The sequence below is a fragment of the Ixodes scapularis genome, unplaced genomic scaffold, assembly GCF_016920785.2.
Source record: "Ixodes scapularis isolate PalLabHiFi unplaced genomic scaffold, ASM1692078v2 PGA_scaffold3__209_contigs__length_174095766, whole genome shotgun sequence".
Lineage (NCBI taxonomy): Eukaryota > Metazoa > Arthropoda > Arachnida > Ixodida > Ixodidae > Ixodes > Ixodes scapularis.
Window position 1 is genome coordinate 154589093 of NW_024609868.1, and position 144179 is coordinate 154733271.

At 44.1% G+C, this 144179-nt stretch overlaps 2 protein-coding genes and 1 non-coding gene across 3 annotated transcripts; 1 reads left to right on the forward strand and 2 right to left on the reverse strand.

The window, feature by feature from the left end:
• Window positions 1-31087: 31087 nt before the first annotated feature.
• On the reverse strand, window positions 31088-31160 carry Trnay-aua. Its single transcript has one exon. It is a non-coding gene; the product is annotated as a tRNA-Tyr (tRNA).
• Window positions 31161-34128: 2968 nt separating this feature from the next.
• Window positions 34129-34710, reverse strand: LOC121837427. The gene has a single exon (XM_042293051.1). The coding sequence runs from the start codon at window positions 34708-34710 to the stop codon at window positions 34216-34218; it is 495 nt and encodes a 164-aa protein (XP_042148985.1). The 3' UTR covers window positions 34129-34215.
• Window positions 34711-41269: 6559 nt separating this feature from the next.
• On the forward strand, window positions 41270-109164 carry LOC121837336 (tachykinin-like peptides receptor 86C). The gene is made up of 5 exons (XM_042292934.1): window positions 41270-41337; window positions 41631-41846; window positions 78462-78612; window positions 103763-103959; window positions 108851-109164. The coding sequence occupies exons 1-5, from the start codon at window positions 41270-41272 to the stop codon at window positions 109071-109073; spliced, it is 855 nt and encodes a 284-aa protein (XP_042148868.1). The 3' UTR covers window positions 109074-109164.
• Window positions 109165-144179: the final 35015 nt, after the last annotated feature.

Below are 144179 nucleotides of genomic sequence, written 5' to 3' on the forward strand. Positions count from 1 at the left end.
AGCTGTCAATCGCAGCACATCTTGTGTGTTCGCTTGTTTTATTTATGCACGCTACACACGCTCGTCAGAGGCACTTCGCTTCACAAGCGGCTTCGGACTGAAAGTTGTTGCAGTTTCCCCAGCATCCTCCGAAGTAGAAGAACTGGCACTCGTCGACCGTGCTGTTGTAGAACCATCTCGGAAAGCTTGCTCGGCAGGGCCCCACGATCACCCTCTGCTGACAGCATCCAACTGATGCCTCCATTCCGTCACGTTGGAATATGGTGCTGATTTCCTCGGGAATCGATGCTGATTCTAATGAGACAGAAGTCAAGCGTCGCACCGTGTTTTACTTTAAATAACTATAAATATCAACTGAGTCATATAAAAAAAAATGCACTCAAGAAAAACTGAACGCTATATGTACGAACTAAGAGTGTGCTGACACATACGATTTTCGGCTTATATTTAAATATCCCTACCGCATGTATTTGCGGTTGCCATTGGATATGCGCTATTAACCGATAAGAACGCGGCAGAAAGAGTCATAAAAAAGAAGCCTGAATATAATAAGCATCCCCCGCGTCAGCGACAATACACATAGTGCATTGCGATAACGAATAAACAAACAGAAGAGCGGGGTTACTTTAGGCCAATCTTGACCCACGATCTCCGTTGTCTATGTGTCAGGATTTGGCACTATATAATGTAATGGCCGAATGTGAACCCATAAATCAAATTTCCCCTATGCCTATTTATGATTTAAAATAAAACCGGGGAGTTCTAAAAGATCATCAAAATCGTTTTCACATTGAAAGTAAGTGTGTGATTCAGCGCTGCACCTAACGTTGTTTCGTGTCCTCATGTAATGCTGAGGTCATATCACGAACGTCGTTTTTAGGCTGAAATACTTTTTAGACCGGATTTGGCGGATCCCCTGACTATACAATAGATGGAGGGAATTTCTAGAGCATAAAGGTGACCAATATTTGTTCGTAATGTTTGAAATAAAGCACACACAAAGTAACTGGTTCTCAAATGATAATGAGCTCAAAAGTACGTCTTCTAATTTCGCATGACGGAATGTTTATGTTCACCACAAAACTACAAATATACACCTATTTAGTTTGCACCAAAATTATGAATTTTATGCAAGGTGATAAACCTTTTTTGTTATGGTTTTGGATATTAGGAAGAGGAGATAAAGCATATATAAAATATGCAATATTTTTCATTTAATTCACAATTAACAAATTGCAACAAAACACAGTATGGTAGCCAGTCTGTGAGAAATTTTTTTTTTATTCTCACTTATTTTTTTTTTGTTGCGATTTCAATATTTTGTGACTTAGGTCAAAGATAAAGCTTTGGATCTCAATATAGATTCCAATCTGTTTACATTTTACCGGAATGGTTCGCGGGACTTCGCTAAAATTAGGTCCTCACGAAAATTAAGTCGTTTACAGTAGTGCCCATTTTTAATTAAAATATTTTCGTTCATGTCTACAGAAATTGAAGTATTTTGCTACCGTAGCTTACCAATTTTGTAAATGTGAAAGATTTTATTCATCAGCGAAACCGAGTTTACAGAAAGCTTTATGTGTGTTTAATTGTGCCTGCTTCGTAATCTAGATGTACATGCGTCACATATTTTACTGGCATCCAATGTACATTCCGGGTTAAGTTTCATAAAAAAGTCCCCACTTTTTGCTCACGTGTCCAGTGATTTCAGCTAGCTTTACAAAAAAAAACAAAAACAAAAAAACTTCAGTACTTTCAAAACGAAAAGTCAGCACAGTGTGCAAACCACCGTGAACATTAAGATAAACAATGGACAGAAGAACGCAGAGCATAAGAGTTAATGTGTCATGTGTGCTACTTTGTTACTGCTATTTTACGTGCATTTTCTATGAAGTTTTTGCTTACCATTTAGTACAACTCGTAAGCTTTTATCAAATAATCGCGTGTTACACTTTTGTATAAAAGCTGAAGAGGCGACGAAAACAAAATTCGCTTTTGTTCTATACATTATAAAACTGATTTTCTGCGCATATCTCCATGGGTTTTGAAGCGCAAGAAATTGTTGGTTATTATCCCACCTTCTGCACAAATAAAGGCGTGGTGTGGTGAGATCCAAAGCTGAAGAAAAAGTGTGATGTTCGTTCGGTTCAGCTTAAACACCGTCTAGTTTAAGGCGGAATGGGGTTGAGGTTGAAATACTGAAAGTTCTGAAGACACGCTGAACTAATTATTTGTTTCTTATTCTTTTTTTTGCGAATACTTTTATCAGATATATTTTTGGCTGTTTAAGTTTATTCGTTCTCTCCCTTTCCACACTGCATATAGTCTGAACGGACCCCGGGTTAAGCTCTCGTAGGAGCGCGACACTGTAAACATAAACAACCAATGGGCAATTTAAAAGAAAATACTTTTAGAATTATAAGGCTGTCATCTAGACCGCACTGAGATGAAAAGTGCCCATTTGCAAAAATAATATAAAGGGCAAATTTCGGTGCCCACCAATTACCTGTCAAAGCAAAATGCAAAAAAAAAAAAAAAAAGAAAAAACGATGTGTTAGCGCTGGAAATGTCGCGCAGTGTGGGGTAATAAAATTTGCCGATTCATACTACCGAGAAGTAATTGACGATTAAAAAAGATAGTCCATACCGATTAAAAGAGGGGACATGCTGCGTTAGCATTCTGTCTCTATGTTGTTCTGTAACTATAGGCTTTCCGAAGTTCGATTTTTGGAGAGGAAAGCCACCATACGTGCAACTATATTTTAAGAGGTTTCGACATCATTTCTGCTCCTGAGTTGAATTAATGCAATCTAAAGGACGAAAACAACCCCACAAAAAAGTGCACCGGGTGATCGAGGTAAAAAGTAACACTGTTTCTCTCAACGCAGAAATACATAACGGATTGCGAAACACTCATTCTCTGATCATATATAGAGCTAGAGAGAAAAAGGCCAATATTTTGTACCTTTTTATATTTGATTAAAAATGATGAGTGTATCTGTAATCTTTTCAGTGAAACAATCGCGGTCAACATGTAGCTCCCGGTTATGTGGGGATAACAGGCGTCTGCCATCGTGAACTGGTCTCATATTTTATTTAAAATATTTAAAATTGGTTATAATTTGCCATTCAAATAATACGAATTTAATATCGGTATCTACTTCCCAGAACGATCGACACATTCAGGAGGGAATCAAGCGTCAGGCGATGCCTTGTTTATTCCTCTGTTGGGAAAAACAAAAACAAAACAGGTTCTCTTTTCTCTCAAACATCTGGTACATTTCTTGCCTTCGCGTACTGTTACGTCTTTGATTGCTTTGGAGCACTGCTCTTTACCTCTTTCGGAAAGTCTAGAAACTTTCTACTCATAACAGGGAATTTCATAAAGAAAACACTGTGAAGCTGAAAGTATATTGGTAACTTACCCGAGAGCTGAAGTGACAACAAAATCACCGCGACACAAATACCTGAACGCAGAGCCCTCGCCATAGGCCCGCACGGTGCTGACATTCTGACAGAGTGACCCGTGCGAAATTCGTCCTTTCGCCGTACATTCTCTGCCCTGACACCAAAACGGCAGCTGTTCCTTATCGGCGGCTCAATACGAGGACACAGTTGGGTCAAAGGAAAGTTTCAGATAATTCGTTTTTTTTTTTTTTAACTTTTACAGGAGGCCTTCCACGTAATGGATCGCTGGGTGGCCCTATATAATCTACACAGTGATCCAGCTGCTTGACACACAAAAAGGAAAGAAAACTTTTTTTAAGAAAGGATTTTCTTACTCACTTCTAAATTAGTTGTTAAGATTACAATTGCATGGTATTATATTTAAAAAAATACAAACATAAACAAAAAACGATTCCCATAAAGTGCGAATGGCTCAGGAACTCTTATTTGAGTAATCTATTGCTGGGTTACTCTTTTTCGAGCTTTACAAAAAATAAATACTATTCACATCGATTGTTTTGTTTTATTTACGAAATCCTAAGCGGGCAAACAGAATTTTATTGTTTTAAAAAACAGTCATTGCTCATTTTTTGGGGTTTCTAGATTGAAGCATGAAACCCGGGTGTATTCTTTTAAATAAGAAGTGTTTGATAAGTACGAAAGGGACGTATAGGAATCACAGAGGGAAAAAGTGGCATTGGATAATATACTATATTCACTGCATGACTGCATGAGATGAAGTCACTGAAATGAAGGAAATCTGGGTGCACCTGACGCAAAATGAAAACATAAAGCAACAAATAATAACTTGAAATAACTTTGTACACAAACAGAACAAATTTTACTCGAGCAAATGTTTAAATAAGACAATTAAACTTCTCCAGGCGGCTAAAAATGAAAATATGTGTGACGTTATGATGACGCCAAGAAGAAAATGCAAATTATAAGTAACGAAGAGTTTTATCCAACTTGAGGTTGTTTAGTTTTCAATGTGGGTCAACAAAGACATCTTTCGACTAGGTATAAGGTTTAAAAGCGCAAACAGACAGGGACAATAGAAAATAACACAACCGACAGGGACAAGCGCCTTGCCCCTGACGTTTGTGTTATTTTCTATTGTCCTCGTCTGTTTTCGCTTTTAAACCTTATATCTACCATATACCAACTAGCCCAAACCAAAGTTTTAATGATCTGTCGACTAGATTCTGCAAGCTTAGTTACTCGCTTTTTGCTTCGTGAGAGTTCAATATGGTTTGTCATCTAATACCGCTGATATATGTTTCGTGATGGATGAAGAAATAATAAACACTTAACACTGGGACGGCATAACCACATCTTTCAAGGATGTGATTGTGCTGTCCCAGTGTTAATTGTTTACGAAAATTAAAAAGCGCAAAAGACAAGGACAAGAGGGAGACAACACAGGACAAGCGCTTACTCGCAACTGACGTTTTAATTCGGAAGATGAGGAAGATGAAGAACCCTAACGTTAAATGTTAGAAATATTTATGAGAAAGGAGTGAAAGGATCTGAAAAGACTGAGAATTGAAAGAGAAAAAAGAAAAAAAGAAAAAAAGGAAATTAGTAAAAACAATAGGAAATGGTGAGCATGATTAAAGTAACAGTGAAAGAAATGACAGTGAATATATTAAGAAAAAGAAAGAGGAAGGTAAAGCAAATTAAGAATATCTAAGGGAAATGTTTCATGTACTCTAATTCTTTTGATGACAAAGCCACCGAAGGAGCACTGATGCAGGCGTCTCCTTTGGTCGCAATCACTTCAGCCTCAAGGATTTCTCGAGTTAGCTTATCTGGACACCTCTTCAAGATCCTTGTACTGGACAGTAGCGGGGCGCATCTACAGTCCCTCACATGTAGAGCGAGATGCCCCGACGGAGAGGATTTTAAAGATAGCGCATGTTCTCTGAGCCTTACGTTGATGCATCTTCCCGACTGTCCTACATATACCTTCCCACAGGTGAACGGGATCAAGTACACTACCCCGCTGCAACAGTTGACGTATTTGTTGCCGTGCTTAACACTGCATTTGTCAGGCTTTGTGCGCGGGGTGTTGACTTTGGGGCAGAGCTTTTTAAGCTTGTCGGGGGCTCAAAACACAACCGGCACTTCGTATTTAGATGCAATTCTCTTGAAGTTGTGAGAGATGCGGTGTATATAAGGGACGACCGCCGGTTGACTTCTTCTTTCTCCACTTCTCTTGCTTGTTCTGTTTTGTTTTATCATGCATTCAACAACGTCAGACAGGATGGAGGTAGGGTAGCCTGACGCTTTGAGCCTTGATACTTGCGCGTCAAAGCTTTCCCTTGCCGAATGAATGCAAGACTTTTTCAGGGCAGCGCTCAAACAACTAGACAGAATGCTCCTTTTGACTAGTTTTGAGTGTGCAGATTCACATTGGAGTATTCGTTTCTTGGATCTAGGTGAATACATCCAACAGACGTGGTCATTTTGAAAGGTGAGTCGCGTGTCCAGAAACTGAAGGTTGTTGTTAGTCGGAGTCTCGTGGGTGAAATTCAATCCTTGGGCCTGACCTAAGAATATGTTCTTGATGATGGTGATGTCGTTTGCGTCAGGGATTTTTGTCATGAGCACAAGATAGTCGTCAACGTATCTGAATATGCGTGCGACTGGATAGGACGTCAAACCCTGGAATATGCCCCTGTCACACTTTGAAAGAAAAATGTCACACAAAATGGGAGCTACGCATGACCCGATGCATATTCCTTTTTTCTGTATGTAAGTTTCTCCCGAAAAAGTGACAAATGTCGAGCACAAATAAAACTTCAAAAGCTCTAGGAAAGACGCAACTGGTATGCCACAGGTGTTTTGAAAACCTATGGCTCCATTGGAGTCGATGCATTCGCTGACGGTGTCAAACAATTCTCTGTGTGGTATTGAATAAAATAGGTCTTCAACATCTAGGGAGAACCCATATCGTGTTTGGGTTGAGTCGTCTTTCAGGTATTGAATCACGGCTTCTGAGTTGGAAATCAAGAATGGGTCGTCAAGTTGCAGAACAGACAAATGACGCAGAAGGTACCGCGACATTTCACCCTGCCAAGATCCCTTCTCGGTCACAATTACGCGAAAAGGAAAAGGTCACAATTACGCGATGGACGAAAATTTCTTCGTCCATCACTTGAACCAACACAATCTTCTCCCAAGCGTACGTTTCGTGCTTCAACATGCATGCTGCGATTTTAGTTGATAAAGGCTACTACCCTCTAAATGACTTACTTCCCATAACCCACTATCGGAAAAGCTGATTAAAAAAAAACACCAAGAGGCATCTTAAGTTTAATAATTGCTTCAGAAGAAATAAATGTACAAAGTGTTATTCTACGAGAATGCAATATTTATGAAACTACCGCAAGCTGAACGGCTTCGGATATATCACATATTCCTGCCTCTGCTGAGGACAAGTTCTAACTTTGCTAAAACAAAAGAGCAAAAAAAAAAAAAAAAGCATCGTGTAATCTTCGGAAACTGTGACACCGAGTTTGTTTCCACTATGTGTCTTCGAATGCAATCTCTCGTGACTTTTCCGTTGGCGTGGTCGAATACAGATCCCCGTTGCGAACCGTAGACTGAGTAACATAAACTTAATGGTGGTAAAACGTCCGTGTAGTGATGACATATTGTTTTATTTGGAGATGTCTTGCGACGTCCGCCCTCTCGACGCCAAGCTAATCGGTTGTGAGTGAAAAATGAGTCTCATCCGTAAGACCGATGTTTCAAACTAATCTCTGGGGAAGACGGAATTTCTCTCTGCGAAATCGGCTAGAAAGTAATGCTCTCAAGAATAGATTAAATGTAGGAAACAAACAACGCGTTTCCACCATTCTCCGAACCGGCGCACACACACACACACACACATACGCACGGACGCACGCACACAAACACATGCACATACACACACAGGCCCATGAACATCACATACACAAATAAACACAAATACACGCGCACGCGCGCGCGCACACCCACACATACGTACACACACAAACGCGCACACACACACACAGATGCTCCAAACCATCCATCCGAAACATGAATGCAGCAAAACAAGATGTACGCGAACACCATGCACTACACGAAGACAAACACCCACGCACACAACCACACGCATCGACCCATCCGCGTATCACATACACTGCATACTCACAGGCACACGCCCGCGCGCGCGCGCACATACACACAGACACACACACACACACGCGCGCACACACACAAACACTCAAACGCACATGCGCAAAAACTCCTCCCTGTGCACATGTAAAAATAAGCACAAACGTGGATGCAATCACTTAAAATAGCGCTGTTCAGTTTGCCGCAGCAACTCTGGTGGAGAGTTGCCGATAATCACGGCTTTTAAGGCCCCGCTGCGCCCCCAGCGCGGGATGAAAGCTGAATCAATGCGTTAAAAAAGGCTAATTAATATGGTTGGAGAGAATTTTTTGTTCCGGTTTCTTGAGGCCGCTCGGCCTAGAGTGTGATTAGTGGTGTGCTTAGACTACAGAGCATTTCCAAATGCTCGATTGGGCTCACGTGGTTCGTGGGCCGCGTTTCCCAATGCGTGTCGCAAGGGCGTGACGGAAGAGTTTATCTTCTCCAAGCGCCTGCACCTCTCCGCCATGTTTTCCTCTTTGCCACAGGAGAGTAGAATGTGCGGGCACTTGCGACCAACCTGCGTAGGAGATGTCCTATGTGAAATGGCAAACGCTCTCTACGGTTTCAGTTGCTCCCTCTATTATACAAGGGCTCTCTCTTAAATATCACCTAGAGCAAAGCTCTCTCTCCGGAATTTTCCTGAGGGTTCGAGATCCGCGGGAAATGCTCATTATGCTGTCAAACTTTTAATGACACGCTTTGTTCGTAAAACTTATGTATTTGGATCAATGACGATGCCGTTATTTTATACTTTTATCTCGACCTGTATTCTATATTTGGTGATGCTGTTGTCTCATGGTGCCACTGTAATCGTCAATTCAGCACTACTTCCAAGTTCTGGCCTTAAGGCTAGAATTTATTCGGTGTGTTTATGCTTGCACTAGAATTCCCTAGATAAACGAATGCAAATATACCTGATTGCGAATGAAAATATAAATTTACGAATGGGAAGGTGATCACTTGTGCAGTCCCATAAGCAGTTTCCTAACACTTTTTATATATTTTTTAAATTTAAATTGGCTTCGTTCATTTTTTGTGGTGTTTCTATAAGGAGTATTTTCGTCATTCTTGTCCAGCTCCCTTGCAAATTTGCATTTGATTGAATTATAATTCATATAGCGAGTGTTTTTAAATATACTTTCTAATTGTACACGTTACAAATACCTGATGCTTGCTTCGAATATTTCTTGTTGATGAAAAACTGATACGGATCTTTTTGTTGTTTTGTTGTTTCGCGATGTATCACCCCAGACGAATAAAAAATGACTCGCGAAATAAAAGATTATTACTTAGTGATAGGGTTTTAATCCGATTAAAAATAAAAAATATTTTTCCAAATTACCTAGAGTTTTTTTTTTATATATCACGGTATTTCTCACTTAACAGACCGACATTTGTTGCCGGTCATAAAAACATGCTACGTCCGTTGTTATAAGTGAGAAAACGAAATTCTTTTTTTCGTGTTGAGATGGCCAATTTGGCGAATCGGTACTTCGCAATATCGAAACGAAGGGGGAAAAAAAAGAAAAAGCCCCGATAACTTAGCACTTTAGCGGGAAAGTGGTGCGCCTTTTCCACGACAACGGGACGCTTCGATAAATTGCGCGGGTGGAAGATCGGTGTTACAATCTCTATCTGGCTGCTAGCGCTACCAGATTTCATAGCGGTAGTTGTCGGCTACCTCGATTGCCATCACGAAACATTAAAAGACTTCTTCAGTTCCTGAAGCGAAAGGAACGACGGCGTCATGTTTCTGCTTAGCCGGCCACGTCCTGCCGGCCGTGCGGTCTATCCCCGCTTGTAACAATTGGCGACGAGAGAAAAATACTTCGTTCAAGTTCTTCGAACGTCGCAAGTTCGTGACGTGCAAGTTCGCGACGTGAGCACCAGGCATTCTTCAAGCTTCTCAGCTCGCCATGCCCACGTTCGGCAGAATTGAACCTTTTGAGGGAGAAGGTGAGGAGTGGCCGTCATACGTCGAACGTCTTGAAGCTTTTTTTTCTGCGAACGACGTTGACGATACCAAGAAGAAGGACATTTTCTTCGGCTGTTGCGGCGCGACGACCTACTTCTTACTGCGAGACCTTGTGAAGCCCGCCAAACCACAAGATAAGTCTTTAGACGAGGTTCTTGACGTTCTCGGGAGTCACTACTGCCCCAAGCCTTCTGCTGTCGTTCAACGGTTTCGTTTCAATTCGCGTGTTCGCGCGGAAGGGGAGACCGTAAGCAAGTTTGTTGCAGCATTGAAGAGCCTGTCGGAGCACTGCAATTTTGGAACAGAACTAGGGAACATGCTGAGAGACCGCATAGTCTGCGGAATAAACAGCGTTACAATCCAAACCAGACTCCTGGAGCAGCCGGACCTCACGTTCGAGGATACCGTGCAGACCGCCTTGGCCATGGAAGCAGCGAAGAAGGACGCCGGAGAGATTTGCCAGGCAAGCTCGAGCACCAATGCGTTCACGACTCACCGCGTCACGACACCGGCGGGAGACGTCACCTGCTACCGCTGCGGGGATGGACACCTTGCGTCCAGCTGCAAGCATGTGAATACTACGTGCCACTACTGCCGGAAGCGGGGACACCTGTCGAAGGTGTGTAATTCAAAACAGAAGGACGCTCCGTCGTCCAAGAACAAACCTGCGAAGCATCGTTCTTCAGGGCCAGGACGCAAGTCCCGTCTTCCTCATACACTTCCAATGAATATCCTGGATGACAACACTGAAGATAGCGGAGTGACATCGTCCGAGGTTTTTGACATGTGGCAGGTTGACAGCTCTGTGCCGTCACCGCCTTTCACCGTCACTGTCAACGTCTGCGGCAAGCCACTGTGCAGGAAGATGGATGCGGGAGCGACTGTCTCCGTCATGTAAAAAAAAAACGGTTTCAGGAGTTAGTTCCAGCCGTACCTGTCAAGCCATCTATGGTGCTGTTGCGAAGTTATTCCGGGGAACTGACTCCGGTCCAAGGAAAAATTGATGCAAGAGTACAGTTCCAAGACAAGGAGGCGGTTTTACCTCTCTTCCTTACTGGAGATGGTTCCCCTACACTGCTTAAACGCAATTGGATTCGAGAACTGGGAATCAATTTCTCGGAGGTGGAGGCAACCGTTCATTCTCTCTCTGATGTGAAAACTCTGGTTCACGAGTTTTCGGAAGTCTTCGAGGAAAGCCTTGGTATCTTCAAGGGCAGGGAAGCCACTATTCATGTTCCACAATATGCTCCTACGAAGTTCTTTAAGCCACGTCCGCTACCTTTTGCCTTGAAGGATGGGGTTACACAAGAGTTCCAGCGCCTACAAAGAGAGGGTGTCATTGTACCAGTAAAGACTTCAACCTGGGCTGCGCCCATTGTTCCTGTGGCCAAGAAGGATGGCCGTGTGAGGATTTGCGGTGACTTCAAAGTTACCGTAAATCCAGTGGCAACATTGGAGAAGTACCCCATTCCAAGGATCGAAGACCTGTGGGCCACGCTTTCCGGGGGCGAGAAGTTTACAAAGTTAGATTTGAGAGATGCCTAACAGAAAGTAGTTCTCGAGCAAGACTCCAGGAAGTATGTAACCATTTCGACACACATGGGTTTGTTTCAGTACACCCGTCTTCCTTTCGGGCCCTATTGAAAAAACCAGCTTAAGCTGGTCCCAGCTTCAAGCTGGGTTATTGCCCCAGCATGCCCAGCTTGGCATGCTGGTCATGCTGGTTGATCTGGCCATACTGGTCATGCTGGTTGATCTGGTCCCAGCTTCAAGCTGGGTTATTGCCCCAGCATGCCCAGTTTGGCATGCTGGTCACGCTGGTTGATCTGGTCCCAGCTTCTAGCTGGGTTATGCCCAAGCATGCCCAGTTTGGCATGCTGGTCAGTTCCTGTTCATGCTGGTTAAATGAATACACAGGATAAACAAGCCATGCTCTTCAGAAAAGCCAACTCGGCATACAATTTATTATTTTCGTACTTGCGGCCGCCTCACATGAACTCAGATGCTACACATCCTCGGCGCTGACACAGTACTAACCGACGCACAGACAGTGGTTCTCGGTGCAAAGCCTACAATGTTAATAAAACCAGATTGCTTATCTTTCAACACGAAAAATACTAGACACACGCCAAAAACAGGCAATAGCAAACGAAAATACTACACGGATGACAGAAGTAAACCTGGGTCCCGCCAGTGATGGGAGCGAAGAGGCAACTTGCGTAGTCGGCTGAGGCGAGGAAATCCGTGTGGCTTAGATGGCATTGGCGATACTCCTCGGCACCGCCGTCATTCTTGGTCACACACACGTTCGAAGACATGAAGCGACGCCTCAGTCGGGACGTCCGACATCTTCCCGCACTGAACGGACTGCCGCTCGCTGTCCCCCCAAAATCCGCTTCGCTTGCACCGTCATTTAACTAGTCTCCAAACAACGCGCACACAGCCGTCCCTTTGAAAATCTGTCCAAGATAGTCAAACGCGTCGCAAATTCTCCGTTCCTGCTACTCTCTCTCTCTCTTTTTTCGCACACAAAGGTAGCTTGCAGCGCGCCTGACGCGCCCGGTCGTCTACCAAAAACGAGAGGACAAAGAACATGACGTGGCCTCGTTCCAGCCTAAGCCGACCTTGGCGCGCGCGCTCCCAGCAATGCCAGTTCGGCTATCTCTAGCCGACCTTGGCGTGCGCGCTCCCAGCATGACCAGCTTGACCACCACGATCATTAGTCCGACCAGATTCACCAGCTTGTCTCCCAGCATGACCAGCTTGTCTCCCAGCTTGACCACATTGGCTCCATGGAAAACCAGTTTGACCAGTTAAGACCAGACTGGCTCCCAGCTACACCAGATTGAATCTAAAACCAGATTCTAGTGAGACCATGATGGTTTTTACTTAAACCAGACTGACCAGCTTAAATTCTAGCTTGCCCAGCTTAAACCAGCTTGATTGCGAGTTAAACCAGTTTGACTACCGCATTGACCAGATTGACCAGCTTAGTTACCAGCTTGGCCAGTTTAATTTTCATGCTGGTTTTTCCAATAGGGGGGTTTCGTCGGCTCCAGCTATCTTCCAGCGGGAGATGGAGAACTGGTTCCGAGGACTGCCACACGTTGCTGTGTACTTTGATGACATTCTTGTCACTGGCACGTCCGACTCAGATCATCTTCACAATCTTCGTTCTGTTCTCGTTCGCCTTCGGGACGTTGGACTCAGGCTGAGATCCGACAAGTGCCTTTTCTTCTTGCCTCAGGTAGAATACCTTGGGCATATCATCAGCAAGGAAGGACTGTCACCAGGTCTCGGCAAGGTGGCAGCTGTCCTACATGCCCCGGCACCACGAAATGTCAAGGAACTTCAAAGTTTTTTTAGGTTTAATCAAATTCTTCCGACGATTCCTTCCTAACCTGTCTGGACGTCTTCGTCCACTGCACTTGCTTCTCACTGACGGGAAGAAGTGGGAGTGGGGAAAAGACCAAGAGGAAGCTTTCACGTCAAGCAAGCACCTCTTGACCTCAGCTCCGGTTCTCGCTCATTTCAACCCAGAGAAGCCTGTGTGTCTGAGTTCCGATGCCTCACCGTACGGGATTGGCGCCGTCTTGGCACACCGGGAAGACAATGGTCAAGAAAGACCCATCGCGTTCGCATCCAGAAGCTTGTCCTGAGCCGATCAAAACTACAGCCAGCTCGACAAAGAGACATTAGCTTTGGTGTACGGTGTTGAGCAGTTCCACCAGTACCTGTGGGGAAACCCGTTCCCAGCCTTCACAGACTACAAGCCTCTACTTGGATTGCTGAGTTCTGACAAGCCGATTCCAGTCCACGCTTCGCCTCGACTCATTAGGTGGGCTCTCAAGTTTTCTGCTTACAAGTACCAGCTTCTCTACAAACCGGAGAAAGACTTGGGACACGCGGACCCACTCAGTAGACTGCCAGTGCCGACAAACAATGTTTCAGAACCTGTGCCGGCTGAAATCTTTATGCTCAAAGAGGCTTACCCCAGTCTTCTGTCACCTGCTGTAGTGGCTCAAGCAACGAAGAATGACCCGTTTCTGGGTAACGTGATGCTTGCTGTCCTGAGAGGAGAGGACATTTCATTGGGACCAGAAGGGAACCCATTCAGCGCAAGGAGTACTGAGCTAAGCCTTCATGACGGATGTTTGCTCTGGGGAGCACGAGTGGTAGTCCCACAAGTGTTGCAAGATCGAGTCCTGAAGCTTCTTCATGCAGGCCATCCCGGCATTGAGAAAAGCAAAATGGTCGCCAGAAGCTACGTCTGGTTGCCGGGTATTGACAATGATATTGCCAAAAACGTGAAGAGCTGCACAGTTTGCCAAGCTCATCAACGGGCTCCACAGCCGGTTCAACAGACACCCTGGCCTTTTCCACAAAAGCCCTGGTCAAGGCTTCACATTGACTTTGGGGGCCCATTCATGGGGCGAACCTTCCTAGTCATTGTGGATGCATTCTCAAAGTGGGTAGAAGTTTTCCCCGTGCCATCCACCTCGGCAGAAGCTACTATCACAGCTTTGCGAGTAGTATTTGCCCAGCATGGACTGCCAGATCTGATAGTATCAGATAATGGTCCTGCCTTCGCAAGTGAACAATACTTGGAATTCTTGACACGCAACGGTATACGCCGCATGCTTGTACCACCCTATCATCCAGCTTCAAATGGTGCAGCGGAGCGTGTTGTTCAAACTGTCAAGAACAAACCTAAGAAGAGTGCATCTGGGTGTTTCCAGACTCAGATATCTAGACTTCTGTTCCACTACAGGACCACTCCGCATGAGGTCACCGGCAGAGCGCCGTGCGAGCTACTGATCGGGAGACGTTTTAAAACACCGTTAGATGTCCTCCGGCCAAGCCTCCAGTCGTCAGTACTACTCAAACAGCTAAAGCAGAAGCTGTACACGGATAAAGGGTGCCGGCAAGGTCCGTCATGTGGCACTGAAGAGGAAGTCTTCGCAAGGAATTTCCGTCAAGGTGCGACATGGCTGCCTGCTCGTGTGATAGGCGCCACCAGTAACTCATCAGCACAAGTCCGCCTCAACGACGGTACAGTGTGGCATCGTCATGGTGACCACCTGCGGCCCAGACAGACGGAGACAACTGCAGCAGTCACCGAGCCACTTCAGCCCGAGACTGCCGCAGATCAGCAGGAACTACAAACAGAAGACACCATCCAAACTGCTGATCCAGTTACGGTTCCACATGATTCCGTTGCTATGGTACCAGTTGGCACAGCTGCCGATGTTGACAAACCCATGGACAACAGTAGCACTGTCCTCGCCACAACCAGCAGCGCACCGCATCTGCGACGTAGCGCAATGGCTAGAAGACCCGTGCAGCGCTACTCTCCTTAGTTCTTTTTACGCTTGCAATGTTCTAAGGGGGGAGAGTCATTACAATCTCTATCTGGCTGCTAGCGCTACCAGATTTCATAGCGGTAGTTGTCGGTTACCTCGATTGCCATCACGAGACATTAAAGCACTTCTTCTTCAGTTCCTCAAGCGAAGGGAACGACGGCGTCATGTTTCTGCTTAGCCGGCCACGTCCTGCCGGCCGTGCGGTCTATCCCCGCTTGTAAAAATCGGCTGGCGAATATTCGACACCCGCTGATGCCTGTATGTTGTCTTATTCCTTCCTACTCCGTCCATGCATCGAAAGTAATCCCGAAATGGCAACAAATGACGTCACAGAAGCCGGAGTGACATGCTGCCGGATGTCGCGATCCTGGCGGTTGGTCGTAGATTTGCTGGCCAAAATCACGGCCGAACGCGAGTGTCGCTGTCGTCGCGGCGTTTCAACTTGTGACTGCCGAAGGTTTCTTGAACTGACACAATGGAGAGCGACCCCAGCAGAACAGGCGCCTGCCACATTCACCACCATGTCTGGGACACCGCCAGGATCGCGACAGGCGACAACACACATTTTTATGACGTCATCTGGCGAAAATCGAGACTTCTTTTTTTTTTTTTTGTTTTTGACGCGGTAAATACATTAGTTGGAGACCCGTTGCGGGCACGTTGGGAGGCCGACATCAGTCGAGGACGGACTCGTCTCGCTTTTTTCGTCTCAGTTTAGGCATCTCTGTTGTCCCGCTGCTTATCATTTCCACAGGAGAGTCTGGAGGAGTAGTTTAGTTGTGTGAATTCTTTCAACAGCTATGGCATACCTTGACAAAGAGCAACATATGTGGCATATCATACATATGAGCCACCTAAAGCGACAAAAGTTAATTAAGTGGTCTTAGATAACTATTTAGCGAATGATCATTTTATAGTGTTATCCTAACGTCCGAAGTTGTTTTATGTGTTACGTAAAAGGAATTATTTAGTTGGAGCTGACTTACGAATTATTTTGAGCGGGTAAACCCTAAATAGCGGGTGTTTCTGCGAAGTCTTTTTATACATCTCTAGGAATAGGGTTGTTGAAAACCGAAGAAACTCTATACGCTAACATACTGCCAGGCGAGGCGGCCGACAGCGATTGCAAAGTATGTACTTGTTATCAAAACAATTATATTAAAATTCACTGAATGATTTTACCTGGTAAAAAGAGACATTTGCTTTCCAGTAGCAACCTGCTGAGCGTCATCAAAAAACATTGAAATCAGTCCATTTCAGGACGACTTCAAGTACGCGGGAAGCATGGCTCTGCGCTAAAGTTACCGTACGTGCAGCAGGCGCAATGCCGGCGACTCTAAAACGCGAATGGTAAGAATATTTTCTGCGTTTTCACATTGCAGGCATTGTGCCTGCTGCTTCAGTTGTTATTTTAGCGCACTCGCGTGCTTCCATACGCGCTTCAAGTTGTCCTAAAGTTGACTGATTTAGGATGTTGCGATGACGACCGGCATGTTTATAATTGAAACCGTATGTTTACTTTGACTGATGAAAAAGTGAATTAGCACATTTTCAGGAATTATATTGTAAATTAGTTTTGCAATATCCCATGTCCGGTGTAGCTGGTAGTAATTCCACGAAAAAAAATTATTTGAAAAAATTTTGAATGATTTCGCAGGAACACCTTGAATATACTTAATTTCGCAAACATATGCACACATACCCCCCCCCCTCCCCCCCCCCCCCAAAAAAAAAAGAAAGGCTGCTAATTATTGTTGATTGTTTTAAGAAAGTCTTATGAAACCGTTTTGCTTCTTAGATCGGTACGGATACGATCGATACAATTGCCAAACGACGTGTGGAAAAACGCGCGCTCGGTTCGATAACAAAAATGACATTTCGCCCGCCGGGACAGGGAGAAGACGCTGTAAATATGACCGAAATGAACCGTCGCTGAGTATTTATGGAGCGATGCGTAAAATTGTGGCGGTAAAACATCGTATTGAGCGAAGATTAACGAAAAAGAAAAGGTCCTACGCGTACATCGACGAGAGATGCATATACCGGGTGTTCGAATTTAATTCGAACCGATTTATTGGAGAAGTCTGTACCAGATGCGCGAATACAGTTTTGGGCAGGTGAGTTAAGCGGCGAGTGGGACATCATATAGGTGGCTAATCTTCGCGAGATGTCTGATAAATTAACAAAATTTACTTAATTTCCTTTTTAATTAGTAAGAAGAATCATATGGTTTTAATTAAAAAAACATGCCGAGCATAGTCGAAAAATACTATATCAGTGAATTTTAGAGCGACTTGAAGCTCGTGGGAAACTCGGGGGCGCACCGAAGTTACCACTCTTGCAGGAGGCGCAAAGCCACCAGTGGAAAAACGCGGATGATTAGATTATTATCGCGTTCCACGTAATGTCCCCCTGGCCCTATAACTCACCTGCACAAACCGTATTGTTGCATCTTTTACGAATGTTTTGTAATAAATACGTTCGAATTAAAATGGAACACCCGGTATATATCCTAAACAACCGAATGTAACGTCTGCAAGGTGACCAAGTAAAATAATGAATAAAAAAAAAGTAAAGCAAGGTAGCCGAGTGGTCTCGGTCGTCGCTTGCTAGCGGCAGCGTGCGCGAAGCGTCAGGTTCAAGTCCTCTGAAGCGCATTTTTTTCTTTGTTTATTTTAAATATAACGCACACTCACATGATTTTACACTAATTCGCTCCCGGAAGCACTTATATTTACTTTTTTGTATTCCCTTAGTGCTTGCAGAAGTGCCTCGGTGATACACCCCAGCTCTGATCTACCGTATGGCCACACACGATCGGTCGATGCACCCCTAACTGATCGTCACTACACTCTTTACGTTCTGGTCGGGACATGAGGCAGTAGTTCTGCTTTTAAACACCGATTTTAATCTTATCTAGAACACGTGTTTGTATTTTCCTGTCGCACTGTCAGAGTTTTGGTTGGGAGAGAGCAAGATACAGGATAGCAACAAAAACTGCGTCGGAAACTGCTCTCAGCGAAGCTCAACTTAAAGGGGCGATGCAACGATTTTTGTATTGTGCGCAAATACAGCTTAGACCGAATCCCTGGCGTTAGTCACCCATAGAGCAGGCGTTCGTTTTCCACCCCACGCAGCAGGAGTCACAAAAAAAAAATACAGAAAAGCGAGCAGCGTTCCCCCCCTTATCTCGCAGCCAGAACAACCGGGCACGTGACCTGAAGACAATTATATGCTGCCAATGTTGACACTAACCATGCGCTGGAGTTGTAAAACACAGGACAGGAGCAGAGTTCGGATACCGTAATGGTTCGTGTATTGTCGTCATTGCAGCGATTCGACACGGGTCACTACCCGAATGCTTGTCCAGCTGACGATTATCACGAGCTTAAGGTAGAGTGCTCACGGAATGCTCGGGTTTAATCTATAAGCTGCATTCAAACTTTCTTACTGGGGCGTACATCGAAGTGTCCAGTTTAGGGCTCCTGGATGAGTATAGTAGCGGCGTGCGGTCATGTACGGTGTGATGCACGTTAACTCTTTCCTGAGCAGGGGAAAAGTAGCAATTTTCAGTTGATGTGTGCGAGAGATTTTATTTTTCTAACCAATTAATGCATAGAGCTATATGACAGACCAAAATGTGGTCAATTAGTTGTTCTTTCAAAACTAACAGTGGTTGGTATACTGTGTAAAACAACTATTTAAAATATTTATTTCTTGAAAATAAAATGTACGTTCGAAAGGCGTATAAACACCGAAACGTCTACGGCTACGTCTAATTAAACGATAAATAATAAAAAAATTCCGAATATTCAAAACGCACCTTACACTCACGGCTATTACTTCTGAAAGTTGATGCACTCTAACTGACGCTGTCTATTTTTGGTTTGTCGGAGAGTTAGCCTCTGTAACACGCTTGCTTTCCAACGAAGGAATTCTCATATTGGTGGAACACAGATAGTGCCCTTCACATTCCCAGGAGAATTCTTTCTTTGTGTTCTACCTTGGTTTTGTCACAGCCTTGAATGCAGGTTCCTTCGTATTTAGCATTTTTCTCCGCCTTGTTGGGAACACCAAATGCACGCCGGCTCAGGACAGCATTAGAAATTATAGTCATGCTTACCGACAACCATCTGTGAAGCGACGTCTACTACATCGTTTAAAGTGTCCTCAGAGCTCCTGAGGACTAAGAAATATTCCGCAATACAGTTGAATTATGTAAGTAATGCCGTCTTTGTTAAGAAGACTAACGCAAGCAGTTGGCCGTGTAAGACAAGTGCTACCACCGTTCCCAGGACTATTTCAGACTGCCCACCAGCTTGTGATAAAATTCTAACCTACGTCAAAACTAGAACTACAGTTCTTCCGCTATCCACGCGATTGTAGAACAGAATTCTCCGATCTAACTTTAATTTCTCGACGGCGCTTGGAAACTATCGATCGCCGCTGATTGATGGCGTATGGGTGCTGTCAGGAAAGACTTAAAGAAGCAAAGATAACGGTTTTAGTGCGCCGTTCAATTTTTCATCTACAACTGAGACACTGGACGCCCTTTGAGGCTGACAAACTGTCGAATGTAAACACATGCACACAACATTATTTTTTTAAATAATTTAGAACAAAGTAGCATCGGTTATTTTAGGGATAAGTTGGATATACTTTATTTATTTAATTTTAGAATGCTCACGTAAGACATCAGAGAACAACATGAGCCTAGGCATGAATACTATAGTTGGTGGCGTATGTGGTCTATTGAAAAGGAACCAGATACCTTTTTTCTCTTCGTCACTCAGACCAAAGTGTCTAGTCTCTAGTCCTTTTTTCTCTTCGTTATTCAGACCGAAGTGTCTAGTCTCTAGTCCTTTTTTCTCTTCGTTATTCAGACCGAAGTCTCTAGTCTCTACTCCTTTTTTCTCTTCGTTACTCAGACGGAAGTGTCAAGTGTCTAGTCCTTTTTTCTCTTCGTTACTCAGACCGAAGTCTCTAGTCTCTACTCCTTTTTTCTCTTCGTTATTCAGACCAAAGTGTCAAGTCTCTAGTCCTTTTTTCTCTTCGTTATTCAGACCGAAGTCTCTAGTCTCTAGTCCTTTTTTCTCTTCGTTATTCAGACCGAAGTGTCTAGTCTCTAGTCCTTTTTTCTCTTCGTTACTCAGACGGAAGTGTCAAGTGTCTAGTCCTTTTTTCTCTTCGTTACTCAGACCGAAGTCTCTAGTCTCTACTCCTTTTTTCTCTTCGTTATTCAGACCAAAGTGTGAAGTCTCTAGTCCTTTTTTCTCTTCGTTGTTCAGACCGAAGTCTCTAGTCTCTACTCCTTTTTTCTCTTCGCTATTCAGACCAAAGTGTCAAGTCTCTAGTCCTTTTTTCTCTTCGTTATTCAGACCGAAGTCTCTAGTCTCTACTCCTTTTTTCTCTTCGTTACTCAGACGGAAGTGTCAAGTGTCTAGTCCTTTTTTCTCTTCGTTATTCAGACCGAAGTCTCTAGTCTTTACTCCTTTTTTCTCTTCGTTATTCAGACGGAAGTGTCAAGTGTCTAGTCCTTTTTTCTCTTCGTTATTCAGACCGAAGTCTCTAGTCTCTACTCCTTTTTTCTCTTCGTTATTCAGACCAAAGTGTCAAGTCTCTAGTCCTTTTTTCTCTTCGTTATTCAGACCGAAGTCTCTAGTCTCTACTCCTTTTTTCTCTTCGTTACTCAGACGGAAGTGTCAAGTGTCTAGTCCTTTTTTCTCTTCGTTACTCAGACCGAAGTCTCTAGTCTCTACTCCTTTTTTCTCTTCGTTATTCAGACCAAAGTGTCAAGTCTCTAGTCCTTTTTTCTCTTCGTTACTCAGACGGAAGTGTCAAGTGTCTAGTCCTTTTTTCTCTTCGTTACTCAGACCGAAGTCTCTAGTCTCTACTCCTTTTTTCTCTTCGTTATTCAGACCAAAGTGTCAAGTGTCTAGTCCTTTTTTCTCTTCGTTATTCAGACCGAAGTCTCTAGTCTCTACTCCTTTTTTCTCTTCGTTATTCAGACCAAAGTGTCAAGTCTCTAGTCCTTTTTTCTCTTCGTTATTCAGACCGAAGTCTCTAGTCTCTACTCCTTTTTTCTCTTCGTTATTCAGACCAAAGTGTCAAGTCTCTACTCCTTTTTTCTCTTCGTTATTCAGACCGAAGTCTCTAGTCTCTGCTCCTTTTTTCTCTTCGTTATTCAGACCAAAGTGTCAAGTCTCTAGTCCTTTTTTCTCTTCGTTATTCAGACCGATGTCTCTAGTCTCTAGTCCTTTTTTCTCTTCGTTATTCAGAGCGAAGTGTCTAGTCTCTAGTCCTTTTTTCTCTTCGTTACTCAGACGGAAGTGTCAAGTGTCTAGTCCTTTTTTCTCTTCGTTACTCAGACCGAAGTCTCTAGTCTCTACTCCTTTTTTCTCTTCGTTATTCAGACCAAAGTGTCAAGTCTCTAGTCCTTTTTTCTCTTCGTTATTCAGACCGAAGTCTCTAGTCTCTACTCCTTTTTTCTCTTCGTTACTCAGACGGAAGTGTCAAGTGTCTAGTCCTTTTTTCTCTTCGTTATTCAGACCGAAGTCTCTAGTCTCTACTCCTTTTTTTTCTTCGTTACTCAGACGGAAGTGTCAAGTGTCTAGTCCTTTTTTCTCTTCGTTATTCAGACCGAAGTCTCTAGTCTCTACTCCTTTTTTCTCTTCGTTATTCAGACCAAAGTGTCAAGTCTCTAGTCCTTTTTTCTCTTCGTTATTCAGACCGAAGTCTCTAGTCTCTACTCCTTTTTTCTCTTCGTTACTCAGACGGAAGTGTCAAGTGTCTAGTCCTTTTTTCTCTTCGTTACTCAGACCGAAGTCTCTAGTCTCTACTCCTTTTTTCTCTTCGTTATTCAGACCAAAGTGTCAAGTCTCTAGTCCTTTTTTCTCTTCGTTACTCAGACGGAAGTGTCAAGTGTCTAGTCCTTTTTTCTCTTCGTTACTCAGACCGAAGTCTCTAGTCTCTACTCCTTTTTTCTCTTCGTTATTCAGACCAAAGTGTCAAGTCTCTAGTCCTTTTTTCTCTTCGTTATTCAGACCGAAGTCTCTAGTCTCTACTCCTTTTTTCTCTTCGTTATTCAGACCAAAGTGTCAAGTCTCTAGTCCTTTTTTCTCTTCGTTATTCAGACCGAAGTCTCTAGTCTCTACTCCTTTTTTCTCTTCGTTATTCAGACCAAAGTGTCAAGTCTCTACTCCTTTTTTCTCTTCGTTATTCAGACCGAAGTCTCTAGTCTCTACTCCTTTTTTCTCTTCGTTATTCAGACCAAAGTGTCAAGTCTCTAGTCCTTTTTTCTCTTCGTTATTCAGACCGAAGTCTCTAGTCTCTAGTCCTTTTTTCTCTTCGTTATTCAGACCGAAGTGTCTAGTCTCTAGTCCTTTTTTCTCTTCGTTACTCAGACGGAAGTGTCAAGTGTCTAGTCCTTTTTTCTCTTCGTTACTCAGACCGAAGTCTCTAGTCTCTACTCCTTTTTTCTCTTCGTTATTCAGACCAAAGTGTCAAGTCTCTAGTCCTTTTTACTCTTCGTTATTCAGACCGAAGTCTCTAGTCTCTACTCCTTTTTTCTCTTCGTTACTCAGACGGAAGTGTCAAGTGTCTAGTCCTTTTTTCTCTTCGTTATTCAGACCGAAGTCTCTAGTCTCTACTCCTTTTTTCTCTTCGTTACTCAGACGGAAGTGTCAAGTGTCTAGTCCTTTTTTCTCTTCGTTATTCAGACCGAAGTCTCTAGTCTCTACTCCTTTTTTCTCTTCGTTACTCAGACGGAAGTGTCAAGTGTCTAGTCCTTTTTTCTCTTCGTTACTCAGACCGAAGTCTCTAGTCTCTACTCCTTTTTTCTCTTCGTTACTCAGACGGAAGTGTCAAGTGTCTAGTCCTTTTTTCTCTTCGTTATTCAGACCGAAGTCTCTAGTCTCTACTCCTTTTTTCTCTTCGTTATTCAGACGGGTGTCAAGTGTCTAGTCCTTTTTTCTCTTCGTTATTCAGACCGAAGTCTCTAGTCTCTACTCCTTTTTTCTCTTCGTTATTCAGACCAAAGTGTCAAGTCTCTAGTCCTTTTTTTTCTTCGTTATTCAGACCGAAGTCTCTAGTCTCTACTCCTTTTTTCTCTTCGTTACTCAGACGGAAGTGTCAAGTGTCTAGTCCTTTTTTCTCTTCGTTACTCAGACCGAAGTCTATAGTCTCTACTCCTTTTTTCTCTTCGTTATTCAGACCGACGTCTCTAGTCTCTACTCCTTTTTTCTCTTCGTTACTCAGACGGAAGTGCCAAGTGTCTAGTCCTTTTTTCTCTTCGTTACTCAGACCGAAGTCTCTAGTCTCTACTCCTTTTTTCTCTTCGTTATTCAGACCAAAGTGTCAAGTCTCTAGTCCTTTTTTCTCTTCGGTATTCAGACGGAAGTCTCTAGTCTCTACTCCTTTTTTCTCTTCGTTATTCAGACCAAAGTGTCAAGTCTCTAGTCCTTTTTTCTCTTCGTTATTCAGACCGAAGTCTCTAGTCTCTACTCCTTTTTTCTCTTCGTTATTCAGACCAAAGTGTCAAGTCTCTAGTCCTTTTTTCTCTTCGTTATTCAGACCGAAGTCTCTAGTCTCTAGTCCTTTTTTCTCTTCGTTATTCAGACCGAAGTGTCAAGTCTCTAGTCCTTTTTTCTCTTCGTTATTCAGACCGAAGTCTCTAGTCTCTAGTCCTTTTTTCTCTTCGTTATTCAGACCGAAGTCTCTAGTCTCTAGTCCTTTTTTCTCTTCGTTATTCAGACCGAAGTGTCAAGTCTCTAGTCCTTTTTTCTCTTCGTTATTCAGACCGAAGTCTCTAGTCTCTAGTCCTTTTTTCTCTTCGTTATTCAGACCGAAGTGTCTAGTCTCTAGTCCTTTTTTCTCTTCGTTACTCAGACGGAAGTGTCAAGTGTCTAGTCCTTTTTTCTCTTCGTTACTCAGACCGAAGTCTCTAGTCTCTACTCCTTTTTTCTCTTCGTTATTCAGACCAAAGTGTCGTCTTTAGTCCTTTTTTCTCTTCGTTATTCAGACCGAAGTCTCTAGTCTCTAGTCCTTTTTTCTCTTCGTTATTCAGACCGAAGTGTCAAGTCTCTAGTCCTTTTTTCTCTTCGTTATTCAGACCGAAGTCTCTAGTCTCTAGTCCTTTTTTCTCTTCGTTATTCAGACCGAAGTGTCAAGTCTCTAGTCCTTTTTTCTCTTCGTTATTCAGACCGAAGTCTCTAGTCTCTACTCCTTTTTTCTCTTCGTTATTCAGACCAAAGTGTCGTCTCTAGTCCTTTTTTCTCTTCGTTATTCAGACCGAAGTCTCTAGTCTCTAGTCCTTTTTTCTCTTCGTTATTCAGACCGAAGTGTCAAGTCTCTAGTCCTTTTTCCTCTTCGTTATTCAGACCGAAGTCTCTGGTCTCTAGTCCTTTTTTCTCTTCGTTATTCAGACCGAAGTGTCTAGTCTCTAGTCCTTTTTTCTCTTCGTTACTCAGACGGAAGTGTCAAGTGTCTAGTTCTTTTTTCTCTTCGTTACTCAGACCGAAGTCTCTAGTCTCTACTCCTTTTTTCTCTTCGTTATTCAGACCAAAGTGTCAAGTCTCTAGTCCTTTTTTCTCTTCGTTATTCAGACCGAAGTCTCTAGTCTCTACTCCTTTTTTCTCTTCGTTATTCAGACGGAAGTGTCAAGTGTCTAGTCCTTTTTTCTCTTCGTTATTCAGACCGAAGTCTCTAGTCTCTACTCCTTTTTTCTCTTCGTTACTCAGACCGAAGTCTCTAGTCTCTACTCCTTTTTTCTCTTCGTTATTCAGACCGAAGTCTCTAGTCTCTACTCCTTTTTTCTCTTCGTTACTCAGACGGAAGTGTCAAGTGTCTAGTCCTTTTTTCTCTTCGTTACTCAGACCGAAGTCTCTAGTCTCTACTCCTTTTTTCTCTTCGTTATTCAAACCAAAGTGTCAAGTCTCTAGTCCTTTTTTCTCTTCGTTATTCAGACCGAAGTCTCTAGTCTCTACTCCTTTTTTCTCTTCGTTATTCAGACCAAAGTGTCAAGTCTCTAGTCCTTTTTTCTCTTCGTTATTCAGACCGAAGTCTCTAGTCTCTACTCCTTTTTTCTCTTCGTTATTCAGACCAAAGTGTCAAGTCTCTAGTCCTTTTTTCTCTTCGTTATTCAGACCGAAGTCTCTAGTCTCTAGTCCTTTTTTCTCTTCGTTATTCAGACCGAAGTGTCTAGTCTCTAGTCCTTTTTTCTCTTCGTTACTCAGACGGAAGTGTCAAGTCTCTAGTCCTTTTTTCTCTTCGTTATTCAGACCGAAGTCTCTAGTCTCTACTCCTTTTTTCTGTTCGTTACTCAGACGGAAGTGTCAAGTGTCTAGTCCTTTTTTCTCTTCGTTATTCAGACCGAAGTCTCTAGTCTCTACTCCTTTTTTCTCTTCGTTATTTAGACGGAAGTGTCAAGTGTCTAGTCCTTTTTTCTCTTCGTTATTCAGACCGAAGTCTCTAGTCTCTACTCCTTTTTTCTCTTCGTTATTCAGACCAAAGTGTCAAGTCTCTAGTCCTTTTTTCTCTTCGTTATTCAGACCGAAGTCTCTAGTCTCTACTCCTTTTTTCTGTTCGTTACTCAGACCGAAGTGTCAAGTGTATAGTCCTTTTTTCTCTTCGTTACTCAGACCGAAGTCTCTAGTCTCTACTCCTTTTTTCTCTTCGTTATTCAGACCGAAGTCTCTAGTCTCTACTCCTTTTTTCTCTTCGTTACTCAGACGGAAGTGTCAAGTGTCTAGTCATTTTTTCTCTTCGTTACTCAGACCGAAGTCTCTAGTCTCTACTCCTTTTTTCTCTTCGTTATTCAGACCAAAGTGTCAAGTCTCTAGTCCTTTTTTCTCTTCGTTATTCAGACCGAAGTCTCTAGTCTCTACTCCTTTTTTCTCTTCGTTACTCAGACGGAAGTGTCAAGTGTCTAGTCCTTTTTTCTCTTCGTTACTCAGACCGAAGTCTCTAGTCTCTACTCCTTTTTTCTCTTCGTTATTCAGACCGAAGTCTCTAGTCTCTACTCCTTTTTTCTCTTCGTTACTCAGACGGAAGTGTCAAGTGTCTAGTCCTTTTTTCTCTTCGTTACTCAGACCGAAGTCTCTAGTCTCTACTCCTTTTTTCTCTTCGTTATTCAGACCAAAGTGTCAAGTCTCTAGTCCTTTTTTCTCTTCGTTATTCATACCGAAGTCTCTAGTCTCTACTCCTTTTTTCTCTTCGTTACTCAGACGGAAGTGTCAAGTGTCTAGTCCTTTTTTCTCTTCGTTACTCAGACCGAAGTCTCTAGTCTCTACTCCTTTTTTCTCTTCGTTATTCAGACCGAAGTCTCTAGTCTCTACTCCTTTTTTCTCTTCGTTACTCAGACCGAAGTGTCCAGTCTCTAGTCAAAGTAACTGGGTTCTTACGTGGTATTTAACGAAGGAACTAAGTACAAATAAGGCGTTACTTGTAGAGCGCTACTCCATTACGTTGCGTACAAATCTGTATTCATTAATAATTTAAAAAAACAAACAAATTAACAATTTTTGTTTTGTCAGGTAACATTACGCGATTGTTCTACCTGTTTCTTCTTGAAGCTGTAATAATCTATCGACACTAAGCTCATATGTAAAACTATACAGGGCGTTTATTGATTATTCAAAAAAGATTAAAAAAATATTATAGGAAGTGAGAGTGTGACGAGTTTTGTCTTCTCCGTTTATTTTATGAGGTTCGACGGACCTTATAAAAGGAAATATTCGTCACGGTAGGCTTACTAATTAGGTAAACGTTCTTAATTAACATTTTAATTATTATTTTAGGTCAAGTTGTAATTGCAATCTTGGCGGCAAGTACTATTAGAGGTCAGGTTTAATTAATCGGCGACAAGGTAAAGGTTTTTCGGATACTGATAGATACATTCCCGCGTTATTTCGACCAGCATTAAAAATGGCGCTCAAAAAGGGCGTCCCACAACCTGCCCAGAATGACGCTTGGAAGACTGTGTCAATCATGTCGTCGCTTTTTCGGCAGTGTGTCCTTAATGAGTGCGTCGACGACACAACTGACCGCGTAACCTAAACAACTGTCTTTTTTCTAAGCGTCATTGTGGGCAGGGCTTCATGTGGTCATTTTGCGCGCAATTTTGAAATCGGATAAAAAAGACGTAGAATTGATCGTTCAAGAAAAAAAGAAAATGAAAAAAAAAAGTTTTTTGCAAAGTTTTTAAATTAGCCTGGCCTCCTATAGTAACTGCCATCACTAGAGCAATTCCAACGTAACCTCTAATACCTACGATTAAAAAGTTAAGTAACACACTTTAGCTAATGAGTGAAGTTAGACATGACGATTATTTTTTTTCCTCTAATATATGAGGAGCACGATAAACACATGGTGAAAACGGTACTCGTCTAGCTCTTCTCTCCTTGTGTGATCAAATATGTTCAAAACAAAATTAAACACAATGTGTATACATTTACAAATATTTTCATGAGCTCGTTAGTCGTCCTTGTTTTAATTAAAGAGAAACATGTGAAACGTTGGGACTTTATGATTCTTGTAACTCAGCATAATTTTTCATTTTATACGTGGAGTGTCTTCTTTCGTCTCCGAAGGAAAAGGAGCCTACTAAAAATACGTAACGAAATAAAACCTCTCGTGTAATGTGCAATAATGCAACTTAAAGCAAAACACACACACACACACACACACACACACACACACACACACACACACACACACACACACACACACACACACACACACACACACACACGCACACACACACACACACACACACACACACACACGCACGCACACACGCACGCACACACACACACACACACAACGCATTTCTAGTAAGTACAATAACATAAATATCGTGATTTGTTTTGGCAAAGGAAATTTATTGCTCATGGTTAGAATGAAACTAATTATACGTGATACCCGAAAATATGAACGGTTATTGATTTTAATTCGAACATATTAAAACAAAATGTGATGAGAGTTAGGCTTGGGCCGTCTTGACCATGTTTTTATCAGGCTCGGCGGACATTAAACAAGGGGATCATCGTCACGTTTAGTCAACTAATGAACACAACATTTTTAATTATTTCTAAAAACTTGTTTGCGGAGTCATTTTAGAATTGTAGTATTGACGGAAATTACTATTAGAGGTGAGACAATACAAAAAATATTTGCGAGACTATAATGGTTTTTAATTTGGTAATCTCTAAATTTTTGCGTTTTTTAGCCCTATTTAAGAACATTATGCGCAAAACGTACGTATCAAGCTCGCCCACAATGATGCTTGGAAGAGTGAAGTAGTCGTTTAAATCACGTCGTCACTTGTTGAGATAGTGACGACATGATTGAAAACAAAAACGTCAATCTTCCAAGCGTCACTTTTTGCAGGGCTTGTGACGCTACTTTTGAGCGCAATTTTTAAGTCGGACAAGAGAAAAACTGCGAAATTTGAACGATTAATATATAGAAAATCGGTTTCTTTTCGCAAATGCCTTGAATTTGTCTGAAAACTAATAGAAAATGCCGTCAATACTGCAATTTTAGTATGTTTCCTAAAAGCAATCATTGAAAAGTTAATTAAGCAATTTAATGAATTCTTCGACTTACCTTGGCAATTAGACCCTAACTGAATGACCCCCTGGGCTGATACATACATGAAGAAAACTCGTCGATCTCTTCAACTTTCTTATTAAAGAAATGTTCGATTTAAAAGGAAACACCCTGTTAATAAAATATTCGCGCGTGTTCAAATATAAATAAAAGAAAAATTCAACCGTGTAGCTTCAATTAAAATATCTAAAAAAATAACAACTATAAAACCAAAATGACAGTAAGCGCTATTGCGCAATCCCCGGTTCGCCAAAGTTTGATTTCAGATTGAACAAAAGTAGAGACGTATATGTATTGCATGGTGTTTTTATCTCTGAAGGCTTCGAAATCGCTGTGAAGTGTAACTGTGCTAAAAGCATGAAGTCCTTTACGATCTGATGGCTTTAAGGAGGCAGAAATCGGATCGGGACAAAGGCAGGAGCATATATTTTTATTGTTGTACACATCTCCTGCATATCGGACCAGACAGTTTAACCTTGAAATAATTATAATCTTGTTTATTAAAAGCTGAGTTACGATTTAGTTACCAATTGAGGTTGTTTGCTGCTCTGATAGTGAATTGAGTAACAACAGTATATATATATATATATATATATATATATATATATATATATATATATATATATATATATATAAGAAGGTTCAACGGGCCGGTTGGACGTAAAACGAAAGTGGAGGAGATCCAGGAAAGGCCTTTCTTTACTGCACCGACGTTTCAAGCGGGGACCGCTTTTCTTCAGGGTGAATGGTTGTGAAATGTCCTCAACAAGAAGAAGAGAACATTTCACAACCATTCACCCTGAAGAAAAGCGGTCCCCGCTTGAAACGTCGGTGCAGTAAAGAAAGTCCTTTCCTGGATCTCCTCCACTTTCGTTATATATATATATATATATATATATATATATATATATATATATAGTGTAAATGGCTTAATTTTCGCGGGCTTAAATTTTCGCGAATCGGGCCAAAGCTGAAAATTTGAAATTATTCGCGGGTTCTAATTTTCGCGAATCAAGCGTAGCTTCCGTAGCGTTCACGTATTGCCGGAATAGTTCACGGGACGTATTTTTCGCGAATGGTGTGCGAGTCGCGAAATTCGCGAAAATTAGGTCCCCTGGAAAATTTGGTCGTTTACAGTATATATAAACATTAGCCGTGCCAATTCATAATCCATTTCATAAACCGTAGAGGCTTTGTAAAGTAAAACACAAAAACAGATTAGTTTTTGGGCCGTGCCTTAACTAAAACGCGTAGACATCATCATTCTGAAAATTAAAGGAAACGTCACAGATAGGTGCAATATATACAAATTGGTATGGCCCTCCGGTGAGTTAGATAACTTGATGTGTCGTGTCTTGGTGTTCTAGCGTGTTTCGGGTCTACACTATGATAAATATCCACCAGTTCGCATTTATAGTTCTCTGCTACTTCTTTCTTAAATGCCTTGCTAAATGATGTTATTTTCTAAAGGAAATTATCTGTAATGTTCATCTATGTTATATTTTGATGACGTCAGAGGATAATATAATATTGCTCGTAAATTCCGAAATGTACAGAAAATTCTTATTTTTTATGGATTCTTCTGTTTTGGGCGTATCTCTCAAAGAATACGTCATATTATTCTCTGAACATATGTATATTAGACTATTTTCTCACTGCGTGTCATTTTTTCGATTAGTGAATAACGCCTTTGTGTCGTAGCTTGATCAAAATAGTCTTAACATATGCGTTTTAATGAGAGTTCTATGTACCGCGTTACTTGTACTTAGTGACGTTTTCGGGCAATGAATTAAAGACATGTTACTCTTTAATAGAACGAACGAATAACATATGTTTTTACTTTTTGATGGAATAAAACGTAACAGTATTATTTATTTCTCGAGGAGTGCGTCTACAACATAATTTTCCCAACGTAGTTTTCACACTTGCGCGCGCTTCGCGCCTGTGACTTCATCGGCGAATACGCTCCAGCTGAACAATTAACAGCTGTGCGGAAATCAATACAGTATAAACAGAGTTATGGCTTAGCACGTGACCACTGAGTTTAATATCAGTGAATAATCCCTCTTTTCCGGACACGCCTTCAACAAACAAACACTACGAGGTAGGATCGGTTAGCCCCTTGGAACATTATATTCCATCCTGTGTTCATCAGTTCGGTTCACCTTTCCCTAAGCGAGGTAATGCTACACTTCATTTCTATCGAGTATAAGTGAATTGAAGGTGCGGGCGAACTCGCATAAGGTACTATCACAATCGATATGATCTCAAACGAGACACTACGCGTGGTGCGTAATTCTACGAGTGCCTCCTGTCGTGCGCTCCAGATCAACGAAACTCGACTCGAATACCCGAGAATAGGAACAAAAAGCGGAAAACGCACACACAGGTCTCAAGCACAGCTGCGACGATTATTCACGACGAAAATAATCCCTGGAGAAGGGGAACAAGGACAAACACAAATCTCCAAACGCAGCTAGGTGACTGGTGCGCGACCGAAAAAATCCGCCTGGTCCGGGTATCGAACCCGGCACTTCTCCATTTATAGTGGAGCGCTCTACCAACTGAGCTAACCAGGGGTAACATATGAGTGGAGCAAACATGTTTTATGAGATGCCACCACCCAATTAGCACAATACCCTGGCTCTAGCTCGCGCCAGGTTGGGCAGCCAAGGAAACTTTCCTTGGGCCATGCTTGTTTTGCACCAAGGCTTCAGCTAGAGCCAACCTGGCACGCCAAGATTGGCACTAAGCTGCAATTCCCTGTCTAGCCAATCTAGGCTCCATCCTGCAAATACAGCGTGGGCCAGGGTGGCTGTTTCCGGGTCAGCCAATCCTGGCTATACGGGGTAAATACAGCCCAGGCCAGGGTGGCTGCTTCCGGGTCAGCCAATCCTGGCTATATGGGTAAAAAGAACTCGGACCAGGGTGGCTCTTCACGGGCGAGCCAGTCTTGGGGATGATAATGTTGCAGTATGTGTTTTTCTACTTTTCTTTAGCTTTGTCTATGGCCCTATCGCTGTCCAGTCATAGCGCTCTTTAGCTTTTCTAATGGTTGAATAAAGACATCTCCATGGCTTTCCCTATGGCTCTCTTTAGCCAGCAAGCCCTAAAAAAATTTTTTTTACTTCAACTTCCCCCGATTTGTGAACGCTACATGGTGTTTGTGTATCAATGCATATATATATATATATGTAAACCTATGTATAGGTAGATATACATACATCTCTGAACACACACAACACAAGCAGAACACTTCCCCATACAGCAGGAACAACGTACGTAGATCTACAAACGCTATGTTCGCACTAGCTGTATATATGGCAGTCTAATTTTTGAATCCGACTTTGCCGGTGACCCATCATTTGTCGCAAAAACACGGAGAGGCGGAGCAAACATTACTCGTACTTAATACATTATTTCAATTGTCTCTTAGAATAGCCCCCATCTCTTAATTCTAAACCGTGAAAACAGCAAATGTAGATCATTAGGCTAATTAATTAAAATGTATTAATTAACTTCTGAATAAGTTTGATGAATCACGTTGACAATGCAGTGATGACATGCCGTACACTGGTACTGAAGATTGCAATCAATCTATTGCTTGATTGCAGTGTTCGGCGCCAGTGTAAGTTATTTTCACTTTTGAGGGTAATAATTAATTTTAATTTTTGTACAAGTATTTTACTGGGTTTTTCAAACAAACAATATTACTGGTTTCCACGACTCGTTGCAACAGCAGAGAACATATCTTGGGTCGTGGTTTGTCACCGGCCTGACAGAAATTTAGTATTGACTTAATTTTCTAACGAGGAGTGTTTTTACTAAAAAAAGTAAGCGCCGGTAGTGAGTTTCTGTAGGCGTTGAAAGAAAATTTATTTGTTCTTAGTCTTTAGACTCGGGGCCATAAATTTTTCTATAGACGGATGAGGACAATTTATTGGTTTCCAGTCTTTAAACTCGGGGCGAAGAAGTTTTTTATAGGCGAAAAAAGAACATTTATTGGTTCGCTGTCTTTAGACACGGGGCCATATAATTTTCTATAGGCGTTTAAAGGAATTTTATCGGTTCCCAGTCTTTAGACTTGTCGCCAAAGGATTTTCTATAGGCGGGTAAAACAAATGTATTGGTTCCCAGTCTTTAGAACTTTAGACACAGGGCCATAGATTTTTTTATAGTTGGCTGTAGCTGTCATTATGGATTTCTATGGCCAACCATAGAGGGCCATAAGGGGTGATAGCCTGCCATATAATTTTCCATCGACGACCATAGACCATTTTTGTATGAGAGTCTCAGATTTTATATTTCTTGAGAGCAGGCTAGTATTCACGAAAATGCTATTAATGTGCATGTTCAAGAATGTGACCTATGTTAATAAAATACACAGGAACCAATTTAAAACAACCCAGAGACTTAATTTTATTCAGTTCAGCGTAAGCTGTTTAGTCCGCGCTAGCAGGCGGGTTGTCGGGCATCTCTGGCTGGGCTGGTTGGACAGCCTGGGCTTGGAGCTTCTTGGCCATCCTTTCAGCCGGCCGGAGTAACAGCGGCATATCACTGGTATTTCTGGCCCTATGAAATGTGAGCTCCAGTCAGGGTACAGCTGATCACAGCAATTCACCTTCATTGCTTTCTGTGGTCTAACAACATGGCCGAACTCTGGCTGTTTCTTGTATTGGTTGGGCCAGTGAATCTCAGTGAATCCCCAGGGAAGCACACATCCTGGCAGTGGCCTGTCTATCTCAGCCAGCCCTGGGCGGGAAAATGCGAGCTCCAGCCAAGGAAGCGCACATCCTGGCAGTGGTCTTTCTACATTGGCCGGGACTGGCCAGGAAAACGCGAGCTCCAGCCAAGGAAGCGCACATCCTGGCAGTGGTGTGTCTATATCGGCCGGCCCTGGCCAGGAAACTGCGAGCTTCAGCCAAGGAAACGCACTTCCTGGCAGTGGTCTGTCTATATCGGCCGGCCCTGGCCGGGAAAATGCGAGCTCCAGCCAAGGAAACGCACTTCCTGGCAGTGATCTGTCTATATCGGCAGGCCCTGGCCAGGAAAATGCGAGCTCCAGCCAAGGAAGCGCACACCCTGGCAGTGGTCTGTCTATATCGGCCGGCCCTGGCCGGGGAAATGCGAGCTCCAGCCAAGGAAACGCACTTCCTGGCAGTGGTCTCTCTATATCGGCCGGCCCTGGCCAGGAAAATGCGAGCTCCAGCCAAGGAAGCGCACACCCTGGCAGTGGTCTGTCTATATCAATCAATCAATCAGTCAATCGTTTTATTTATGGCCTTTAAGCCAACGGAGACCCTAGACAAAAAGCTGCCAGTGGCAGCTTGACGAGGTCTGGGGCCCGTCTAAAATTTGTCAGCAGGACATCCATTCAGAACACAAAAGGATATTACATGCAAAAATACGCTGAGTAATCACTTCATGCATTCAACTTCTAACAGCATTATACAAAAAGAAAAAAAAATTATTCGCAGAACTTGTGACATATTGAAAACATATACAGCTACATATAGAAGACAATTACGCAAAACAACACAAGGCGCACAAAAACGCATAACTTCTAACAGCACTGTACAAAATGCAAAACTTATACAAAGGTATGGGTATGCTCAAGAAATTTCACGGAACAATTCACAAGAAATGCATAAGTAATGATTTCCTTCCCATTTGATATATATCAGTATTATTATTAAGAAGACGATTAAGTAATAAAGGTAGACGATATGTAATTGACTGGTAAGTATAGTTAGTACGAGCTCGTGGTACTATCCATTTTTCGAAAAGACGGGTGTTGAAACTACGAGGATGTTCGGAGAGCTCTGACATCTTGCATAAAAGCGAAGCATGCTCAGGAGATGAAAAACGAAAGCTGTGCAGTAATCTATAGTCATACATCTTATCAAGATTAATTATTTTATATTTGGCAAACAAAGGTTTGGTGTGAGCGAGATAGTGCTCATTGGCAATATGACGAAGCATCTTTTTTTGAAGTAAAGTAAGTTTTTCTATGTTTGTTTGTGTAGTTGTCCCCCAAACAAGATGGCAATAATTAATGTAAGACTGAAATAGTGAATAGTAGATTTGTGATTTCACGTTAACTGAGAAAATATTGCGGCAGTGTGACATAACTCCAACCACCCTAGACAGCTTCGTAACAAGATAATTGACATGATCATTCCACAAAAGATGTTCAGAAAAAATTATTTTAAGCGTTTTATGTTGTTTCACTAACTCGATTGGTACGCTGCCTATTGTAATATTATAATTAATTGGCAGAGCCCTGCTCTTTGGTCGAAAAACTATAGCTTTCGTTTTCTGAATGTTAATTTTAAGGCCATTGTTGTTAAACCATATAAGGAACTGGCTAAGAACATCATTTGCGTCTACGATTAATTTTTCAACACTCGTTTCGGCAAGAAATAGGCTGGTATCATCAGCGTATATTATGTATTTTATTTGTTTGTTTATATTTACAATATCATTAATATACACATTAAATAACATTGGCCCTAGTATACTACCCTGGGGAACCCCACATCGTATGTTAAGAAAAGGCGATGTATGACCATCGATCACAACACATTGCTTGCGGTGCTCGAAATAGGAATGTAAAAGGGACAGAGTTACACCACGTATTCCATAACAGTATAGTTTATCAAGTAGTATATTATGGTTTATGAAATCAAACGCCTTGCTAAAATCTATAAATATACCAAGGGTAAACAGGCGATTTTCTATATTTTTCAAAATAATTTCTTTTTGTTGAAGCAATGCAGACTCAGTTGACTTTCCTTTGCGAAAACCATATTGAAAATCCGAAATCACAGAATGTTTAGCAAAGAAAGAATCGAGGCGTTTTAAAATAATTGTTTCAAGCCCTTTGGTTTCAAGCCCTTTGGAAAATATAGGAAGTATAGAGATAGGCCTATAGTTTGTCGGTAGATTTTTATCTCCTCCTTTAAATATGGCTGATACTTTAGCTAATTTCATTCTACTAGGAAACGTCCCCTGTGACAAGGCAAGGTTAAAAATATGCACCAGGCAAGAGGCGATGATATCTATAACAAATTTTACGGGTCTAGCTTGTAAATCATCTGTGTCGCAACTACTACTGTTGCTAAGACCCGAAAATATAGAACATACTTCGTGTTCATCAGTCGGTTCTAAAAAAATTGTTTCGTGTACTATATCTTGTATAAAACTGAAGGCATTAGCATTACTTGGCGGCGGGCTTAAGTTTACGAATACTTTATTGAAGTGTTCTGCTAGTGATGCCCCAGAAACGTTTTTCCCGTCAACAGAAAGTTCACCAATAGCTTTACGCGGTCTACTACGGTGTAACACCTCATTTATGGATTTCCAAACTAATTCTGGTCGTTTTTTGCAATTTCGGTTAAAAAGTTGTGTATGGTACTCCAGTTTAGCTTTCCGCAATTCAGATGTCAGGCGGTTACGAAATTGCTTGAAAATTATCAGTTTATCGGGATCTCTTGACGTTAAAAAAGACTTATATAAACGATTCTTCTTTTTTAACATTTTCAGGTGCAGAGGAGTGATCCAGGGCTTCCGAATATTTTTAGAGACTGTCTTTGTTAATAAGGGAAAATTCGAGCTATAGACATTGCTAAAGATGCTAATAAATGTGTTATACGCCTCATCTGCACATGTTTCAGAATAAACTGGGCCCCAATCAGTGCGCAAAATTTGAACCCTGAAATGTTCCAAATTGCGCTCGGATATGTTTTGAAAAACATATGATACTTTATTTGATTTCACTATGGAAGCGCCAACCCCACAGGATATAAATATAGGAATGTGATCGCTAATATCACTAATTATTGTACCAGCGTCATGGACGTCTGTGCTAATATTGGTAACGAAAAGGTCAAGGGCACTGGAGCAGGAAATATTTATTCAAGTGGGAGACTGGATCACATTCACGAAGCCATTGGAACTGATGATGTTATCTAATTGCGATGATAAAGTCGAGTGTAACAGTGTGTTCACATTGAAATATCCACCAAGAAAAAGGGTTAATTTATTTAGAGATATAAATTCAAGATACCTATCTAGAAACGAACTAAACTTATCAAAACACGCCGATGGCGGTCTATATACTACTGAGAAAACTAAGTTGTTACTTCGTACAGTTAGTATTTCAAAATCATCTGTCATTTCAGTATACCTTGCTAGAAGTTCACACCTAATGTTTTGCCGAACGTAGATGGAAACACCTCCTCCGCGTTTCACCTGACGATTTAAATAAAAATGAGTATAGCCTTGCAAAGCATACATATCATCGTGGTCATGGTACCATGTTTCTGTTAGCATAAAGACGTCGAATTGAGATGGAAAATGAGAAATTAATGTGTCAAATGTATCCACTTTATTTCTGAGAGAGCGCACATTGAGGTGAAATGCAGAAAGAGCGTTCTTAGTTTGTAAGCATTTCATTACATCGGATGGCAAAATACAGTCGTGATACCGCATTTCCATTTGGCGAGACAGTCATTTACATCAATATCTAGCAAATTTTGACGAGATCATCTTCATTCACAAGTTGAACAATAGGCGTGCTGTCAGACTTCTGGGCGAATATCTTTCCATTTTTTGCCCAGACAAATTTCCAGTGAAATTCTCGCTTCCTCCCGATAGCTTTGCCAAGCAGACGCTTGAGCGCTGGGCATAAGTGCTCATTTACAAAAACTGGCGAAGCCGGCGAGAGGCCAAGATCAACAGAAGTGATACGCCCCTTCTTTGCCTTCTCAAGTACAGCATCGTGTTTACGGCGGTTTAGAAACTGGACGATGATGTTGCTTTCTCCAGCGATACGCGTCGGTACACGATGACACACTTCGATGTCGGAGTGCGTTATCGATTCACCGATGATCTCACCGATTTGGGTCAGAACGGTTCCGAGTTGTTCGTTATCACATTTTGGAATGCCTTTAATCTCTAGGTTTACGTTCCGCGTGTACTGCTCGCAGAGAAGCAGCCTAGTCTGACATTCTTTCATCTCTTTCTGCAAATCTGCATTTGTTTGACGAAGGCCTTCGTTTTCTTTTTTTAATGCTGCGTTTTCCTTGAGAACTTCGTCCAGTTTCTTTTTCATTAGTTCGAATTGGCCGTTCATGAAGTCCATGCTAGTCTTAACTTCACGTAAATCAGCTCGGATGTCTCTATCAAACGAGTCTTTCAGCGCTCTTACTTCTTTCTTTAAGTCCTCTTTTAACTCAGTGAACATTTTGGTGAGATACTTTGCGATATCGTAGGTACAAAACAAAAACAGAACAAACCAGCACAATACACTATACACTATGGCAGCAGCGACAGAAGAAATGAAAAAAAAAACACGTCAGACAACAGGATAATGAACACACCTGCAAATACGTGGTTCAGCGTTTAGTGCCGTGAACTGTTGGCTGTCGCTGCTGCCAAAAGACGGTGGTGTCGATGGTGGTCCCCTTTTACGCTACCGCTTCGATGATGTAATCGGCGCAGGCCAGTAGATGCGCGAGGTGATTGGTCCGTAGCGGCACGTGGCAGGGCAGACGGGTAAGCAGAGTTTCCGAGATGATGCGACGGTCCTGCACCTTGCCCGATGATACAGACGAGGCAGCAGCACAAGATATCTGCAAATACGTGGTTCAGCGTTTAGTGCCGTGAACTGTTGGCTGTCGCTGCTGCCAAAAGACGGTGGTGTCGATGGTGGTCCCCTTTTACGCTACCGCTTCGATGATGTAATCGGCGCAGGCCAGTAGATGCGCGAGGTGATTGGTCCGTAGCGGCACGTGGCAGGGCAGACGGATAAGCAGAGTTTCGGAGATGATGCGACGGTCCTGCACCTTGCCCGATGATACAGACGAGGCAGCAGCACAAGACATCTGCAAATACGTGGTTCAGCGTTTAGTGCCGTGAACTGTTGGCTGTCGCTGCTGCCAAAAGACGGTGGTGTCGATGGTGGTCCCCTTTTACGCTACCGCTTCGATGATGTAATCGGCGCAGGCCAGTAGATGCGCGAGGTGATTGGTCCGTAGCGGCACGTGGCAGGGCAGACGGATAAGCAGAGTTTCCGAGATGATGCGACGGTCCTGCACCTTGCCCGATGATACAGACGAGGCAGCAGCACGAGATATCTGCAAATACGTGGTTCAGCGTTTAGTGCCGTGAACTGTTGGCTGTCGCTGCTGCCAACAGTCGTCGGCCGGCCCTGGCTGGGAAAATGGGAGCTCCAGCCAAGGAAGCCCTTCCCTGGCTGTAGCATGGAAACCTTGGGCCAGAAAATAAAATGAAGTGCCAGGCTGGCGGACAATCGTATTCTTTGGGCGATGGTGGGCCAGCTTACTACAATCAAGCACCAATATTGGCCCAAGGTGGCCCAAGAAAGTGTGCTACCTGGGCAGTTTAACACCAACAAGGGTGGAAGGCTTGCATTTTAAGGTTATGATTATAATGCAACTAAATGCAATGGTGCTAGCGAGCTGTACGAGAATGACGAAAATTTCATTATAATCATAACCTTAAAATGCAAGCCCTCCACACTTGGTGTTAGACAGGTGGCATCTGATAAAAAATAGTTTGCTCAACTGACATCTAACACCGGGCTAGCTCAGTTGGTAGAGCGCTGCACTGACAGTGGAGAGGCCCCTGTTTGATACCCGGACCAGGAGGATTTTTTCGGGGGCGCACCAGTTACCTAGCTGTGTTTGGAGATTTGTATTTGTCCTTTGTCCCTCTTTTTCCCCTTCTCCAGGGATTATTTTCGCCATTCTCGTCCAGCTTGCCTGCACCATTGCAATTATATGCAATATAATCATAAACGTTTATTCACATTTTCTTGTAGATAACGTGTGTGCTGAGGTCAAGATGCGCATTTTTTTAAAACAGGGATCTAGAAAACGCTTCCCGCAACTCTCTGGCGTCCTTCGGCTGCGAGCTCCTGTTTCGATACCTCGAGCGCTACATGCACCGTGACGCTCGAGGAGGAGCTCTGCTCATATAACTTGTTCACAAATTTGAAATTGTCCTTTTTTTTCGTTTGGACTGAGTTTTGTTTCGTCTAAATATTTGATTTTTAGCCCTTTCTCGGGTAAATCAGCCTTGACGATAATACCACTGCTAAGCTAGAAGCACGAGCTCTTTTCATCAAGGAGCCGCATCGGCTGCACAAATCGCGCTCTGCAGATGCGACTTCACAATATGTATAAAGCTATGAGCTTGGCATTCTAGCCGGCAAAAAGTTCTCTTAAAGTTACGAGTATTTAATTAAAATGCTGTTATAAAATCGTCAGAATAGCAAAGCTGCCATATAAAGTGTTATTATTTTTCACGCCTGTTGAACGGAGCAGATTGTGCGAGAGGGCAACAGCAGTGTGCGTGCTCTTGCTCAATTGAAAACTGCCAGCACGTTGCCGTTTATAAGTTTTGTTACCAGATCAGGTGTCGGCCCATATTTTTTTAAAACAAACACGCGATATTAGCATTATATTACTCGTTTGAGCGATTTCAAAATATGATTCTAGTTGCGGGTCGATATCCTATGATAGAAATATATTTTAGAGCGCAGCTCTTAGGCGCCCGTTTCCGGCTTGAGCGGCGTCGCCGTCGCCGTCGCCGATGCTGTCGGCATAACCGTGAGGTCACGTGACCCCTCCCGTGGTCACGTGACCCCCAAGTCACGTGACCCCCAAGTCACGTGACCCTCCAAGTCACGTGATCCCCAGGTCACGTGACCCCCTCACTTCCCTCCCCTGATCACGCGACACCCGTGAGGGGAGGAGGAGAAAGGGGGGGAGCAGGGAGGATGAGCGGGGGGTGGAGGGGGGCGAATCGGAATTTCCATTACTCAGAAAAATGATTTTAAAAAACTTTTATCTCTTGTCCCTCGGCCGGCTTCGAACCGGAGCCCTTTCGTTCAGGAGTAGCAGGCAGGATCACGAGGGAGGAGGAGGGAGGAGGGGCATACCCTCCCCTCAGTACCTTTCCCCTCCTCCTCCTCAAGAGCTGCGCTCCAATTCGGCGTTACAGGGAGCTGTAAACGGCTTTCATTTTTTAAATTTTTGCTAACTCAAAATAAAATCGAAAGATAGATATTTTGTTGCTTTCTTTTTCGGTGAAAGCTTATATTGGGATTACACGTTCCAGGCGTTTCAAAGGTCTATTTCTAATGTGAATGCAGTGTTTCTTTAAACATGTCCAGGCTCTGTGCTCACAAAATGTATTTGAGTCAGACCTCTTTTTGCCGCCTTACGATTATCTGGAAGTGCTCCCTATGGCGCAGTATAGATCCCCCGGCATACTGTGAGGTAAGCATGTTTCATAGCGCTGACGTTCGCCGTAGAAGGCATTAAAAGCGCTAAATATAAGTTTTGTAACGGCATAACGTCTTAATATGACAGAGAGAGGAAATTTCTAAATGAATAACGACAACAAGATAGTCCTACAAGCACTACATTGATACTCAAGTACTGATGTTTAAATCTCGTTGTCTCGTAACTTAAGAAAAACAAGTGAGCATTGGTGTCGCTTCTGTTTAACAAATTGAGTAATTAACTTTGTTCCTCTTTAAAAGTTCGTCAATTGCCCAACTTAAGTTAAAACGGGATATATTCAATTCAAAACCGAAGGAAGCTCGCAAGTTCTGATCACACAGTCCGAGAAGTGAACAATTTGAGCAATTCAAGTCATGCACCAAAATATAACCCAGGAAAATAAGAAAAAGAAAGAGCAATGTAAAGTTGAATACCAATCGGAGTCAGTGCAATCCTCCGATACGCGAAATTATAATTACCCGAAAATATATATGGTGCAGTCGCTGATAACGCCTGCGGGGAGGAGTTGATTGAAGGGTTTAATAGAACAAGAAATGCAAACTATTCATTGATAACTGTAAGGAAAAGAGAATACTGTACGAGGTGATAGTTAAGTATTCCTGTATTATCTCCCCTGCCTTGCCTCCCTTCGTGCTTCTGGACACCATGTAATGTTTGCTGCCTACGCCTTTATCTCCTTGGAAATCTGCGGTAAGAGTGATTACGCCTTTGCAGGTACTTCGCCATCGTGCGACCACTGTGCGGTCGACTGTCAAGGTGCCACGCAGCGGTCACCATCGGCACTATCTGGGGGGCGTCGGGGCTCTTGGCGCTGCCGACGCTGCTCTTCTCGAGGACCAAGTCGTACCGCTACGGTGACGACGATGTGCGCATCGTCTGCTTGCTCGTCTGGCCCGACGGACCGCCGACCATCTCATCAGCCGAGTATCTGTAAGCCCCTCTCTCGTAGATACGTCAAAATATCAAACTAAAGTTTCTTAAAGTTGAATTAAAAAAAAAAAAAAAACACGCAAGAAAAGAAGCGGCAAGTAGAGTAATACCAGGTTTTGGCATATTAAAAAAATACAATTTTAGTTGGAACTTTAATAAGAAAATACGCAAACCAAGGAAACCCTGACTGATTATCTACAGGGATATTATCAACCGTTTCTTTGACATTAACTTGGAAGCGCTGTCTCGCATTCATAACATGCAATTCAGGTGAGATGATGAATGTGCTTTCAACATACCGTACAATGTAGGACCCCCAAAATTTCATCTTTTTTCTTTTTTTTTGCGGTGCCGCGTCATATTCATGTCAGTAAAATGTGGAAAGGGCTTGGATCTGCGACAGATGGTGAGGAGTTCCCCATCAGTCATTTAGATCGCATCCAAAAATCAACCCCGATATCAATGCTTTCTGCATATTAAGATGCAAAGAAGCATGTGCTTGAGTTGAAAATAAAGTCCGGTAAACCAATGCAAGATATAGCGTCTAAGTTACTACGAAGCCACTGGTTGATAACATCTACGTAGTAGGTTATTTGAGGTTTCCGTGGTTTTTGTTTGCTTCGATTAAATTTAAGTCAATGACAAAGCCTAGTTTGTTCTTTTCTTATGATCATTTATTGTTCGGCTTCTCTTTGACAATTTATCCCCAACTCGGCCAACTTTATAAACTTCTACAGTTCCTTACTTATAATATGAACTAATGTTAATTATTATGTGCTCTGTAACATTCTTATTTTTGAGGAATTCTAAAGCTTAATAAAAGTAATGACTGATTGTAGTAGCGATTATATAAACGTGCTGTAGAATATTGATTTTATAGGCAAAACTAACACCTCAATCATGCTCAACTTTGGGAGTTTATTCTACACTCATTTAGAAAGTTAAAAATGACATAAAATTTTGTAACTATGCATGTAAGTAAGTCATCTGGCGTAGTAACAGAGATACAAGAAATTGAACGTTTAAAGAACGCCATACTCAGAGGACAGAAGGTTTCCAAAAAATATTTTACTTATTTTAGCTAATGCAACTTTTTTTTTTTTTTTAAGCAGAAGTTTTATGCCTCAAAAGCAGTCCTCAGAGGCGGCGTTTCAGCTCTCAGCCAGGTTAATGTTTTTTACTAAAACATAGATCTCAAAAAAAAAAAAAATTAAACGCTGATTCCGCTTTAAGAAATTACCAGAGCTGCGTCCCACTCGTCATGTTTTCTTAAATTGTTTTGGCTGTCAGAAAAGGCAGACCCATTATGTTGACTTTAGTATCGGTGATGAATGGCTGATGGCACATCTGTGACTTGCACAGGTGCCGCTTCAGACTGCCTTCAAGCCTGCTTTTGTGGACTGTTGTTTAAATGTGTACTTTTCAATGCTGTGCCTTACCAATCGCCTTTTCCGATTTCTTGAGCTAGAATCATTTCCGAGGCTACGACATAAACTAAGAACGGTCTTATGAAGAGCAAAATCCTCTTGTAATTTGATGACTACAGCATCGAAGAATTTTGATTCCCTTCCGGTGGGCTGAATAAACACTAATACCATCATAAACCCGGAAAGCAATAGCCACAACTTCAGAAGCTAAATAAACCAAGCACCGAAATAACGTACACAACAGGGAAGGTTAACGCACTGGATGATCTCCGCGGCACCGGCTAGAGGGGCGAAGAAAGACGAATAACCTCACCTGTCCACTCCACTTTATTGGACGCGCCGGTGATCAAGCGCAAGCATTCCACCTCCTTCTGACTCGAGAGACGGATGGCCACGGCGCGAACCCGGGACAACTTGCAGCCATAAATCTTGCCCAGAAGTCCCTCTTTGTCTGGCGGCGTCAGGCCATTGCACCGGGGCCACCATCAGTCGCCTGATTGCGTCAGAAGAATCTGGTCAGTTGCAATTCGACGTAGTAGCGGCATCGCGCTTAACAGAGGGAAAAAAGTTCGAATTGTTTGTGACCCGGGATCAGTCAATGACATTTCTTCGGCATACGGTGCTGTGTATTTCTTCTTTCTTGTCCCTTTCTCTAAGCCGCCGCGAAAGTAGAAAGGACAGGAAGAAATCTATTCTGGGAAGCTTTCCTTTTTGCGCCGGATGTCTGGCTTCAATGAAGCTAAGATGCTGGCGCTAAAGCTGGTGTTTTACGGTCGATGTTCGCGAAAAAACAAAAAGCGAATTTACAGATTTAGAGGTCTGGGATTTGAGGGAGCTTTATTATTATTGTTTTAAGCATTCATTGACTAAGGATGACGAAGGAACCGACTAATTTATAATTGGGCTCATAATTGTTTTGCCAAGTGGATATCGTTGCCCTGTGCTCACTTTTCAAACTTTGAGGTCGATTATAATTACTTTATACTGCACTCTCGAGCTTATGAGTATTTCTTCAAAACACGTAGTCCGCTTTGAGCCATATAAAAACGCACCACCAAGATTTAGAACTGTTATCCACAGCGTGGTCAGTATTATGGGCGTAATATTTTTTTTCTATTTTTTACGGCATATTGTTGCCACTTATAGGTCGGTAGATATGTCCACCTTATCGACAGATTCGCCCTAAAGATGAATGCATTCGCGCTACTTGCGTGACGGCGTTTGTGTGACCCATAAAATCCGCCCTTTCTTAGTGCATCGCACCCACGCCTGGACTCGGCATCCAGCCTACCAGTGACCGAGAGATGGCATTCTCGGAGGGACCTTTTTAATGGCCCAGTACAGGTGGTAACCTCTGAATGCTATATTTCGCTTCACCTTACGTCCAGACATAGGCCAGGCTACGCGCTAATGGGAACAATCAGACATCGTCAAGAGCGTATAGTTATAGTGTTCGTCACGTTTCTGCATATGTTTTATTGCTACTAAACCAATCATAAACAGAAAAGGCCCCGTGACATGTGCTTGTGACATTGCTTGATTGGTCCAGTTAGCTCCTAGCGTCTGCTGCGTCTGGACTTAAGCTGGAACCCAGCATAGATGGGGCCGTACAGATTCTCGACAAAAAAAGGTCGTACGACGTGTTAGCAAGATGGCCGAACTCAACCAGGCGCCGGCCAATCCAGGCCCCAGGTAAATCAATGCGACGCCAAGATTGATCAAAGCCCGGTAAAGTTCGGCCATTCTTCCGAAGCCTCTTGCGACCTGTCAGCCGTTTGCGCGTGCATATGCACGAGCAAATCTGGGCACGTATGTTCACATGTTGGGGGCGATGAAAAAGAAAAGAAAAAGTACCGAAAGGACAATTCTGTTGCCATCATTGTTGAGCTAGAGTCACCTCTTCAGGCACGAGGGTAATGCACCACCGAAAGGTGGTGTAAGTGCATTCGGTTCCGGGAGGAGGGTGGGAAGCATGTTGATATTGCTACCAATCTCATAATGAACGGCATTTAAGAACAAACAAAATACTGTAAAGCCGTAACGTACGTTTCTTGCACGTCCACGCACATTGCTCCGTGATTCTTTTATCGGCATTTTTATTGGGGAATACCGCAATTGGCGAATACTATTGGGGAATACTCAGGACTAGCCCCGACCTTCGCTTCTTCAACGGTCAATGAGTAAAGGAGACCCGTATAAAACTTCGAGCGTTTGTAACATTTGACTGGTTGAAACAATGGATTGAGAAGATTGGGCTGCCATTTGATAGAATCCGATCGCTAACCTGTAGTCTAGTGTTTTGATTCTTGACATAAAAGCCAACCATTGTTCTCACATCAAATGCGGCAAAGGGGATAGAACATCCTGCACTGGCTGCGACCAAAGAGCATCGAATCAATAGGGGATCGATTGCGAGTACCTAATTCTCCCCTTACTTACTCCTCTACCCAAAGGCTATCTTCCACAATTCAGTACTTTAAGATTTAAGTCATTTTAACGAAAGCTTAGATGAATAAACAAATCTTTGACTGACGACAGTACAAGAAGGCTTTTATGCGGATGCAATAGTTGGAAATATGAGGTCAGAATTATATAACCAAATTACCTTAACGTATTAAAATGCGTATATCGTGTATGAATATTCAAAGTTCAAGCACAGTCGCCGGTTTCAGTGTTTAAGAACGTTTCAAAATATAATAATTAAGAAAAAAAAACTGAATAATTTGTTGAACCACAAAATGCACTTTAAATTTGTTTAAAAACATGTGCAAACATACGATGGATATTACATAGTCCCGCAGAGAGGACCCATATGAAGGAAATCTAACACTCATTAGCGTAAGTCACAATGTTAAAGGCTGTTTCACATGCTGCGATTCTCGTCCGAAATCAACGCAATTTCCAGTAAATGTGCGCTTAAAATCGCAGTCACACTGTCGCAGCGGCTCTGCGATTGGTTTCCACCAAGTTGGTATTTTGTCGCAGAGTCGGTGTGATCACTTCATTGTCAAGCAGCCGTTCATTCACCGTCACTTCATCGTCAACCAGCCGAGATAATTGCGTATTCGAAAATAAAATTAGCCACCTTAAAACGTTTGATTTAATGCTTAATTATTAATAATTTCCAGTTACATATTCTATTCGTAAAACATTTGTGTTCATTAAGACGCTTCTGTTGTATTTTAGGCAAAGTCAAACACGTCGCGTCCGTGTCCGAACAGCCGGCCGCGCCGACAGAAACGGCTCGGTTGCAGAAGCATGTGAAACCAAACACTGCGATCGCACACGCTGCGTCGGCGGTCGCAACGATTTTTTTTTTCGCAACAGTCGCTGCATGTGCACCAGGCTTTAGTGGTGCAAATTAAACTCAGTGTTGTGTGCCAGATTTATTTAAATACAATATTTCCTATTGTAAAATATAAAACAACAAGCACCCTTGTCAAGCATCAAATTGACGCCTGCGTCCTATGCTCGGAAAAGTGCTTATATTATGTCAAATGGTTGCTCCATATGGTTTAATAAGATATCAGTATATCAGGAGTATAACCCATGTTATGTTTTCAATAGGCTAACGCTCGATCTATGAGATTAACATGTAAACGATGTTTCTATCTACTGTTCAGTTATCAACAAAAACAGCTGTAATGAAGCAATGGTTTGCAAACGGACTTATATCTCTGGGGCATATTTGTTATCTTTAACTGAACAAAACTTGCGAAAGCTACTGATGGAGCAGACAGCTCATGAATATTAAACGAATGTCTGAAAAAAATATTATCGGAAATTTCGTTGCTTTGAGAAATCACACTCACGCAATGTCGTGCTAAAAAGGACCACATTTCGTTCTTGAACTATCATCTGAAAAAAAAATAAAAAATCTTGGGGCCTTGCTCTTGCGCGGACTCGGCTATACCAAAGTCACAAATTCCTACAGCAGAAAAACATAGACAACTGCATTGAATCAAATTAGGGTCACTAAAAATACCCACCGAGCAAAATAATAGATTTCGATGTCCCCCAACGTGTGCCGCAACTCAATCAAACTTTTTTGTCGAGGCAAGCTGCTATGAACCCTGGGGAGTTTTAAAGCGCGCACAATAAGAAGACGGGGCTTGCCTCCAAGCTAAGCCCGCGGTAACGACAACAGTCCCAGCGCACGGAGGCGGTCACCTGTTTGCGGTTGTTCAGATGGAGCAGAAAGCTTCCTAATGGAATTATGCTTCCTTTTCCCTTCTCCGTCTCGGGAATGCAGTCTTTTTGGTTGTATTTCTAGGACTGTTGGAGCTATGAATGCTTTTGTTCAGAATACTAGAGTTCTGAAAAAGAAAAAGTAGCGAGTGATAAAACACAGTTTTAAAGGAGGTATGAGAAGTCTATAATAATAAGATAATATACTTTATTTTCTGGTAGTGTCCAAACACGGCCACGAAGGCCTACTTATTGGTACACTATAAACACAATAACCATCACAGTAAAGCTGCATCTATATGGCATAGGAACATAGAGTGAGAAGTCAGCAATGATGATTGTAACCGTAATTTCAATGCCATAGTTGAAAGGAAGTGTTAGATCAATATTTTAATAATTAATCAATTGTGACCTCGCTTATTTTTATTCTATATTTTAGAGTTTCAAGTACCTGCGAAAAAAATAACTTTGGTAAAGTACAGCAGCTTCAGGGGAACAAAAAGGATGCAATCCGCAGATAAATGAGCAAACCGTAGGAATTTCAGAATTTGAATTTTGGAAAGGAACAAATGATTATTCAAATTTGAATGAAGTCAGAAACGGTTACTGAAAGTACCACTTAGTAAATGACCATAACTAAAATTTTGATTAGGAGGACCAAGCTGAACTGTCTTTTTATCTTGAAATTCGTGCAAAACTGAACCGGTGATCCCGCACGTGACAGTTCTGAAAGAAAACATGTTACGAAGAAAATGTTCTTAAAATTGTCTTAACTAGTTCAAGATATAAGCCACGTTAAAATGATTTATTTATTAGATGTCTTCGTAGTATTCTTATTTTTTGTTGTGCAATTTTATAGAGTGGTCAGTTGACAGAACAACTAGTGTTCTGTTTCAAAAAGACATCTTCAGATGTGTTTCAATATCAGGCAACTCATTAATAGACAATAGTCATGAAACTAAAAAGAATATTAGCTGGCTCGGATATTTTGTTAATTGCAATGATGATGCGGTAAGGCTTGGCGGGGATTTTAACCAGCCACCCCTGCTATCATAGGGATAGGCATTTTCACACGTGGCAAATCAATTGTATGTATATAAATCACTTCTTTATCCAGGCCCATTTGAAGGCATTTGCGACATTTTGCACGAAATGCCACCGCGCATAAAATCTCACCACAGAATGACTCTGCGGCTACATAATTATTCTACGAACAAGCAGTTTACGTTGCTATGCACGCATAGTGGATGCGAGAGAGAGGAGAGAGAGAGAGAAAGAAAGAGGGACACCAATGGTCGCGCGGGCTATGACGTGAAACTATGGAGGGCAAGAAAGAGTAAGCATACTATTGAAAAGTTTCGTTTGTATGATAAATTTTTGTGTCAAGTCAACACATATGAACATACAAAGTATATAAGAACATGTATGAATTATATAAGAACCATATATTAGTTTCTCATATGGTTCTTATATGGTTCGTCTATGTTCTCATATATCTTGTAGGATTGCTTGCTATCTGTTCATTGGACACGAGCAATTTCTCATACAAATGGCCTTTGCGCTGGGGCAAGGAAGTTGCGTTTAATTGCTGACAGTTTTTCATATGACCTCATTTGCTACGGTCCGACAAACGCGAGCAATGAAGGCCCGTAGATATTTCCAACATACAGCTTTTGGTGGGAATGTATACAACACGAAACCAACTGTCAAAAATCGCTTTCAAAGCCATCCTTAGAGTTTGTTTATTTATTTATTTTTGTGCTTTACCCTCAGGGCCCGAAGGCATTACAGAGGGGGTCAGCAAAGTTGGGATCAAAACGCTGTAATGTATGGACATTCACACTGAAAAAAAAAAAAAGATTGGTAACAGCAGACCTAAAAAGTACACTGTCAGTTATAGATGCAATTGCTCCGGGAAGGTGGTTCCAGTCAAGGGATGTGCGAGGAAGGGAAGAAGATTGGAATGTAGATGTTATAGCGACTGGTACCTCAACTTTGTGCTGATGATCATGACGAGCAGAAATATAAAAGGGACGAGTAATTAATTTGTCGTGAAGCACAGAGTTATAAAAATAAAATTTGTGAGATAAAGAGAGGCGTGAAAGCTTACGCTGCAGAAAGAGGAGCGGGAGTGACAAAGTAGATTTCATAGAAGTTACGCTAGATGTATATAAATAATTAGAAAGAATAAAACGAGCGGATCTACTTTGAATGCCTTCCAACGCGGTGATGAGAGTGGCTTGTCCGGGATCCCAGACAGAGGCTGCATATTCGAACTTCGGTCGAACTAGAGTTTTATAAAAAATTAGCTCGAGGGAAACGGGTGCTAATGAAAAGTTATGCCTGAGGTAGCCTAACATACGGTTAGCATTAGATGTGATATACTGTATTTGTGTTTTCCATGAGAGATTGGAAGTTATATGTACACCTAAATATTTGTAAGAAGATATCGTGTCAACCTGAACCTGATTAAGATAGTAGTTCCGAGTTTCACGTGACTGCCGAGATACACGCGTGGACTTACATTTGTTAGTATTAAGCGTCATAGACCACACGGCACACCAGTGGTAGATAACGCTAATGTCAGACTGAAGCAGGATGTTATTGTGATCATTAAGTATCTCACCGTAAATCATACAGTCGTCAGCAAATAAACAAATAGACGAGGAAACATTAAGGGGGAGGTCGATAATAAATATTAAAAAAAAGTGAAAGCTGCTTACAACTCCCTGTAACGCCGAATTAGAGCGCAGCTCTTGAGGAGGAGGAGGGAAGGGCACTGGGGGGGGTTTACTAACCAGGGGGTGGGTCACTTGACCTTGGGGGGTCACGTGACCTTCCCGATGATGAATTCCGATGATGTCATCACTGACGTCACTGATGACGTCATCAGTGACGATGACGATGCGGGTACCGATGACGTCATTAGTGACGTCACTGATGACTTCACCAGTGATGATGACGATGACGATGCGAATGTCGGTGACATCATCAGTGACGTCGCTGATGACGTCATCAGTGATGATGACGATGACGATGCGGATGTCGGTAACGTCATCAGTGATGATTACGATGACGATGCGGATGCCGGCGACGTCATCAGTGATGATGACGATGACGATGCGGATGCCGGTGACGTCATCAGTGACGATGACGATGACGATGTGGATGCCTGTGACGACATCAGTAACGTCACTGATGACGTCATCAGTGATGATGACGATGACGATGCGGATGTCGGTAACGTCATCAGTGATGATGACGATGACGATGCGGATGCCGGTGACGTCATCAGTGATGATGACGATGACGATGTGGATGCCGGTGACGTCATCAGTGATGATGACGATGACGATGTGGATGCCGGTGACGTCATCAGTGATGATGACGTCATCAGTGATGATGACGATGACGATGTGGATGCCGGTGACGTCATCAGTGACGATGACGTCATTGGGGGTCACGCGACATCGGCGGGGGTCACGTGACCTCAGGGGAGTCACGTGACTTCGGGGGGTCACGTGACCTCGGGGGGGGGGGGGGGGGGGTCACGTGCCCTCCACGAGGTCACGTGACCCCGGTGGGGGGCTCGCGCGGTGCATTATGGGACATTTCCCATGATGCACCGGGGTCACGTGACCTCGGGGGGGTCACGTGCCCCCCCACGAGGTCACGTGACCCCGGTGGGGGGCTCGCGCGGTGCATTATGGGACATTTCCCATGATGCACCGCGCGGTTACGCCGACGCCGACGCCGACGGCGACGGCGACGCCGACGGCGACGGCGACGGCGATGCCGCTCAAGCCGGAAACGGGCCCCTAAGAGCTGCGCTCTAAAAGTAAAGGTCCCAAAACAGATCCCTGGGAAACCCCAGAGGCCACAGACGAAAAGGAAGAATTACTATTATTTACTGTAACAAATTGTGACCGCAGTGATAGAAAAGATTGAATCAATGCAAGAACGTTAGCATCTATGTTAAGTTTGGACAGTTTCAGAAGGAAGCAGTTTATGACATACTTTATCGAACGCTTTGGAGAAATCTAGGAAAATGCAGTCTGTCTGTGATCCTCGTTCCAGGATGCAGTGAAGGTCATGTATGAATGATACAAGCTGTGTCTCGCATGAAAATGTTTTCGAAATACATGTTGGGATGGACAGAAGAAGTTGTTAAATTCTAAGAAATTAACGAGCTTAGAAAATATTATATGCTCAAGGAGTTTGCAAGGAACACTGGTTATCGAGTTTGGGCTATAATTTAAAAGGGAATGGTTGTCACCAGTCTTGTGAATGGCAAACACCTTCCCCACCTTCCAATCTAAAGGGAGAACATGATCTGTAATAGACTGATCAAAAAGTTTAGTTAAGATGATTGAAGAGTAATGCTTAGTATTTTTCAAAACTTTGAGTTAACACCGTCCACTCCCGTTGAAGACGACAATGCTAATGTTTCAATGACATGCTCGACACCAGCACAATCAAGCAAGATGGGGTCCATCGGTAAGTAGTCTGAAAATGTCTAAGAGAGGACATTCCGTGCTGCTGTCACCTGAAAAGGATTCAACAAAAACTCGGTTCAATACATTCGCACACTCTTCAATTGACATAACATCCCTACTTTCGTTTTTTAGACTAAAAAAAATCAATTTTTTATTCCTGATGTTTCAGAACTTTTTAGGGCTTTTTGTTAACATATCGGGCAGGGTGCGCGTAAAAAACTCAGACTTAGCCTTATTAACTTCCTCTTTCTATGTTTCTGCTGCAGTGCGGTATTTGGACCACCGCCGTTCACATGTGGTAAATTTGGCTGCTTGAAATAAACGCTTCTCTTTATTTGAGAGACGTTTGAGGGCTCTGTTCACCCACGGAGACAGGGAATGTTCGAGTACAGTCCTAAGGGGAATATTCAGGTTAGTAAGGGATTCTACTTTATTCCTAAACATTTGCCAATTCGCTTCCACTGAACAGTCTAAGAATCCTTCTAGAAATGTATCAATAAAAGTTGCTAGATCATTGTTAATTTTGACGAAGTCAGTTTTTGCATAATCTCGAATTTGCTTTACGTGACTATGATTTCAGCACTGCAGTTTTAGCACAAAAATATAATATACAATGATCACTAAGCCCTGGAAGATATGATATTGGGGAAGCTAGGTCAGGGTGATTCGACAGAACGAGGTCCAATATGTTTGAGGATAACGGGGTTGCTCTGGTTGGTTCAGTAACCAACTGAGTGAGATTAAAATCTTAACAAAGGTTCACAAAGTCATTGCACATCCATGATGATGCAATTGTGGATAGATTATACTCTGTCCACACGATAGAAGGAAAATTGAAGTCGCGCGACAGAAAAATCAGTGAACTAGGGAAAACGCATAACAAAGTTGTTTAGAGAGTCATGCAAAACTTTAACAAAGAGAGATGGGCATGACGGTGGTCTATAGCGTACTCCCATAATCCACCTGCTGTGGTGAGAACCTGTACAGACCCAAAGTATTTCTAAACCACTTGTCGCGTTAATACAAAAAGATGAAACTCGACCACCCACTGCAATTAAAACACCCCCACCGCACCTACCTTGTCTGTCATTTCTGTAAATATTATATTTCTTAGACCGATCAAAAAGTTCACAGTCACGCACTTTCCCAGATAGACAAGTCGTCTCGTTTTTTAATAATGCTTCTAATATTAGTAAAAATGCCGGCACATTTGAGACAGGATCATGACATACCGTTCCCCTCGCTGCCTCCTATTCCGAATCCAACGTTTGAGGTGCGTCCTCAGCAGAAGGCAAACTTTGTGTCCCGGAAACAACAGCTGATACGGAGGGACTGTTTTCGAGCACGTTATCATTAACAAGATCGTAAACAAGACATTTATTACTAATGTGCATTCTATTGTGTCGAAGCTAAAAAATGGCCCTTTTGGATTTCGCAAATTTAATCATCTTTTTCCGTGCTTGACGTATTCCAACTGAGAAGACCTCACTCAAGGAAATGCGACTAGATCTAAACGATGACCTGGACTGTAGAATTTGTTTTTTTAGTTTATATGAAGCAAATTCAACGATAACTGGGCGACATTTATCACGACAAAAAGTTCCGATCCTGTGGGCACGAATAATAGCTCCATCAGCCACTTGAATATTCGGCGTCTGCCTCAATATGTCCAAAATTGCCTCCTCCGTTTGTGCCCAAGTTTCAGATAAGTTGTCAGTTATCTCGTAAAAAACCACGTTATCACGACGAGAGCAGTGTTCCGCCTCGTCCAGACGTGCTCGAAGTGCCCAGTTTTCTTGTTAGACTACTTCGACTAGACGTCTTGTCACGCCAACTTCCTCAGTCACGGCAATAGTTTTTTTATTCAACCTCGGACAGTCTAGCGTTAATACCTGTTATGGCAGTTTGAAGGGATTGCTGAGATTTTTTAACTTCGTTTAACGATGCCAGTATACCAGACTGAGCCTGATCTATTTTAAGCGAGCGAGCGTTAACCTCTACCAGCATTTTGTGCATGTCATTGAACTGTTCCAGTTGTTTATCACTCATCGGACCGAGGTTAGCCTCAACGTCGCCGGACACCTTTAGAAGGAAGCCTACGATATCAACTCAGTCACAAACAGTTTAGTAAAACACTTGTGAGCACGGGAACAACAGTAAACACACGCTGTTTGTTCTTTTTGAGTTTAACGAGGGTACTGTACCAACCTGAACGAGCAGAAAGGCGAAATGAGTGGTCCGCATGGTCAGGGTAACCCGTGCTCAGTGATTTCAGCCGTATACATAGTTGACTCTAGGTGGCGCTGCTGTTTTTGATGATGACGTAGATGCTGGCGTGGTCCAGGCCATCTCGATGACCCAGCTCGGAGCATGATTTTCCAGAAGATGGGCCGCACATTTATGCCGTGGGTGGGCTTCGTCACGATGGTTGCCGTACTCGTTCACCAGAACAGCGTTTTCACGGTCCGGCAGGAACGTTGGGGCCGAAAGATGGAGGCAAGCCGTAACCTGAACGAGCAGGAAGACGTAATGAGTGGTCCGCATGGTCAGGGTGATCCCGTGCTCACTTCTAACCCTGAGTCCGTCAAATACTTGTCAGTACTTTTTCAATAACTGTCTGGTGGACAGTATCGCTCTCCTGCGCCAGCTTTGTCCCGTGCTTCAAAGGGCTTGACATATTTTACATGAGGGACTTTGCAATAAACGCGTTCAAAAGGGATTTCTTACTGCTTCAGTAAGAACCGCTAAGTTTTCTAATTGTTTTTTTTTAAATACACGGCTGAAGATGAATGTTATGTTGAAACTATGCAAAAGTTAATATTTTCACTTATATACCATAAGTTAAAATATTAACTTCAAAGTTGCGTGAGACGCTGTAATAATAACATTCATTTATTCAATATATTTTCAGGAGATAAGCGTTCGGACTGTAATGATTTGTCACAAGAAACGAGTCTTGAGGTCCATTTATTGGTGGCCTGCTCTTGGAAGACTAAGCCGATTGTTTTATTACTAGGCACATCAAATAAAAGAGTGAGTCACTATATTGACTGCCAGCTTAAGAAGCTGAGGGTGTGGCCTATCATGTTCACTTTTCTTGTTTGGTGATCCGTTGTATGGCGTTCTTTTCGGTTCGTGCCCCAATCTCATTGTCAGCAGAGCGATGATAAGATGCTTGAGATCAGTGAAGCCAGTTTTTAAGCTGGCCGTGATTATCAAAGCTGAAGTAATGTTTCTGAATGTATGGTTCTTGAGGAGGAGTACTATAGTTGTCGATCTATTTAATACCAGGAATATGATCTTGCGACCTTCGCTTATTCGGTGCGACACCTTAATCGATTAGACCATTCCGGCCACTGGTTTCGGCTGACTCAATCTTTGAATATGCAGCTCTCTGTGTAAGGTTAGTTTCGAATTCGCTTAACTGAGTAGACGACAGCCACTCCAGACTTAATGTCCATGCTACTTTCGAGTTGCGGCAGTGACGTAGCACGTCAGTTCAGCTTGCAAATTTTGAAAAAAGTCTGTTTTTTGAGATAGCCACGGGAACAACTTTCCAGATGGTGGCAGGCCGCAACCTATATATAATGGGAGTGAGGAAAGATCGCCTAGCGCAGCTTTAGTAATATTGTGAACGACGACGCAATTGAGTGATTATAGAATTTATTGGATTAATGTTAGAGGAAGGGAAAGGGAAAAGGAGCTGACGAAAAATTGGGCCAGGAGCGGGGATGGAACCCACAAGTTTCGCCTATCCGGGGCGACCCATATATATATATATATATACAACTGGCATGGTGGCGGAGGGGCCGAAGGCGTGGGTACAGAAGACGAAAAGAACCCTTGGTGAAAACAGCAACAACGGACGATTAAATCGTCCGTTGTTGCTGCTTTCACCAAGGGTTCTTTTCGTCTTCTATATATATATATATATATATATATATATATATATATATATATATATATATATATATATATATATATATATGTCTTCCTGACGAAGGCCGGACTCCGGCCGAAACGTCGAAGATTAAATCGTCCGTTGTTGCTGTTTTCACTAAGGGTTTTTTTCTTCTCAGTTTTATATATATATATATATATATATATATATATATATATATATATATATATATATATATATATATATATATATAAATTAACTTGTGCAGATGAATGAACCGTACTTAATCCAATGGATCAAAGAATCAAATTTTTTACGAACCCGCCGAAAGCCAAAATAATGGCGGAGCCAAGATATATATACATATAACGGAAGTTGAGAAGTTCCTGGAAGGGCCTTTAATTAACCGACTTTTTAAGCGGAAACCTCTTTTCTTCAGGGTGGCAGGGTGTTTAAAATGCCATCTTCTTGTTGACGTTTTTTAGGGAAAGGCAGAGTGGCTATGTAGAGTGCTAAAATATTCGGAACAGGAGCAACAAAATCTGGCATTATCCTTGGTTTCAGCAGTCTTAGTACGGCGTCACTTGGATTGTTCAATGTGAAAGGCACTTCTATCTACACCCTAGGTATGCTCACTTTGCAAGTGACATAGTTAAGGGTACATCACCAATAAGTTTGTGGTCCTCGAGAACTCTGTTTGGCCGATAGTGCTTGGCTACGAGTGGTGCAGTAGAGCCTTCTTAATATTGAGCTTCCAAATTCAAGAGACAACACAGACTCAACATTGACAATTGACTGTTGGTTCTCATCAAGGCGCAAGCTAAATGTTGGTGTCGCTCGACTTGTCTTGAACGAATGGAATGGCATAACTGCACTTCTGAGAGATTTACTAAACCACGTCCATAATGGGCTTCGAGCTTTACTTTGCACTGACTCTGCAAGTAGCACGCATGTGACAACCAAGTCTACGTTTGCACAACGGCCACCATACCCGCGAACTCTCCTGCGTGTGCTCCAGTAAATACGCCCAAGAACAGTTGAAGCTTGGACGTGATTTTTGAACCTCTCTTTCATGCTAAACCTGGGCACGAGTTTGTCTCTTCCTACACATCAACATCTTTTTTGTGGGTAAACTTCGTGGTCCTGGCCGTAAATATTTGATTGAACGACATCACGCTCAAACCTGGGGAACACGTCGGAACCGCCCAGCCCCAGTGCACTGAAGTGCAGCTAAGTACAGACGCGCTTCAATTCAACTCAAATGCAGACATCCATAATCTTCCCTGTCAGAAATTTAATATTAATCGTGATCTTGACAATAAACAGATGACAGCGTCATCGTAGCTGCCTCGCACTTTCTCCAAGTGAACTCGGCTGTACGTCTTTAGTCAAGCATCCCATTGACACCGGAGACAGCTGTCCTATTTACGAGTCACAACATAAAATTCCTTCGTCCGAACGGACTGTTATTCAAACGCAAGTTAATGACATGCTTCAAGAAGGAGTGATCCTTCCTTCATCAAGCCCGTGGTCCTCTCCAGTGTTGCTCGTCAAAAGAAGGAAATCAGGTTCGCTATCCGGTTTTGTGTTTGTAATATGAAAATCAACAGCATTACAAATCAGGATGTGTACACTCTACCTCTCTTGGATGATGCTTTGCATCGGCTACAAGGATAAGAATATTTCGCCACCTGGGATCTCTTGTCAGGATACTGACAGGTAGCGCTCGACCCATTCAGGCTGAAAAATATGCGTTTTGACGCCGGATAGACTCTACCAGTTTACGAGAACGCTTTAGGGCCTTGTAATGTACCTGTGACATTTCGGGGGCTAATGAACAGGGTGTTAGTCCACCGGAAGTGGACCATCGCACTGCTATACCTAGATGACGCGATTCTGTATGGGAGCACATTTGATTAAAACATGGAAACATCATAGAAATATAGGATGCGCTTTCCTATGCCTACTTTCGCCTGAATCAAGAAAGGTGTTCTTGCGCATTTAAACAAAGTAACCTACCTTGAACACGTTGTATCAAAGAGAGGACTTACGCAAGATCCTGTCAAGCTTAAAGTCATTACAGATTAATCTGTTCCAAAATCCTCAAAGAAGATAAAATTTTCTAGGGATTCCCATCATACTTTCGCATATTCATTTCTGACTATGCTCGCCGTGCGAGTCCAATGGCCCGTCTGCTGCGTAATACCGTACCCTGGCTATGGAAAGCAGAGGAACTAGCTTCCTTCGAAGACCTGAGAGTGCCTTGTTAAGTTCCCCAATTCACGCCCACGTTGAGCCTGCTAAGGCGACCTATCTTCACACAGTTGCCAGTGGGAAGGGACTCGGCGCTGTTTTGTTGCAACAAGAAGACGACGAAACGCAATTTGTTGTTTCATACGCAAGTCGCCATCTGATAGATGCAAAAAAGCCAGGACAATTCTTCAGATCTTCAGTATATTGCACCAGTCTGCACAGCGCAACACTTCCGGCCAGATATCTATAGACGACACTTCACACTTGTGACCATAACTCAACTTTGACGTGGCTCCAAAGCAAGAAAGATTTGATAGCTAAACTGGCTCGTTGGTCGATTTTATTTTAAGAAAATAACTTCACAATTCTTCATCAGAGTGGCAAAGATCACCAAGATGCAGACTTTCTATCTCGTCACCCTGTGAATGACCTGCCGGATTCTCCTGATCACGATGCTTGCTGTTGGGGCCTACATTTAATTTAAACTCTCGCCAGAAACAAGATCTTGAAATCCAAGGCATCATGCCTCCACTTCAATTGACTGACCACGACTAATCAACTACAAAAAGCGTACCGAATTCGTAGCGGGTAATTTTGCAATCGCAATGCCAGCACTTGACATTGGGTGCCAGGTTTCCCTTTTTCACTGCATGGAGCGGTACTGCATATTTGCAACAACTACTCTTTTGGGGGGGGGGATCAAAACCATGAAAAAACTCTCCAGGAGATATTAGAAAAGTACTTGTGGTCCGAGCTTCAAAAGAAACTGGCAAGCTACGTAGCACCTCGCTCGTTAATGTCAGAAACGCAACTCACCAAATACAACCAAACCACGCGAACCTCACCCTATACCACCACCAGAGGCTCCATTTGAGGTGTGGGGAATCGACCACATAGAGCCTTTTTCAACTACTTTGGAAGGCAACTGCTTTATTCTCGTGGCGGAAGATGATCTTACTGAATGGATAGTGTTTCCTCCGTGGCTCTACCCGAATCGAAGAAGTGGGGCGGTCCTTTAGAACCCGGCTTCTCCTGCAACACGGAGTGCCACGGATGATCATCAGTGATCGAGGTACAGCTTTTACGCCTGCCATGTGTTCACAAGAAATTATATCTCAAGGTATAATTAACGCCTAAACACCTACCTATGGACCACAGACTAACGGGTTGGTCGAGCGAGCTAACAGGTAAATTGCTGGCATTCGTTGATTGTGCGTAAATGTCAAGCATACTGAATGGGACAATTTCTTTCCTCATGGTGCTTTCGCGATAAATACCGTGAAGCAGTGAAGCACTAGTTACTCACCATTCCAACTTATTCATGGCAGAATAACCGTGCTTCCCCAGGTATGTTCATAATCTGTAACGTGGTGGGATAGGGGAGAAGATTTTGCTGACAATAACTTTCAGCGGCACCTGCGTGACATCCGAAAACGAGGAAGAATGGATATATTACATGATCAATAGCGTGCTGCAACTCAATATAGCGCTGCTGGCTCGAGACCATGTGTATCTCCGGGTGATTTGGTCTTGGTTCGGAGAGAACGGCTGCAAAAATGACGAGCTCAGGAGCTCCTGCCTAGGTATAAAGGTTCTTGCGAGGTCATTTAAAAACTTGAAACCCTACCAAATAGAGTACACGAGTGGGAACTCCATGGAAGTGCAGTACATTTTTAGCGCATGTTCATCACCTGAAAATGTACATACCACAAACAACCCTCCTTTTTCATGGGCCAGTTTAGTGTAAGGACCAAAGTGCTGATAACTTGCTTGCTGTACTGTGATAACTCTTTTAAGCGGGAAGGGGTGTGTGTAAGAGCTAGGCGAAGAAGGAGATGAGAAGTACAACGGTGTTTTGGTGAACGTTCAGTAGCATTCAGTCAGCCGGATTTGAAGTTAACACCAGGTAGCGTGTAGCAATATATATATATATATATATATATATATATATATCCTGACAAAGCCGAGCCTTTCGGCGAAGCTGTCGTAATGCATACGATGAACTTCCTAGCATAGCAACCACGGAAGTAGTACGGATCTTCGACTTATATATATATATATATATATCCTTATAACGACAGATACCGAGGGAGAAACAGAGAGGAGAGCGGGCTTAGGGGGGGGGGGGGGGGAGGGGCGTCAAAACACGGAGCCCTAGTGGGAATGCTTAGTTGGAATAATTAGGATTAGAGACTGAGGCAGCTTTTGTCTCCACTCTCCAGTGCACTGTTCGAAGGCGTTGGAACACGGAACCACGGCGTCATGTGGTCGGTGCTTCCGTCAGAAGGCTTTCGACGAGTGCCGTGGAAACAAAGGCAGCTAATCAAAGCCCACTAATCATTCTGACCAGGGGTTTGGGTTTTGACTTCTTCGCGCGCTCTCGTCTCCACTTCTCCCTCAGTTTCTGCTCGCGTTGACTTTGGTTCCTCGCATCGTTGCCATATTGTGTGAGCAACTCCTCATAGATAGCCATGTCTTAGAGGTGGGTCTTCTACGTCTCCTGCCGGATTGCTGCGAGGGACTCAGATGAGACAGGAGTGCTGGCCTCCGGTTGGGGATTGAAAATTCGCCACTTTGCCCTTTCTATCCAGGAACTGTTGATATGCGTCTTCGAGATAAAACGCGTGCGTCTTGTTTTAATAGACACCAACTACAGTGTGAATACAGGGAAATCGCTTGGGGCGCTAACTTTTATCAGGTCGTCCGCCGTATGGTCTGTAGTGCTGGCACGGTGATTTTCTGCGTTATTGTAATAAGTGCGATTTATTGAGACAGAAACGTGCCTCGATGACTCTCTCTAAATCAGCGCCGCATTTCCGGAAACTGCCCGGCCTTCCCGATCCGTTTTCTTTTTGAAATAACTAAGAATGTCTCTGTACTAACAAAATTCTCTTAGGACAGAACTTGAAGTACAATACTCCGTTGAAAATACCTCGAACTGCCTGACGCATGGTCGTCTGAAACTTTTTTAAAGAACAACACGGGAAAGTGTTTCAGTATGTTTTGACATTGATATTTTGTGACACAAAATAACGCTTTAAAGTGCTTTAATGTTTTTTTACTTACGCTATTCCGTTAACGCCGTTCGTTTTTCTTTCTATGCATTTGTCGTTTTCGTGTAGTGATTTTATTCCTTGAACAAAGTTCACTGCTAACCATGCATATACCTTTTTGGTGTGGCGTTGTAATTAAGACAATGGCTAAACGAATAACTTGAGCTGATGAGGTCAATTGTTCTACAGTGCGGTTGAGAAAATTACCCTTCAAATAAAAGCAAAATACGCTGCGCCCAACTAAGTTGACACGAAAAGCACACGTATACATGCGGATCACTGATTGTAAATTTTTCTTCTAAAGTTTTCTGCAGGCGTTCGTGTGCCTTGTGCTTCCTATTTAAATGGTTGTAGTTCTGAAATTATCTGGGGATATGGACATCTTTTTAAACATACAATATTTTTATCACAGATTCATTAGGGTCTAACCCGTGACCTACTGGACCATATATTTAACACGTCAAGTTTCCACTCCTGGTTGTCTGGAAATGCTTCGATGATTTAGCTTTAAAGTGCCTTTAATTTCTTGAAAAAGAGCGTTTGCTTTTAAGAGTAATCTTTAACATACTGAATTGTTAAAGACTATTCAGCTACAAACCTCAATAGCCTAGCTTCCAGGAACTGTACCGAAGAAAACTTAAAAATGTTTCAAGAAAAGAAATTAATAATTCATGAGAAATTCTTTTAAATTCCGATGTATGAAATTTAATAACTTCAATCGAAGAGCGAGGCCCTATGTACCATTTTAGGTTTTTTAGACGCTTCTTTTTACGTATGTACCACTTCATAATGCTTAACGGCTTAGCATGTATACGTGTAATTAAGTAAACAATATATTTTACATTACTGAGGATTTTATAGCAACCTGTTTTGAAACAAACACAATGAGGGCGTTTGTGGTGTTTTAGTGATTACTGATAAAATGAATCATGCGAGACACCGGAAAAGCATTCGGTGTACAATTGAAAGGAAAATAAAGGTATTTACACTTGGCAATATACCAGATAACTTGCACCAAACTTAACAAAAACATGGCGCGCTTTACATGAATGAAACCAACTGTACGTCGTTAGCAAGCGTTAAAGGAAAGTGCACGAAATGTCTCTAATGTGCCTAGTTATTCAAATAATTAAACCAAATAGCCAACTTTATTTTAATAGCTGAGGTGTGAAGTGCAAAGTTGTAGTGCGCATTGAGAAACACCGAAATAAACTACATGATACGTGATAGACATTTTACGCATATTTTAAGTAGCCTAAAAAAAGCCCGCGAAATATTAAAAAAGGATACGTGACAACGCATTCACGTCGTGCGTGGAGTGGTCTGCGACGTGCTCTGCAGGAATGATCGAAGCGCCTCCTCATCACTGGCGTACCGTCCTAGGCAGGGCGTCCTGTCGGTGTAGGCTTTAAAGATAAGCACGAGTACCTGCCACCTGAAAGCCGTGTCTCGGACACGGTGATAAAACTAACTTCGTCACTTCACAGCGTTGGCACGTGATCTTATTTTATATTTCGCGGGATTTATTGTGGGGCAAAATATAAGGGACGCGCAAGGCAAGCATATGAATTAGGTGTTTCTCAATGCGCTCTTCAACTTAGCCATTCACAGCTCGGTCCTTAAGATATAAATCAAAATTTAGTTAGTTAGTCTTAATTAATAAATAGGCACACACGAAAGACTCCTACACTTGGTTTAAGACGCTTGCTGACAACATATAGTTTGTTTCACTCGCAGAACACTCCGGTTTTTTGTGTATTTTTTTAGTTTTCAAGTTATCTGAGACACTGTAAGCATGAGACAGCTGAAGAGTACGTAATTAGATGTCTGTTTTTAAGATTCAAGTCAGAGGAGCTGGCGCGTTTGAAGTTTAAAGTCCTGGTTCAACGATGCTAGCAGGTGGCTCAGTGATGATGACGGCAGACCGAGGGAACGGTTATGCGTATGAGTCGTAGAATGGTCCATGAGCTGGAGAGCAATGAATCGTCAAAGCCTTGTAGAGGTGCTGTTTTTGTTGCTGATCGCCTCCCGCGCAGTCCAGTCGACCTCCGGCAGGTCGGTGCCTGGACCGTTTAGGAGGTAGCAACACTGAGTTTCTCGGGGTCTGGGCACCCCGACGGAGTTCGCAGCTGCTGCTTCGAGCTTCGTTGCTGCCTGTCCCGCGCTCACCCGCCGCCTCGATCTCACGCGTACTTCTCACGTGTTTCTTCCGGTTCTTTTTTTCTTCTGCCTTCAGGGAACGATCATACCAGTACTACCTAATACCCTTAAAGTACTAACGAACACCCTAAAAATAGGTTTCTGTTGATCTCATCAGCGGTCAAAAATATATATTTTATGAGACGCAAGTTTCCTAGCCGCACGCATGTCACACATTTTCCCATGCTCAGAAACTAGAATATAGATTAAATGAAGCACATAAGACAGAAAGCACAATACAGTCCACTGCACCACCGTCTTATATTCACATCAACTGAAATATACCTATTCTCAGTTGACCGCGTCCGCAAGCATGAAAGTTACAGCTGTGCTGCTTTATTCTTGCCGATATTTTACACAGAACGTGGCATCTGGAATTTGAGAAATGCTTATTTCAAATGAGAAAAATGCATATTATCAATCAACATTCGATATATTGACTAAATCACTTCACTTAAGTTAGCCTAAAATGGTGTGAGATCGCTCACAATCTTTTCCGCTGAAGCACCTTTTTCACATCCTTTCTAGGCAATAAAAAATTGTTCTCACTACGACAGAACCCTATTTTGTGACTAAAAAGAGGATATTACCCTTTATAACGGTGCTGAAAAGGTATAGCCAGGCCTGAAGTTACTGGAACGCCCTTTTAACGCCCTTCAGGGTATGATAGCTTTTAGTGTGGAGTGCTATTTTAGAGCGCAGCTCTTAGGGGCCCGTTTCCGGCTTGAGCGGCGTCGCCGTCGGCGTTGGCGTCGCCGTCGGCGTCGGCGTAACCGCGAGGTCACGTGACCCCCTTACGTCACGTGACCCCCTGAGGTCACGTGACCCCCTCAGGTCACGTGTCCCACGTGACCTAAGGGGGTCACGTGACCTGAGGCGGGTCACGTGACCCCTGAGGTCACGTGACCCCCTAAGGTCATGTGACCCCCCTCAGGTCACGCGAGCCCCCTTAGGTCACGTCACCTCAAGGAGTCACCTATCCCTCAGTACGCTTCCATCTTCCTCCTCAAGAGCTGCGCTCTAACCGGCGTTACAGGGAATTGTAAACGGCTTTCATTTTTATAGTCAAATTCGATTAGCTCGTGGACGTATGTTTCTGAGTATATCCTGCCATTACGCTTATTTTACTAAAGCTTTTATTACTTGACACTGAAACACGGGTAGATACAAATATACCATGTAACTATGGGCCTCCAACAGACAGATATCAATAAAGTGCCATAGCATTCCGACTTTCTGTGGGAGATACCCTTGTCACCTTTGCATGTTTAGATAATTCACTGCAAAAAAAAATAAAAAAATCAGAATCCCGTTCTTCTTAAAAAAAAAAAAATAAAGGAATTATGAGTTCTTGCACGCTGTAAAGCTACCGTCGCGTTTATATCAAGCGCGTTTTTTATCTTCTTCCCTATGCACGGGAATACATTGTTTGTTTAATTTGGAACATCTATTTCTCTTTTTTTTTTTTAAATGAAATCTAGTGCGGAGGTTTAAGGCTAATGCACCTCAGAATTTTTCGGAAGCCTGAGCGCGATCTGGAGCAAAGAAAGCTCGTGCCTGAGCCATGCATTCAATTAGACGTCTCACATTGCACGCATGCTCATGAAATTCTACAACAAAAGAAACCGCTAAAATGTGAAGTCAAAATATTTATCGTAAGTCCACTCTCTCAAATATGTCTTATGACCACATATTGGTTATCTTTATCACGCATTGTTGTCGCAATTATTTTTTTTTATTTATTTACATGAATACCTGCAGCGCCGTTAGGCATTATGCAGGGGGATACAGGAAACATTATGCAATAACAATAGATATTTCTACACTAGATAAACAAAACAACAATAAAACATACATTATTATTCGCGGGTACAGATTTGCAGTTTATCATAAAAGAGATCATTATCAGTAATAGTTACAATTTCTTCCCTAAGTGTATTCCACTCTCGAATGGTTTCAACAAAAAATGAAAACGAAAAACAGTCAGTATTGTAACGAAATTCCTCGGCTTTTTTTAGAATGATCCCGTCTTGCAGATGCATAGTGTGGTTCAAATATGTAAAGACTTCTTTCAATACCAGTCGGTCCGTAATATATGCTGTGAAAGAATTTCAATCTCAAGCACTTTCTTCGCACTTTGAGTGACTCCCACCCTAAACTGTTTTTCATTTTTGTTCAACTTGTATAAGGGTTGTGATCACCTGTAACCAACCGTAATGCCTGGTTTTGAACCCGTTCCAACTTTTGTTCAAGGTAACTTTGTGGCGGGTCCCAAATGACACAAGCATATTCTAAAATAGGTGGAATGAAAGAAAAATATATTGTTTGTTTTACGCTGTGAGACGTATTTTCAAACTTCCTGCCAATAAAATAAGCATTTTACTAGCCTTAGCAAGAGTGTTAACGACGTGATCATTCCACTTCAAACTGGACGACATATGAACTCCCAGGTACTTATAATTTTCTACACGGTCAAGTATCACATTTTTGAGTTTGTATTGGGTCGGGGAAGACGTACTGCGAGAAAAACACATTTGTTTACGCTCGGAGATATTTAAGCTCATTTCCCAACGGTCACACCAGTTTTCAAGCACATTTAAATTGTCTTGAAGCACACTGGCGTCCTCACAGTTTTCAAAAATTCTATACGCTATGCAGTGGTCTGCGAATAACTTAATATGAGACTGTATGTTCTCACAAATACTGTTAATGAATATAAGAAATAGCAAGGGCCCTAACACACTTCCCTGTGGTACTCCGGATGTCACAATCACTGGTGAAGATATTTTACCATTAAGTACCACACATTGCTCGCGATCGGAAAGATATTCAGCAACCCAGTTGACGATTTTATCATTGACGCCCAGAGATGCAAGTTTGTTTAACAATAGATGATGTGGCGCGGTGTCAAAAGCTAAATCCAAGAATACATAATCAACACTCTGTCTGTTGCCTATGATACTTGAAACGAAATGGGTAAATTCTGCAAGTTGTGTAACACATGAATAACCTCGACGAAAGCCGTGCAGCAAGGGTTAAAAGAAATGACTAGAGTCTAGGTAACTATATATTGAACTATATAAAATGTGTTCAAATATCTAGGAAGCAATGCATGTAAGTGAAACCGGGCGGTAATTTTCAACTAGATTTTTGGACCCAGACTTAAAAATTGGAGTAACATTTGCTCTTTTCCAGTCAGTCGGAACTAAACCAGTGTTTAATGATTTTGTAAAAATTACTTGAAGGTACTCCGCTATTTCTTCTCTACAATTGTGAAAGATTACGGGTGAAATTTCGTCTGGTCCGTACGCTTTTGACGTGTCAATGTCTCGTAATAAGGCCTTAATGCCACCTACTACGATATTCACTTCGGCCATACCACTCCTGTGGTCCCGTTAGACAAGGAACGGACATAGTTGCGTGCAGGAAGCGAAAAAACAGACTTAAAATATTAATCGAAATATTCTGCTTTTGCCAAGTCGCTGTCTACTAACTTGCCATTTTGCAAAAAACCAGGAACAGAGGTATCTTCTTTGTTTATTTAATTTTACGAACTTCCAGAACTCTTTGAGATCATTCTTGAGTTTATCTTGAAAAGAGTCATAAAAGGTCCTTTTGTTTTCTTGTATACTGTAAAACCCTTTATTTTAGCGGCCCCTATTTTTCGCGAATCGGTCACAGATGACATAATCGCGACCACTAAATTTTGCAAATTCCAGACGCCTGCATTGAAAATCTTAAGGACCGAAATTTTCGCGCGCCCTTAAATTTCGCGAATTCTTCAATTCGCGAAATTCGCGAAAATTGAGGGCTCGCGAGCATTAAGGGTTTTACAGTATTTCTTTTAAGGTCTCTGGATATTTCTTCGAGCTTTTGCCTAGCACTATCAGACTGATTTGTATGATGCTAATTAAAAGCTCGACGTTTACGCTTTTTAGAGCGCAGCTCTTAGGGGCCCGTTTCCGGCTTGAGCGGCGTCGGCGTCGCCGTCGCTGTCGGCGTCGCCGTCGCTGTCGCCGTCGCGGTCGGCGTAACCGCGCGGTGCATTATGGGTAAATTCCCCGCTAAATCTAGCGGAAAAATTTCCCCACTAGGTTTAGCGGAAAAATTTTTCAGCTAAATCTAGCATAAAAATTTTCTCCGCTAGATTTAGCGGAAAAAATTCCCCGCTAAATCTAGCGGAAAAATATCCCCGCTAAATCTAGCGGGAAAAATTCCACGCTAAATTTAGCGGAAAAATTTCCCCGCTAAGTCTAGCGGAAAAATTTCTCCGCTAAATCTAGCGGAAAAATCTAACGGGAAAAATTCCCCGCTGTCTAGCGGAAAATATTCCCCGCTAAATCTAGCAGAAACATTTTCCCGCTAAATCTAGCGGGAAAATTTCCCCGCTAAATCTAGCGGAAAAATTTCCCCGCTAGATTTAGCGGAAAAATTTCTTCGCTAGATTTAGCGGAAAAAATTCCCCGCTAAATCTAGCGGAAAAATTTCCCCGCTAAATCTAGCGGGAAAAAGTCCCCGCTGAATGTAGCGGAAAATTTTTCCCGCTAAATATAGCGGAAAAATTTCTCCGCTAAATCTAGCGGAAAAATCTAGCGGGAAAAATTCCCCGCTAAATCTAGCAGAAAATATTCCCCGCTAAATCTAGCGGAAAAATTTCCCCGCTAAATCTAGCGAAACAATTTCCCCGCTAGATTTAGCAGAAAAAATTCCCCGCTAGATTTACCGTAAAAAATTCCGCGCAAAATCTAGCGGAAAAATTTCCCCGCTAGATCTAGCGGAAACAATTCCCCGCTAAATCTAGGGGAAAAATTTTTCTGGGGGTCACGTGACCCCCCAAGGTCGCATGACCCCCCCACCCCCCCACCCCGTGAACAGGTAACCCTCAGTACCCTTCCCTCCTCCTCCTCAAGAGCTGCGCTCCCATTCGGTGTTACAGGGAGTTGTAAACGGCTGTCATTTTTTTTTGTCACTTTATTTATTTATTTTTTTTTCAAATGGGACACCAACTAACGCAGGCACTTACCAACCTAACTTTGGTTCAGCTTTCAGTGATGACGAAGATGGGAGTTTGGGCGATAAAAGAAGAAGGGGAGGCCAGCGGTAAAGCGAGGGTAAGACGGGCCGGGGGGAGGAAGCAGACGGAACGCTGGAGAAGAGAGGGGGAAACCTCCTTCTCTCTTTAGCGTTCCGTCTGCTTCCCCCTCCCCGGCCCAAATTACCCTCGCCCTACCTTCTTGAGTTGTAACGGACTATAGTGGTGCAAGACTATCGATAGCACTATCGATAGTATCGTTAGTTGCCAGTATAGTAAAAAAAACAATCGGTAGTCGACTATCGGAAGACTATTGATTGTACTATCGATGGTCGACTATCAAAAAACTATCGATAGTACTATCGATAGTCGACTATCGAAAAACAATCGATAGTCGACTATCGAAAAACTATCGATAGTACTATCGATAGTCGACTATCGAAAAACTATCGATAGTACTATCGCTAGTCGACTACCGAAAAACTTTCGATAGTCGACTATCGAAAGACTATTGATAGTACTATCGATGGTCGACTATCAAAAAACTATCGATAGTACTATCGATAGTCGACTATCGAAAAACTATCGCTAGTCGACTACCGAAAAACTTTCGATAGTCGACTATCGAAAGACTATTGATAGTACTATCGATGGTCGACTATCAAAAAACTATCGATAGTACTATCGATAGTCGACTATCGAAAAACTATCGATAGTCGACTATCGAAAACTATCAATAGTACTATCGATAGTCGACAATCGAAAAACTATCGATAGTACTATCGATAGTCGACTATCGAAAAACTATCGATAGTACTATCGATAGTCGACTATCGAAAAACTATCGATAGTACTATCGATAGTCGACAATCGAAAAACTATCGATAGTACTATCGATAGTCGACAATCGTAAAACTATCGGTAGTACTATCGATAGTCGACTATCGAAAAACTATCGATAGTCGACTATCGAAAAACTATCGATATACTATCGATAGTCGACAATCAAAAAACGATCGATAGTACTATCGATAGTCGACTATCGAAGAACTATCGATAGTACTATCGATAGTCGACTATCGAAAAACTATCGATAGTACTATCGATAGTCGACTATCGAAAGACTATTGATAGTACTATCGATGGTCGACTATCAAAAAACTATCGATAGTACTATCGATAGTTGACAATCGAAAAACTATCGATAGTACTATCGATAGTCGACTATCGAAAAACTATCGATAGTACTATCGATAGTACTATCGATAGTCGACTATCGAAAAACTATCGATAGTACTATCGATAGTACTATCGATAGTCGACAATCGAAAAACTATCGATAGTACTATCGATAGTCGACAATCGAAAAACTATCGATAGTACTATCGATAGTCGACAATCGAAAAACTATCGATAGTACTATCGATAGTCGACTATCGAAAAACTATCGATAGTACTATCGATAGTCGACAATCGAAAAACTATCGATAGTACTATCGATAGTTGACGATTGAAAAACTATCGATAGTACTATTGATAGTCGACAATCGAAAAACTATCGATAGTCGACTATCGGAAAACTATCGATAGTCGACTATCGAAAAACTATCGATAGTCGACAATCAAAAAACTATCGATAGTCGACAATCGAAAAACTATCGATAGTACTATCGATAGTCGACAATCGAAAAACTATCGATAGTACTATCGATAGTCGACTATCGAAAAACTATCGATAGTACTATCGATAGTCGACTATCGAAAAACTATCGATAGTCGACAATCAAAAAACTATCGATAGTACTATCGATAGTCGTCAATCGAAAAACTATTGATAGTACTATCGATAGTCGACTATCCAAAAACTATCGATAGTACTCTCGATAGTCGACTATCGAAAAACTATCGATAGTACTATCGATAGTCGACAATCGAAAAACTATCGATAGTACTATCGATAGTCGACAATCGAAAAACTATCGATAGTCGACTATCGAAAGACTATTGATAGTACTATCGATGGTCGACTATCAAAGAACTATCGATAGTACTATCGATAGTCGACAATCGAAAAACCATCGATAGTACTATCGATAGTCGACTATCGAAAAACTATCAATAGTACTATCGGTAGTCGACTATCGAAAAACTATCGGTAGTACTATCGATACGACAATCGAAAAACTATCGATAGTACTATCGATAGTCGACTATCGAAAAACTATCGATAGTACTATCGATAGTCGACTGTCGAAAAACTATCGATAGTACTATCGATAGTCGACTATCGAAAAACTATCGATAGTACTATCGATAGTCGACAATCGAAAAACTATCGATAGTACTATCGATAGTCGACTATCGAAAAACTATCGATAGTACTATCGATAGTCGACAATCGAAAAACTATCGATAGTACTATCGATAGTCGACTATCGAAAAACTATCGATAGTACTATCGATATTCGACTATCGAAAAACTATCGATAGTACTATCGACAGTCGACTATCGAAAAACTATCGATAGTACTATCGATAGTCGACTATGGAAAAACTTTCGATAGTCGACTATCGAAAGACTATTGATAGTACTATCGATGGTCGACTATCAAAAAACTATCGATAGTACTATCGATAGTCGACTATCGAAAAACTATCGATAGTACTATCGATAGTCGACAATCGAAAAACTATCGATACTACTATCGATAGTCGACTATCGAAAAACTATCGATAGTCGACTATCGAAAAACTATCGATAGTACTATCGATAGTCGACTATCGAAAAACTATTGATAGTACTATCGATGGTCGACTATCAAAAAACTATCGATAGTACTATCGATAGTCGACTATCAAAAAACTATCGATAGTACTATCGATAGTCGACAATCGAAAAACTATCGATAGTACTATCGATAGTCGACTATCGAAAAACTATCGATAGTACTATCGATAGTCGACTATCGAAAAACAATCGATAGTACTATCGATAGTCGACTATCGAAAAACTATCGATAGTACTATCGATAGTCGACTATCGAAAAACTATTGATAGTACTATCGGTAGTCGACTATCGAAAAACTATTGATAGTACTATCGATAGTCGACTATCGAAAAACTTTCGATAGTCGACTATCGAAAGACTATTGACAGTACTATCGATGGTCGACTATCTTTTCGATTGTCGACTATCGATAGTTTTTCGATAGTCGACTATCGAAAAACAATTGATAGTACTATCGATAGTCGACTATCGAAAAACTATCGATAGTACTATCGATAGTCGACAATCGAAAAACTATCGATAGTACTATCGATAGTCGACTATCGAAAAACTATCGATAGTACTATCGATAGTCGACTGTCGAAAAACTATCGATAGTACTATCGATAGTCGACAATCGAAAAACTATCGATAGTACTATCGATAGTCGACAATCGAAAAACTATCGATAGTACTATCGATAGTCGACTATCGAAAAACTATCGATAGTACTATCGATAGTCGACAATCGAAAAACTATCGATAGTACTATCGATAGTCGACTATCGAAAAACTATCGATAGTACTATCGATAGTCGACTATCGAAAAACTATCGATAGTACTATCGATAGTCGACTATCGAAAAACTATCGATAGTACTATCGATAGTCGACTATCGAAAAACTTTCGATAGTCGACTATCGAAAGACTATTGATAGTACTATCGATGGTCGACTATCAAAAAACTATCGATAGTCGACTATCGAAAAACTATCGATAGTACTATCGATAGTTGACAATCGAAAAACTATCGATACTACTATCGATAGTCGACTATCGAAAAACTATCGATAGTACTATCGATAGTCGACTATCGAAAAACTATCGATAGTACTATCGATAGTCGACTATCGATAGTCGACTGTCGAAAAACTATCGATAGTACTATCGATAGTCGACAATCGAAAAACTATCGATAGTACTATCGATAGTCGACTATCGAAAAACTATCGATAGTACTATCGATAGTCGACTATCGATAGTTCTGAGACACTATCGATAGTTTTGGGAAAACTCGATAGTATCGATAGTCAATTTATCGATAGTTTTGCATCACTACTAAAGACGCGTTCACACCGGCGATGCGATCTAGTCACGCGATAACTTTCATCGCAAAAGTGACCATCGTGGGGAAAAAAGCGACGCGATTTGAGCAGTCGCTTGCTGACCCGACCTTTTGTGATGCGGTCTAGCCGCGGAGCAGTTGAGCCAGTCAACGGCGTTCGGAGCGATTGTTTTCAAGAAACGACTCGCCAACGAAGGCGTTGGACTCGCTCATCGCGCACGCCAGTGTGACCATCTAATTTTTTCTTTTTTTGTTTTCAAATTGGAAGAGTAATCCATGGTTTATGTCTCTTATTTCCCTTATGAATCCTGAATGGTATGTAAGAGTCACGAGTAGCTTAATCTTTTGTTTGAAAACATCCCACAAATCTTCAACATCACTCTCCACGCTCAGGTTCAAAAAGTGAGGAAAATAAACTGACAGGTTATTAGAAATTTTTTTGTAGTCACCTCTCTCGTACAGTATGATTTTTCGTGGCGGCTTTGCAGTCTTATTAGTCTGATTCAGTGATAAATCACAGACAACGGCACTGTGGTCGCTAATACCAGGAATTACAGTGACATTAGACATAAGGTTTGGGTTATTGGTCAATAAGAAATCTAAAATTGAATTGTTTCTTGTTGGTGAGAGAACAAATTGTTTAAGAGAAAACGAGATAATAAGGTCGTTAAAACCTTTATACAAACTAGAGTTATCGGTGCAAAAGGATGTACTCGTCCAATCGACGTCAGCAAGATTAAAGTCGCCTCCCACAATAACAGAGCTATCAGGAATCGAAGATAGTACATGACTAAGCTCATCTATGTCGTTTACGGTTGGGGGACGATAGTAGGTGCCCAAGACTAGAGTGCCTCCTTTGGATAGTTGAACTCGGCACCAAATAGACTCCGAGTTATTGTGTCGTGCAAGGAGTTGACTGCTTGCCCATCGTGCGTGTATTAATAAAAACACCCCTCCGCCATGTGCGTGTCGATCTTTACGGTAGACAGAGAAGCCACCAGGAAATACTTCACTGTCCAGCACGGATTCATCGAGCCATGACTCAGTGCCCATGATAATTCTTGGCTTTATTGATTCTGCAAGGCAAAATAAATCATCTACTTTATTTTGAAGGCCACGGCAGTTTAGCAACAATACAGTGGAAAGAGCGGCCGACGATTTTGATGGGCTTTGAACATTTGTGGTCAAAGAGCTGCGTCATTGCTGTGGCCTTGTATGTCTCTTTCTACGCACAGGGACTGCCTCCTTTCAGTTAGCGGATTAATTCCCGCTAACTGAGAAACCGCTAATAGCAGCTAGCGGATTAATTTCCTCATGGCTGTTTAGAACAAATAACCATTAGACTTTTAGATCTATTGCACACATGATCTCACTCCAGGCTCTATTTAGGTTAGAGCTTCCATTAATTGATTTCATTGCTTTTTTATCATCTCTGACGGTGTTTTTCCAAGGAACTACCAATATTTAAAAATATTCCATTGCAAAACAGTTCTCTGAACCTACCCATCAAGTATAACATAAAAATAATTGTGGCGGATCTTCTTATTACATAATCCACAAGAACCATCTAAATTCGCTCCACTGAAAGAAAAAATAAGAATCTCAGATGGAATAGCACAAGTATTTTTTCCCCAATGGTTAAAAAAAAAAATCGGTCAGCAAAAATAGTACTGCATGTTTATTAGCACTTTCATAATCAAACACTTAGTAAAGACTTACATTATTTATTATATAAATTAAAAAAGAGCTAAAAATATAAAAAAGTAAATAGTAATAAGGCAAAACTCCCGATCAAGACCTACATTTCAGGGTACCATCATCTCAAGATCGACTTGGTCTCCTGTGCTGGAGTGACGATAAAGGCTGAGATATAGTAGTTGGTTTTTGCTTCTGTCGTTAAGGTATCCTTACAATATTTTTTTGTTGTTGTTTTCATTATATGGTGTAGCCCTTGACGTATTCGGAAGGTAATAAACCAAAGGACTCATGAACATTCCCGACGGGATCTAAATGCAACATGATTGGGCAGATAGTCTTTGTTCGGGGTTAGCCTCAATATGTAGATTTTTTTTGACAGGACAGATCATGCGATCTTCAGTTATACAGGGAAGCTGTTATGGGTGCTAAGGTGTGTAAAAACATTAGTCCATGGATGTTAATAGAAAAAAACTCCTGTTTAAACGGCGCTCCTTCGCTCCGATTGGTCGTGGCAAGTATAAATAAAAAGAGGGGGCAACCCGTGTGAGTCAGCCTTCCTTGGCATTATTAGATAGTGAGGTCCTGATTTCTCGCTATCATCTACAGTCACCGACTTTGCTGAGAGTGCGCTCTTACTAGGCTGAGGGCAGAACGCGCCGATCTAACCTTCTTTTCTTTCGCATCCGTGATGCTGATAAAGACTTGGGCTCAATCGAAAAAAAAACTGTCCTTGAGGTGTGCCTCAGAAACTTTAATTTAGAGTTTGCCCATAAGTGACCAGAAATCAATGATCACTTTTGTCACTAAGAATTAAATAAAGGCAAATAAACAAGGAAGTCATGAACGTTTTTTCATTGCAATCATATGTAAATCTTTAGACGTCGTACAGTTGTGAAGTTGTCGTATATTGTCGTAAATTTGTCGTAAATATAACAGCTTCGCTGGTCCTCCATCTTCACGTGAAGTGGATCGGCTCTACATTTTGTTTTCCTTTCTTTGCGCTAGCGATGGGGATATTCACTGAGCTTGAAACGCTGAATCGTTGGAAGAAACATCGTCTTTTATCACATTTGGTGGGAGTGGAGGAGTGGGTCGCGGCAGGAATTTGATTAAGTGCGCCGTCGTTTGTTTGAAATAAGCAAAAGGAAAGGGGTGTTAACACCCTTCATTCAACGCTTTTTTACACCCAACCTCATACGTGGTGTCACAGAATTTATTGCAAAAATATTGGCCGGTCCACGAGGCGAGCGGTTACGGCGTTTCCGAATGACAGTGCGCAGCATTCGGTGTTCGGAAACGACCAGTTTTGCTTAACAACTATAGACGCTTTGCAGCAGCTGTGCTTGGGCGCCGCCATAACTGACCTTCAGTTTTTGTTTCCCCTTATCACGTTTACTTCACTTCATTATTACCATAGCAGGCTAGGTCATTGCCATCCTAGATTTTATGCTGTCTTTCTCCCCAGCATTGGTCTTTGTGGAGGCTCGTCCACACAAATTTCAGTGGCTCGGTATCTCGGTAAAACAAGAGAAGGTCAGCAATGGCGGCTGTATTCTGGCGCGTGTGTAAAGCGTCTATACGTGTTCTTCTGAAAACAGGTATACTGATACTCTGATACTTATTACAAATATCAAAAGAGTAAGCATATTATCACAAAGGTTCATGGACAAAGTAGATATACGTTTGTTGTCGTGCTTTCGTTTCTCGAACAACGTTTTCTGTCTTTCCCTCAAGTTTTTTCTTCCCTTTATGAAGTAGCTGGTCTGATTTGAGGTTAGGAATTTAGTTTCCAAATTCAGCGTTCTCTCACTCAGTTCCCGAATTTTTTCTCTCTAAACTGAATTATCCTTTACCTGATCTCTTCTCACAAATATATTACAGGGTATTTTTTATTGTGATAATGCAATTAATCAAAGGTGCCAGCGGTCTGGACGAGATTGACCTTCGTCCCCCTTGTTCCCCTTTTGCGGGGATGATTATCGTCATTGTTGTCCAGCTTGTTTGCACTTTTGCATTAATTTCTTTGTCATCATAACCTTAAAATGCAGGCCGTTCACCCTTTTTGGTCTCGGACTGGTGGCAACTGATAAAACCTGTTTGCTCTACTGACATCTCACTTCTGTATAGCTCAGTTTGTAGAGCGCTCCACTGAAAATGGAGAGGTCCCTGGTTTGATACCAGGACCAGGCGGATTTTTTATTGTCGCGCACCAGTCACCTAGCTGTGTTTAGAGATTTGTGTTTGCCCTTTGTCCCCCTTGTTCCTTTTTTCTAGGGATTATTATCGTCATTTCTTATTTCTTTTTTATAAATAATGTTGGGTAGCGCATACATCGATGCCATATTCATTGAGTCTCTTTTGAACTTACAAAAAATATGTTGTAATAACCATCCCCTTGATTGTGCCAATGAACAAAAATCGGGAGAGTTTTAACTATTACTTTTATTTAAATTATAGTTTGAGCTTGAAAAAAAGAGTCATAACTGGAGGCTAAACTAATTTAAGCAGTTTTCGATGCAGTAATTAACTAACCCTGATGTGCTGATTGATCTGTTCTGAGATTTCGTCACCTGAATTCTAAACCTGATGAAGAGCTGCCGCATGTCTTGCACACTTTGATATGCAGAAGATCGGCCAACTATTTTGGGTTAGCTTGTCATGAACGCAGCGGTGTGATGTCGGACCATCATCTAATTTTACGCGACCGAGTTATTATGTGAACCCGAAAAACGTACCTTTCTGCTTTTTTTTTACCACGCTTAAAATATCGGGCTACAAAAACGAGTGAACTCATCGATGCATATTTAAAAACCCGTCGCCTTTGGCAAACTGTGTATATGTTTCTCTATTAGTATATATGCATTTTAAACAGTGACCAGCATGTAAACATTAGAAGCATTGATTAGAAAAGTAAATAATTCATCTTAGTTACTTTGCTAACCTTGACGGTTATTTCCTTATCTAACGCTACCCAAGTTATTCAAGTCCAATAAGCAGAGACAACAGACAGCAATCATTCCTGTAAAAATCACCCTTGTTTAAAGGAGTTCAAATTAAAATAAATAAATAAGAAAGCTGCATCTGTAACCGCACTTGCCAGCATGTCAATAATTTCTGGTTGCAATATTCAACCTCTTTAAGTGTTGAAAATGAACTAACCTCTGTTCCGAGTAATCAATTAAGAAACTATTTGGTGATTAGTTACTTCATTTTTCGGTAAGTCGATCGATATTTTGCGAGCTCGAGGTTTTCTTAGCGTTTCTTTCGCACAATACTCTTGAAAAAGCTGATATTTACATTTTATTATAAAAAACACAATAAAATAATGAGGGATACAATTTATTATTGATAATAAAGAAGTCACACATACAACCACTCACTTGCTTCATCGAAGCGTTGCATTTGTTTCTAATAGTCGTGGAATGGTAATTGCAATTCTCGCGAAATCTAAAAATACGCACCTCACACGATACCTCTAAAATTATTTATCGAAAACATTCTTGACAAAACGCCAAGCAGTGTCAACCACCTCAACTCTCATGTTAACAAAAAAGTGAAAGCCGTTTACAACTCCCTGTAACGCCGAATAGGAGCGCAGCTCTTGAGGAGGAGGAGGGAAGGGTACTGAGGGGAGGGTAGACCCCTCCTCCTCCTCCTTCTCCTCCTCCTCCTCTCCCCTCATTCTTTAATATGCTCCGGGGGGTCACCTGACCTCGGGGGGAGGGGGTCACGTGACCTCGGGGGGGGGGGGGGGGAGGGGGGCCACGTGACCTGGGGGCCACGTGATCTCGGGGGGTCACGTGACCTCAGGGGGTCATGAGACCTTGGGGGTCACGTGACCGTCACGTGACCTGGGAGACGTGACTTCGGGGTCACGTGACCTGGGAGGTCACGTGACCTAGGGGGTCGCGTGACCTTGGGAGGGGTTAAGTGACCTCGGGGGTCACGTGACCCTGAGGGGTCACGTGTCCTGGGGGTCACGTGACCTTGGGGGGTCACGTGTCCTGGGGGTCACGTGACTTTGGGATGACCTTGGTTACGCCGACGGCGACGGCGACGGCGACGGTGATGACGACGCCGCTCAAGCCGGAAACGGGCGCTTAAGAGCTGCGCTCTAAAAAAAAAGAAAAAAAAAACAAGAAAAAAGTAACTTGTGTAAAGAAAGTATGAGATATAATCCAGCAATAGTTTTCCAAAATGCATAAGTACTGTTTTAGATGGAACACTAATTAACGCTTCATTTTTCTCTGGCAGGTACAATGTCTTTCTCCTGATACTCACGTACATCTTTCCCGTGGTTACCATGGCAGCAACATACGCACGTATGAGCCTCGTTCTGTGGGGGACGCGCTGCATCGGCGAGTTCACCGAGCATCAGCAGATCGCCCTGCGGAACAAACAAAAGGCAAGTGGTTGTATGTGGTTAGTGACATATTGTGCGTATATTAGATAAATAATGTTAAAATTCATTAAATTTATCATGCTGACGATTTGCGAGCACTCAAGTTGCAAATGTTATGTTAGGAATATATTTACCCGAACTCTGTACCTTTCCGCAAGCACTTACCATTACGTTTAATTTCGCATTGGAATTTGCAATTAGAATGCACTCATAGATGTGTTTCATACCGGGTACATCCTTGAGCTATCCTCATGCTACCTTACACTCTAAAAATGCAGTGCGTCTACTTTCCGGCAAAGCACTAGGAAAAGCCAATCCCTGAATTCAACGGTCAGAGCCTGGCGAATGAACAGATGAAAACTATCTTTAGACCGCAAAACTTTCTTCCACTGAGACACTGAGCATTACGTTGCTCGCACCATGTTCGGTGTCACCGCGCACTGTTTTTCTCCAGGGCTAATCCTATTTTCAGGCGCGTAATTCTCCGAGCTTCCCCAAGGGTAAAGGAATCTTATTTCCCAATGGTTGTTTGAGAAAGTAGAAGCATCAAAATTTTAGAGTGTGCGTGTTTATGAAATACTGCTAGTTTTGATTTTACCACCCTACCGAAAAATCTAGTATAACCTTTCGCTATCTAAATTACGGAACAGAAGATCCATCTGGTTAACGAATCAAACTAAAGACAAGTTTTTCAGTGAGGCTAGTGATACACTGCAGATATAATCAGCCAACGGTGTAAAATACGTGTCATCAAATATTTGTGTTGCCATTGCGAATGTTGAGCAAACAAAAGAAAAATAGTTTAAACTTATACCATTCACACTTTTGTGTGTCCCAATTAAAGCATTGACCATTTTGTAAAAGATAGATTTCGAACTATTACCTGTATAGATCATACACCTTATGGGGAATTTGTACCTTGTTTAGCCGGATTAATCCTTCCTGGTCTTTAACTAAAATACCGTTAGTTTAAAGTTTAGAAGTGCCTCATATACTCTACAAATCTAACCAGTCATTATGAAATGAGAGGAAAAAATTACAGTTGTTCTTGTATATCCGACTGCTCTTTTAATATACAGGCCGTATATACAAATTAAAAATAGATAAATATTGTCATGAACAGAAAGAGTAAACGATTAAAACCATAAAATAAATGTATAATAGAACGAACTTGTTCCTACTAATTAATACAGAGCGTACAGCGCATCTTGCGACGGCGACAAATGAGTGACTGACTTGAAGCAGCCCGTTACCGGTGCTGTTATACACGTGCTAAATTCAGAAATTTTTCGAAGCAGAACACTGGATTATAACAGAGGATGGACTGAAATTTTCTAGGAGAAATATAAAAAAAAAAAAACGGAGCTGAAGATCCGGGTCAAGCGACGTTCGAACTTCGTCCTTCCCCGTGGCGGCCGTGTGCATTAGCAACTGGGTCATGAACGCCGCAATATAGTCCTAATTTGGCTTCAATTGTGTTGCCACTGAAAATACTTGTTTTGTTGTATTGATGCGGCCATGAGTCAATTTGCAAGATATGTAATTACAAATTGCATCTTTCGAATAATGTTCTTTTTTTTTTTAGGCGAGGCTTAATAAATATTGGAATAAGTTGTTTCCTTTAGGTTTTTCTTGTTCAGCTAAGAGAAGTTTTCAAACAAGTTAAAAATTAGGGGAAAAACCCTAAAAAAGGCTCAATACTTGCTAGTTCCGTAAATGTAGTCTAGTACTCTTAATGAATATGTGTAGTTCGGGTGCCTATTTTATACCTAATCGCATATTTCAAGTCGCACTTTCAGGGGTTTAAGATATATTCTGGTTCTTCTAGTCACACATTTTCTGTGTTCTTTTGATGACAAAAGAAACTTTCGAGTAATTTTTGCGTATACTTTTGACTGGACGTGATGACGTAACTTGGCGGAAAATTATGTCCTGAATACACAAGACAAGGTATTTTTCGAGAAGCCGACTTCGCACTTTGCTGCATTTCAAATCTACCCTTCTGTTACATCATTCTCCTCTACATTATTCGGATCATAAACATGTATGCTTATATTTCAGCCAAGTGTGTTGTAGCTTAAATGCATATTGGGTTAACGAAAGCCGCTTAGATAATTAAACAGCCCTGAAAAGACTTCTCAGTATATTTGTTTTCCGACTGTGGATCTTTTAAATTTTGGCATAATATTCCGATGTACAACCTACCCCGGCCCCACTTTACCGCTTAAAGCTTCGGACAACTGGTTATCTGTTATGCAAATTCCACGTGCAAGCTTCTTTGAGATTGCGCGTTTTTCATATCATTTAAGCAGTCATTCCCGAGCCACAAGCAACAATTGGCGTGCGCTGTGCTCTACCTGAATACAATTATAGGCCTCGGGCATGGGCCTTCCAGTGCATTTCATGGTCGCATTTCCAAGAGGTTCTATCACAGTAGTAATTTTCATTTCGAGGTGTTGTACACAAGCATGGATGACTGGAACCAGGAGTAGGCGTCCTGTAAAAAATACTTGCATTCCCTTATATCCTCGACTCTTACTTGTTTATCAGCTTCGACTTCGACCGCATTGAAATTGCTTGTTTAAGTAAAAAACAATGCACACTTATTTTGCGTAGGTAATAGTGTTTTTTTTTGTATTATTGTATTATGTTTCGTATGTGCAGGGACACAGGACCTATTGAAGCTTCCAAATGGAGAAGCTTTTTGTTCGGGGTGCTCGGTATAAACATTTTCTAACAAATTTCAAAATTAAAAGTTGAAGTATACTGTTGCTGGTTTATGTTTCACCGTCTCTGCTTACTTCTGAAAGCTTGTAGGTAGCCTGCCTCTTTGTTGCCGTTGAAACTAAACCTAAGTATGAAGAAATTTTTTCCTGGCGCGTTTCAAATGCTCAGCCTCGCTGAAGATATTGCATTTGTTTTCGAAATTTAACTTTATAGAATTTAATATTATGATCAGTACTTTGAGGGAGGGTGTAAATGTAACTAACAGACTTGGGGCAAAATGAAGTAACTATTTCGAGCAGGGTGCAGAACAAAAATCAAGATGTTTCAAATTCTGATTTAAATCGGGATTTAAATCAGTGTGGTTTATTAAGACGGTTTAAATCAAATATGTCCCACAAAAAATCCCAAATTACTTTTATTTACCGTTTGTGCCTCATTTTGTGATTTCTATATTCACTTTTTTCTGTTTAAATAAATAGAAAGCGAAACATATTTTTAGCATGCTACACACGAACCAAAAGCGGCGGTCACCTTAGAAACTCATGGCGTTACACTTTCTTTCTACCTTCCACCTCGGTCGTCAGATACGTCATCTCCTATTGCAAGCAAGTCAAAAGCGAAAGAAAAGACAAATAAATATTTTAATAGCTGTAAAAATGAAGCTGATATTGTGAAAGTATGGTCGGGATTTCATCAATGAAATGTTTTTTTTTTAATCTATTGTTAGTTTCTAGTACCTTTTCTTCTTCCGCTTTGTTTTCATTGTTGCGACGGACTGATCAATATGCCACGTTTAAAATACATCGAACGATGAAAGATAACTTTTCGTAGCCAGACTGGCCTAAACCAAATAGAAAATAATTGTAATAAAGAAGGGGAAACGAGATTCAGCTATTATGAAACACGGGACACTGTTCTGTGGAAAAAGTGGCGTTCGATCGGTCCGCGTTAATTTGACTTGGGAAGCTCTAGTGTTCTCAGAAGAGGATGCCTTGGTACTGTTGCGCAGGGAAATGGTGCGGGAACTCCCGATAGTCGAAAGCCCGTGGACCTAGCACTCAAGCTGCCGCCTATGTTGGTTTTTGTTTTGTTTTCTGATGTGGGAGCGACGTTGCACCTGAAATTTGCTAGAAGTTCGAATCGTATGACGTGCTTAGCGCACGGACGATACAGGCATTCTTGGGGCTCTCTCTGTGCCCACAGACCCTTGCATAGCTTTCGTGGGAAAGCTTGAAGAGTGCTTTTTGGCGTTCCTTCCAAATATGGTAGTACACAAGCGTGATGTCATGAAGAATATTTATGCTTCTATGGGAGAACACTTCCAAGACCTTCTCTGTACAGTAATTTGCAAGAGGTTCCTCCGGATGTTCTGCTATGAATGGCTCCTGTTCCATTTACGCTTTTTGAGCAGATATCTGCAAAATCCTGATTCGAAAAGGTATGCAGTTGCTAGGAAAGCATCGAAACTGTGAATCGGGTCATCTATCTGTTGATTGGAAAAAATTTTATTTTTTTTCTCTGCCGGAAACAACTAAGTTTCTAATAATCAAAACTGTGGTGGTGCGACATATTTTATAAATGTATATTTCTCTAATTTTGCTCTCAAGTGCTTCTCGTGCTATTAATTCTATTGTTTTCTGAATTTTATATTGTGTATATATCTTCTATTTTACATACCATATCTGTTTAAATATTTAAGTATGTATGAGAAGTAAATATGTGCTCCTTGCTTTCTACCCACCTCAGAAGCAGCTTCCTAAAGTTTCTCTACGGTGATTTACAAATAAAATAAAAAAATGAAAGACGTTCACAAATCTCTGTAATGTGAACTTAGTGCGCAGCTCTCTAGGAGGAGAAGGGGAGGGGACGGGTGGGAGAGTATGCCCCTCTACCTCCTTTGTACTCTTATCCTCCTCTCCTATCCTCCCCTATTCGTCCTCCACCTCCTCCTATACTCCTCGTCCCCCTCTCCCCCTCCTCTGCCTTCTTCACTCCTCCTCCTCTTATCCTCCCCCTCCTCCGAACCGGGCACTCCTACTCCTAAGTACCCTCCAATATTCCTCCTTCGTGTCCTCCCCTCCTCCTCCTCTATACACTGCCCTCCTCCCACAGTTTTCACGTTGAATTTAGCTGGAAATTTGGCGCCACGTGACCTCAAGACCAATTCAGTTTCCCCGCTGAATTTAGCTGTGAAAATGACGTCACATGACTTTGTGTCACGTCACCCATGAAAAAAATCAGTTTCTCCAAAAGATTTAGCAGGAAAATTGACGTCACGCGACCTGAAAACCAATTCAATTCCAGCTCAATTTAGAGTGGCGATTACACCGACGGCGAAGGCGACGCCGCGAAACGGCGAAGCGGGCGCTTAAAGGGAAACTTCAAATAAAAAAAAAGTGTTTTTTTAAACAGCCTAATTGGGGTAAGCATGTCACAAAACAAATGCTCCGCGAAAAAATGATTTTTTTAGCGATATTTACGCTACAGGACGTAGTTTGGTCGGAGTCAGAACCTCTCCGCATTTGAAACTCCCCCTCTCTCGACCCACGCGGAGAAGTACGCCCCATACCTCACTCTTGGATTTGCTTTTGGGTTGACTTGGCTGCGGAGTTGAACGACGCAGCGTCTCAACTTCCGGTAAGATCTGGCAACAACGCACGTAAAACATGGCGCCGGTATTGTTTTGGTTTGACGGGTTTGCGCGGTTTGCGAGCACATAGCGAAGACGTAACCGGAGAAGTGCCCCTGTGACGTTCCCGGAAGACGGAAGGTATCATTCGTAATCGTCGTGTGTGCTTGGAAAGCGAAGGGAGTCACAGGGTCCACGAGCGGACAACCAGAGGCCAAGGTTCACGACAGCGCTGCGTTGACTTCGGCGATCTCGTTCTGTTTGGTGCAACACGCCGATGTGACAAAGAACTGAAACGTTCGTGGTGTGTGCGGTGCAGTGCTTGGAAGTAGACACCCACACTAACACGGAGCGCAAATTGGTTGTTGTGGGGTTGAGGTTCAACAGGTTCAGTCCCGTCGTCGTCAGCTGATCCAGTCAAACTGGTCCGGGAGGACGGAGTGAGCGTTTTTAAAAGTAAATCTTTTTTCGTTCCGATTCAAAATGTGGAAGATTCCCGACGTATACCGTGAGTTAAAAGCTGCGGGCGTTTTCAACAAAATTACGTCGTTTTAATTGAACAATGAACTCCGAATTTTTGTCCTAAATCTGCCGTTGTTATGCTTTGTGTTGTTGGACTGCGTTTGCACAGCGACGTGTTGCGCTCATCGTGCGGTGTGAATACATTTGGGCAAGATTTCCTACCTGTCCACAGATGCATGAACTGAGACCATTTTTACGTAGTGAACATAGTGCTTTTTTATTTTAAAAAGAGGCGTTGTGCCTTGATTAAAGTACAATCACTTGAGAGTTCAGAAATTGGGGAAAGCGAGCAAGCTTTCCGGACTTTGTCTCTTTGCTCTCTGGCACTGCCCCTAGTTTAATTCAAGTTGCAGTTTCAGTAGACACACCTACTAGCAGCCAGCAGGTATTAACTGCTCTAGAGCAGGTAAAATACTGGGAAGTCGGGACGGTGCGGACTCCGTGTTTCGCGCTTTTTGCAAGATGACTGGGGAAGTGCTTTTGCAAGATACGCGGAATATGCAACCGATTTTGTTACGCCCGCTGTTTCCGTCTCTCCAGGAAAACGAATAAGATAATATACAAAGCCGCAATCACAAGCCAAGATTTACGTTAACAGTACACATTCATTCAAACAACTTTACGTAAAATATTTCGGAAGCCGAGAAAAAAAATCTGTCGGCTAACGCAGAATTCGGACGTCCGAAGGCTCCTGCGGACAGTTATTACGTAATAACCTGGCTGTGCCAGGTTTTTTACGTAACAGCTGTGTCTAGTCGCTGACGTTAGGTGCACCCGGTGCGAATCTGGACGGCCTCCGGAGCGATATAACGAGAACGTAACTGGACACGTTTGTCGCTACGCGAACGCTCGATTGCCTCCAGCCAAATAGCATTCAGCTTGTGATCTTTCGGGGCGACATGGCTGCTGGGAGGATCGCTGTCGGGATCACTTCTCTGACATCTCCGAAAAATCAGCATTTGCACGCGCGAAAAAAAAAGAAAAGAAAAAAAAAAAGCACGTTAATTAAGCATAGAGGAAAACGAAAGAACCGTGCCATGAAAACCAAAACCCCGCGTCGCTTCCTATCACTAACACCTTCGACAGCTCCTAAACACACACTACTTCACTTCAGGAAGCCTCACTCAAGCACCTGGGTCAGCAAAAAACACTGATCACTTCGGCAAAATGACTACTCGAGGTAGGCGAGAAAGGCGGGAGCAGAGACTTCGGCGGCCATGAAAGGATGGCGAAGCTTTTGTTTGTTAGGGTATGAATCCAAACGGAAGTGCCTATCTTGTAAACCTTTTGCAAAAAATAATAACTCTCATTACATGGGTTATTCTTTAAACGTAAAAATATTCCGCTCAAAAGGAAATTACAACATATTGTCACGAATGACAAGTGATGACGCGATAAGAACGGAAGAAACTAAACGCTTAATAGGGCGAACTTGTGCCCAAAAATAAAAAGGGAATAGAAGAAAACAGTAGAGCGTCGCGGGCGTCGATGTCGGCGAAACCGCAGGATCGAGCGCGGGAGCGAAACTGCCTCCGGCTTGCCACGCGGAGCCGCTTTTGTACACACGTGGGCTTCTGGAGCATTCGGCGTAGAAGGTTCGGCGCGTAGAACAATCTAACCTCGAATCAGCCAAGACGGTTCTCGAATTCACCGAAACATCACATTACAGTGCCAATAAAATGTGTAGCCGCGGCCAGGAATCGAACCCTGACCTTCTGCGTGGAAGGCAAGCGCGATAACCGTTAGGCCACGAGCGCTCTGTCTGTTTAGTCAGCTGCGCTCGCGGCAATATAACAAAGGTTTAACAACTAAGATATAAGCTGTCAATCAATCTCTTAGTCAATGAGATGTATAGCTGCCAATCGGTGCTATACGTCACGGAACACCAACTTTGAGGCGCGCGATTTAAAACGGACGAAATAGCCGCAAACTAATATCAGTTTCACGCAATAAATATTGCTGTAAACATTTATTTTCTTGCGTGATTTTTTTTTTTTTTTGCATGCTTGTCCAAATTAGGCTGTTTAAAAAAAAACTTTTTTTTTTTTTCAGTTATCCTTTAAGAGCTGGGCTCTAAAGAGCCTTATAAGATGGGAAGGAAATCGAAGAGAAATAAGAACGGGCAAGCAAAAGGGGCGAGGGGGCAGGAGCTGGGGAAAGGGGGAGGGGGGGGGGGGGGGCGGCAAGGCGAGCGGCGGCGAAGCGACTGCCTAGCACGTGACAGTTCAACTTGTGCCATCCTGAGGCAAAAAAATATCACGTGGAAGATGTCGTACGGACACCGCTAGCACCCTCTACATTCTTCTCTTGCCCTTTCCAGATTTATTTGTGTTTTATTTTTTAAAGCAAAGCTCTTATAGGCGCCTGTTTCAGGCTTGAGCGGCGTCGCCGTCGCCGTCGGCGTCGCCGTCACCGTCACCGTCACCGTCGCCGTCGTCGTCGGCTTAACCGCGCGGTGTATTATGGGTAAAGTTTCCCACTAAATTTAGCGAAAACATTTCCCCGCTAAATTAAGTGGAAAATTTCCCCGCTAAATTCGGCGGGAAAATTTCTCCGCTATATCTGGCGGACAAAATTCCCCGCAAAATTTAGGTGAAACAAATCCCCGCAAAATTTAGCGGAAAAATTTCCTTGTTAAATTAAGCGCAAACTTTTCCAGCTACATTTAGCGGACATTATTGCCCGCAAAATTTAGCTGAAAAAATTCCCGCGAAATTTAGAAGAAAAATTATCTCGCTAAATTAGGCAGAACAATTTTCCCCGCTAAATTGTTTTCGTAGACCGCGTTTCCTCCTCCGCTAAGCCCTCCGCAACGAAGAAATAGCTACTGCGCCTGCGTGCCGATAGCCTTGGCTGTAGAGTTCCGGGTATCGTAGCGGGTTGCGGAGGGCGTTGCGGAGTGGCGAAAACGGTCTACGAAAACTCCCTATTTTCCCCGCAAAATTTAGCGGAAAAATTTTCCCCGCTATATTTAGCGGAAAAAATTTCACCGCGATATTTAGCAAAAATATTTACCAGCTAAATTTAGCGGAAAACGTTCCCCGCTAAATTCAAAGGAAAAATTTCCCCGCTAAATTTAGCGGAAAATATTCCACGCTACCTTAAGCGGGAAAATTTCCCCGCTATATCTATCGGAAAATTTTCCCGCTACATTTTAGCGGAAAATTTCCCCAAAATGGGAGGCGCGCAGGAGAGGAAGAGGGGCATAGCTTCCTCTCCGCACCTTAATTCCCCTCCTCCTCCTCAAGAGCTGCGCTCTAATTCGGCGTTTCAGAGGATTGTAAACGTCTTTCATTTTTTTTTTTCTTCGCTTCTTGATCGCCTTTTTTTCTCGCTATGCTCACTAAGATGCCCGGAGCGCGTTACAATAGCCAAGGCTTCAGCTGCGCCGGTCTGAATCAGCTGGGAACGTGGTGTTTTCGCAATCCTCCGAACACCATCTTCGCACGTGATGTGTAAAAATACTCTCCATGACGACTCGAAACTGCAGGAAAGCTTTATAAACTATGCTCCGTTTACTTTTAAATGCGATCAAAACCAAAGCTACATGGATGAGTACCGTGCTTTGATCATAGCTGTCATGCTTGCGCCTTGGCGCAGTGCAATCGTTATTCACAACAACCTTGTGCTTGTAATTTTAGCGTCGCTCGCACTTAGGTAAAACTTACTATAGTAGTGGCTTTCCACAGTCGTAATCATGACATCAGAAAGGCATAAAGCGCGAAATTTGCCTTAGGGATGCCGATCGTGTTTTTTCTTTTTTTTTTTCTCTTATCTCATTAATCAAATTTCAATGGTACAGTGCGCCAACAATGGCGGTTCAAATTAGGCGTTTTACATTATCAAGTTCAAGTAAATTTCCGAAGAAGTACCGATGCAGCTCTTCAGCAAAGTGTGTCGTGCAGCTTATCTTCGGACAAGACATATTGCCGCGGGCGTAGCTGGCCAAGTAGTTAGCGCGCCCGTGGTTTAGCGGTTCTAGTACCTTGTTCCTACGCATAGAGTCGAGATTTGGTTCCTGGCCGCGGAGGTACCTTTTTGTTGTTCCTGTAATTTCGCGCTGTGGCAAATTCGAGAACCCTGTCGCTTATTCGAGTTAAGATTTTCTACGCGCCGAAGCTTCTACATTGATTGTTCCAGAAGCCCACCCGTGTACATAAGGTACTCTGCGTAGCGAGCCGGAGTCAGTTTCGCCCTAGCGCTCAATCCTGCTGTTTGGCCGACATCGACGCCTGCGACGCTAACCTCCTTCTTTTTTGTTTTAGGCAGACGTTCGCCCCCGTTAAACCTTGAGTTTTTTCAGTTATTCGGCGCCTCATCATTTGTCATTCGTCACAATATCTGGCTAAAATTCAGATTGCGCACTGTCCAAGCTAAACTAATGGGCGCCGAACGGAATTGACACGGGAGTAATCAATGAGTAACGTGTATGCATTTTTGTTTTGTCCACGAAGCAAACTAAGTCAAACAAATACCGGTGTGCAGGTCACGAAATTCGTAACTTTCTAACATTCCTCACTTCTAGGTCTCAGATGGGCTGTTGACATCCAGATATACGATCCAATAGATGGTGATCACTAAGCAATCGTGAAAAAGGACAATACCTAGTCCCATCTTTATCCACATTTCTAGTCCACTCACTGATGATCCTTACTTGCTTCGCCAATGTAGCCACTGAGTGATTACTCGAATTATGATGTGTTAGTGACGGTGGCATGAGAGGCTTCAGTGTTCTCACTGCAGACAGGGCCCCCCTCAAACCAAGGCCATTGGTCGTGTGCCTTTCCATGGAAATATTCGATTTATTCCAGTTTTCTAGAAACACCAATATTTATTTTGATGTGTTCTGCGACCAAAGTAGAGTCGCCAAGGATAAGTCCCGTCTGTTTTATGGGTGGTGGTAACATGTCACCTGCTCTGCATGAACCACTTAGAAACTGCCTCGTCTGCTCTGCAGCATTTGTGCTTGACCTTACCCTCCTTAGTCTGCCATGTCTGTGCTTACGCTGAAATGTGACAAGTTAACATAACCAAGATTCACCAATTAGAAAACACATTCAGTAGAAAGGTTGAATGGCTTTATTTGTTTTCTCAAGGTATACTCCGTTTTATACATACTATAAAATGCTGCTAAAGTTACTGGCACCAGCACACTAGTTAGCCGAGTGTTACGAGCGCATGCTTTAAAACGAGGTAGAAACCAGGTGTAGCCCAACTCGCTGTAGTAGCTTTTATTGAATTGCTTGATGGGCATTGTATGAAACAGTATAGCAGTGGCGGAAAGTTTGTGTACAATTGTTTTTTTTTTAAAGACGCTAAACTAACGTTTTACAAGGGAGATTGGTGGCCGAGTGGTCTAGTGCACAGCAGCTCGGAGCACGTGTAGTGAAAGCTCGCGCTCCAGAACCCAGGGATGCTGGGTTCGATCCACACCCCTGCCCGTTTTGATCTGGATGAGCATCGTACTGGCGTGTGGTCGTGTATCACTACTGAATGGTGCACGTTAAAGACTCCAGGCTAGCGATTGTACTACACTGGCTAAATTGCTCATCTGCGGCTGGGAAACAAATCGCCCGTTGAGGCAGATTAAGTTCAAGGCTGTATAAACATACACACAACCTAACTTTCTTGCAATCTTAAATTTTTTGAAAAAAAAAATCCTGCACATTAACATGTCTCTAAATTCATCCTTGCTGACATTACAAAACGATGTAAACTAAGCATGAACCAGTAGTACCCCAAACAGTTTGATAATATATATATATATATATATATATATATCATTATCTCGCTTAGAATTGCACACTTGAGCGCCAATAAAGGTCAATGTCATGATTTGTATTTAGTTTGCAACAACAACTCATCTGTCAAGTTGCATAATTCTGGCGGAACACAGCACAGGTAAGAGGTGGTAATTTCAATGGAGAGTGACACCATACTACAGCTTTTAATGTCTACCTAAATTTCAACTACAGTGTATGAACGTGTCTCCGACTGGTGTGTTTACAACGCTCAAAAACTTAGCACCTTCATTTTCGCCCGATAACATCGCAGACATGTCGAGCTCTCGCCGGCCGCGATCCTGGCAGTGTAGCTGCAGCGGTAGGGGACGTGGCAGACACTTGTTCTGCTACATGTCGCTTTCCAGGTTGATAGTTCACAGAAGTTTCGGCCGTCCGTAGTTGGTACGCCGTGATAACAGCGACATTCGCGTTTGCTCGATCCTTTTGTCGGATGTTGTAAGCCCAAACACCTGGACCGTAGTATCCGATAGGGTGACGCTCCGGCTTATCTGATGTCATTTGTTGGCACCAGGGTACCACCATCGTTGGAATAGGATGCTAAACACATGAGTCGAAGACGTTCCCAGGCACCATAATTGCAAGAGTCAAAGTTTAGCCATGCTCGTACATAATAAAGTCTCTAAACGTACTTGCAAAGATTCATTCCACGGTAAATATACATATATGTAGGAATGTAAGAGCTGAGGAACCTGCTCTTCTGTCATCTGTTGCTACCCATTGTGGATGCAGTCCGATGAGGGCCCACAATAGAAGGCAACGCGGTTTGATCTTCGATACACCCTTGGATGTATTCCTTGTAATACATCCTTGGATGTATGTATTGCAATACATCCCAAAAATTTTTCTAGTGTGTCTCTCGCGACCCTTAGAAGCTAAAAAGTATCCGCCATCATCTTGAGCTGTGAGAACCTGCTCAATGAGTTTCTCCAGCAGTCTTGAGCATTCCGAGCTTTCCGGCCTTTCTTGGAAGTTGCACCTTTATTTTTCCTATTCACGCTGCATTTACTTTAGCGGCATCTTCGACTGTGAGAATGGGGCCTTGAGGCCCGAGAGCTTGCTATTCAACCGTTTCTGCTCAGCATCCGTACAAAATAATATAAGGGAACAATATTGCACGGCCGATCGCCGTGAAGTGTATCACCAAGGCAGCTGACAGTACATGCTGTATATTGTAGAAGCTTTCTAAGTAAACCTTGTTTGGATAATGCAGCATTGTGTGGTACGTAGAATATACTCTTTCAATGTTGAGGCTTGCTGTATTTATACAAGGACTCATATACATCGATAAATATGTGTGCAGCAAATACCCTGGCCTTTCCACTAGCCTCTGTTGTCAATTATTTTCGACAGCTAGGAACGTCGTCGATTGTGCGGCATTTCAAGCATTCGTCAGGCAAATCGTTCGTGTTTATAGCTTTGGCTTCGCTCTCAGATAAAGTGAGAAAGACTAGGTGAGTAGAGTGCCGCAGAGTCAAAGCAAAAGTCACAGATCCTAAAGGCTTCTCAGATGTGCACTATATCGTATTCAGTCTTTAGCTTTGCACGACTCAAACAAAAACTACCCATTTTATGAAGTCTAAAGATTTATGAATCATTTGTTGATATGTATTATTCTTCAATTTAATTCACTTACGAAACTGACTGCATATACAAAGTATGCAATCAGTCCCGCATCCTTCTTTCCATTGCAACGAGAAAGAACGGTACTCGTTAGCTTCCGTGTCTCACTGCAAAGAAGGAAAAAGAACCAGTTTCAATGTGCACTATATATTGAAGAGGGATAGCTGCGTAAACAAATTCTGGCGTTTTAGACTTAAAAAAGTAGGCAGATTACTTACAAGTCATAAAAGGGCCCATCTAGTCACCTCATCAACGCGACATAATGCATAAATGAACACGCTTATTTTATTCCCTTTGTATTGAACACATGCGAGCACCCAAGGACACGAATGAATGCAACGAGCTCTGAGCTCTTTGCTCTTTTCATTCATTCATTCAATAATTGTACCCTTCAAAGCCCCATCAGAGGCGAAATTACATAGAGGAGAAGGCATACATGAAGAATGCTTCGCCCTGTTATGAGTTGGGACAACACTTGAAAAAGCAGGTCGCTGACTGCTACAGTGCTTGTTAGTAATATAAACAGTGTTGAAAAATTGCGTGTAAAATAAATCTGTTACATAAATACAGTAGCAAAAATGAGTAATCATAGCATTGCGAAAAAGGACAGGGTAACCTTTGTCTAGGATGTCAGTTGGCAGGTCATTCCAGTCTGTGATGATCTGCGGGAAAAATGATCGGTTGAAGTAGTTCGTGCGATCGGTGGTCCGAGATACATGGCATGAGTGGTTTAGTAGTGACAATGGACCTTTTCCGAGAAGCGTTCTGCGCACGCGCTAGCGCCCGATGCCAAGCGGTGGAAGTCGGCACGAAAAAATCGAGGAAATTCGGAATGAGGCTGTAAATCGACGAGTAGAACACGTAATTGCAGCATATATATAATTGTGTTACACAAAAAAAGAAAGTGGACGGAAAGAAAAACACGACGTTTGGGTGGACGCTACGGATTTCCTTCTTTAAAGTCGCGCTAGGCCTACCTCGTTGCATTGGGCACGCGACGCTGCTCAGAGAGCGAAGCAACTGGTAACGTAGCTCCCATTATTGATTGGTAGCGCAGGTCACTTCCTCGATTTTTTAGTTCGCGCAGCCACCGCCTGGTGCCGTCGGTATATGAAAAAGGTCCATTCTGTTCTCGTAGGAAGTAGGATTGAGTTTCAAAGCATTGAATTATCATAATTTATCATTTATCACCGATTATCCTTGAAGGTCCTTACGGGCATTACACAAGGGAGTGGTACATTTGTTATTTTTTTCTTAATCGAACACTTCCGCACGCAATTTCAACACAATAGAAGAGGGCACTAGTCGCATAAAGCAGAGATGAAAGTGGTTACAGAGGCGGCAAATTTATGTGTGTCAGTTATGGTAACAATGCCATTTGGTAGTATGTTCCAATCGTTTATTGCCAAAGGTAAAGTTAAATTACTGTATGAAGTAGTTGACGAAAAAATGGGCCGCAACTTGCAGGAGTGGTCAAAGCGGGGGAAATTCTGCCACGGGGGTAAAAGCAGTGATTCACGAAGAGGCATATGTTATGGTGAAAGATTCGGTGAAGGAGAGAGAGGCGGGACACTCGGCGCCTCAATGAAAGCGTGTGAAGGTTAGCTGCTTCTCGCAATCCAGATATGCTCGTGAATGGTGAGTAATCAGAAGAAATAAAACGACGAGCCCTTTTTTTGGTGGATTCAAGTTTGTTAGATAGGTAAGACTGCCAAGGGCACCACGTATTAGAACATTTTATGAAATAGTGTTAAGTGCGATATCTTACGGCGCGACTTCAAAGTTGGAATATCCAGCAGGCATTTCAGTGCAGAAACACCAGTTTTTTGGTAATAATCATTAAGAATAAATCTGGCCTCGTGATTTTGAACTGACTCAAATTGATTGATGAGATAAAATTGACGAGGGCTCCAAATTTCTGCTGCATGCCCCAACTTTGATCAAACGAAAGTCTCGTATGCCATTTTTCTAAATTGAGAGGGTGCCGCCTTCAGATGTCTTTTGCCGTAGCCTAGAGTTCGCGAGGCTTCTGCTGTGACTGTTTCGATGTCGTTATTCCAGGTTATGTCGCTAGTAAGTGTTACACCAATTTATCTATAGGGCAAGGCAGAGCCGATTAGTCCAGAGCTAATAAAGTACGAAAAACGGTATGCTACATGTTTCTGAGTGAATCGAAGTAATTTACATTTTCACATGTTGAATGGCACATGCCATTTGGAGCACCATTCATGATTTAGCTCAAGGTCACTCTGAAGATGCAAATGGTCATTAGACGAAGTAATTTTGCGATATAGGACACGATCATCAGCGATGAGACAAATGCTACGACTGATTAAGTTCCATAAGTAGTTAATAAAATTGAGAAACAGTAATTGATCTAACGCTGACCCCTGTGGATTCCCAGATGTAACGTTAGTACGATCTGACATATGGTTGTTAGACACAGTGAACTGAGTGTGAGAAATGAGGAAGTCACTAATCCAAGAAAGGACCAGAGAGTCCTTTCTTGGATAGAAAGTATTGAAATTAGTTGACGATGGGAAACTCTGTCGGGTGCCTTGGGGAAATCAAGGATTACAGCATCCGTTTGGCCGTGCGAATCAAGGTTAGTGATAAACTCATGTGTGAATTCTAAAAGTTGCTTCTCACATGAAAAACACATAAAAAATCATGTGCTGATGTTTGAAACAAAAGTGATTGGCTTGTAAATATGTTATAATGTGAGAAAATTATATGCGTCAAAAAGTTTGGACGCAACGCAGGTTAATGATATGGGACGGTAGTTTAAGGCCAGCGCACGATCTCATCTTTTAAAGACTGGAATGACCTTCCCCAGCTTCCAGTCCAGTGGTAGTCAACCCTGCTGTGATGACTGAGAAAATATTATTTTAGGAACCCACAAGACATTACTTTTGCGTTGCTAAGAATTTTGGGGCCAATATTGTCTGGGCCACTAGATGATGAGAGTTTTAAACCTTCGATAAGTCGAAGAATTCCTGCAGCAGAAACGTTACTGTAATGGGGGCCATGGGCTCAAAACCTGAGCAAGGGCAACCAGGTATATGACCAGCGCTATCGTTTGAGAGTACGGAAGATAAATAGTTATTTAAAGCTGTAGCGTAATCTGCCTCAGACACGACATCTCTGAGCCAGATTAAACCTCTTTCAAGTTAAACGCGCTAAAAGATTACCATTATTTAAAAGCAGGAAACCTCGACGACGCCTCTCTCAATTACTGAGATCACATCCTGGTCCCTTGTGTCCTCAATCTTCTGAGCCTTAATTTTTCGGGAATCATAAAGATGGTTCTGGTCATCGCTGGGTTTCTAGCAGATGCTGGAAATAGCTCGTACTGTCACTTCGAAGCATAAAGTATATAGGATGAACTCCAACCTTCATAGTTCTTTGGATACAGGATTTAAATCAGTCACATCAAGGTGATCAACAACACTCGGCTTTCCGGTGCTTCGAGCAACCTTGTCCAGATAAAACACACTTCCCTGCCATATGTGGCTTTCAAACAATAAATGCATATTTCTTAAAAAACGAAAAAAAATAAAACGAAGATTTTTTATTTTACTTGCGATGTCAGCATCTCTTTTCGCCTTCCACAATCCTTGAACGCCATCTCCGAGTGCATAGAGTGGTTTTATCCATATTCTTACCTCTACGGAAAGCTTCTCGGCAGATGAAGGTGGCCGCGAAACGCAGGGCCTCTGGAAGTCGCATGGGCGCCGAGGGCGTTGCAGATGGCCTGCAGCAGTCTCTTCTCAGAGAGGGCCCCCTCAATAGCCTGGCAGCCGTTGAATTATGCTCGAATAATGGGGTAATGGAGCTGAAGCGCTTGTAAACTAGCGTACCTAATGGAAGTATTAAGCAGGTACAAAATCATGCTGGTCACCCCTGCAGCGTTCACCTAGAGCTCGCTCGCGCGTTATTGTGAAACAAATCGTCGGCGAGTGACTGATAGAACACACGTAAGTTTAACAGTTGTTCTTGCGTTTAACACCTTTGAACGGCGATCGGTCGCGCGCATGAAGTGGCATAAGATGGAACTTGAAGGCTTCGCAAGAGTGGCATCGGACAACACTCCAGATATAACGCAAAACAAAAAAAAGATTAAAGAAAAAAATTGTGGTTCACCTTGCGCAAGGTTGAGCAGTATCGAGATAGTGTTTCAGAAATACTTTCTTTCTTTATATTTCTGTATCGCGATACAATATTTCAATCAGTATCTGTATTTCAATGTCGGGATAAATTTTTGGTGTACTCTTTGTATCGCGCTACAATCCTGGGCGAATGCATCACATTGCAACGTTCAAGAAATCATTGATCCCCAAGCGAAAACTCAAGAGATTGTTTTCGTTCTTCTTTTGCGTTTCAGAGGGCTAGAATATGCAGTAAATGAAAATTGATACTTTGTTTTTATGTACACCAAGGTTTGTTTGTGAAATTGTGGCCCCGTCATTGGTGACTTCTTCCCTATTTTCAAAATATAACATATGTCTTCAGGAGTTCTTCAGTTGGCCAACTATTTTTTGTAGAATCAAAACGCTGACTGCGGGTATGAGCTTTAGAACTGTACATTGCACTCCCAACCCCATTTACTAGGGGGGGCGTAAAGTCTATTTCTTAAGTTCATCAGATAGAAGAGCATGATTTTATTAAAAGGCGAGGTCTTGAAGTGACTGCCGAAAAGGTACAGACATGGGACTAGGGGAGGCTGACCGTTCGGGGATATTTGGCTAAATATAAAACGAATTTAGGGCTGCTTGTGATTTTGCTTTGAAGGCGTGCAATATATCTAACGGAAAACAGCACTGCATTCTGGAACGAGAGTATATTCAACCTACTGAAGACTTGTCTAGTTCCCACAGCTTCAAGTTAAAAGAAAAATGGAAATTCTACTCGAAAATAATCTCGGGCTAGAGAACGTCCAAATTCAATTTCAATCATTTCCTCACGGTTGGTATGAGTTTTGTTTCCACTGGAGGACTCCTTTTTCGCCTTATATGTAGAAACCTTGTCAACAAAGCCTACCTATTATCGCCTGAAAGCGAGGTCTTAATACACATAAAAAGCAGAAAAAAATTATGGCATGGTCTAGTACTTTCCTGCTGTGAAAAAGGTATTCGTTAGAGTTAATATGAACCCCCTGACACATGTGAAAGGTTCAATCTCGTCCGCTATTAAGACTATTTGCCAAAAATTGGCAGCCGCTGAACCCGAAGAGATATTTAAAAATATACTTCTTCACAAACGTAGTCCAGTCTAGCAGCAACCTTGTTTGTTTACATCTCTTCTGTGTTGTTTTTGTATAACAAGATAAAATATTAGGGCTAAACATCGATTAAAAATTTGGACCCGGTTAATCGCCGCTCGTTAAACTATTCATTAATCGGTCTATTGGTCTCGTTAATTTTCATGCATAATATTTTGGGAAAGCCAAAGTTATTTTCTTTTTTTGCCTTTGTGGAATATGTAATAAACGGGCGGAATATACAACTTCGACGGTGAATCAACCACGATGTGCAGTTGAGAATAGTTTAAAAGACTCACGCGGACATATTCTAACTTCAGCTGCGTAAGGTAAAGGGGTTGGTTGTCGTATTCGTCGTCTTCAGTGCACGCAGGACCGGCCTCATCGGGGGCCTTTTACAGGCAGTCGGCGTCATTGTGCTTCCGGCCGGACTTGTACGCCACGGTCATGTGGAACTCCTGCTGTCGTAGACTCCTCTGGGTGAAGCGTCCGGAGGAATCCTTCAGATTCGCGAGAGCCAGCAGAGCAAGTGGTGGTTTGTGACTACGCGGAAAGGACTTTTATATAAATATGGGTGGAACTTTATCATTGCCCAGATGATAGCATGGCACTCCTTTTCAGTCTTAAAATAGTTCTGCCTAAAGGGACAACGGCGAGTACCTCCGACGATCCCTGCCCCCTGTGCCGACTCCACCTCGAGGTTCCTGTTCGCATTCGCTTCGACGTGCGCTCTCGCACTTCTTCTGCAGCTCTTGTCGGGACACCCTGTTCCTCTTTCGAGTAGGGAAAACTAAGTGCGGCAGCGCTTGGAGGCGGCGTTGCCGAAACCACAGCAGTAAAGAGCCTCCAAGAACAATAGAGCGTTCCCTTTCCGTCGGCGCTAGGCATCGCAAGGACCCCCTTGCAACGGTGACCAACGACCTAAATGTTGTCATCGACGGCCACGACGAATCAGCACTCGTGGACACCTGAGCAGACAACTCAGGTTGGAATGGGAGGCTCTCTCGCCGGATTCGGAAAGTCAAGACGCCGTGGAATGAACCTCAAATACGAGCCGCCGGAGAACACCTCATTACACCAGTCGGGAGATGCGCTGCTCTCGTCGAGTTCTACTGTGAGACGTGTCCTGTGAAGTTCGTCGTTCTGCAAGACTGTGCGAGAGACGTTATCCTCGGAATAAACTTTCTCTGCCAAATCATGATCGGGGCAGACTAGTTAACGCTGCAAATGCCTGTTCTGCCGCCGGTGGAGACCAACACGACGTGAACCGCTATCCGACTTATTACCGACCATGTGTACCTGCTCCCGCGGTCGAGTGTTTCCATAACCGTCATGACCGACGGAGTCACGCACAGAGAAACTATTCTCGAAGGCAGAATAACTTCTTAAAAAATAAATTGGCGTCGCACGAGGCGTAATGGTTCTCAAAGAAGAACGTACACCTGTTTTCGTGATAAACGTTTGAGAGAAGCCACAGCCCATAACGAAGGGTACCACCGTGGCCCACGTCAAGGAGCTTCATGCGACAACTGTGATCACCGCAATCTCTGAGAACACCTCGTCATCACAGCAAAAAAGCACGTCGTCGCGGGAGCTCGACATTGACACCGAGCTCCCAGCTCCAAAGCGCCGGCGACTAATTGACGTCCTCGCTGAATGCAGTAAGTGTTTTTCCACTTGATCGAAAGTGCGCCAAACACCAGTGGCGAAACACTGCATTGCTACCGACGACGACGCGTTCTCTGTCCACCGGTCGCCCTACCAAATCTCCTCAATGGAGAGAAAGCTGATGCGAGACAAAGTCCAGGAAATGGTCGACGACGAAATCATTCAACCCTCAAAAAGACCGTGGGCGTCCTAGTCGTGCTTCTAAAGACGAAGGACAGAACCGTGAGGTTATGTGTGAACTATCGTCGACTGAATGCTTGACTAAGGAGGAAGTCTATCCTTTTCCCTCATCAACTACACTTTACACCGACTGCGTCACTACTGATATTTTTCGTCGATGAACCTGAAGAGTGGCTACTGGCAGATTGCAGTCGACGAACGCGACCGCGAGAGAGCTGTCTTCGTCACTGCCGACGGACTGTGCAAGATCAAAGCGATACCGCTCGTACTTTGAGCAGCACCAGCCACGTTCCAACGTGACATGAACACCGTGCTCACAACTTAGCAGCACGCGACAAATCATCTCGTTACGAAACAACACGGTCCATACGGCACGCGGGAAGCTGTGCGGAGATAAAACAGCACAAAGAAAATTGAGCAAAACTTTTGAAATGCACAGCTACACAATACCTTTTTCCAAGGCGGCACAACGTCAAAATATCACAGCTAAGAAGCTCCACTCGTTTGGGTGCTTTGAGTTTAGCAAGAACCTAGCTCAAGGTAGGTGTTTAACGCAGGATTAAAAACTTGCGTTTTTGCCGGGTTAAGAAAAGCGGCCTTATTCATAGCGTTTGCAGTTTTATGTCAGCTAGCGCCACTATATTTTTATGTGCAATTAATATGAAACATCGTGAATATCTCCACTTGTACTAAAATATGAAACTGAGGGCCGTTTAATCATTTGATCCTCTGATTGAGGCCTATTATGAAGAAAGCGCCAAACTCTAGTTGATTCTTCTCGGGCTAGAAATTTCAAAATGTATTATGTTAACCCTTCTTTCTTTGCCGGAGCATTTTAGGTAATATGCTGTAGTGCTTTAATATGCTCTTAACAACAAAGCTTTACTTTACTTTTGCTGCATCAGGTCCATCAGAAATTCCTGGCCCCTTGGATTAACTTTTCGTTTTGTGATTTTATTTATTAACATTCTCAACACTCTTGGGTGAGAATTAACACATGCGTTTGTCCACTGGTCTTTCAACATATAAACGAGAACCTTTTCGTTCATGAATTTTCCGCCGAAAAACACTAGAACAGCAAATGAGAGGCAACACAGGAAAATTCGTGCGTTCAACTAAATAGAAACGTTAATATGAATCACAGCCAACCAGCTGAACTTAGGAAGTTGTTTTTACCACAGCTGGTCGTAACCTATGGTACCTCGCTGTTGCAATTTACGGAAGCATAAAAAATTCCGGTCAGGTACGGTTCACCCTTTCGCTGGAAAAGTCGCCTTCAACAGAAAGCCGAAAGAAACAGTTTCAATTACTTCCCACAATAAAGGACGTAAGATACACTCAGGAACCTTGACACTCGCCTGTGTTTGTGTCTTCGTCCTTGTGTACGGTTTGTTTTGTGCCTTACACCGTGGTTTATAACGCTCACCAACTAGTCCAACTACAAGTTCGCATTGAATCATTTAGTGTGCTACTTTTTCAATTTGTTGCATTATCTCTTACATTTCGAATTATTCTTGGACACAATTTTTGTTGACGAGGATGTGATTTTTAAGTTTCAGCGCAGATTAACGCGGTAAAATATATTTATAAAAATCTACCGATTGCCTTGTAACAAAGCGCCTGAAGACACGTTGTCTACGGTTTTTATACATTTACTCGTAGTTTAGTTTCAATGAAATTATATTTTAGATTTATGCGTGTCCATGTGCTCCCAGAGCGTTGAATACTTTGACGGTGATAGAAGTTTAAACATTTACCTTTTTTCGCAAGTGCGGCGGCCATTTTATAACGAGCTATGCTAATAGAAACATCAAAATATAAGAATCGATGTAAATGATGTACGTTACCAATAAAAGCATAATCTAAAATAGAAAAAAATAGAGTACTAAAATTAAAGTCTGGTCCTCGAATGAGTTTCTCTATAGCTGTGATTTCTTGTCATCGCGATTACCGCAGGACAACAACGGGTTTATGGCTAACAGACACACGCGTATATTAGGCGATAAATATTTGAAGAAATTATATTCTTATTCTATTACGTTATCACTTTCACCGTGATATTTATTAAGACTGGTATGAGGCAAGCAGTCTATTTACGCGACACCCTAATATTGCCACTGCGCTATTTCAGTTTGTGCCCCTTCGTCGCTGAGGTTTTTTACGTTATATTCTTTTGGCACTTTTTTTAGTGTGCCTTTTTAACGCGTTGTTGTTTTGTCGCCTGTTATTTCGACCGTGCGCTTAGGTCGCATGCTGTTGTGTGTAAAATTTGTATCACGTAGAACAGTTACGAAAGGGTTTGGCATTGGGTAAAGTCAATGGCGTACCCAGCGCTACAGTTGCGTTGCAACACTATTAGTATGTGGAGTAGCAACATGTAATGTAAAACAAAATGCCAATAAAAAAGAATGATTTGTAGCACGAAGATAAGCAACGTATAAAGTTAATATTTTCTCAATTTTTGTTTCTCATATTTTAGTATATGAGTGTATAACTTTTGGTGTTGTCGATCGTTATACACGCGTGTACTGTACTGTATATATATGGGTGGTAATGACGTGTGGTAATGACGAAGTGAACGAAACGGAATAAGAGGAGAAAACAAAATATGTACACGTGCCTTGTGTACGGCACATACAACACAGGCATACGTGTGTGACGGTCGCGCGGTTCTGTAGCAGTAAGTACATTTTTGACGCTGAGTTTCGCAACAGTGTAGGTGTTACCCATAAGAAGCCCGCATATCCAATTCTGACAACTAAATAGGTGAAACAAATAATCGAACTCCTGTTAAAAAAAATAACCCATAGGACAAGACTATACAAAACAGTAATATAAGATATGATATGCTATTTTTTTCAAAAACGAGCACACAGGTGACTTTGATATCTGTCCGTATTTGTTCATTATAATTTCCCTGTCAGATGGCACACGAATATTATTGTTTTATTCTATCTGTCTTAAATAAATTTCAAAGTAGCGATATATTAATTAACATATGTGGCAAAAATACCTGTATTTGTTTTGTGTGTTACGAATATATGCTAATAAAAGAAGTAAGGAAGAATTGTAGTTCCGTTAATAAAAATACATAGTTTAATTTGTTTATCTATTAGAGTCCTTCGTCAGTTACTATGAGATATAGGTCACATGGGTGCATATGACTTTTTGACTAGGGGTAATATGGCGTTTATATGGTATTTCATTGATTCATCGATTGAGACTACAACCACACAAAATTTCTAGAAACTTTACGGAAATTCGTGGTTTTGAACTGTCTGTTGAACTTGCATGCCAACAGGCCTGCGTGAGAATATATTTACTTAACATGGTATCCTTTTTAAATGTTTCATAGAAAGATGCAATCGCATGACATATTATTTGACGCGTCAACAATCGTAATGAGTATATAAATTCGATCTTTTAATTTAAAATCATTCCAAAAATTTGATATAAATACCGGGAGATCTTATTCGGGGTCAGATTTAGTAGCACTTTCGCCATGGAAGCGTCAACATGTATTTCATGCCAATATCTTTTCCTCATTTTTCGCGTGCTTACACCTATGCGTTCTAACGCCCGCTAAAGCCTTTCCATTAGCTTCAAATCTGAACAAACACGATATTATGCGAGAGTTATCAAGAACATCTGGACCGTATTGAACAAAAGTGAGGTTGCGCAACAGCGGTATTTGGCCTCTATCTTAAAAAAATAATACGTTGAAGCTGCTACATGTAGGACTTGAATTCGATATATTTTCTAGGCCAGGAAAATTGTGCTCATAAAATTATAATTGGTCTGCAGTGCAAAAAACTGACCGGTTGCCGCATTGACTCGCCAAAATACTTCTGAAGTTTTTCTAAAGACTACGTCGAGATGCGTAAATCGCACTCCTGAAAGTTTGTTGGTTGCGGAGTTCAAATACCTTACGGTGTGTTGATGCATGCACTTCATCGCATATTTGCTGCACCGCCCCCCCCCCCCCCCCCCCGCCACTCCCCCTAACCACAGCTGTCCGGAAATAATAACTATGTACCCCCAGGGAAAATACGATCTGAAAGTGGCGATCCGGTCTTCTACGTCTGCGGTCCCCACAAGTCGTATTATATTTCAATTTGTCCGAGGTATGGAACCTCAACTTCGCATTCCATTTCCAGTTCAAGCGACAGCTTTCTCGAAAACTGGCGGATACACTAAAAAAGGCAACGAAGTGCTGTTTCAGCTAGTACTGTCCGCGATAGTAAATGCCATACCTAACTGTCATCGACTGTTGTCCATGACGGCAACCACGGCTTTGCACGCGACAAAGGGAACTGATTAACTAGAGAAAATATAACTTCAAACTTCACTAATTTGTTGGGTAAATCCACTTTCACAAAACAGGACATAGGTTATTCGTTGGTGTGTTGGATTACTTTTGGAATCAAATAGCACAGCTTAATCCTTAGCTTCAGCGCTGCAACGAAGGTCGGTATGTCGGAGAGCTCTCTTCCACCCTGAAGGCTATAAATTACGCTGCGCTATTAAATTCTAGACAGTACTTGCACACGCTTAGAATTTTCGCACTTTCTTATTTAGGAATACTACTGTCTTTCCATTGAGAGCTGAGGCATATCTGTTCCAGATTCGATTCTTCAACAATAACAAAATAAATTCTGCGGCCTCTCCCAATTTGCTAGAGTGCCGAGTAGAAATTCAGCGGGTTGAACAATGAGAAACATAAGCTGCATTTCCTTTCAACAGGTGGTGCGAATGCTGTTCACTGTGGTGGCTCTCTTTGCCGTCTGCTGGCTCCCGTACCACATCTACTTCCTCTACGTGTTTCATCATCCTCACGTGGCGTACCTCGACCACATTCAGCACGTGTACTTGGCCATGTACTGGCTGGCCATGTCACACGCTATGTACAATCCAATCATCTACTATTTTATGAACAGCAGGTAAGTGTTGCCCTCATTCCTGTTTTGATATTTTAATCTTGAAATGCATAATTTAGAACAAGCGAGGCGACGCATTAAGATACTGCTACATGCTTAATTTCATTTCATTATTCCTTTATGCTTTCATTATATGCTTCTGCATAAGATGACATAAAACATGTTTACTTTTTGAGTGCGAGCAAAGCTCTAGTATGTTGTTTTTTTTGCTTTTGTGGGCTGGGAAATAGGCCTATATTTTCAAGAAGTAAATAAACTAGGCTATTTTGTACATGATATTTAGGTTTTTTCTTGCTGCATCTATATTGAAACTGAGGTCCAGCTTGTGAAACAGCTGTTGTATTGTGCTAAAGGAACCTGCATGTGGACAGCAATGGTATAAACCCCCCCCCCAAAAAAAAAGAAAGAAAGAAGGAAATGAGTCGGTAGTTGTTATACAGCAGAAATTTAGTCTGCCCGTACATGGCGACATTGTTGCCAACTGTAGATGAGTAATTAAGCTAGGGAATTACGACTGCTAGCCTGGGGTCTTTAGCGTGCACTACGCAGTAGGGATACATAACCGCACGCCGGTTCGATGCTCATCCAGATCGAAGCGGGCAGGGGTGGGGATGGAACCCAGCATCCCTGGGTTCTGCAGCGCGAGCTTTCACTCCGCGTGCTTCGAGCTGGTGTGCGCTAGACCACTCGGCCGGCAACCCCTCAGCAAAGTTATCAATGGAGCACAATTAGGCACGTTGGCACACATTAAAAAAGAAAAAGAAGCGCGAATAAGTAACCAAGGCATGCTTCTGTAAAAGAGAGTGTTCGAATGTTAAGATAAGTCATGTCTTGCCAAACACTCAGAGCGTTGAGCAGGACGTTTTAAAAAAAGCTTCTAACCAGGAAAACATGGAACTACTAAGCTGCTCAGAGAGCGCAACTAAACATGATTCTATTCATAAAATTCAAAGTGCGATTTTGTAAATGTCATTTTGATGCCAAAAAGTAGCCCACGATGTACCCAATCAGTTACCCACGGCAATTATGTGCCTTATCAGGTATTTTAGTTTTTCTTTGCAACAGCCGTGAAACATAAGAGTTGTTCTTTGATCAAGTTCACTTCTCGATCTGCTATCGTTTAAGGATACATTTGGTCAATGATAGTTTTGAGTGTTTTCTCTTCATACTATAAACAATAACCATAACAAGAATGAGCCGCAATGATTTTCGCAGCTTAATTTTAACCGAAAACTCTAAGTGCATTAAGAGCCCCGTTTCGAGCAAGTCTTGCGGTTTTTTGAGCTACTCAGACCAAACGTATTTTTGGAATACACAGGCTTTATTTAGTCTTTCCGGCAAGCTAGTTTTTCTTATTTCCTCTTAACTCATAATACGGATTTAAAAAAAAACATCAAATGAATGTTCTGCCACAAGCAACAGTAACTTTTTCTAGAGCTCTCCAGTGGGCTGACGTCACATTCTATATAACTTGCCAGTCGAGGAGACAGCCTAGAAAACATTATTTCGCCCAAATATTTTATCGGGTTTTCTGGCGGTCGCTTAAGCAGTATTCATTTCACGCCATCACATTCATTCTAACATGTCAGGAACAAGCTGCGCTGACCCTTATTGCCCGATATTGTAAATAATAATAACACGAGCCCTGGGGTAGCGATTGAAGAAAAGTGAATGAAGTCTAATGGCTCATCTTCTATATAGTTTGTGGTGGCGCTGCCCGAATGGAGCAAGTTTGCAGAGTACCAGCACGTTTAAACTTCCCTTTCTTTATGAAGGATGGCGTGGGCAGTAAATTTACGGGTATTGATGAAAGGGTTCGGTCGTTCAAACAGTCTTGTGGGTGGTTGTCGTGCACGTTTTGTTTGTCGTGCCACAATTGCTTGATCTATAAAAAGTGATATGATATGATATGTTATGATATGATATGATATATTTACTTTTACTTAGACGAGCCTCGGCGCCGCAGAAATGCAAATCGCCATTATCTTGAAGGCCTGCCCCGCCGCTTCTAATGATGATAAAATGGTTTTGTACAAATGAACCGTGTAATCACGATGAGGATGGGATGGTGAAGAGGTTGAAAACATTTTGAAAGCAAGCTTGCTATAAAGAATCGAGCTTCAGAATTACAATGGTGGTGACCATAAGTTGGCGGTCAAGGACGATGATATTTATAGCAAATTATTTTTCTCATAACATCCTAATGCCGTTTCAATTTCAAATGGCATAAGTGCAAAGAATCACAATGGAATTACAGTGTTTTAGTTCTAATTAAAAAAAATAACACCGTTTAAGGACGCCCGCTTTAGCATATGTGAATTTAACGAAGAGTGTCATCAGGATGTATTTGACAAAGTTTCGACGAACTCAATATCAAGCTTGGGCAGTATTGCGATACAAGTGTATGGCGATAGTATTTCGGAAATACATTATCTATTTAAAGTTCTGTATCGCGATACATTTTTTCAACTGTATTTTGTATTTATGTACCGAAATACGTTTTCGGGTGTACTTTTGGTATTGCTGTACTCTTGGGGCCGGCATGTTTTTTTACAATGTTAAAATAACTGTTGACCTCCACAAAGAGGGCCAAGACAAAGTTTCGTCAGGGACGGTTTGGGTCTCTGACAGCTCATGACTCCTTCTTTATTGTGCAAATGTTAACAAATATGTCGCCACAATTTAGGTGGTGGAACATTCCAGTCGATTCTAAAACTTGAATGTTCTGTTGGCACTCCCAACTCATGGATAAAAGGATTCGGGTTACTTGAACTTAACTTCATTGTTACGCTATAATGTCACGGCTGAAAGACGCGTCCGGATTGGACATAATCATAGTGGCATCTAAAGGTTTTTTGGAAGGACAGAAAACTGATTTAGATATCCCTGTTATATTGTTTAAGAAAGATAAGAGAGGTCTAAATAAAACCGCGGTAGAACCAGGGTGAAACAAATCGCTTCCTTCACTTAACGGGGCATTAAAGAGGATTCTACGATCGTCTGTTCTTGATCATAACTGATTCTACGCGCCTAGGCATCCAAAATTTCCAAAAATGACCATCACGCGGCGCCTATTTTTCTATTAAAAACGTGATAAAATGTCGGAACACACACCTTTCTGAGCGGATTTTTCCGGTCATGAAAGGGGGAGCATACCCTAGCAGCGGCGTCAGCGCGGTGACGATGGGCCCTTGGCGGCCAATCGCAAGTCGCCACTCAATCGCATTCTGCCTCTCCGAGAGAGGCGGCTTGCGATTGACCGACGAGCGCCCATCATCACCGCGCTGACGCTGCTGCTGGGGTATGCTCCGCCTTTCATGAGCGGAAAGATCCGCTCAGAAAGGTATGTGTTCCGACATTTTATCACGTTTTTAATAAAAAAAATTGGCGTCGCGTGATGCTTAGGACCCGTAGAATCAGTTATGACCAAGAGTAGACAATCTCAGAATCTTTTTTAGTGCCCCATTAATACTTTGCAAAATGCAATTGCTTGCTGTTTTAAAAACAAAATCTCGTATTCTGGATCATGTTTCATTTCTGTTCTTCGTATGCTATAAAGGGTGCACCCAAACACGAAAAAAAATGTTTTTATAACAATGTATTTTAGCGTCTGTGTTTTAGCCCCACCAAAAACTATTCTTGTATTTGTAATTTCAAATATTTTCGTTTTATATTTTCAAATGCATTTCAAATTTGTGTAGCGATACATTTTTATAAATGTATTTTAATATCAGTATTTTAGTTGGTTTTGCCACATATCCCACTATTTGCATTTTCAGATATTTTGAGAGCATTTCTGCCGAACCGTGGGAGTCAATATGATACATTATATAGTTGGAGGTTAATATGTCATATGTCCTGTGTAGCAATTTTATTTTCTTAGAAAATAATTTCGCCCTCCTTTATATAATACTGCCCTTGCGGGAGTATTTGGGTTTTCAGGTTTATGTAACATTGCCTCAAAGGCGTGCGATATATCTAAGGAAAAACGGCACTGCATTTTTGTGGAGCGCATTTACAACCTGATGAAAACCCGCTGAATCCAACAGCTCTATGCTAAAAAAAATGGCAATTTTATCTGATAATAATTTCGAGCTCGATGTCGCCCAAGTCGAACTTCAACCTCTTCCTCACGATTTGTATGAGTTCGCGTTTTCACGGGAGGACTCGTTTTTCACCTTAGAAGTGCAAACCATGCCAACAAAGCCTATGTATAATCACCTCCAAATGAGGTTTTATATATACAAAACCGAATAAATGTTATTTGCATGGTTTAAAATTTTTTCTATGAGAAAACAGTCTTCGTTCGTTTTAATATGAACCCGCGTTCATTGACACTTGAGGAACGGATAATCTTGGTCGCTGGCATAACGCTTTGCACAAATCAGCGGCGGATGGCCGATGAGCTATTTTTAGAAATCTACTTCTTATATGCGGGCGAGTGTAGCAGAAAGGTCGTATATTTACTTTTGTTTTGTGTTGCTTTGATATAAAAGTATAATATGTAACAATAGAGTATGTGAGTATGTGAGTAAATGTATGTGATTATTATTGCCCCGGAAAAATGTATCCCTGTATTTGTATATCAAAATATTTTCTATTTTTCAAAGGTATTTCTGATATGTATCGGGATACTTTCATACAGTTGTATTTCAGTATCAGTATTTTGGCTGTCTTCGTCATGTATACCAGTATTTGTATTCCAAATCCATTTTAGTGTATTTTGGTCGTAGCCAACGAGCTTGCGTCTTAAGCCAATTAGAACGCAGGATAACAAGTCAAACGCAATAAGCGTGAACATTATACTACCCGTAATACGTTTCTTAGGCTGTCGATGACTCTAGTACATGATTATATGTCGTTACACTTTGAAGAGCTCCGTCTTCCCGTTCAGGTTCCACATATACTTCCGCCAGTTCATGTGCCGGTGCTGCAAAGAGCCCGAGAAGCTGCCTGGCCGGAGCCTTTCTGGGACGGTGAGGTCGAGCCACATCAACATGGGGAGCTTCGTCGATCGACTGGCCGTGCGCTTCAGCAGGAGATCGAGAGTCGGACAATCCCGGCACTGCCACAAAAGTTTGCAGCGGGAAGACAACCGCCAAGGACTGAGGGGATGAAGACCGACATTTTCCAAACATTGTGGAATGATGTGCCGCCTGATTGAGGATACGAAGTTACTCTGGATTGGTTTGCAACAATATTTATAAAAATAAATCGGAACTCGCCACCCCTGCGAAGTTTCTTTGTTTCTAAAAAAATTCTTTGAATGGAGCCTGATAATGGGAGGGGGCGGGTTTTTTTAGAAGGGTTCAAGAGTAACGTTATCTTCTTCAAATGGCAGCCGATCATAGTTTAAAGCTAGAAAACAAAACAACAAAAAAAAAAAGAAAACAAGTGGAACGTTTGGTGAATAAAAGATAACAATTTGCTTCACAGACGTACACCATCTCTTGGCCCATTGCTCCACCTACACTCCAAGAAAAAAGGGAGTGATGCTTTCTCCTTAAAAGGCGAAACTGAAATGTCCCATATATTGCCCTGCTCAGGGAGAAAATTTGCGCCTTTCGGCAAAGGAGAAAATTTCCTCCCTTAAACCAACATGGCGGTCGGCGGGTGCGAGGCGAGTGACGGGCAGTTGTAACGAGGTGCACGGCTCACGTGGCTTTGCGAAAGCAAGGCACAAGGCGCGTATTCCTATTTGACGACCCCAAACATCCTTCTCCAAGCACCGGCACCGTACACAGTGCGATGCAGAGGTTATTAAGCATACCAACTGGATGCCGTAAGTGGCCGGTAAGCGACGACGAGACTCGGAGACATGCGGTGGACAAACCGATGCAACCATGCTTTTATAACGCGTTTGCTCACCTTTCTCGTTGAGATATCCACTCGTTCGTATGTATTCACTAGCTTTTAGCGCACGGAGGGCGCTTATCAGTCAATAGGACGCGATAACAAGCGATCGAGCCGATGATACACTTTCTATGATTGTTTTCATTTCAAATGAATGGATAAATACGAAGCACTGAACGCTGTGAAACGGGCGGTGACCTGCGCCACCTAGTGTTTTCTAGCGCCAACACCAGATGGCGCTTCCACAAACATCATCATCATCATCGATTTGAGGAAAAAGAAATATTAGGCCTAATAAGGCAGCAGCATTGCGCCGTGGTACACACAACACAGCCTCCCTCCGACGCAAATACATGTATACATACGAACACACACAGGCACGTAGAACAGTAACAACATACTCCACTCACACGCCCTACACACTGATAACTTACGTGGACCACTCGGAGTATATATACTCAACGAATTTGGAACCGAAATTTACCTGTGAACCTGTCATCAAGAAATTATGTTACAAGCATGTTGCTCCTTACGCACCAGCATTGCATTCAAGAAATAATATTTCGAGCCCGCTGAGGCATCTATCTCTTACCAAAAGGTGAAGCTAAATATGGTAATTATTTCCCTTATTCGAAAAAAAAAAAGAAAGCTACCTATCCAAAAAGTACCAGACCCCAGATTCGGCTTCCCGCATTGTGACTCACAGGCGCGCGTCTGCCGTCAACATAAGCCCCTGTTATCGCGCTTATTTCAAAACGACGGGGTGCCGTAGTGGTAAGACGTGTGCCTCATACGCGGCGGTCTCGGGTTCGATTACCCGTGAAAACTTACTTTTTTTATATTTTCATTATATTTGAGCAATTTGGTTTGTAAAGGCATTTGGCGGGATTTACGACATTTCTTCTCTACAATTCACAACTGAAAAAAAAGAAACGTTGTCCGCATGGATTATCTAGGAGAAAAGGCTTTCTTTAATCCGAGATAACTTTCTATGGCGATGTAGAAGAAATGAAGAGTACGCACGCACGTAGGTTTGATCGGCTGTTTTCGTGTGGGAGGTCGAACACGATGCCCGTGCCCTGTAAGGTCGCTGGGCGTTGCGGTTAAAATGTTGTTTTGTGCATGTTTCTTAATTAATAAGTTGCTCATGGGGAGCTTGCAGGCACTTCAGCGTACGGGTTTTGAGATCCTTCACCCAGCCGAGCACGCTTCCCGTGTTCCGCTTTCTTGTGTAAATAAATATTGATTGATTGATTAATTGATTGACGGCCGCCGCGGCCCCTTCGTGCGATGCACGGTAGTTTTACGAGGTTGTCAAAAATCACCCGCGGCTCAAGTCGTAATTTTTATGTGGCCCAATGATGACAAAACGCAAATAGTCGGAAGTGATTTTGGCCAAATATTTGGTTACACAATTAAAAAAACAAAAAATATATAGTGACTGGTTTTGTTTTTCTTTTTTAATATTAATCTTAGGAATATACCTAGGGTTCCGCGTTTTCGTTTTCTATTTTTTTTTTCAAAATTCGGCGAATTTTTTTCGGTGTTCATTTTAATATTCAATTTTTTTTCGACGTATATTTATGCCCACAAAAGTTTATCGGCTTCTTTCGGTGAATATAAGATAAACACCAACGGACATCGGATCGGATTATCCTTGTAGCTCTCATATTGGTGATCACTCAAAGAATAACGGCACAGATACATTCAAAGAGAAATGGGCACTTTATTTTGCAAATGTGTGCAACTGTTAAAGAAACAAGAAAAATATACATAAGTATAAGCAAGTCAGATATGAAGCCTATGCCCAAAGTCATGGAACTTCACCTTCTCAATATCAGGATTACGTGATCTTAAATATAGTACAAACACACATGTACTTTCCCAGGTTCTCCTCGTTGATCCGCACTCTTCATTTCCTGTTAATATGACACTGAGCTTCGAGAATGCACTCTCAACGCTAACCATGAACACTGGCAGTCTGAGGAGATGAAGCGCTGACTGAGCCAAAATCGGCCAATCAACCAACTGTGACCGCCAAAAGAGAGACGGTGCGACGTTTTGAAGCACAACAGATCATGCAGAGCTTGCATCAAATCAGTCTTCCTTACAACGAGTTTGAAAACACGCTCGTACATGGCGAAGTCATGGGGCATTTTGGACTCTTCACGTTCCGGTCGATGATGCGCACATTAAACCAAAACGTCGTTATGACACCCGTGTATCCCATACATTCGGACACTTTTCAATAGACACTGTCGTTCCACTTTTTCGCCATGGCTCTGCGGCTCTGCGGAACGACTGGAAGTCCAAAGTGACCTTTTCCGATTAAAACTGAATTTTAGAAAATAGATTCGACGTACTTTATCGGTTTTTATCGGTTTAAATGAAAAATTCGGAACCTAAAAACACACCTTTTCGGTTAAAACCGAATTTTCAAAAATGAATTGGGAGTACTTTTATCGGTTTTTATCGGTTTAGACCGTAAAATCAGAACCCTAAATATAAGTTTTACATGCATACTCAGTGCTAACTGTTATTATCAAGAGGCGGACAACAGCTTTTTCTAACTTTTAAAGTGAACTGTGTGGTTATAAAATAAGATGTTTCAGGAAAAACAATTTAATTCTTAAAACAACTTCGTGCAAATACGTTCATTTACATGTATGAGGCACCACTACCGTGCAGAAATATCAGCCATCACTAATAGGAGAAGCCTTGTATCAAGTGGGCAAGTCAACAAAAACATTTATTACCATTGGGTCATTCCATGCCAAAGGAGACGACAATTTTCGTCATATTTTGGATATGCTTGAAAGAAATAATATGAATGAAGACACATTTGAAAGTAAGGATGGCTAAGTTTGAGGGCTGAATTATGTTTATTTTTGCTGACGTCATGCTCCAAAGTGCAGGGAATTTGAGAAAACCTCCTGTATTTAAAAAAAAATGCTGAAAAAAAGCTATTCTTACCACATAATTTTACGTTTGCATGCAATCAAGCATAAATATATTCTGTCTTATCTTGAAAGGAAAACACCTTACGCCGCCATTTTGGGTCCAGACAGGCACTCCAAACCGAAGTTAATTTTTAAGATTTCTTGATTTTTTTAGTCAACTTGAAATTAAAATTTGACTAAGAACCTTTTTCTACTTATTTTCATAAACCTTATACTCGACTAGGTTGCATTACCACAGTAAAAAATTATTCGGACAGTTTTTAATTAAATGGTGAATATGACACTTTCTTCAAAAACTGCCCTATAGAGGGTAAAAAAAAGCCATGTGGGCAACGGTGCTCGCATTTTCTGAAATAGCCAAAAGTTTAACCGACCCCATCTGTTCAACATATCAAAAAATTAGAAAAGTACTTTTTGTTATTTTGGAGAAATTATTTTTTAAATATAAGGCAGAACAACATCGCCTCCAGGCGTCCACCTCGTCGGGAACGCACGCCGTCGTCTGCTACGGTCGAGTGAAACACTGCACGGGGTACTTACTTTCGTTAATTATATTTGTATAGCTAAAGCTGAGGATCTCGACATTATGACATGTCTATTTATAGTGACTAGAGAGTGCATATTTTTTTCTCTAAACTATATGTCCGGGTGCGCTTGCAAGTTGAATAGCAACAACTCGAAATATTGTTTGGGATACTTTTTATCAAAGCCAAAACAAAGCACATTTGCAGCTGACCGACGTTTTTGTTTCTTATGTATATAAATATAAAATATAGTCAAGAAATACTATATCACATTTAAAATATCAGTGTTTCATTAGCTTTCAGTTCATGTCATAGGCTAGAACACTGCGCACGTCTGGAACGTCACGGGTGTGAACCGTCAGCTGCGATGTCTTAAATTCGCATGGAAAACTCTTCCTGCACGATGGACGTGGGTGTTATTTTAGCCACCACGTAATAATATTCTTTTGGCACGCTAATTTGAAGGCTTTAATTCCACTTTACATGTGCTCAGGTGACTGGAGACAAAACCGTCGTCTACTAACAGAGTTTGTGAACGCAGACGGTTCATCAAAATTGGTTAGCAGACGGCGCGTCTTCACTTTTTGGTCATACTGCGTTTGCTTGAAAATATTAAATAGTGAACGCTGGAGATCGTCAAGGATGCCGAGCGTTAACGAGGATTTTCCTCCTTTTCAACGAAAAGGTATTGGGGTACAAATACATAGTGCAACTGAAATACAGAGAGTGAAACATTAAAAGAAGCGGAACATTATGAGTGGATATTCAGGCCAACGGCCATTCGAAGGTTATACCACAACAAAAGCATGTTGAGTGTTTACCACTTGTAAAATATATGTCTCCCCTATATGAAAAAAAGTTCTGCGTTGTGCTCCTATCGAAAACCCCTAAAAATGAGCATTCGCCTGCCCTTTCTGGTATATTGATATCTATCTGCGTGACATCTGTACATAGTATTTCTGGACTATATATTACATTCATGTACATAAAAAAAAAGAAATGTCGATGAACTACAAATGTGCTTTGTTTCGGCGTTGATAAAAAGTATCCCAAACAGTATTCGATTAGTCGCTATTCAACTTCCAAGCGCACCCAAACATATTGTTTAGAACAAATAAAATACCCCCTTTCTAGTCACTATAAATAAACATGTCATAATGTCAAGATTCTTAGCGTTAGCTATACAAATATAGTCAACGAAATTAAGTTCCCCGTGCAGTGTTTCGCTCGACCGTACCAGAAGACGGCGTGCGTTGCCGACAAGCTGGACACCTGGAGGCGATGTTGTTCTGCCTCATATTTAAAAAATAAATTCTCCAAAATATCGAAAAGCACTTTTCTAATTTTTTTTTATATGTTGAACAGAGGGGGTTGGTTAACCTTTCGGCTATTTCAGAAAATGCGAGCACCGTTGCCCACATGGCTTTTTTGTACCCTCTATAGGGCAGTTTTTGAAGAAAGTGTCATATCCACCATTTAATTAAAAACTGTCCGAATAATTTTTTACTGTTGTAATGCAACCTATTCGAGTATAAGGTTTATAAAAATAAGTAGAAAAAGAGTCTTAGTCAAATTTTAATTTCAAGTTGTATAAAAAAAATCAAGAAATCTTAAAAATTTGCTTCAGTTTGGAGTGCCTGTCTGGACCCAAAATGGCGGCGTAAGGTGTTTTCCTTTCAAAATGATATAGAATATATTTATGCTTGATTGCATGCAAACGCAAAATTATTTGGTAAGAATAGCTTTTTTCAGCAATTTTTTGAAATGCAGGAGGTTTTCTCAAATTCCCTGCACTTCGGAGCATGACGTCAGCAAAAATAAACATAATTCAGCCGTCAAACTTAGCCATCCTTACTTTCAAATCTGTCTTTATTCATATTATTTTTTTCAAGCATATCCAAAATATGACGAAAATTGCCGTCTCCTTTGGCATGGAATGACCCCATTGCCATTTATGTCCCGCACACAGGCCCTCAACTTGTGCGCCATACAATAAAAGCTAGAGTTAAACGATGCATAACTCTATTAATACTTTATATATTTAGAATGCTGAAAGCTGTCGACACGCGACATTAGCATTTCTTGTAATTAAACAGATGTTTCAGAACAGCTTGTTTTTAATCCCGACTTTAGCAGCTGTTTACATAGAACAGTAGTTAGAGCACTGACTAGGAAATGTTTCCGCAGAACCTGTAAAAATTTCCTCATCTTCAAGTGGCTTTAACATTTGTCTGTCCGTTCTGTTCGTTCAACATTCTTAAATTAATAATGCAGAATGAATCAGGCAGTGACGTTATATCGAAAGTGAGAACGCTGAAGGGTCAAGGCCTGAGAAGAAGGTACCCAAACGCTGCCGAAACACATGCCGGTAGGAACGAAACGCGAGCAGAAAGAAGCGAAATGAGGCACTTAACGCAAAAATACAGTGTCAGCGAGCAAAGGAAAGGATGTTGCGGGACGAGAAAGGGGGAGCAACCGAATCCGAGCGGAGGTGAAAAGCTGTTAATTTTTATCTTAAGCCGCCATGCTCCCCCCTAATGCCGGTTAACGTGATCGTTCGGTGGCTGTACCCTCACAGGGAGTTCCCCAGCCTAGAGACTTTGCCTGCAGGTCTGAGAGTTGTGAGGCATGGAGCGATCCTGCGTAGTGCAGATGTTGTTGCTCCTGATGACATTACGAGGTATACTGCGCTGCGAAGTTACACTTAACACATAAACACGCAATCTATGTGACGATATGGGAGACGGATAAGAACACGACGTACTTGTGAAAGCGCAGTCGTCCATATTGTTTCATAGATTGCGTCTTTATGTGTTAAGGGTAACTTCGCAGCGCAATATACCTCATAATGTCAAACCAACTAGCCCAAATCAAAGCATTTTTAGTCCCCATGACAGGATCGCCTTGGGCTTGTAATGATTCAAACGGCATGACATGGCAGAGAGTAGTCTGCGCGTTGACTTCTTGCTTTAAGGAGGACCACAAAACATTACCTGGTTGATCCTCCAGTAGTCATATGCTTGCCTGAATGGTTAAGCCGTACATGCTAAGTACAGGGTGTCACATAAGAAAATTTACACCATCTTTTTTACCGCAAAAATAAACTAGGCGTCGCCGAACGCCCATCCTCCGCCCAAAGGTAGAGCTAGAGGTCACAACCAGATGCCAAAGTTTCAGCCCGATCCGATAACTTAATCAAAAGTTATAAGTGATTTTTTGAAAATTTCAATGGGAAAATGGCGGCCGGCGGAGTTTTCAAACACATGGGGCTCTATGGCACCAGAAACCGAAAACGGGCAAAAATGGGCTCCATTTTCCCATTGAACCTTTCAGAAAATCACTTATACCTTTTGATTAAGTTATCGGTTCGGGTTGAAACTTTTGCATCTGGTTGTGACCTCTAGCTCTACCTTTTGGTGGAGAATGAGCGTTCGGCGATGCCTAGTTTATTTTTGCGGTAAAAAAGACCGTGTTAAATTTCTTTTGTGACACCCTGTACATGACGAAACAAGGCGAAACCGCAAATTTTGGTGGTCGTTTCGACCGGAAGCTTTCACATTGCGGAAACATTGTTGTTGTCATCGATGAAGTACTATTATTCAAGTAATGTGCAGGATTGTCGGACATCGGACAAGAGAGAGAATGCCGAACAAGTGACCGCCTGTTGATATCGCTAGCGTGTTTTCTACGCACAGACGAAGGAGAAAACATTATCGAGACTCTTTGCGCTTCCCTAGTTCCTCTACGACGCGGTGCGCTTTTCTTCGTCGGCGTGCAATGAATGAGTAGCTACTCCGTAAACTTTAGCTTATCCAGAGGCTGCCCGTGCTGTTTGTTACCTTTATACACACGGCGGAGAAGCCGAATGATCAGCGCTGCAGCCAAAGCTACCGCCGGACGTCGCCACGTTTTTATATCGTCGACGTTTGCGGCACCTTGCGCTCGGCTTAAACAACGTGGGCTCGGGGAAGGCTCCGTTGCGCTAAGCCCCGTGTTTTGGTTTATATTTAGGTGTGATGTCTGGGAAAATGCGCAAATGCCAAACTTCTTGGTGTTGTGCCACTTGCTGCTCACAATACCAGTTTCGCAGCATACTTACATGCATTTTACTACACTTCACCTCGTATGAATTCCTACTAAATAGGCTTTTTGGAAAACACCCGTTTGCATGTTTCTGTTTCTCACGGAAGCCGTCGGATACAGCAGACATGTGTTGGGCAGACGACGTGACATTGTTTGTGCAGCACAGCATCAACTGCTGTGGCAGATATTGTGGCCCCTTGTGTATCACATGCATGGGTGCACATGCTTGGGATGCCAAAGGTATGACGTTGTCCGTCTTTACCAAAGTTCGGTTCGCGATGATGGTGCAAACGAAAGTGTAGGAAAAATATTTTATTTTTCATGAAACATACGGTTTAAGCATGACTTGGCACTGGGTTGTATAAGCAAGTTTCGCCCTGAACATATACTAAAGCAAAGAATTAGAGGCATCCTCACCAACATAGAGCGACTTCAACATTTACAGCATTCCAAACACCTCACATCACTCCTGAGGCGCTGTCGACTGTAGCTTGCGCCATGTATGGCTCCTTGCCTGCTGCACCGTGTTCCTCTCAATGTTCCTTGCTTGCTCTCGTGTCAGGCATAGGTTGTGGTACATGCATGCTTTGCCATGGCAGGACACAGCAGTAGGAGCAAAACTTACGAAAAGTTATCCCAAATTTCTACATGGCCTGGCATGAGGCAGGATGTGCATCGATACGCTCGTAGCTTCTCGCTGTGCCAGAAGGCAAAACTACGTGGTGGTCAGCCCCCGGTCTCTTGCAAGCAATCGTGACCCAGAGCCCTTGGCAGATTTGTTGCTGTGTTGTCATGTGCCCCTTGCCACGTAGTCGCTGCAGCAGTCAGTGCACTTGTTCGTGGCAACCGACCACTTCATGAAGTGGGTTCAGTTATTTCTTTTGCAAAAGCTAGATTCGCAAAACAATTTGGGAATGTCTGCTTGAAATATTCGCTAGGTTCAGCTTTCCAGCGCTGCTTGTAAGCGATAATGCCTCCTATATAACGAGTAAGGTGCTCGTGGACGCATGCGCGGTGCTCGGAATTAGACACAAGAGAACTTCCGCAAACCACCGACAAGCAAACATCACGGAAAGGGTAAATCGGAACCTTAAGATGATGTAAGTGGTTTATACCGAACGCCGCAAGGACTGGGATGCAAAACTGCCGTAGCTGGCATTAGCAAACCGTACGACCACTAATTGGCCAACGGGTCTCGCTCCCGCCCAACTGAATTTCAGCAAGGAACTCACGTTTCCGGTTTTTAACAGTCTCCTTTCTGCAGAGTTTGGGTGAAGGCTTCGCCCCTACTTGAAGTTCATAAAGGGCCTGCGAAAGCGTTTGTCCGACAACCTCGACGTCGCCCCAGTGCAGCAGTTGGAACAATACAACCAGGGGCGACGTGACCTGCAATTCGAAGTGGGAGATTTTGTACTCCGGCGCACTCACCCACTGAACGACGCCGCTCGAGGCTTTGCAGCCTCCCTTGCAAACAGGTGGGAAGGTCCGTTTTGCGTGCATAAAAAGTGCTCACCACTCACTTACAAGCTAGTTCACTGCGAGTTGAGTGAAGAAACCGGACCCGTTCATGTCACCGACCTTAAAGAATTTTTTCAAGCAGAAGACGAAGATTCGTCGCAGGACCGGAACGACACTAACAGCAGTCCCGTTCCGGAAACCCCCTTGTCTCCACCAAGACGGCGGTATAACCTGCGACGTCGGTGACAACAAAGAGAAGAACCCTTTTTTTTTTGTCTCCACGGCTTCACCTCTCTCAAATTTTGGTAGTTTTCTACCAAAATGAAGTTTTATAAGTGTGATCCTTCTCCTTCGGGGGAAAATGTAAATATGTAAATAGGTAAATACTAGGGTATGTATAGATATAATAATAATCTCTTGCTGTAAAATATAATCATGAAAAAAAAATCAAAAACAACGAAAAATTACAATGCTCTCTGCTCCCTCCTCCCCCCCCCAAAAAAAAAAATAATTAAGGCGACAGACAAATAAGGAATAAAATGAAAACATACATGAGAACACCAAGATACGCAGAAATACATAACTAATTTTAAAATAAAATCATTAAAAGAGAATAAAATTTTAACATTGTTTCCAATCCATTTTCTTATATATTCCAGTACGAAAATTTTAAAGAAGACAACTTCCTCGTCGTCAAGAACACAGAAGACAAGAGGCAGGACCAAGCGGAACAACAATTAATAACTTAATACCAAAGGAAAAAAACGAAACACAAATACTCATAATTGCTCGCAAGATTCTCCAAGTTCGTTCCAATGCCAATGTTCAGCTGTCTCCCTGTTTTTCTTTTTAATTGGCTTTAAGGACTAAAGAAACGTTTGGTCAATTACGGCCCTCATTTTTTATATTATATTGGATCAAACCTGTTATACCGTCAGGTGGTGCAGGTCGAGAGGAACAGTTTATTTCCTTTTTTTATCTCTCACTTAGAAATTGAGTAATTGAGTTTTCTACTTCCACGGATAAGCTCCCTTTTCAAGAAAGGGGAAAGAAGATTATCTGCTCACCTCAGATCCGTTATTTTGAACATTCTCGAAAGGGTGCGAAAATAATGTCAGGCTCAACCCTCAATTAATCCCCCACGCCGTCTGCTTCCTTGTTTCTCTACAAAGATGGCTAGAACACAACACTTCCATCACACCCGCCATCCGAACGACATGGCTTTCGGGCTCGTGGTGGACCGGGCCACCAAAGACGACGGCGGGTCAGGGGCGGCCCAGGGAACCATGGACAGTGGCCACCCTCTACAGGACGAGCAGCAGCTGGCTCGGATCAAGGAGGACCACGTGGAGAGCAGCCACCTGCTGGAGACGATCCAGAGCAAAAAGGTGGCCGCCAGCCGAGCCCTGAGCCAAATCAAGGAGCTCAAGCGACAGCTGGAGGAGATGCAGGATATCTTTGACAAGCTGGAGCTGACCGAGCAGCTGCAGAAAGAGCAGCATGTGACCAAGGAGCTGGGGAGAGGGCGGACGCCGAATGCATCGTGCACGTCAACCAACTCAACAAGCGCGACCTCCAACGGGCCATCACGCTCGTCCAGCGGCGCCGACCGAACCTGCAACGTGAGTCCGCCCAGCAGTGCCATCCACCCCCTGACGGCCACAACGACAACTCCGTCATCGACATGCCGGACAAAGCTTGGGGGGGGGGGGGGGGGGGGGGGAGTGTGGGCTCCCTGGCGGCTCCCCAGCTTAGTTGCCCGACTGCGGGGCACAGGAGAACTTTCCCGCGTGGTGGCGGAATCATGTCGGCCATGCGGACATCTCGTGCGCTGCCTTGATAAGGCGGATCAGAGGCGGCGCACAGGGAGTCGCTAGCCGGACTCGAGCGCCACCGGCAACGATGTTAGTGCACTGATTGTCTCGTCCATGTCCGATTAAATGTAGTTTCGTTTTCTGGTTCCGGCCCTTTGCCGCCGTCTCGTGCCACCTCTTGTTTGTAGTGTCCAGAAGTCTTGGACACTGGTTTCGGTGATGGCCGGGCTGCTCGCACTCGTAACAGCAGTCTGACGACAGTCGTCTGCTTAGGCCACCCGCACCGAGGTGCCCGTCGGACCGCTTCCAGTGATCGGGTAAAAAACCACTATGAGAGGGCCTCCATCAGGCTTGCGACTGGGTGTTTGTGGGGAAAGCTTGTTCCTTTGCGGTCAGATGTCAGCGCCAGGTGCTTGTTGGGGCCTTCGACCCCAACCAGCACCTGGCGCTGGCTTGCAACGTCAGCGGGACAATGCGGTTCACGATGAGGGCTTCCGAGGCACCGAAGGAAAGGTGGTATGTGTGCAACACGGCTAGGAAGTGTGCCACAAACTTGACGCCATTGTACCCTGTGTAGACTAAAACAGTCAGGCGTGGTCGGGGCTCTCGCGGTGGGGTCTCCTGCTGGCCAGGCGTGAGGGCCAGGCGATGCATCACGGCGTCGCACATCTCCGTGACCTTTCTAAAAAGAGTCACTTGTGCCGCTATGGCCATTGCGGCTTCCTGCTTCCGTGTGAGCCTGCCTGCAAGCACAAAAAAAGAAGCGCCCCCCCCCCCCAGAAATCAACACAACCGCACAAAACGATTGTCGTGGTCAGAAAACAGTCAGAAACACACCAATACAACAAACGCGTACGTGGCGAAAGCACAGAACAACGGTAGGAAACACGGGGGGTGGAAAAAGCTTACCGGAAGGAGAAACCAAGCCCCGCGAAATTCCTGCAAGTGGGTAGTATACCATGACTGGTCACCATAGTGGTCTGTTTGCCTTGCTGCATACCCGACCCGGAGGAATAACACGAAGCCCACGGTTTCAACTACAAGAAACTACATTTAATTGGACATTGACGAGAAGATGAATACTCTAACATCGTTACCGGCAGCGCTTGAGCCCAGGCAGTGACTCCCTGTGCGCCGCCTCTGATCCGCCTTATCAAGGCGGCGCACGCAATGTCCGCGTGGCCGGCTTGATTCCGCCGTCACGCGGCAAAGTTTGGCACCTGTGCCCCGCAGTCGGGCAACTGGGCTGGGGAGCCGCCAGGGTATCCGACAAGGTTCTGGAATATACAAAATGCAAACAATGATGGAATGGTGGAAACCAGAGCATTTTCTGGTGTAAAACTATTTACTATCTACAACCAGACGAATTGAAGCAACTTCGGCAGCAGTTTTCATCCCGGTGATCTCAACTCAGAACTGAAATACTTCCGGGTAAACGAACACTTATGGTGAATTCCTCGAGCAGATCTTGAGCACTACAAAAGCGCTCCATTTGGAGCTCGCATATTCCACTCGCAGGTCTGGCCCAAGTTGGTCATCTTCCGCTCGTAGATCTCTGGCTGCGATCGCTCCATGAAGCGCCTTAGGGAGGTCTGATGTGCACACCAAATAACATTAAATGGTCAGTAAATACAGCGCCATACAGCACATTAGATGGGTCTGATGCGCACACCAAAACACATTAAGTCTGTCTGATGTCTACACCGAAACACATTAGGTAAGTCTGAAGGGGACACCAAAACACATTAGGTGGGTTTGATGTGCACACCAACACGCATTAGTGAGTGCGGCGTTTACACTAGAAGACCTGGAGTTTATCGCAGGAAACACCAGAACAAACCATACCCAATCTGGCAGGTTTTCTGACAGGGTCAGGAATAAGCAATGAACGTGACCGCGTTCATGAAGCTGGAGAAAGACACTCCCGGTGGTCACATTTCGCGCCGCTTCGCCCCAAACTCAGGAACCGCGTACGGTAAGCGCATGCTTTGGGTGTGGTACTTGTTCGGCGAATGACGACAAACTAGTAGAATTCGTGTCTTCAACTCATTACCGCCAGCCTCCAGAACGCTCTAAAAAGGCGATTTACCAAAATGCAAGCTGGCCGTCCGGTGGCCGGACTCGCGGAGCGGGGAAGCGCTAGCCAGCATTTGCCATAGAGATCAGTGGTCGTGGCCATTTGATAGAGTTATTGTCAGCGAGTGAAGCATCTTGTAATACATTTCGGGTTAATCTAAAGTTAGGACTAAAAGACTTAGTTGCAAGCAGTGGTAGTGCTAACAAAAAAGTTTATAATTTCTAAATCTGCAACACTTCTAGATTTGCAACGAACTATAAATTGTATTCCAAGGTAAACATAAACAAGTAATGGCAAAACTTACTGTGGCCAAAATACTCCCCGGTTGACAAGCTTCTTGTGTATGTTTCAATGAGCAAGAAATATCACTGCGTCTTCTAATTGTTTCTTTGGAGGAAACTCAGAAACGTTTTTTTGACAACCGGACGCCATATAGATTGGTGTGCGTTTCTGGACATTACAGCAAAAAGCAAAATCACCGCATCTCGTTTATTTGGCGTCCGTAACGAAAGCTACTTGACCCTACCTGACGTCCCAGTGGAAACGTGTTCACACGTGTTATATTCGGCGAAGTTACACGCCCATAAATCAGCTGAGACAGAATTGTTTCGTGCTTCTCGGCGCACGGGAGAACGTGTGCAATCATAACATTGCTTCGTCAAATGCCCGTCGTCGTCGTCGCTAGACCTGTAGGACGTAGTTGAAGGAGGATGTGAAGAATTGCGCCACTCGATCTCGCCCTCGCACCGGAAATATCGAGCGGTGTGTACGATTGCGCGGCTCGTTCTCCGCAAAAAACAGCAACAACAACTACAAAAAAAAAACATGCAGTGTGAGTTCGACGACGAGTGGAAGTATTGTGATTGTTGTGACAACGTCGACCTACAGCGGCGATCCCGTTAATGATATTCACGTGGATACAGTTGCAGGCGCCGGCTTGAAAGGGCAACTTTAGATTGTACAACGCAGGCGATTAGGTAAGAAAACTAATTTTACGTCCAACTTGTTACGATCACGCGACATCCTGATGGCATAACCCATTTATTCGAAGTGTTTTGTTTGGGTAGTGTGGTTCTCCTTGGGGCCACAGCCTTTGGGAGTTCCACGTTCGCGGCGAGACGCTCTACCGCGAAGCGGGTTCGTACTCGCGTGGCATGCTGCTCTTTGAGCGCAATCAGACACCAGTCACGTTGGTAACGGTGATAAACTCTGTTTATTTACAATAAAACAAAAAGAAGGAAACAGCGGCTATAAGCTGGTGAACGCCGTCGGTGTGGAGATCGCCCACGGCCGAACGGTCGTTCACGAAGGTACAAAGGACAGGGTAAACGCTCACCGGTGCGCCGGACGGCTGCCCGTTGTCGCCGCCGCCGAATCCCAAGAAGAAGAGAGAAGCGAGATCCTGCTGTCCACTGGTTTTAAGATAACGGTGGGGGCGAAGTGGCCAATCAAGGAGCGACACGTCGATCTCCTTTGTGCGGGGGTTCGTTACGGAAATCGCCCCAAAGGGGGAGAGGAGGAAGCCACTGGATGGATGGATGAATACGGCTGAGCCCTTTGGATCGGGCGGTAGCTTACGCCACCTAGCCATTTTGTTTTACCATTTAAGCTTAGAATATTTAAATGTGAAATCTATATTCACTCCGCAGTGCAAAGAAAGTGAGGCTATGAAACCCCCTTGCCATCAGTGATTAAGAAAATACCTAGTTTTCTCTCGATTTCTGCCACCATTCACTTAATCTTTGCTTGGTAATCTCTACAGTCTTGAAATCCACTCTCCCTTCGCTGTCTCTAAAACCCAATGACTTTATTAAATCTATGTTGTCTTCGGTAGGCATAGGGTGAAGCCCTTTACAGTAGAGTATCAAGTGCTCAGCCGTCTCGTCCTCCTCTCCACAAGCAGTGCACACTGTATCAATTTCCTGGTACTTCACTCTGTATGTTCTGGTTCGCAGAACACCCGTTCTTGCCTCAAACAGCAATGAGCTTCCCCTAGAATTGTCATAAATGCTTTCTTTGGCAATAACTCTTTTGTTTAATCTATAGCTTTCCAGAGCAGTCTTTGTCTGCATTCCCTCTAGCCACCGATCTCTTTCTGTGGCCTTAACTTTCTTCTTAACTGAGACTTGCTCTTCCGTATCTTCGCTATAGCCCAAAAACCTTCCTCTTAATTTCCTAGTGCGCTGTCTCCACTTTGTGTCTACTCACAGTCCACTCACAGTGGTAAGCAGCGCCACCTCTCGCTACGTCGGCGCGGCCGCCACGGCGCGCCAAAACGCTGACGCGACAGAATGTTGAGGGATCACAATCCCCACACTCCCCCCTCCTTAGCCAATAGTCACCCGCAAACGGGTGGACCAACACAAACACACAAGACTAAAATAATAAAAAAAAAAGAAAAAGGCCGCAAGCGGCTGCAACTACACGGGAAACAACAGCCCGGCTCATACGTTCATGGTTCAAGAAGTCGTCCAGCAGGCACTCATGAGGCGGGACAGCGGTACAGCTCCCAGCTGCAGTCGGGTGGTTGCGTCATTCCGTGACGGTCGCGGACGTGGCGGGTCACCTCCTGAGCGCCCAGGTCGGGGTAGGGCGTCGAGCCCAAAGTGACGATGTCCCACAGCAGTATTCCGCCGAACGCTCAGACGTCGGACTTGACGGGCGCCCTTGGACTTTTGTGGTAGACGTCCGTCTCGGGGTCCCAGTGCTCCTGGAGAGTCCGAAGTCGGCGACCCAGAAGCCGTGTTCGTCGACGAGCACGTTCCGGGCGGCCAGGTCCCGGTGGATTACCCATTCGCTGCCGATGTAGTGCATGCCCAGCGAGAACTTCTGGGCGAACTGCGCCAGGTCCCTGGGGCCCTTGGGACTTGTCACGGGACGAACGGGAGCAGCTGGTCCCTGGTCGGCGAGCTTTCCGACTGCGGCGCGGGTCCCGAAGATGATGAGCCGGCAGTCTCTGACCGGATGTCGATCCCGACGGCCCACGAAAACGACGGGTTGCTGGTTTGGCCCGCGGCCGGCTGGGGTAGCGGGGCCGCCTGACGAGTCACGCGCAGCTGTGGTTCCTGGACGCCGCTGAACTGCCGTAGCCAGGAGACAGCTGCTCCCGAACGACGCGAAGCAAAGGCTGGAGGTCCTCTTCGTAGGTGCGGAACGTACTGCGGTAGAATGACCACTTGGTCTCCTACCGCTTGTGACGACGCTCGCACCGCGCTCTTGCGTTGACATGTGGCACACGTGAGCGTAGGTGGCAATAACTGACCAATGGCAGTTACGCGTACCTTTTCTCTCGGAAGCCGTGTTTGGGGGATTCCCCTACGGGTTGATCCGGGAGCGAACGCTGAGGTGACGAATCTAGGTCACTGCGTACCAGTAAACAATGGTGTCTGGCGCGTTCGCGAAGGCAGCAGGTGCATTGTGCTTTGCACTTCCCTTAATGTGACATTTCGCCACTTACAGGGGCTGCCTCTACGAAAACTTCGGAATTAGTTCCTCCGTCTACGCAGATTGTAGCGGGGCGCCTGTCGCTCGCTGCTGGCGCCGTCTCGCGCAGCGTGTGCATGTTTCTGCGGGGGCTGAGTTTGCTCGTTGGCCCCGTTTTCCCTCTCATGGTAGGGTTTCAGATCGCACACATATACCGGCCCACCGACCTTTCTTGATTGCAAGTTTGTCAGCTTGTACACGAGTGGGGAGAGAATCTCTTGTACTCGGTAAGGGCCACGCCACTTCGGAGCCAATGCGGCCGAGAAGCCTATGCTGGCATCACTCAGAACATGGTTGCGTCTGAGGACGAGATCGCCCACTTTGTAGCGGAGATCTCGATGCGAGCGGTCGTACTGAGCTTTTAGTTTCGCTCGCGCTACCCCGAGATTGCGACGCGCCTCCGAGAGGGCTTCCGTCATCCGAGTTTCTAGCTGACGCGCGTGGTCCGTTTGCGTCGGCTGCGCGTTGTCCACCCCGGCGCTCGCCCCTAGGACACGGTCCATGGGGTTTGGAAGCTCTCTCCCGAATGTGAGGAAAGCGGGGGTGAAGCCCGTCGAACGGTTGAGAATGGTCCGAAGTGCGAAACCGATCTCGGGGATATATGTGTCCCAGTCACGGTGCCTTTCCGCGAAGTCGGCCAGCATTGGTTTGATGTTTTTGTTACATCGCTCCGTGATGTTCGACTGCGGGTGGTATGGCGTGGTTGTTTGGTGCTTCATGCCAAGGGCCTTGCACGCGTCCACGAATACCTTCCCGACGAAGTAGCTTGCTCGATCAGTCAAAACAGCTTCGGGGAACCCGAAACGGGTGAAAACCTCCATGAGCTTCTCCGTGATCACTCGGGCTGTCAGCTTACGGAGTGGAAAAAGTTCCGTCCATTTGCTGAAGTGGTCAGTTACAACCAGCAGACACTGGTGTCCTTTAGGGCTCCTCCGTAGGGGGCCGACCACGTCGCAAGCTGCCAGAGACCATGATTGCTGGCTCGGAATCGGTTGCATTATGCCCGGAGGTTTGCCGCCTCTTGGTTTGAAGCTTTGGCACGAGTGGCAGGTGCGGGCATAACGGAAAACGTCCTGTTTCATGCCCGGCCAGGTGGCGATGCGACATAACTTTGAGTACGTCTTGGAGCCGCTCGCGTGTCCGACCAAGGGTGAGTCGTGATAGTAGCGCAAAATTGCGTTTCTCAGACTGCGGGGTACCACTACATTGAACGCCTCGTCGCAGTCGTTGTCGGAGGGTATGTACCTCAGCAAAAGCCCGTCATTGCTCAGCAGATATGAATCGTCTGTGCCCGCACCAATACCAGATACGTCCCGGCACTCGGCGCATACTACAATACCAGTAGTGTTGCGCCCGGCGGTCGCACCGCCCGCCTCCACGGCGTCCGACTCTTCCGCGAGTCCGTCGATCACCTTTCGACAAAACGGATCATTCTGCTGGGCTTTCAGAAGCTCTTCTTCGCTGAACACGATTCCCACTGCGCTTACTGCGTTTAGGTGGTTGATCGTCTCGTCCGGGGTGGTCAGATCTGCTGCCTCCCTTTGGGACTGAGTCATGGCTTCGCCTGGCACTGTGAGTGTCGTTGGCTCGGCCTGGGCCTTTGCGGAAATCTGTGTGCAGTCTACGGGCGCTCGTGACAATGCGTCCGCCACCACGTTTGTGCTGCCTTTCCGGTACCGCACGACGTAGTCGTATTTTCGCAGCATCAAAGCCCATCTTGCCAAGCGACCAGCGGGTTCGCGAAGTCGGGAGAGCCATATTAGGCTTTGGTGATCTGTTTCGATCACGAAAGTGATCCCGTCGACATAAATGTCAAAACGCCGGAGTGCAAAGACGATGGCCAAGCACTCTTGTTCGCATGTGCTGTAGTTCCTTTCAGCTGGCGTCAACGAGCGGCTGGCGAAGGCCACCGGTAGGAGTACACCTTCGTGCTGTTGGAGCAGGACCGCGCCCAAGCCCAGATTGTTGGCATCTGTTTGGATCAGAAAGGGCTTGTTCAAGTCGGGTAGCTTGAGTTCAGCTGTGTCCGCGAGCGCTCGGGAGGTGCGGCGAAAGGCCGCTTCCTGCTCGGGACACCAGCTCCAACTCACGGACTTTCGCAAAAGGCGTGTCAGTGGTGCTTGAAGCGTCGCGCAGTTTGGGATGAATTGGCTATAAAAGTTCACCATTCCCAGGTAGCGGCGGAGGGAGCTCACGTCGATTGGCGCAGGAAACTCCAGGATTGCCTGTAGTTTGTCGGGGTGTGGCGCAAGGCGCCCGCGATAATAATGACTTCATTTACCATACAAGTATGGTGGGAGCTAAGGAAAAAAGCTGTGCAAGCAGCTTGACTGGTCCTCAGCCCCCCACAGGTACACAGCATTGGGGAAGTCATACACCAGAATTTATATAATACAAAATATTTAACCACAAAAAATTAACGAAACAAAAACAAAAGCAAAAGCAAAAATCTGCTACCTAATTAACAGCAGTAAGGATTGTTTAATTAGAAAGAAAATAATCCTTAAGCGCACACATATTGGAAGATTCGACATCAAAGTTAGAGCCCATAAGAGTGTTCAGTAATGTTGGCAAGGTTATTTTAATCATTTGGAGGCCATAATCTGTTCGTGACGTTTCTATTGCCCAAACATCCGAGTGACGGGTGGAATATGTTGCAGCTTTTTTTCGAAGTGATGATAATGACTATAAAAAACTGTTTAACTCGTGACATTCCTGTTTATACGTTATGCTAAGTCTGAAAGCATAGTGATCAAATATTTTCACTACACTCAGCTCTCTGAAAAGTTGGTCAGTGTGAGAATCATAAGGCACGTTACACACAATTCGTAACACTCTTTTCTGCAATCGAAATAATTTCTGCAGATTGCTTTTCGTCGTCGTCCCCCAAACTAAATGGCAATAATTCAGATGAGATAAAAACAATGGGTTATACAAAAGCAACTTAACTCCTTTTGGAAGGTCATGACGATGTCTATGCAGCATACCAGTGATACGAGAGAGCTTAGAAATAATGTATTCAACGTGTTCAGTCCAAGACATGTGCCTAGAGATTTCAAGTTCAAGTTCGAACCCGAGCAAGGCGATGCGGGTTTCGGCTATTTGAGCCTTTTCGGGGTTCAGGGTCATTCCCGCGGCTTTTAGCCGGTCGAGTACGTCCTCGAGATGACGTAGGTGATCTTCCAAGGTGTTGGAGTAGACGACAATGTCGTCGAGATGGGCCATTGCGTGTTTCCATTTGGCTTCTCCCAGTACTCGGTCGATCAATCGCTGGAACGTCATTGGCGCTCCGCACAGACCGAAGGGCATTCGTGTGAATTCGAAAAGCCCGCGGTGACAACCGAAGGCTGTTTTTGCCTCGTCACCTGGCTCCATCCGGACCTGGAGGTAGCCTCGGCTAGCGTCCAGGGTGGTGAAGTACCGCGCACTGCCCAAGTTGGACAGAATCGAGTCGATGCTCGGTAGCGGGTAGGCGTCCTTTCGTGCGACGTCGTTCAGACGGCGGTAGTCCACGTAAAGACGTGAGCTGCCGTCTTTCTTCGGGACCAACACCACGGGGAATGCCCAGGGGCTGTTAGATCGCCGGACAACTCCGGTGTCGATCATTTCGTCCAGGGCACGGTCGATGGCTTTTCGTTTAGCCAAGCTTACGGGACGCGCGTTCTGCCTTCTTGGCAGTTCGTCGCCCGTGTCAATGCGATGTTGCACTTCGTTTGTGCAGCCCGGTCGGACCGTGAACATTGCGTCATAGCGGCGCAACAACGACGACAGTCGGGCTTTTTCTCACCCTGACACGCTGCATGATTGCGTGAGCAGTGGGTGCGTCATTTCCCCAATGGGGGCGACGCTCGCTGCCATCGGCGCTGGACTCGGTGTCTTGGGGTCAATGACCCGGTTTAGGGAGTCCCTTGCCTCCTCTCGACTGCTCGTCGCGTGCGCCAATTATAGCGTTGGCGGTACGGCCGGGGGCTCGCAGAAAGGTTTCAGGGGTGCAAAAGTGCCCTCCCGATAGCCTGCGCTGCTGACGTCGATTACAATGCCTGTTTTGGCAAGGAAGTCTCTGCCCGAAATAATGGGCACCGATAGGCCAGGGAGATGAACGAAGCGCTGTCGTCTTACTCGATTCTCCTATCTCGCGACCAGCCGCGCGGTACCAGCTGAAAGGGCGGTTCCGCAGGCTAGGCGAAAGGCAGTATTGCATTCTCGGAGTCGGACAGAATTCTGCCGGAGGTGAGTCAACACTTCGTCGCCGAACATCGAAGCGCTTGCTCCGGTGTCGAGAAGTGCCTTGAATGCCTTGCCGGCGATCGTTACAGAAGTGAGCGGGGCCGGCGTGCCGGTCGGGAAGCCTATTCTGTAGGCGGTCGGTAAAAGAGTGGCCATGGGGCCCTCTGATTCTTTGTTAGCCACCGGCCCGTCCGTCCAAGGGCCGTTTACCGGTGGCTTTGCTCGTTTCCCGCGCGGTGCGATTCCGTGTTCGGCCGCTCCGGGCACTGGCGAGCGAGATGACCTGGGCGATTGCACCGAAAACACTTTCTGTCGTCGCCTCGCCGAGGGTTTCGCCGTGCGTTTTGGTTTTCGTCGGCTATGTCGTAGCGTGCATCGGCTCGCTGTGATTCAGGGATCCTCGTTTCCTCCTGCCTCGCTGCCTCGTTGGGGCTCGAGTCGGTGGTTCTGAACTGCGGCGTCGGCCGGCTTGTTCGTCTACCGTAGGAGTACGGGTCGAACGCACGATCTGAGATTGCTTACGTGTCTCGGCCCCGATCTTCCGCATAGTTTGCGGAATCGTAGCGCCTCGGTACTCGAGATGGCGTGTCCCTGCTCCACGCGCAGCGCGGTTCGAGGGCCGCTGACGCTGGGGGCGGAGGCCGGTACGCACTGGCAGCGAGAATGTCTCCCTGAAGGCGCCGGGCCTCGAAGGCGAGCTCGTTCAGGTCGCGGAAACAGCTGCCACGAAGATACGCAGCGAAAGTCGGGTGGTTTTGGCGTATGACGCGTTCCACTCGCTCTGCATTGGGAGCTTAGGGTTCCGCGAGCTCGAAGAGCTCTTGCATGGCTCGTACAAACTCCAGCAGGGACTCGTCCGGGTGCTGGGTTCGCTGTTCGAGCTCCCGCCGCATCCTTCTTTCGTAGTCGGCGGGAAGGAATTCGCGGTGGAACGCTTCTCGGAACTGATCGAGCGTTCCGGGTTGGTCACCGACAAATCGGAACCAGCGGGCGGCTTCGTCGACGAGCGCGATTGGCAGAATGCGCTCAAGTATTTCACAATCGGACATTCCCATCGCGCGTTGGTACTTCCGTAAATCGTCAGGGAAGTCCGTAGCGGTCGCTCTGTCTGCGTAACCCCGATAAGTCGGGACGGGAATTCGGACCGGAGGTCGTTGGGCCGGTGGTGCGAGTGTTGTCGTTCGCAAGGCACCTGTCAGACTCTCCATCACACGTGCCGCGTTTTAAAGCAAGGTGTGATGAGGCGCCGCAGCGGTTTCTCTGTGGGGAGACCGGTAGGCTTCGCTTTGTGCCGGCGGCGGAACACGTGCGTTCGGGGAAGATCCGGGAGCGATGGCGCCCATCCGCAATGGCGTCGGAACCACGCTCGGCTCCAGGAGTGCGTCGTAGGGCGCTTCTTGTTGGAGGGTTGGCATTTCGACTTCCCGTTGAAGTGGGGACCAAGCGAATGCATCGGCCGCGGTGGCCAGCGTGAGCAAATCCGAAAAGTCGGTCTGCATCGTTACGGTAAGCGCTGGTTGCGCGAGGACTCGTCACTCGGCAGCAGTCGCCACACAAACGTACCAGGATTCTGGTCGTCAGCCCTTTTGTTGGGCGCCAAATTGTGGTTCTCCTTGGGGCCACAGCCTTTGGGAGTTCCACGTTCGCGGCGAGACGCTCTACCGCGAAGCGGGTTCGTACTCGCGTGGCATGCTGCTCTTTGAGCGCATTCAGACACTAGTCATGTTGGTAACGGTGATAAACTCTGTTTATTTACAATAAAACAAAAAGAAGAAAACCGCGGCTATAAGCTGGTGAACGCCATTGGTGTGGAGATCGCCCAAGGCCGAACGGTCGTTCACAAAGGTACAAAGGACAGGGTAAACGCTCACCGGTGCGCCGGACGGTTGCCCGTTGTCGCCGCCGCCGAATCCCAGGAAGAAGAGAGAAGCGAGATCCTTCTGTCCGCTGGTTTTAAGATAACTGTGGGGGCGAAGTGGCCAATCAAGGAGCGACACGTCGATCTCCTTTGTGCGGGGGTTCGTTACGGAAATCACCCCAAAGGGGGAGAGGAGGAAGCCACTTACAGTGGTAAGCAGCGCCACCTCTCGCTACGTCGGCGCGGCCGCCACGGCGCACCAAAACGCTGACGCGACAGAATGTTGAGGGATCACAATCCCCACAGTAGACATACACAAGCGCTGGTGTGTTGGACGGCTCGGGCGAGTAATAAAATCGAGCGGTTTCATGTTATGTTTCACGTCTTGCTTTAATCGCGTCACAAACAGTGGCTTTATTGTACGTTGAAAAGAAAATCAGGTTCTCGACCTTCGAAATTGACGTTTCTGAAATTGACGTGGAACCGAGGCCCAAGTTCGGTTCTATGTCGAAAGATCCGAAGTCTTCTGCTGATATAAACTCTCAAAATTTACGTTTGTTTTCTAGTATTTTTTTTTAGTTAGTCTGTGGGGTTTTGCAGGAGTTTGATAGGGACTCTCACATAACTGCCCGTTTACAAGCTCGTGCTCACCAGAACATTAACGTCGGTAACATGTTTTAAGAGGAAATATAAATAAATGATAAACACTACTTTTTAATTAATAAGTATTCTATACAGTACAAAGTTGGTCTGAGTCAGTAGTTTGTGTTATGAAAACCTGGGTTCAGGCTAAAGTATAAAGTTATATTTGGGCGAATAATATTTAACATTTCAATCAATATTTTATTTGCATATGTACCCAAGTGTGATTGGTGAGACCAAGTTGCTTCGCTGTCCGAAGGAGTCGGTTGTGCGCATCTTTGATTTCAAAATCAAGCAATCCAAGTACTCAGCGTGAAATCAATATGGGCGTGACAGAGACTGTCCGCGTTCGACGGCCGCGGAGTCGCTGCTGTTTACAATTTCTTTTCGTTTTTATTTCGCTGAGGTCTGTTACAGCAAAGTTGTCCATTCAATTGCAAAACATTACAGCAGTTCGAGAAGCCACTGGACGCCAAAAACTTTACATAGGCCAGGATTAATTGCGGAACACACGAAACATAGCGCTGATGTTGCTCTTAAAAAGGATGGAAACAAAACCCGAACCAGAAGTGTACTCGACTCCCTGTGATGGTGGCAGGAAGAGGCCGGAATACCGTGCACAGCGACTCGAAGGTGCGAATGGTTCTTCCAGCACCCAGTGAGAAGCTTTTGAGGGTTGTTTCCAAAGGCTGCCAAACAACCATGTAGCGATGTTTATTTTTATTGTATACAACGGGATGATCGCCGAGTAGCGTTGGTAACATGTAGGCTTGTGTATCAAACTATATAATGCAAATAAATGTAGTGAACAAGTGTTGGAGCTAGAAACGTGTGCCACGTTTGACCAATTAGAAGTACTAAGACGTTTTTGAGTTCTTGGTATTGAGAATGTCCCGTTGTATGATATTTAGGAGCAGAACAAACGATGGTTTTACTATGTTACGGTATATTTTGCCAAACGTTTTGAATACGCATCTACGTGATCACCTGAGTGAAATGTCTCCTTTTGCCCTCCGGAACGCTTTTCTTCTATAATTCATTTGCACTTCAGTTTTATGTAGCATGGGTAAGATACGCGCAAAACTATGTGATCCTTAGTATACCTTTGCTTTTCTTTTTTTTATACCGCGTTTACACCGTTGACTTGTAAGGTTGGCAAGGTCCGTCAAGCAGTTCACGACACTGCTTTTTACTCGCCAAACTTAGTTGGTGTTTTAAGCTGAAGTAAACACTGATTGATTCATTGATTGATTGATTAACACCATTTATTATAAAACGGCTGTCTAAAATTTCAATAAAACAAGTTAATGGCGCAACCGAAAAAAAAAAAAAAACGGTTTTTAGGATCGTGCAAATGGTAACCGAAACCGTAAAATCTGAAACCGTAGAAAACCGAAACGAAACCGATATCAAGTAACAGTAAGTGTAGCGAAACGTCATTTTTATTTTATTCGAGCCAGTATTACAAACTTTTTGTTTGGGATTTTGTGAATATCTCTTCTGCATTCACCCACCTCATGAAGGAACCCGTGAGCTTCGAATGGGGGGAAGAACAGCAGCATGCTTTCGAGAAGCTGAAGCGATAATTCCAGTCGCCCCCGATACTCCGCCACTCCCATCGGGCAGCGAAAACAAAAGTTGACACGTAGGCCAGCAAAACAGGATTCTGCGCGCCACTGTTCTTACGCCAAAAATAAACCAAGCGAGTGATCGTCTAGGGTAGCAGCACGCTTTCGAACGCGGAGCGTACTTACACGACGACCGTAAAGGATTGTCTGTTCGTTCCCAGGCCGACAACGAAATTCAGCCCCTGCTTATACGGTTACCCGTTCCTGGTGGAAACAAACCACCGCTCGCTGTTTTGGCTCGCCAACATTAAATAACTATTAGCACACCTCGCTCGATGGAGATTGCAGCTACAAGAGTTCGATGTGACCGTAGTATACGAGTCAGGAAGCGAGCACACGTAATCGGTCTAATTGTCCAAATAGTGAAGACAACAAGAGCTTCCTAGGTGGAGTGAACGTCCCTGAAATGGCAAAACTCCGGTGAGAAGATCTTGTTCTTCGAGCTCTGTTCGAGCATTTCGAAGTACCAGGAAGTACAGTTCCCAGTATTTTATCAAAACTACTGCCACCTTGGCCATTAGACAAGGTATCCCCTACACAAAAAACTTCGGGGACAATTGGAAGTGGCTTTCGGTGATCCTTACCGGCCTTCGGAAAGAGATTTTCCAAGCCTGCTACGACTTCCAAACATCCGGACACCTGGTTTACAGCAAGACTCGGGCCCGAATTCGTGATAAGTACCACAAGCCTAAGCTTCAAGCGTCGCAAGAAAGCCACAACGAAGACATCTGGATTAGAGCACTGCACGGGCGGAATTTCTAGGCCCGGCCCGACCCGGCCCGGTAGAGACACGGCCCGGGCCCGGCCCGAGCCCGACAGAATTTTAAATTTCTAGGCCCGGCCCGACCCGGCCCGAAGGAGACACGGCCCGGGCCCGGCCCGAGCCCGACAGAATTGTTAATTTCAAGGCCCCGCCCGACCCGGCCCGATGGCTGTAGCCCGAAGCAACCCATTTCCGTTTGAACCCGTCCTGTTTCGAACCGCTCCCGAAACGAGCTCCCCATTTGAACCCGTCCTGTTTCGACCCATTCTTTAAACACACTTCCCATATGAACCCGTCCCGTTTCGACCAGTTCCCTAAACGCCCTTCTCGTTTGAATTTGTCCTGTTTCGACCCATTCCCTCAACGCCCTTCTTATTTGAACCAGTTTCCGAAACACCCTTTGCGTTTGAACGCGTCCCGTTTCAACCTACTTTTATAAGGCCCTGCACTTCGCAACCTCTTTGCAAAAAGTCTCCTTCGTTCTAAGCCTCGTCTGCGCACCTTTTTTGTTTAAGAATATGTTCTGAAGTAGCTTTACATGTCAACGTGTTCTTAAAATATACAACCCTTTCAGGCAAGCTTAAGTTTAATATATTCCAAGTTAACCCCTTAAAACGTTTTTCTCAAGATGGTTCCCAAAACGTGCAAGCGTGGAACGGACTATGTACACTGCGCGACACTGATACCGCGTACACGACGTTGGCTCTTTTTTCAAATTTTACTTCGAAATGGTTTTACTAGGCACCAAAGTATACCGTTTAGGCCTGTGGCCCACATGAGCACTTCTAAAGACACTAATATTTTTGAAAACAGCGTTTTGATTCTATGAGATAAGCATAAAAACACGACGATCGCTTGTTCGCGCTAATATAGTGTCGCGCTCTGTGCAATAAGGGAGTCTTAGAATAACGTACTCAAGCACTTTGAGCAAGCTAAAATTAGCATCGCCATAGGTTTTACATCGCAACGCTATTTTTACGGTACCCAAAGCGCTTGCGTACGTTTTTCTAAATCTTCCTAATAGTGAGCTAGATATTTTTGAGAGCGATGAATCAGACAGGTTGACAAGCATATGACTGGGACTTTATTTTGTTTACAATTTATAACACAACCCTCGCTCACACGGAAAAAAACTTGAAGGCTTTGTAGCTTCAAGATGTCTTTTAGTTATTATTTTTAACGACGCTGTAGTGAATTTGCACTTCGCTTTTTTTGTATTCAACGAACCTAAAAGATTAATGAGCAAACTTCTTGCTATCAACAACAATTTATGATTTACGGCACAAAATTGCCCAGGGACGGCCCGGGCCGGCACGGGCCGGCGCGGCCCGAGAACTTTTTTGTTCAAGCCCGAGCCCGGCACGGCCCGAGAAAATACGTGCTACACGGCCCGAGCCCGGCCCGCGGGTCGGGCCGGGCTCGGGCTTTCGGGCTGGCCCGGGCCCGTGCAGTGCTCTAATCTGGACTCCTATAACCGACGACTCTGCCTACTTCTTCATTTCAACACATCGGAATGGGCCTGCGAAGACCTTTCTCAGCTTTGGCGTCGTTTAACAGCTGGATAGTCGTCGCCACAGGTTACCTAACTCGATACGACACGCGATAAATGAACCTCTTTATGGTACTGCTCCAGAGGTATCCAAGGCTTTCTTAGAATCTATCGTTCTCCGGCGTGGCGACACCGGCGTCTCGATAACTGACCGAGGGTCAGCGTTCATGGTCCAGCTAACACAGGGGATTTTTCAGCTAAACCACTGGTCATCGTCCAACGACTGCGTAGCATCCGCAGTCCAACAAACTGACAAACCGGCCGAAAGAGACCATCGTCGACATGATCTTGATATATGAGGACTTGGAACACAGAACGTGAGACGGGCTGTTACCCTACGTCAGGCTCGTCTAAACAGGGCGGTTCAAGGGACCAGCGGAATGACAACATATTGGCTGTTACACGGCAAAAAGGTTACGACGATTCTTGACGCGATGCTGCCTTACAGCCCCGCAGACGACGGGACCGGCGTCGCGAAGTGGTACACGTCGTTCGTCTCAAGTCATAGTATGCTTGAGAGGACATGAGATTCGCAATGATTCCAACGATCCCGCAGCTTAATGCGTACATTTGGTTTAACTTTGTGTTATTTTATTCAAACTTACATCAGGAAAATACTCTTTTTAGGGGAGGGGGGAGCGGGGGAAAAAAAGGTGTGTCTAGGCCGAGAGAGAGCGCTAGTTTACGATTCTAAAGGATTCGCGTTTACTCTTTTCCCAATAGTTCGACGCTGGAACATTCTAGGTATGTTGGCGGTAGCCAGTGTAATCGACAATGACCCCAGCGTGACCTCACCGACTCACTCTCGCACTTTCGGGCTAGCATACTGACCCGCCGGAAACTAGACCTTCTCTGCTGCCGCCTACGACACTGGCAGCTATTTTCTAAACGCTCTGACTTTCTGTTGATTTTGAAACAATTTAGTTTACTCAAATTTATTTTCACTTTTACGCTTGTAGATAATTTTTGCATCAGCGGCAATATATGTAAAAATAAAATATGAATTGCCTTAATGTAAATTGTATCAAACCTTAATTAAAAAAATTTAGAGTTGTTTTTTTAATAACGCGTAATGGTGAGCAGCAATATACAGCCTGCAGATTTGTTAAGAATATCGTACGAACGTCGACCGACCGGTAGATCAGCGCCTTGTCGTGGCGTGAACGAGCCGGTCAGCGTAAAAACGCGCGTGTTCGTGCGATATTGTTAAAACATCTGGAGGCTGTAGACTTAACTAAGAATATTGTCACGGGTGGTGACTAAAAACAATAAATAAACAGGAAGAAATAAACGTTTAATGTGGCGAACTTGTGGCTAAAAAAAAGAGTACAAGAGATAATAATAGAGCATCGCGGGCGTCGAAGTCGGCGTGGCAGCAGAGTCGAACGCTGGGGCGAGACTGACTCGACAAGGTCGCGGGCGGCCTCTTATCTAGAGTGCGTCGCTATCTCGAAGATTCGGCGAAAGCGGCTCGAGCGTCGCGTGATCGGGGCGAGAATGAACACGCACTTTCTAGGAAACAAAAGCAGAAGATACATGGATATAAATAATATAAGTTACGTGCGCTACATGAATAAACGGGAACTTTCTGGAGGTCCGTGACCGAGCGTTGCTTTCTCAGCCCTGCGCGCGGCACTACTCCCCCCTTTAAAAGTGCATCGCCCCCATGCAGTGTAAAACAAAACAAAATAAAAAAGAACGATAAACTAAAGAGTCTTTTGGAGCACATAAGGTCCACAGTCCTATCGAGCGTAGTACGGCTTCAGGCGCACGACGTGGACGACCTCAGGTCGTGGTGGGCGGCGTGACGATGTTCGTGTTCCGTCGGGCATCACCTCGTAGTTCAGCTCGCCGAGGCGACGAAGTACCTTGTATGGTCCAAAGTACCGTTTCAGCAGTTTCTCACTGAGGCCGCGGCGACGGATGGGCGTCCAAACCCACACCCTGTCTCCGGGCTGGAAGTGAACGTCCCTGCGACGAAGGTTGTAGCGGCCCGCGTCGACGCGTTGCTGGTCTTGAATCAGGAGTCGGGCGAGCTGGCGGACTTCTTCGGCCCGTTGAGCAACCACCTGGGCGTCGTCGCTCTCACTGCCAGCTGGCTCATGGGGCAGCATCGCGTCCAACATGGTCGTTACTTTGCGCCCATGCACCAGTTGAATGGGTGTCACTCCGGTGGTCTCTTGTACGGCCGTGTTGTAGGCAAATGTGACGTACGGCAACACCTCGTCCCATGTCTTGTGCTCCACGTCGACGTACATGGAGATCATGTCGGCGATGGTTTTGTTGAGTCTCTCCGTCAGCCCGTTGGTCTGCGGGTGGTACGCCGTGGTGCGACGATGACTGGTGTGGCTGAGACGAAGGACTGCTTGCGTCAGCTGGGCCATGAATGATGATCCACGGTCTGAGATCAGGACTTCGGGAGCGTCGTGCCGGAGGACAATGGACTCGATGAAAAACTTGGCGACTTCAACAGCCGTTTCTGATGGAAGGGCTTTTGTCTCGGCGTACCGCGTGAGATAATCGGTTGCGACGATTATCCATCGGTTTCCTTGCGTCGACGGTGGGAAAGGTCCGAGTAAATCCATACCGATTTGCTGGAATGGGGCAGATGGCGGCGCAATAGGCTGAAGAAGTCCTGCCGGTCTCGTCGGTGGCTTCTTCCTTCGTTGACACTCGTGGCAAGATCGGGTGTAGTGGTGTACTGTCTTCGCAAGCTTGGGCCAGTAGTACTTTTCGCGTATCCTCGCAAGAGTCCTGCTGTAACCAAGGTGTCCCGCCGTCGGGTCATCGTGGCAGGCTTGAAAAATTTCTTCTCGAAGACTGGAAGGGATCACCAACAGCCACGCCGTGTTGTTGTCGCTGAAGTTCTCCTTGTACAGTACGCCTTGTCGGATGGAGAAGGTTGGCAGTGTTCGTACAAAACCGCGGGGAACGGCGCTTCCTTGCCCCTCTAGGTGTTCGATGAGTGCTCGCAGCTCAGGGTCGTCTCGTTGGAGTGCTGCCATGTCGCTTACATCCAGAGCGTCGAGGAAATACTCATCGTCGTCCTCTTTGGTGCAGGCAGGACCGGCCTCGACTGGGGCCCATGACAGGCAGTCGGCGTCATTGTGCTTCCGGCCGGATTTGTACACCACGGTCATGTCGAACTCCTGCAGTCGTAGGCTCCACCGAGCGAGGCGTCCGGAGGGGTCCTTCAGATTCGCCAGCCAGCAGAGCGAGTGGTGGTCTGTGACCACGCGAAAAGAACTTCCATACAAATATGGGCGAAACTTTGTTATTGCCCATACGACAGCGAGGCACTCCTTTTCGGTTGTTGAATAGTTCCTCTCCGCTTTAGACAGCGTCCGACTTGCGTATGCGATAACTCGCTCGGCTCCGTCCTGCACTTGGACTAGTACCGCACCCAGTCCGGTGTTACTGGCGTCGGTGTGGATCTCGGTTTCAGCAAACTGGTCGAAATGGCCAAGAATCGGGGGCGTCTGGAGTCTTCGTTTGAGCTCGTCGAATGACCTCTGGTGTTCTTCTGTCCACTCGAACTTTACGGCGTCCTTCGTGAGGTGTGTCAGCGGTGCGGATAGCTTGGCGAAGTCTCGAACAAAGCGCCTGTAGTAGGCACAGAGTCCGAGAAATCTTCTCACGGCCTTCTTGTCAGACGGCGGCGTAAATGCAGCTACGGCGCGGGTCTTCTCGGGGTCAGGTAGAACACCCTTGCTGTTCACGACGTGGCCAAGGAACTTTAGTTCCCCATAGTCGAACCGACACTTTGTTGGCTCGAGTGACAGGCCGGCGGTCTTGATGGCTTGAAGCACGGCTCGAAGTCGTCTGAGGTGTTCGTCGAAATCTCGTGAGAATACCACGACATCGTCCCGGTAGACGAGGCAGCTCTGGCATTTCAGACCTGCCAGCACGGTGTCCATGACGCGCTGGAAGGTGGCTGGTGCTGTACAAAGTCCGAACGGCATCACTTTGAATTCGTATAGTCCGTCGGGAGTGACGAAGGCGGTTTTCTCCCGGTCACGTTCGTCGACTTCAATCTGCCAATAACCACTCTTCAGGTCCATCGACGAAAAATATCGGGAGTGGCGCAGTCGGTCTAACGTATCGTTGATGCGGGGGAGCGGATAGACGTCCTTCTTTGTCACGGCGTTCAGTCGACGATAGTCCACGCAGAACCGCAGGGTTCCGTCCTTCTTCTTTACAAGGACGACTGGGGACGCCCATGGACTCCTTGAGGGTTGAATGATGTCGTCGTCGAGCATCTCGTGGACTTGATCTTGAATCACTTTCCTTTCCTTTAAGGAGACTCGATACGGCGACTGGTGGACAGGAAGTGCGTCGTCGTCGGTAACAATGCGATGTTTCGCCATTGGTGTTTGGCGAATCTTTGATGTCGTGGCAAAACAGTCACTGTATTCGGCAAGGAGATCAATCAGTTGCCGGCGCTTCGTAGCTGGGAGGTCGGGGTCAATGTCGAGCGGCGGCGGCGTCGTGCTCTTCTGCTGTGGCGACGAGGTTTCCTCGGAGATTGCGGTGACCACCGCTGGCGCTTGAAACTCCTCGACGTGGCCCACGGTGGTACCCCTCGTTAGGTGCTGCGGCTCCTCTCGAAAGTTCGCCACAAGAACAGTTGTACGTCTTTCTTGGAGATCCGTTACGCCTCTTGCGACGCCAATTCCTTTTTCGAGGAGCAGTTGGACGCTGCCTTCCAGTAGAGCTTCACCGTGCATGGCTGCGTCGGCTATAACGGTGACGAAAACACTCGACCGCGGCGGTAGGTTCACATGGTCGGCGATAACTCGGATCGCGGTTGATGTGGTGTTGGTCTCTACCGGCGGTAAAACAGGTTTCCGCAGCGTCAACTGGTTTGCCCCGAGGTCGATGACGGCGCCATACTCGCAGAGAAAGTCCATTCCGAGGATAACGTCCCTCGAACAGTCTTGTAGAACGACGAACTTCACAGGGCACGTTTCACCGTTGATCTCGACGCGAGCAGTGCATCTCCCGACTGGCGTGATGAGATGTCCTCCGGCGGTTCGTATTTGGGGTCCATCCCACGGCGTCGTGACTTTTCGCAGGCGGCGAGAGAGCCTCCCACTCAAGACTGAGTAGTCTGCTCCGGTGTCCACGAGTGCCGATGAGTCGAGGCCGTCAATAACAACGTTTAAGTTGTTGGACACCGAAGCAGGAGCGTCGTTGTGATGCGTAGCGTCGGGAGAGTGGGAGCGCACCGTCGTTCGTGGAGGCTCTTTACGTCGGTCGTCTTCGGCAACTCCACCTCCAGGGGTTGCCGCGCCTAGTTTCCCCGGCGAGGAGCGAGGGGCGACAGGCTTTCACGTCGGGGTCGGTGCATCGGCGAAGCTGGACGTCGCGGTGACGGCGACCGGAACTCTTGGCGGGACGCAGGCTCGGGGGACTGGGGTCGTCGCAGGTACTCGTCGATCTCCCGAGGGCGTTCACCATACCGGGGGCGCGGGTCGCTTGGGTGGAATCCGCGCAGCCCGAGTCGACGGTATGGGCATCGGCGGTAGGTGTGGTCTGCCTCCCCGCAGTGGAAGCACAGAGGGCGTCGATCGGGCGTTCGCCACACATCGGTCTTCCGGGGTGCACGGGGCTCCTGGCTGGCGTACTGGGGCTGGTCGTCGCGGCGTCGGTCGTGCTGCGGCGCAGGAGACTGGCGTCGGGGCAGCGCGACATAGGCGCGAGGAGGAGGCGGTGGCCGTCGGGCCACTGCGGCGTAAGTTAGCGCGGGTTCTTCGGAGACTGCTGCGCTGATGGGAGCCTCTGGTTGAATGGCTCTCTGCACCTCTTCCCGCACGACCTCAGCGATGGAGAGCGAAGCTGGTCGGTCAGCGGCGGGTAGTAGCTTTTGCAGCTCCTCCCGGACGACGTCGCGAATGATCTCGCGAATGCTTGGGATGCTGGAGCCAAGGTCGCAAGCGGACGGCGGAACCGCGCTGACGCCGGGTAGCCTCTGGTAGTGGCTGGCTCGGGCTTGAAGGCACGCTCGATGTTCGTTGCCTCGGCGACAAAGTCTTCGACAGTTGTCGGAGGGCTGCGGACAAGGCCACCAAAGATGTTTTCTCTCACGCCCCGCATGAGGATTCGTAGCTTCTTCTCTTCTGTAGCCCGAGGGTCGGCGCGGGCGCTCAGGCGCAGGACGTCCTCTACGAAGCCGGTGACACTCTCGTTGGGGCCCTGGGTTCTGGTTCGCAGTAGGTCCTCGGCCCTCTCCCGTCGATACTGGTTAATGAAAGTTCGCCTCTACTCATTCTTGCAGGCAATCCACGAGATCAACGAAGTCTCCCGATTCTCGAACCAGTGCCTGGCCGTTCCTTCGAGCGCGAAGTAAAGGTTCTGCAGGCGCTGGTCGTCCGTCCATCGGTTGTGCTGGGCCACCCGCTCGTACTGTTGATGCCAGTCCTCGACGTCTTCGTGCTGCTCGCCGTGGAATGGAGCCGGTGTCCGAGGAGCGACGGGTAGGTAGACGACGGTAGCAGCGGTGGGGGTCTGCGACTGGTTGGCCATCGTCAGCTGCCTGGTCCTGGGTGGTAAAAGTCCGTATTCCGGGTGTAGCCCTTGGGTGCGGCGACTTGATCGAGTATCGATCTGGTCTTAGTTGGGTCCTCGGGAGCTTGGGTTTGGACTTGTACTGCGGGAACTCGGAGGGCTGCGCTGCACGGACATGCGGTACCCCGCACCTCCACGAAAATGTCACGGGTGGTGACTAAAAAACAATAAATAAACAGGAAGAAATAAACGTTTAATGTGGCGAACTTGTGCCAAAAAAAAAAGAATACAAGAGATAATAATAGAGCATGGCGGGCGTCGAAGTCGGCGTAGCAGCAGAGTCGAACGCTGGGGCGAGACTGACTCGACAAGGTCGCGGGCGGCCTCTTATCTAGAGTGCGTCGCTATCTCGAAGATTCGGCGAAAGCGGCTCGAGCGTCGCGTGATCGGGGCGAGAAGGAACACGCACTTTCTAGAAAACAAAAGCAGAAGATACATGGATATAAATAATATAAGTTACGTGCGCTACATGAATAAACGGGAACTTTCTGGAGGTCCGTGACCGAGCGTTGCTCTCTCAGCCCTGCGCGCGGCAATATGATATTTCCAGCTAAAATATATGAAAACCACCCTGGGTCAAACACCCTAGCCATGAGACAAAAGCTGGGAGACGTTGACGCTTTTTTCGTTCTTTTTTATAACCCTTACTTCAATCGAAAATGCTGCTAAAATATTGATGCAACTAAAACGTCCTACAAAATGCCTAAAATCAAAATACGTCAATTTATAAGCCACAC

What these genes read in the sequence shown, in the direction of transcription:
- LOC121837427 (XM_042293051.1), bottom strand. Translation starts at nt 34,710, where the DNA reads ATGTCACACTGCCGCAATATTTTCTCAGTTAACGTGAAATCACAAATC.
- LOC121837336 (XM_042292934.1), top strand. Translation starts at nt 41,270, where the DNA reads ATGCACCAAAATATAACCCAGGAAAATAAGAAAAAGAAAGAGCAATGT. An exon ending in AAAGTTGAATACCAATCGGA is followed by an intron (nt 41,338 to 41,630) that starts GTCAGTGCAATC and finishes ACGCCTTTGCAG; the next exon opens with GTACTTCGCCATCGTGCGAC. An exon ending in CCCTGCGGAACAAACAAAAG is followed by an intron (nt 78,613 to 103,762) that starts GCAAGTGGTTGT and finishes TCCTTTCAACAG; the next exon opens with GTGGTGCGAATGCTGTTCAC.